The sequence below is a fragment of the Leptodactylus fuscus genome, chromosome 2 (genome assembly GCF_031893055.1).
Source record: "Leptodactylus fuscus isolate aLepFus1 chromosome 2, aLepFus1.hap2, whole genome shotgun sequence".
NCBI classification, from domain to species: Eukaryota; Metazoa; Chordata; class Amphibia; order Anura; family Leptodactylidae; genus Leptodactylus; species Leptodactylus fuscus.
In genome coordinates, this window is record NC_134266.1 from 25985007 (window position 1) to 26096603 (window position 111597).

The 111597-nt window shown below is 44.4% G+C and overlaps 2 protein-coding genes and 1 pseudogene across 2 annotated transcripts; 1 reads left to right on the plus strand and 2 right to left on the minus strand.

Moving 5' to 3' along the window:
* Nucleotides 1–35839: 35839 nt before the first annotated feature.
* On the minus strand, nt 35840–43192 carry PSMG1 (proteasome assembly chaperone 1). Its single transcript, XM_075262588.1, has 7 exons — nt 42973–43192; nt 40040–40149; nt 39105–39259; nt 38600–38662; nt 37612–37810; nt 36701–36837; nt 35840–36018 (listed from the first exon to the last, which is right to left on the minus strand). The coding sequence occupies exons 1-7, from the start codon at nt 43173–43175 to the stop codon at nt 35944–35946; spliced, it is 942 nt and encodes a 313-aa protein (XP_075118689.1). The 5' UTR covers nt 43176–43192; the 3' UTR covers nt 35840–35943.
* A 5455-nt stretch (nt 43193–48647) lies between these two features.
* On the minus strand, nt 48648–88651 carry BRWD1 (bromodomain and WD repeat domain containing 1). Its single transcript, XM_075263537.1, has 39 exons — nt 88512–88651; nt 84636–84694; nt 82153–82182; nt 79727–79786; nt 77006–77153; nt 75604–75702; nt 75352–75512; nt 73742–73963; nt 73099–73199; nt 72940–73010; nt 70565–70665; nt 69536–69576; nt 67890–67991; nt 66933–67095; nt 66258–66392; nt 65797–65925; nt 65445–65670; nt 64288–64434; nt 64015–64177; nt 62485–62563; nt 61902–62039; nt 61420–61496; nt 60473–60671; nt 60268–60390; nt 59198–59305; nt 58927–59051; nt 57343–57425; nt 56928–57039; nt 56777–56838; nt 56454–56609; nt 54576–54696; nt 54349–54474; nt 53687–53756; nt 52867–52980; nt 52460–52612; nt 52176–52339; nt 51607–51854; nt 50203–50382; nt 48648–49978 (listed from the first exon to the last, which is right to left on the minus strand). Exons 1-39 carry the CDS (start codon nt 88558–88560, stop codon nt 49059–49061), a joined length of 5565 nt encoding a protein of 1854 aa, XP_075119638.1. The 5' UTR covers nt 88561–88651; the 3' UTR covers nt 48648–49058.
* Nucleotides 82992–83086, plus strand: LOC142196431 (U2 spliceosomal RNA; annotated as a pseudogene).
* Nucleotides 88652–111597: the final 22946 nt, after the last annotated feature.

Genomic DNA, 111597 nt, shown 5'->3' on the forward strand with positions numbered 1-111597 from the left:
GTATATTCCATCCAGCCCCTGCCATGTAGTCACCCCCCAGTATATTCCATCCAGCCCCTGCCATGTAGTCACCCCCCAGTATATACAATCCGGCCCCTCGCCTTGTAGTCACCCTCCGGTATATACAATCCAGCGCCTCGCCTTGTAGTCACCCCCAGTATATACAATCCAGCCCCTCACCTTGTAGTCACCCTCCGGTATATACAAGCCAGCCCCTCAACTTGTAGTCACACCCCAGTACATACAATCCACAAAGGAATGGTGAATACCAGGAGAATATTACCTGCCTGACTACATTGTGCCATACATACATAAGGACATGGCCAGACAACCTTGAAGTAGAAGAACATGACTGGGCGCACAGACCCTGACCTCAACCCCATCCAAAACAAGAACAAGAGATGGCGAGCCGGGCTGGATGAATGGTCAAAAGTGGTCAAGTAAGTTTAATGGACCTTGTCGTACTACAGCACTGTGGTAACTGCTTACTTATCCTTAACTAGGTGCAATGGTCCCTACTTATTAGAAGGATCCTTGGACACAAAGCTGATCAGAAAGTCTCTCCTTGCCTGGAATCCAAGCAACCAGCTGTAATCTGGCAAGAAGTGTTCAATTTCCCTGCACTACCACCTCTGGAGAAATGAAGTATTACACAGTTCTTATTGAATTCAGTGGATCATCTGTTTAATGCAGGACAGTACAGGTCCTCCAGAGTGAGAGACACTCTTTGCAACCCCATCCCTCTTCATTTACTCCTCAAAAGGTGTTTTCTAAACAAGACATCCCCTTTAAGTATGAGATATGTTACAAAAACATCCGACAGAGATCATTTTGCCTGTTTTTCTAAAGGAATACTACCGCTAAGATGTAGGTAAGATATCATTACCACCCGGCAGAACAACACTGAGCTATAATAATGTAATAAGTGCAATCTCAGGAGAGGCAGACGTGTAGTCAGAGCTTAGGCAGAAGTGGCTTTTTCTAGGAATTCTACCCAAGACATTACATTACGTTATACAGCAGTCACTTCTCTCCCCACCCCCACTTTACTGACAAAGCAGACGGTGAGAATGAAGAATATACAGAATGATCTGGAAATTTAATGTCAACAGTCAGTTGGACTACAGAACAAGCAGAGAATTAAAGGAAAGGTTCACAAAGTGGCTACATTATACTATGTAATATAGGTTGTCATACAGATTCACAAATAATGGGTCTGAAAGGTTTTAGAGATGTCTTGGACACAATAACACATTTTTAAAGTTCGTTTTTATTTTTCACTTGCAGTTCCACTTTCAACCAGTGGCGAATACACTCATAGACACCAATGCAACAGCACCACCCTCTATGAAATCTAATTCAAATACACTGAAAATGCAAAAGAGGTCTAAGCTCAGATCCTATTCACACTTGTTAAAGTAAATTAAAGCTTCTCTTTCTAGTGGTTATTATGGGTCCCGCATTTAGGCCCCTCATCTGTTATATAGAGGAGAAAGTCCTTACAAACAGTGTCTCTCACTCTGGAGGTCTTGGCAGCTCATTTTTTTTCAGTTCGCATCATGTAATACTTCATATCCCCTGTGGGGGAGCTGTAGGGAAAGTGAACACTTAGTACCAGAGTGGTCTTTTCAAATTGATGGGGAGTCATGGAGAAATGTATCATGTTTGATCAGAGATGGTCTAAATACCTTTGCTTTTATGGGAGAAGGAGCTGGTTCTTTGTGTAAGTGGGGCAAATTTGGGCCTCAAGAGGTGCTCTTTCTAGTGGTTAATAGAGGTGGTCCCACATTCAGGTACCTTATGTATTATTTAGAGCAGAGAATTACTACAAACTGTATTTTCCACTCTGGGGGACCTTGAAAGTTCATATATTACATGGATGGTCCATTCATTTCATTGTAATACTTCATTTCTCCTGTGGGGGAGCTGTAGGGAAAATGAACACTTTCTGAAAGCTCAGAAAACCCTTCAAACAAGTCAAACAAATGGACACAATGAAAATGAATATAATTCAACTTAAAGGGAACTTTCAAAAAAGCAGAAATTTTTTGGGGGAAAAAGTGGGTAAAAATAATGACACCCTTGCTTTACAGAGAGTAAAAATACTCCACAATGTGTGTTCTGCTATTATATTGCCCTCTTATTAGTATTTCTCTCTGAACTTTTTGACCTTTTCAGGTTTTCATGTTTTATTTTGACATTTACCCCAAGGCTGTTACTATCAGAGGAGCGATCTTCTTTCACATATGACAGTAAATTATTCTATCCACAGAGGCCTTATATGGTAAAACGGAAAAGCGGCGTACCCGGAGCAAGCGTTCAGACAGCCTGGGGAGTGTCAGTTTTATAACACTGTAAACCTACTGCCCTTCCAGTAAGAAAGATTCTGCGTATAAAGGTGTGCCGCACGTGGGAGTGATCGACAGGCTGGGAGGGCAGATCCATGGGTGACCCGTCAGTCTAGGCAGTTGTACTTTTACTAGCCTGAGGCAAATCATTAACCACAAAAATTCTGTCATCTCAGCTAACAACTTTCTACAGAGTACACATGTCATGTATCGGTCACTGACAGGACATTATCTCGAGGTGTAAATGTTGCAATTAGTTGTGGCCAACAGAAAGGAAAACCATGCCGCAGATAGGGGGCCTGTTAAAAGAGGGGCCCACCCACTTGGCTACTAGGAGGTGAAAACCTGTCCACAGGAACTGCATCGTCAGCAAGCCAGAAAATGGCGAACTAGCCAAAAAGTCATGGAAAGTGGGTGGAGGGGGAAACTTCTCATTCTCATTGAGGAGACCCAGCTGATATGGAGATGTCTGGGCAATGCTCCATGGGTAAATATGCAAATTAGGTCCCGCCAGAAAGAAGTAAATCGTACGGCAGTGACCGTCTCAAGCCCTTTCCTTCCTGGAGGGCAAAAACCCAACACCTTTATGGGGGCCCATTTTGATTACTATTATGGTGCCCCATGCCAATAGATATAGGAGCCAGTGTAAATATGCAGTAGATATTCATAAAAACCTGCAGCCAGGTATCATAGAAGAATCTATCTCCTGGTAGAGGTTGTTATGGCCTGCTGAGAGTTGTATTTCTGAAACACCTAAGGTCATTGGGTGAAGACACCCGGCTGAGACAACTGAGCAGTGTTCTGCTGACTATGGAACCAACCACGTTTTTGTGTTGCTGGCCCTTTAAATTTTAAAGGACGGGATGACAGATGTCCAGAAAAATCCAACACTTACAAAGATAGAGAAGATTCTGCAGTTCATCCTATCATATGTGCCCTTTTCTGTTGGGTATCAAGAAGCGGGAGCAAAGGAAATGGAATAATAACGGACAGCAGGATCAGACTACACTGACCTGGTTTGTAGTCTGTAACCATGGAGACACTTATTCCTGCTTATGAGCTGTATACTACATCATGCAGTCCACTAGAAGTAAGAATAGTAATACTACTTATAGTATGTCATACTCCCTGCTTTCCTCATGTGTCATGGGGGTCACTTTCTTGTTCCACATGCAAGGTCTTATTTCCAGTATCTGTTCTACATCGATAGACATCGAAAGTTTTAAACTTCTCACTCTGCAAACCAAGTTCTTTTTTTCTGTATCAGTTCTATATCTATAAACTACTGACCTTATATCCTCCTATATGTGCTATTATTAAAGCTTCTCTAGGAAGAAGCTTCTCGTGTTCATGTTGAAGATTATTATTATTATTATTTTCAAAACCCCTTTAAGGAGGATCTGTCACCAGATCTGAAAAGCTGTGTGGCATATTTCATCTGATCGGCGCTGCCACCCTGAGCATTTTGGCGCTTTGTTTATCCAAATCCGTTCAGCCATTCCAAAGATATAAGCCCTGATAGTGTGGATTAAAATTAGTGTCTACTAGAAAAGTGGCCCCGCCCCCAGAGATATCACAATGTTACCGCCCACTTCGCTAGTAGATCCTAATCTGTATCAACACTAACAGGGCTTATATCTTTGGAATGGTTGAACGGATTTGAACAAATAAAGCACCGAAATGCTCAGGATGACAGTGCCGATCAGATGATGGACGTCATTGGGATTTTGAGATGTAGTGACAGGTGTCCTTTAACTTTTTATATGCCAGCAGATTTCATAGTCTACTCTCACAGAGGCTGGATGACAACCACTACTGACAGTCATTACAATTACCAGAGTAATTAGCCAGTCACCCAGCTTTCCACAGGCCTATTACAGGACTACAGTAATCGACTCCTGACCATATTTTTGGATTTGTCACCATTTTGAAGACCCCTGCTTGCTGTCAGTGAATGGACACACTTGCTTGCATTAGAATTACGGACAGAAGAACCAAACTTGAAACAGTCTATTAAAAGAAAATATCTGATTAATTTCTATATTCATCCCGGTTATCAGTGAGGTATAGCTTTTAGGAATATAGCACAAAAATTGAGATATTTTTATAATTTTTTTTATTTTTTATAGATGGTAGACATGAGACCCCCCCCATCACAAATATATAAGCCACCAGTAACAAACCTAAGTGATGAGGACGTTAGTAAAACTGTGTGTTGAGCGCCCTCTAGAGGAGTCACACACACCAGTTCGCCTACAGAGAAATTCTTTGTAAGGGATTCCCAAAAATTTTCACTTTTTGGCTGACACTTTTTTTTATAAATTTTAGTTTTTTGTAAATTTTGCTGATTATGCTATTGTTCTCCTCGCTGGGTTTCCTGTTGACTCGATCCTGGAATTTCCTGTGAAATATTTCTGATGGTAATAAATTATAAGGGATTTTTGCATGTCGTGCAGACATATGGATACTGTAAAATACCATGTCCCAGGGTAGCGGTGTCAGCAGCGCCATTCCTTCATAGGAGAGGTCTGTGTAAGAGATTACAGCTCATACGATCATATCACAGCAGTCATAAAGGACATTGTTGGGATTTTTGGAGCTGTAAATCAAAATAAAAACTACAAAAATCCTCTCTTTTGAGTATTTACATCAAGTTGTGATCTAGATAGAAATTCCACAGCCCTTAACATCTCTGCTGGCACCAAAGGTTTGTTCATCACATGTTGTAAGTGACCATGATACTAACTTCCCCATAGTGCCCATGATCAGTGAGGGCCCTGCCCTGCTGCTCCTTTTCACCAAAATTCTATCTATCTATCTATCTATCTATCTATCTATCTATCTATCTATCTATCTATCTATCTATCTATCTATCTCTAATATCTATCTATCTATCTATCTATCTATCTATCTATCTATCTATCTATTATCTATCTATAAATATCTATCTATCTATCTATCTATCTATAAATTTCTATCTATCTATCTCATATCAATCTATCTATCTATCTTATCTATTTATCTCATATAATTCTATCTCTCTAGCTATCATCTATCTATCTATAATATCCATCTACAGCATCTATCTATCTATCTATCTATCTATCTATCTATCTATCTATCTATCTATCTACAGTCCTATGAAAAAGTTTGGGCACCCCTATTAATCTTAATCATTTTTTGTTCTAAATATTTTGGTGTTTGCAACAGCCATTTCAGTTTGATATATCTAATAACTGATGGACACAGTAATATTTCAGGATTGAAATGAGGTTTATTGTACTAACAGAAAATGTGCAATATGCATTAAACCAAAATTTGACCGGTGCAAAAGTATGGGCACCTCAACAGAAAAGTGACATTAATATTTAGTAAATCCTCCTTTTGCAAAGATAACAGCCTCTAGTCGCTTCCTGTAGCTTGTAATCAGTTCCTGGATCCTGGATGAAGGTATTTTGGACCATTCCTCTTTACAAAACAATTCAAGTTCAGTTAAGTTTGATGGTCGCCGAGCATGGACAGCCCGCTTCAGATCATCCCACAGATGTTCAATGATATTCAGGTCTGGGGACTGGGATGGCCATTCCAGAACATTGTAATTGTTCCTCTGCATGAATGCCTGAGTCGATTTGGAGCGGTGTTTTGGATCATTGTCTTGCTGAAATATCCATCCCCGGCGTAACTTCAACTTCGTCACTGATTCTTGAACATTATTCTCAAGAATCTACTGATACTGCATGGAATCCATGCGACCCTCAACTTTAACAAGATTCCCGATGCCGGCATTGGCCACACAGCCCCAAAGCATGATGGAACCTCCACCAAATTTTACAGTGGGTAGCATGTGTTTTTCTTGGAATGCTGTTTCTTTTTGGACGCCATGCATAACGCCTTTTTGTATGACCAAACAACTCAATCTTTGTTTCATCAGTCCACAGGAACTTCTTCCAAAATGAAGCTGGCTTGTCCAAATGTGCTTCTGCATACCTCAGGCGACTCTGTTTGTGGTGTGCTTGCAGAAACGGCTTCTTTCTCATCACTCTCCCATACAGCTTCTCCTTGTGCAAAGTGCGCTGTATAGTTGACCGATGCACAGTGACACCATCTGCAGCAAGATGATGCTGCAGCTCTTTGGAGGTGGTCTGTGGATTGTCCTTGACTGTTCTCAACATTCTTCTTCTCTGCCTTTCTGATATTTTTCTTGGCCTGCCACTTCTGGGCTTAACAAGAACTGTCCCTGTGGTCTTCCATTTCCTTACTATGTTCCTCACAATGGAAACTGACAAGTTAAATCTCTGAGATAACTTTTTGTATCCTTCCCCTGAACAACTATGTTGGACAATCTTTGTTTTCAGATCATTTGAGAGTTGTTTTGAGTAGCCCATGATGCCACTCTTCAGAGGAGATTCAAATAGGAGAACAACTTGCAATTGGCCACCTTAAATACCTTTTCTCATGATTGGATACACCTGGCTATGAAATTCAAAGCTCAGTGAGGTTACAAAACCAATTTTGTGCTTCAGTAAGTCAGTAAAAAGTAGTTAGGAGTATTCAAATCAATAAAATGATAAGGGTGCCCATACTTTTGCACCAGTCAAATTTTGGTTTAATGCATATTGCACATTTTCTGTTAGTACAATAAACCTCATTTCAATCCTGAAATATTACTGTGTCCATCAGTTATTAGATATATCAAACTGAAATGGCTGTTGCAAACACCAAAATATTTAGAACTAAAAATGATTAAGATTAATAGGGGTGCCCAAACTTTTTCATAGGACTGTATCTATCTATCTCAGGCATGTCAAACATGCGGCCCGCGGGCCGCATGCGGTCCTTTACAAGCATATTTGCGGCTCGCACAAAAGTCTCAAACTTTGTCTCTAAGAGACAAAGTTTGAGAATTTTGTGCGGGCCGCAGAGGTGCAATACTCTCGCGGCTACTCGCTACTACACGCTGCTGTGTAGACGTGATGTGACGTGATGACGTCACATCGCGTCTAAATCTTCAGGCGGAAGCCGTGCGGGTTGAGCCGCGCGGCTTCCGGCCCCCGGCAGCACCCTCCTATGTCGGCTCATTCATTTGAGCCGACAGCGGAGGGGAAAGCCGCGACCGCGATGGTCGCGGCAGGCGGGTTTTGACCAGAGAGAGACGCGGCTCGCCGCGTCTCTCTCGGTGTCAAAACCCTCGCGGGCAGTTCACATGTGAACTAGCCCAAGAGAGAGAGTGTGGCGGGGGAGCGAGGACTCGGAGTCGTCGGAGAAGGTAAGTTTAATGTGTGTACGCATAGAGGTGGAACGTGAAACTGAGGGCAGATGAAGGAGGTGACGGCATGACACTGGGGGGCAGAGATGGAGAGGACGGCATGACACTGGGGGCAGAGATGGAGAGGACGGCATGACACTGGGGGCAGAGATGGGAGACATGACACTGGGGGCAGAGATGGGGGTCATGAATCTGGGGGCAGAGATGGAGGGGACATGAATCTGGGGGCAGAGATGGGGACATGACACTGGGGGCAGAGATGGGGGGCATGAATCTGGGGGCAGAGATGGAGAGGACGGCATGACACTGGGGGCAGAGATGGGGGACATGACACTGGGGGCAGAGATGGGGGTCATGAATCTGGGGGCAGAGATGGAGGGGACATGAATCTGGGGGCAGAGATGGGGGATATGAATCTGGGGGCAGAGATGGGAGACATGAATCTGGGGCAGAGATGGGGGACATGAATCTGGGGGCAGAGATGGGGGGCATGAATATGGGGCAGAGATGGAGGGGACATGAATCTGGGGGCAGAGATGGGGGGCATGAATCTGGGGGCAGAGATGGGGGGATATGAATCTGGGGGCAGAGATGGAGCGGACATGAATCTGGGGCAGAGATGGGGGGATATGAATCTGGGAGGCAGAGATGGGGGATATGAATCTGGGGGCAGGGATGGGGGGATATGAATCTGGGGGGCAGAGATGGGGGATATGAATCTGGGGGGCAGAGATGGGAGGGACATGAGTCTGGGGGCAGAGATGGGAGGGACATGAGTCTGGGGGCAGAGATGGAGGGGACATGAGTCTGGGGGCAGTGATGGAGGGGACATGAATCTGGGGGCAGAGATGGAGGGGGGACATGAATCTGGGGGCAGAGATGGAGGGACATGAATCTGGGGGCAGAGATGGAGGGGGGACATGAATCTGGGGGCAGAGATGGAGGGGACATGAATCTGGGGGCAGATGAAGGGTGTATATATAAACAGATAATTTTCTTTTATGAAACTAACAAAATCTTCTCAGAGAACAAGGCTGACTGATCACCACTTATAATCTAAAAAAGATTGAAAAAAATGATAGCAAATAAATGTTTGGTTTTTAATTGCTGTATTTTTGTTAAATATATGTTGCTGTAACATATTACTACTTCATATCTTGTTTTCATGACTGCTGTTAAAATACGTGTGTGACATTAGCTGCTGTGTGCAGCCCTCGCAACAACCTCTTGTTACTCATGTGGCCCTCGGGGTACCCTGAGTTTGACATGCCTGCTCTATCTAATCTATATATTCTACCTACAGTGTCTGTCTGTCTATAGTATCTGTCTACAGTAACTCTATCTATCTATCTATCTATCTATCTATCTATCTATCTATCTATCTATCTATCTATCTATCTATCTATCTATGCCTTGCTGCTGGCTAGACTGGCGTTTCCTGACTTTCACCCCTAACCCCCATAAGAAGGTATAGACTTTTCTGCAGGAGTGTCCTAGATTATGGTCCCTAAAACAATCACAGATTGACAGCAGTGGTGATGATGCAATACAGTGGTAGCATCAGCAGACCTAAGGGTCATCACCAGGAGTGGTCAGGATATGACAGGACACCGGAGCGGAGTCAGAAATGGAGCTAAAGGTCAAAAGTAGAGCAATATAAACCTAAAGAACTATCCATGGGGCGGGGCGAGAAATATAGCTGAGATCGGGGTCAGTCAGTCCTGACATCATCTTTGGGCATCAACCTCAATGGATCCAAAGCCGCAGACCCACAGGCTGACCAAGCAAGGCCGCAATGTCGATCTGTATTCACAGTAGGAGAGGAGGAAACATCTGGTTCCCTCGAGTCCAGTTGTGATGGTGACAACATACACCACAAGGTCCATGTGGCTTCTGGCTAATGGGCCTACTCAGCTCTTTGCAGACTCCTGATGTCATTGTACCTTGAGATCCAGATATATAGTTAAAAATTCCAAAAATTGGAATTAAAAACACAAATTTAGTGATAAAAACACTGAAAGAAAAAACCCAAACGTTAATCCTTCTGTATTTCCATGTTAAATCTTCCGACAAATAAACCAACATTTACTTGACTTCACATCTTATGGAAAAATCAAAGCCTTGTTATCTCCGAGACATTTTCTTTTTTACGTTAAAGGCCAATTATGGCCGCACTAATCCGGTTAAGAGGAGGCCATTATAGTGTTTGAAGTGATGTCTTCTGCAGACTCGTACATGGCAGCCGCTCGGCACACAACCTCATTATTTATTGAAGTACTAGGATCTGTTCCTCCCAGAGAGTTTCCTTACAGCAGATTTGTTAAGATATTTGTCCTTGCGTGCTTCCTGTCGACTCTTATCTCCCCCGACACACTGCGGCTTTCTAAGAAACAACCAGAACAAATTGGGGATTAAGAAAGCAAAAAAAAAAAAAAAAAAGATGACATTTCAAGATGCTAATAAAAGCCGTCATATCTGTAAACTTAAAATACTCCCGAGCACTGCTGACCGGTGAGAGTGAACTACATAAGAACAGGCAGAACGTTCTTTTTTAGAAAAAAAAATTAGGAAATTCAAAAAAATTCTAATTTTTTGGGGGGGGTTTTAAGAGAGATCTATGACATAGGATGACTCTTGAAGACAACTCCAATCCATGAGCCATTTTTGTCCATTTGGATGTCATAGAGGGGAGTACCCAATATGAGGCCACCTTCTATGAGGAAGGACGGCAGGGCACCCAAAAAACGAGCACTCTTGTTTTGCCGAGCTCAGCCTGGTTGGCCATTCATTTTGAGGAAAAAATGTCTGGTTACAGCTTTGCACTTTGATAACTGTTTAGGGTTACTGAATCTGGACACATGGTGGTCAGCAGATTTCCAAGACAATTTCTATTCATGACCAAGAAGATGTCAAATTACAAGCTTTCAAGGCTCTAGGTCTCTTCCTCAGGTATGAGGAAGAGGTCTAGAGCCTCAAAAGTTTGTTTGTAATCTGTCATCATTATTAGTTAGCCATTAAAAAAGGTATCAACTACTGAAGACTCTCAAGGTTTTTTTTTATTTCATATCCACTGGCTAACACAGTAAAAAATATTTTTTCCTTATATTCATGACCAATCACATATTTTGGGGAAATTTCGACCTATGAATCCTCTAGCTCTTGCTGGGGTATGTCTGGTTTGTAGGACATTTGAGAAGCTCAGGTCAATAGGGTCTGGAACGGTTCAGCAAAGACAATACTCTGTCTCCATATGTCATCACCAACATTTTCATAGCTTAGAAGGTTTGGCATTGTCTTGCTCCATCATTCAAGCATGGACCATGACTGATGGCAAAACCCATAAAATACTGTGAAGTGATAAGATTTCTGGTTTCTTATTTTTTTCACTCCCACCATTGGACTAAGACAATCTTATAACATGACCTTTTCTCCACCAAAGTTTGATGGTGCACTCAACACAGTCTTCGACTCATCTGTCCATAATCCTCTTCCGAAGTCATCCTATGTTCAATGATTGTGTTCTTCTATGGGCACACTTTCCATAGAACTGTAAGGAGGTGCTTTCTGGGTTCCACTTTCAAATAATTCACAGAATTCTGTTCAACTGATGTCTTTATGTTCTTTCACAACAGCGGCCCAGCGCTTAATGGTTAGAAACACATACAGTAGAGTGGCACAGTATGCTTGATGGTCGCAGGTACCAAACACTTGAAATTTCAGAACTTTGAACAGACCTCTACTATGGCTGGGAGACTATGCAATTCTCCACCTGTCCACTAAAAGTCAGACCATTGGCATTCTCCTGTCCTACAGTGCTGTTGTAGGTCTAGAAAGCCAGCTCCTGCCACCGCCTGCCTTCTTCTAGGTTCCCACAAGGTCACACCACCCACTTCAGATAGACCTGCTCCATACTGTACCGATGGTCTTGATGACTTGGCCACTACCTTTCATTGAATTTATTACCAAGTCCAACCACTCTTGGTTGAAAATGTGTATATCGTCCAACTCTACGCAACAGGAGAATTGACTGACACTATTTAGTAGACAAAAAGTCTCTGTCCAAGATCTCTCAGCTATAGATACAGCTATAGGACATAAGAATGACAACAGGGGTTATCCAGGATTGGAAAATATGGCTACTTTTTTCTTGGTCACAAGGACATGCTGTAGCTCTATCCCATTCATTTGAAAAGGACTGAGCTGTAGGAGCTATGGGATGGTCATGTGACCAATGGGTGTGATGTCACTTCCTAAGAAGAAAAAAGTAACCATGTTTTCTAATCTTGGAAAACAACTTTAATAGAGATTTACTAAAATGGGAACAATGCTCAAACAGTTCAATAACAGGATCTTTGTCTTCTGACATTGAGTCCATACAGGGGGAGTCTCCCTCTCCCTCATCCGGAATGTAGTGGTGGAACCAACAACTTGATTCTCCAGTGCTAACCAGGAATAATGTTCACTTGTGGCTTTCTTCCACAGATGGCCACCTTCTCTTTTTTTTTTTTTTGTAGATTGTGAGCCCCACATGGGGCTCACAATGTACATTTTTCCCTATCAGTATGTCTTTTTTGGAATATGGGATGGAAATCCATGCAAACACGGGGAGAACATACAAACTCCTTGCAGATAGTTTTATGCCCTTGGCGGGATTTGAACACCAGGACCCAGTGCTGCAAGGCTGCAGTGCTAACCACTGAGCCACCGTGTGGCCCCGCCACCTTCTCTTTGATGGTCATCCTAACCCTCTCGACAGAGAGGACTCCATCCCATTTGTCTGTACTGCCGCTTCATGGGAAATAATATATTCTCTTGTCCCATCGCTGAAAAGTACGACTTGGTCCACCTCAAACCTAACTCTCTTGTCATGAAGAACGTTCTTCCTCTCTGCTAAACACGTGCTTACCTGATGGTCATATGGATACCGCCTCTGGTTTGCCCTCCTTGGGTCCTAGCATGTGCCTGACACTTGAGGCTTGTGAGACTACCACCCTATAGCAGACTGGGGTACACACTCCACCATACAGAGTGATATGACTACACAAGACCCTGGCTTGTTTTGGTTTCCCCCGATGGTCCAGTGAAATGTTGGTTATTTTTCTATTTTTGGGCACACTTACTGGGCTCTTCATCTCGCAGTAAGCTTCTAGTGTACTAGCACGTTCCTTATTCTTTCACAATGGGGATTTAATCCTATTTTTACTATAGTCAGATTTAGCCGCTTTTATGGATTATTTTATGTTTTACTCTACGGAGAGACCAGAAAAAGAAACATATGTGGAGATCTCTATGTAGCCGCAGCTTATACTATATTTAGTACAGCATTTCAGAATGGATTTTAGACAACATAATCTCAAAAGCTTATACAGACTTCATTCAAGTGATTTTCTGTTCTATTTATATGTCTCGGAAAGCCCAAATATGTTTGTATGGGGTCATCTAGGGCTGACAGGTCTATATGGTAACTGGGACAAGTATATCAATTTTGGGGGTTTGTCTGGGACAGCTTGCTTTGGAGAAGGAGTTGTCCATTCGTGAGTATTGGGGGAATAATGTGAGATACTCAAACTACTCTGGATTTTGATGTTTCCAGTTGAATGGAGGGGTACCTCTTGGCCCTATTAGCTTTTGGGCCTTTGGTTGCCTACTTTTAAAGGTATAGAAGTCTAACAGTGCGTAAGGGTAAAAACAGATGCTACATGTCGATGAAAGGGTTGAACAAAGGGTTGGCGTCCCTTTTACAAAAAGGACAACAACTCTACATGGACCCCACTGTTCATCGCGTAATGGGTCAAGGTATCATTAGACAGCTTGTGAAGAGTACCAGCAGTGTAGGACAATGGTTTTAGAATACATCCTTCAAAAGTGCACTGTAGCTTTAGAGGATGATGGCTGGGTCATGGGTAAGCAATACATGTGGTCAACTGAGCATGCATCTATATACCCTCTTGGGCGTTGCAGAGACTTTTCCACCAGTACACCCGTAGGGTCAAACAGAGACGACGCAGTCAGGTATAAAAGGAAGTTGTATTGATTGTATTGAGAAGACACAATGGTTAGCTAGCCACTAGGTATGAGCTGCAGGTGTGAACCTGTCCCAGTTGTTGGAGATCAGAACAGATGACGCGATGGAAGATGGAACTAATACGTTCTTGAAATAACGTTGAGCTGATGTGATAGCAAATGTCCCAGACTGAGGTGGTGTGGAAGTGACAGCACTGTTGTTGAAGAAAACAACAACTTGTCACAGTTCATGCCAACTTGTTACCTTTTGTAACACTAATCTGAAACCACCATGCTGGTTGCCCCACCAAACTTTTTGCCTTTCTGTGAGTAAAGTTTTAGGATAAGTTCACACAGGGATTTTTGGTCAGGATTTTGAGGCCGTATCTTTTTTACCAAAAAGCCGGAACAAACAAAAAGAAGTGAGATGCTCATTCTTCAGGCCGTTTTGCCTCACAAGTCGGCCTGAAGACACTCCCGACTAGGCCCATTCATTGGGCCTAATCCGGAGCGGAATACACGGGTGGATGCACCAGCTTTCAGTTGCGGCTACCTGGTTTTTGGTCCGGAACCTGAGGCGGCCTCATTGGTCATCACATTTGGTTGTCAAGATGTTTAACCCTAGAACGCATACCCATAGAAATCGGGTCCACCAGAACGGGATTCTGTAATGGATCTGGACCTCCTGGCCAGGCCTGCGAGGCCCCAGGTATGCGTTCTAGGGTTAAAGGGAGTCTGTCAACTGAACCCAGAATATCAACACATTGACACCAAAGAGGTGAGGATACCACCTTTCCATGAAACCCTCTGTCCCTCCTCTGATTTTCATGGCCAGGCTGATTTGTATCGCACTCAACACTGCTCATTTTCTCGGAACATGCACAGTACTGTCGTGATGCCGGCCTGGTTCGAGTCACATGTACTGTGCATACGCCGAGAATATAAGCAGCAGCAAGTGCAACAGAAGTCAGGACTGATATTAGGCATAAAGTACCTATTCCTGTCAATCAGAGGAGAGACAGAGGGCTATAAAAAGGAAGCTCGTAAGAAAGTTGCACAAACGCAGTTTTTCTCTAATTTCACCCCATTCTGAATTTTTTTCCAGCTTTCCACTACATCATATAGAATATTAAATGTTACCACTACAAAATACAAATTGACCCGCAAAAAATAAGCAGAAAAATAAAAAAGTTTTGGCATTTGGAAAGCGGAGGATAAAAAATGAAAATTGAAAAATAGCTGTGGCGGGGTGGCGTTAAATGAGAAACATATTTTTGGATTATCTCAATGAACCCACTGTCCTTGCGCTGTAGAGCCATAAATACTATATGCACTAGAGACTTTGGTCTCGTAGTCTGAAATGCCCTACTAACCATAGCAATCAGCAATGTATACGGACAGTATAAAGAAGGGCCGGCGCACTAAATGGCCTCCTTGTTTGATAACAATCTACGACAACCGCATGAAACTCAACCGTGACAAACCAAGTAGATAGAAATGTTACCCAGTAATACAGATAAAGTCTTCTTTGAAAATCCCATCATGTCTTCATGCCTTGTGAGGGGCCCCTGCAGCGCATGATGCACATGATTCAGACTGGAACCAATAAACCAAGTCCTGAATTGTAGACCTGATGTGGAGCCAACAACCGGAAAATCCGCAAAGATTATATTTTTCAGAAATGAATGAACTGAATGACCCAAATCAGTCAATTCTTTCTCCGATCACTACTTTTCAGTAAATACAAGGGTGTAGCGATGTTGGTTGTAAAACACCGGGATGACCGACCCACACGCACCAACCCTATGCTATACCATGTTATATATTTACCCCGCCAGACAATATATCTTGCCTTACCTGAGTCACCCTCGACCTTGCTAGAATTAATTTTGCTGCCACTTTTTCCATCTGTGACACTTTTTGGGTTCGGATGGTTCAGGGCCCTGATTCGTTCGGGTTGAACAAGTTTGGATAGAACTGTAAGTGACATTATTATACTACACAGTCTCTTCAGACACCAGAGTATAATAGATGGAGGACCAGGAGAGGTGTAAAAAATAAAAAACATTCATACTCAACTTCTCTCATCTCTTTTGGGCCTCCTCGTGGCATCCAGCGCACTTTATGATTCTTCTCGGTGACATCATCCGTGATAAGGACACGCTAAGCATCATGGCATCATGGCACTTGGCATGTCCATGTGACTGTTGGTAGCCCAATCGCAGGCTTCAGCAGTGACCCCAGGCACATGACATCACCGAGAGAGCACTGGACAAAACAGGCCCTAAAGAGTTGCGAGACGGTGAGTATGACCGACACTAGGCCACTGGGCCGATCATCTGTACTAAACCACAGCCGGTGCCCATCCTGTAAAAAATACCAGACAGGAAGGAGAAAGCTCTGTCCGCTATATAGTGGCCCGATGCCTTCACTGGAGCTCCTGCTCCCATTACAGGAGTCCTGGAAGTGATGATATGGCCCCAGTAGATATAGCCCTGATCTTATCATCCAGTCTGTCTGGGATGACATGAAGAGACAGATGGATTCTCCAAGATGGTGGGGGGAACAATCTCCCTGTCCAGTTCTGCCAAAAACTGTCTTCAGGTACCAAGAAGGACTGATGGAAGGCAAAGAGCAAAGGTCACACCGAATATTGATGGGATTTATCTACTTCATTTTGTTTATTGGCAAAAATAAACTATTAACCCTTCTATTTCTGAAAGCATTCTTGCTTTACAGTATTTTTTTCCCTACACCTGCCTAAAACTTTTGTACAACTAAGGTTCAACCTTCTATAATAGAATGGTCATTTGTTTCAGTGCAGTGACCTTACCAATATGGGAGTTTGGTCAATTGCAAGCAGACCTCGGATTGTTGGCCTTTAGCCTTGGTGGTGTAAGAAGACCCTCGAGTCCCGGAGGTGAACCTTCAGGGGATAAATACTTTGCTCTGTAGGCATGCACTTACGCCACAATGATATCCCGCACATGTCCACAGCTATTACAGCTGGATGCCCTTCAACATCTAACAGCCTCAAACACTTAGTTATTAGTAAGGTCTTACCGCTTCAATAACCATTACCGAAACGGCCTTGCTAAATTTTTTACAAAGCTGGTAAATTCTCACAGGTCATTTGCCAGCAAGCTTTAACTTTATATAACTGTGAGCCACAGGCTAAAGGAAAAACCAGACTGGAGCCGTTCCAGACCCTCGGAGTCGAGCCTTCCAGAGGGTCTGCAATCAATTAGACTCCCAGCAAAGCTTTCAATAACCCCATTGTAGAGGGAGAAAAAAAATCTATCACGGTCGCGAAGACCCAGATGACAAACTCAACTAAACTGACTTCATGCCTGTTACAGAAGACCATTAATGTTTCCAGCAATGAAGAAACACTTTGTTTTAACCACATGCAGAAAGGGAGCAATATATCCAAGGCTTTGAGACATCGCCCGTCACCTGGAAGAGCCCTCCAATCCCAGGGAGAGGACGCCAGGAATAACAGCAGTGATTGAGCCCAATCGAAAAACATATCGGGCTGGTGGCCGGTAGTCATAGATTAATGCAAATGACCAATATCAGGACTGTCCCTGATACGAATGGATCCAATGAGTCTCTGCGACATTTGGCTAGGCCTGAATTGAGGGTTGGGGTCTATGGGATTTTGTAGTCATCAGGTTTCATGTGAAGAGTAAAAAATGCAGGATTTCAAAGAAAATTTGCTATTAAAGTTTATTATAAAATTTGTGAGTGATAAATATTATTGTCAGTATCCCTGGTGGTCTAGGACAGTGAAGTATTTTGGTGGATGTCACAAAAAATCTACTTAAAAAACAGAATAGTCAGAAATCCTCAGGGTGAATTAATGAAATTAATTCAATAATCGTCCAGACCTACTTGTGGTCAATGAAAACAAAAGGGTTAGAGTTAGCATCCCTGGTGATCTAGGGCAGTAAAAGGGTTGCTGTTAATATACTTTCTGAACAATGGGGTTAATGTCAGAAGCCATGGTAGTGTTACACATGGGCATACATAGGGGTCCATATGTTATTCATGGGGGCACAGTGGGGCCATTATATTACATGTGCGGGTTATTGTGTTACAAGTGGCAGCCATTATAAGATAAGTCAAGTCTATTTCTGTCCCTGGTTGATATACTGCTCCCCCAGCAGGCCACACCAAAAAAGATGGCTGAAGCAACCACAGAGTTGAAAAAGGTCCTAAAAGAAGTGGCGCCTGGACTCCGAAGGCCCTCAGTCTCCTGAGCAGGTAGAGTCTGCTGTGACCTTTTCTGTGCAGCGCCTCCAGGTGATCAGCCCAGTCTAGTTTATTATTGAGGAGCACGCCCAGATACTTATAGGTCCTGACTATCTCAATACATGTTCCTTAGATCTCCACCGGGGTCGGAGCACTTCTCCGTTTACTAAAGTCCACCACCATCTCCTTGGTCTTCCCAGCATTAATCCTGAGGTGGTTCCGCTGGAACGATTCAACAAAATCCCGGTTTAAGTCTCTGTATTCCCTATCATCGCCATCAGTGATAAGGCCGACTATAGCAGAGTCATCGGAGTACTTCTGTAACAGCTGGATGAGTTGTGCCTAAAGTCAGCAGTGTACAGTGTGAAGAGAAATGGGGCAAGAACTGTACCTTGTGGTGCCCCCGTACTACAGATCACAGTGTCAGACACACAGTCCTGGGCTCTCACATACTGAGGGTGGTTTGTCAGGTAGTCTAGGATCCAGTTGGAGAGGTGATGGTCCACTCCACCAAGGTTCAGCTTCTCCCTCAGTAGCCCTGGCTGGATGGTGTTGAACGCACTGGAGAAATCAAAGAACATTATCCTCACAGTGTTCCCAGGTTTCTCCATGTAGGGAGCACAGTGGGGGCCATTGTTTTATATGTGGGGGGTCATTATGTTACACATGGGAGCACAGTGGGGGCCATTATAGAGCTGATAATAAGCCCCAAACTCCTCCATATGAACGACCCCTAAAGAGACAGAGTCAGTATATAGTTTAGGTCAAAAACCTAGCAAGCAGCAGACCCCTTCCCAAATGGACAGGACATAAAGACCCTTGTTGGGAATCAAAGGTGATCGGTCACAGGCTGGCAGTGACCACAAGACACAGGGTAGCCCCTTTAAGATGTAGCAGTGTTCGAACCCACATTGGCCACACAGGTAGACAAAATTATATGGGACAAGAGGGAGAAGTTGGCCTTGCCGTGTAAAACAGTCAATAATGATCTAAATGGAGCTTTGTAAATTCCACGGGCAGGACTGGCGTCCATGCCAGCTGTGTAGGCGGTAGTAGACTTCTCCATGTGCTGGACCATTCACAAGGCTGGCATCAAACTCACATATAATTCCTACTCTGAGGAGAATCTACAATTCATGAGCTGCTCAGAACTTGGCTTGGAAACGTCTTTCAATCCTGAAGATGCGCCCCACCCAACCTTACACAAGAAGCCATATTGTGGTAGACATAAAGCTTCTCTCTGCTTATTAATAGGACTGGGGCCGCGATAAACAAGGACATTCCTTCAACAGTCATATTGTAATGGTATCGGTACGCAGAAGAAGGAAAGAGCTGCGAGGGTCTGAGGAACTTTGAGATGTGTAACATGAAGTAGAGCATATGTAGAAAAAATTAGGAAGGGCACTCACCCACATCCAAGCTCGTCTTCATAAAATACTTCTTTTATTAAGGTAACAGATTTCTTTAAAATCAAGTAGTGCAGGGAGGGAATAGAGCATATCAGGCAAGTAGGCATATATATGTAGACTACTTGCCTATATATGCTCTATTCCCTCCCTGCACTACTTGATTTTAAAGAAATCTGTTACCTTAATAAAAGAAGTATTTTATGAAGACGAGCTTGGATGTGGGTGAGTGCCCTTCCTAATTTTTTCTACATATGCTCTATTTGTTCATACTGCCTTTTTTTGGTTGTTGAGCACCCCCACAGCTCTTCACATTTAAGGTTACAATCCTCATACTTACCTTCAATTTATTGGGACTTTCATTTATATTTCTAGCAGTGCCATCCTATATTTCTTTTTCCTTGGTTTTGTAACATGAAGTACCTGGACTACCAATGTAAAATCTGTAATCAGCCCCCCAACTATAATGTATGGTTTATAGTCCTGGTCTCCTCGCATTGGGAAGAGACAACCTTCGTGTCCTCTAAAGCAGCGGTTCTCAACCTGCAGTACATGTACCCCTGGGAGTGCACCCCAATATACTTGGAAGTATGCGCCATGGTGTGAGCCTCTGCCTCCCCTCCGCCAAAGATGAAAGGCCATGCACAGCCATGGGCACCATTGTTACTTTGTATTTACAGGAGCCCAGGGGAGCAGGCGATAAGTCGGGTTCTACTCACCACTCCGCTCTCTATTTCCTCCTTAAACATCACTGAGAATGATGGCAGTATGGAGGCCATTATATTAGATGTGGGCACTGTGGGGCTATTATATTAGATGTGGGGCACTGTAGAAGCCATTATATTAGATGTGTGCACTGCGGGGCTATTATATTACACGTGGAGCACTGGAGAGGTCATTACATTTCATGTGGAGAACAGTCGGGGTCATTATATTACATGTGGAGCACTTTAGGGGCCATTATATTACATGGGGCAGTGCAAGGGCCATTATATTATATGTGGAGGCACCGACAGGGGCCATACTAATGAGCACAAAGGGGGATACAGGGAGACCCAGCGGTCGGGTCGGATGTGACCCCTATCTCCTGTACTATGGATAGGGGATCAGTGTCTTTAATGTGACAACCCCTTTAAAGATAATTTGTCTGTGTTGCCCATAGCAACCAATCACAGCGCTGCTTCCATTTCTTGTAACGCTACTGGAACCTGAAGGCTGCGTTGTGATTGGTTGCTATGGGCGACAGTTCATCACAAATGCCTCCATGTTGTGTATGAGGCCCGGACGCCGCTTCATCTTCACCTATTGTTATAGTTTTACTGCTCTTGGAACCTTTGAGTATATTAAAAGATAAAAAAGCTGAAGACAATGGCGGCGGCGCAGGTTATACGACAGACCGACGTAAGGAGATGTCAGAGATCACAAGGGAAGTGTGTACAGTCTTATCTCCAAGAACAGGAAACAGGCTCCTATTAATGGGGGTCACGGCACCCCCTCAGGGGTCACCATCCTGTCTGAGCTGTGACCCGTCCCCATCCTACGACATTCACGTGCGGCCAGTTTGTTTTCTTACTCTGCAGTATCCCTTAAAGGAGAATCGCATTGATCTGCATGAACTCTACATACATCAGATACAAGCTGGCGTAGGTCTCCGTGCAGGCTCAAGGCCCAGTGGAGGGCACGTTTGAGCAGTGCCGCACCTCCCATGAGGCGACCTGAAGCGACCGCTTCAGGCGGCGCTATGCCAGGGCCCCAGGGAGGGCGGCATTTTTGCTTACCTAAGCCAGTCCAGGACAAGCTGTCCTGGACTGGCATGGCACCGAGCGGTGGTTTGGGGAGGCCACTGGAGCAGCGCTGCTCCAGCAGCCTCCCCTCACGCTCAGGCAGAGACCAGGTCCTCTCTGTGCCTGCTCTCTGCCTGCGAATGGCGCTAAGCCCCGCCCCCGTCGCTTCGCCACGCCCCCGTCGCTCCGCCATGCCCCCTCCGCTCCGCCCCCTCCGCCCGGGCAGGGGGGGGCGGCTTTCTGTAGTTCGCCTCGGGCGGCAAAAGGGGTAGGTTCACCCCTGCGTTTGAGGTTTGCACCTCCTCATAAATAAGATGCACCCTCTGCTGATGCAGGGGATATGGAGACTGGCATTGACTCCTCCAGTTATTATACATCTCCCCCATTAAAAACAGTTTTAACAAATGCAAAATGGCGTGTTGTTGGGTCCATGATATACAGACTGGATATCGGCCATATTTCCCGGACAGAACACTGAGCTAGGACCCGGATTCCAAGCATTGTGATGTTAGGAGTCTGCCTCCCCGCAGGTCTGCTGTCCTGGACCATAATCATCTTTTTAGCACAGGACAGTAGTCCCACAAGGAGGCATCATAGACACCTAAGATGCTTGGAGTCTAGGTCCTGGACCCTCATTGTTCAATCTGGGAACTATGGCGGGCATGTGGTTGGTATTTTATGGACCGAATACACCCATGTAAAGCCTACCTTACTAGCCCGAACACAGCTCAGCTGAGCTAACATTCTTAGATCGGTTGAGCTGCACCATCTTTGGCCCGATAAATATAGGTACCATTTTTCCTGACCCAAAAAAACTGTTCCTTACACTCTACAAGTCCTTTATGTTAAGTTACTGCCTGAGAAAGCAGTAAAGATAGCCTCCATGTTTGCAAATCTACAAGGAGCTAAAAAAAACTCTTCATCATAAGCTTTGTGATTAGAATGCTAGAACTGCAGTGAACACTGACACACATAGAGAGCAGTAAATCAAAGCATGGATGGAGTGCGTCTTGTCACATTTTACAGATTTATATGTCATTCGGAGCCAGTTCCGACCACTGTGGGCACCGTAATGGTGGCCAATAGAGGTTTGTACCCAGTATGTCACTCTATATCCACCATTTGATGAGGACTAGAAGGCATCATTACAGAAGTACCAACACTTTGAGACTGCTATCGGGCCCATGACAAGTGGGGGGCCCGCCCTTCTCTTGCAACCACCACTAGAGGGAGCTCCCTCCATAGAGATTTAACAGCTTACATTGACTTCAATCCTTAGATAGTGAGCACCCCTTAGTGGGCAAGCAGAATGATATACACTACTAATAAAATCATAATTTCCATCTATTATATTTTGTGTTTTTTTTCTCGCCGGGGGACTACAACCCTCATCCATAAATTCGCCAGAACTGTTGTAGTCATCATTTCCCTGTAACTGCCAGCAGATGCCAAAATACGTTCTGAGTAATAAAATTATACCCCGGTGGCAAATCTGTAAAGTTTCTTAGTGGTCAGAAGCGGCGGTGAATGGAGTGGCCGGGATTACAATGACTCATTAAGGTTTCCTGTCTGTTTAATCTGAAGCCGTCCTAATAAAAATAGGTCATTTCTAAATTTATCCCGACTCCCCCACCCAACACCCCCCCCCCCAGTTCCATTCACAATGTTCACAAATCCCGTAAAAGCTGCTACAAAAATGGAGGGTTATTTTTAGCTAAACCAATAATCCAGTTGGTCTGGATTACTATAGAAAATGATGAAACGGCGCATCAAATCTTCTCTGCGTAGGGGGCGGGGCTTGTCTACTATTACAGCGTCTTCTGTCAAGCTGTAGAAATTTCTATCCAGCTGTGGAGGTTTATCTGTTCTAGGGAAAGTTGGGTGACAGAACAATAGTGTTCATTATACTGTAGCCATCACTAGAGGTCCTAGTGCTATAGCTATAAATATCCAGAAATATGTGGGGCGCTCGCAAATTACAGTATAAGACACACCTATGTTTTCCAATGACACTCGGTCCGAATATGTCTGCACACAGTATAATGCCCTTTTAGTGACCCCCAATACGATATAATGTCCCCGTACAGTATCATACCCCCATCTGGCCCCACTCTTATGGCTCTCATACAGTATAATGCACCCCATGTGGCTCCCATAGAATAATGCCACCTCTTTGGACCCCAACAATATAATGCCCCCTTCCTTGTAGTCCCTACAGTATAATGACACCTCTTTGTGGCCTTCACCGCATAATTCCCCTTTCTTTGAACCTCAAAATATAATACCCCCTCCTTGTAGCTCCTACAGTATAATGCCCCATTCTTGTTCCCCCAAAAGTATAACGTCCCTCCTTAAAGCTCTCACACAGTATAAGCCCTCTCCTTGTGCCCCCACAGTATAATGCTCCCTCCTTCTAGTCCCTACAGTATAATCCTCCTCCTTGTGCCCCCACAGTATAATGCTCCCTGCTTCTAGTCCCCACAGTATAATGCTCCCTCCTTCTAGTCCTCACAGTACAATGCCCCCTCCTTCTAGTCCCCACAGTATAAGACCCCCTTCTTGTGCCCCACAGTATAATGCCCCCTCCTTGTGCCCCCACAGTACAATGCCCCCTCCTTCTAGTCCCTACAGTATAATGTCCTCTTCTTGTGCCCCCGCAGTATAATGCCCCCTCCTTCTAATCCCCACAGTATAATGCCCCCTTCTTGTGCCCCCACAGTATAATGCTCCCTCCTTCTAGTCCCCACAATATAATACCCCCTTCTTGTGCCCCACAGTATAATGTTCGATCCTTCTAGTCCCCACAGTATAATGCTCCCTCCTTTAAGTCCCCACAGTATAATGCCCCCTCCTTTAAGTCCCCACAGTATAATGCCCCCTCCTTTTGCCCCCGCAGTATAATTCTCCCTCCTCATGTCCTTAACACAGTATCATGCCCCTTCCTTGTGGCCTTCACACAGTTTAGTGCTACCTCCTTGTGGCTGCAATCTCTTCATTCGAATTGGTAGATTTCCATTCTAACTCATGCCCGGCCCATCCCGACACCCGCTCCGCACAAGAAAGGTTCTAGATAGTTTTCTGGAATAAAAGAAATGATAAATTATTATTATTATTATTGTTGTTGTTTATTTATATAGCACCATTAATTCCATGGTGCTTTAATTCCCCACCTAGTTGGATAAAGCTGCCGTACGATGCCTGTCTGTATGTTTCGCAGTGACTGTACCAACCACCAGCGGTTTCACCTGCTACCTGTGGGCCCGGTAGAGCATGCACTCTTATGGGTCCTTTACTACCCGGAGCTTCTACACACAACACTCTCTTGTGCCAGGACTTGGTGATAATTCACCGACCTTCATCAATGCATCTATAATAGTAAGCCTAGGGAGTCCAGATAGCTAGCGCCCCCATTGTGGACCCAGGCTGCAGACTGCCACTACAACACATAAAGAACGTCAACATATGACTTAAGATTTCTCTTCTCAATGTTCTTAGCATGTGATAAAGGTAAAAGGGAAATCGGGAAAAGCTCCAGCAGCATAAAAGTTACTGTGCATAATGCAATGGAGGCGACGGACGCTTCTACTACGTGAAATCAATAAGACCTTTTCCATGAATGAAATTCTAGCTGCCCATTCATTCCTGTAACATCTGTGTCAATGTGCTCTGTCCATAGGGCTTGATGGCCCCCTACAGGTCACTAGTGGTAATGCAAAACATTTGTCAAAAAATTAAATCATTTTATTTTTCAATATATTATATTCAGGCAATGGGAATAAAAACCAGCTCCAGCTGTAACAACCCTGAAATATACACTCTCCATATAAAAGTGATTTTTTCCTCATTTAACGCCAAAACGATGAGGAGCCGCCCCCCGGCCGTGTTTTCGCAGCTTCATATAATTTCATGAAGATTCAGTCACTTGAGTTAATATTAAATCGGAGTGTATTATGGATTTAGGAGGAAGTTGGCAGGATGTGTGCGAAGAGCGCGGCCGTAAAATCACCCCACAATGCTCGCCCAAGAATATACAGCACCCCTGGGCTCGGCCGCTATTGTTCCGGAAGACTTTATGGAACCCAGAAGAACAAAAGAGATTGGCAAGAAACTTTAGTAAGTAGTCACCTCCGCAACGTGTGTGGTCGGAGAAGAATTTATAGAAGCCCCTAAAATACTGCAGCTGGTGTGTGTTCTGTATATTACTGGCCAGGCCGGCGGGATCGGGAGATGATCAATGTAGACAGGGCCTGATACTAAACAGAAGGAAAATAATCATTACAGAGGAGCGCAACGTTGTGGCAAGAAGGGTTCCTTAAGGGCGAGGACATGAAAATATTAACACTTAATAAACTGCAGGAGAATGTTTTCTTATTAGAAATGATTCAGAGATATAGATATGAGATTAGATAGATAGATAGATAGATAGATAGATAGATAGGAGATAGATAGATAGATAGATAGATAGATAGATAGATATGCTCTGCAGTTCTTCCGTATTTCGCTGACTCATGTTCTGCAGACATGAATACAATAGTTGCGTCCTCCACAGCAGAACAGTGCCTGTCAGTGACACATTGTGCAGGATGTTGGTCTGACCTTGAGATTTTTACAATTCTGATTTACCGTCTACATCAAAATTTCGCCTGTACAAAGAACTTCCTGCCAAGCGACATAACATCATTAATGCGCCCTCTACTGTTCAGACTATCAAGAATCATCACCATTGTGAGATGCCTCCAAAAATTATATCAAATCTTTTTGTGATTTTCACGGGCTCTAAATATTATATGAATGGTTATTCTAAAAATGATCTCGCAGGAAATCTTCACTTTTGGCACAAGTTTAGTTTCCCTGCAGCACCTCCGCAGGTGAAAAGGAGAATTACACAGTTCCTAAGTTGTCAGTTAGAAAATCAATGGGTTGTCCATCTATGACATGGCCATGCCAGATCCTAGCTGCAGGGTGACATTAAATTTGGGGCAACTAGAGACAGACATGTTGCCCCCAATTTAATGTCACTTTCCAGTTGTCTCCAGCTTAATGTCTCCGTCCATTGATCCCCCCCATTGTTTAATGTCCCCCTCCAGCTGTTCCCAGTTTAATGTCCCTCTTAATCTCCCCCAGTTTAATGTCCCTCCTTATTTGCCACATTTAATGCCCCCCTTCATCTGCCCCCAGTTTAATGTTTCTCCTTGCATCTGCCCCCAGTTCAATGTCCCTCCTTCATCTGTCCCCAGTTTAATGTTCCCCTTTCATCTGTCCCCAATTCAATGTCCCCCCTTCATTTACCCCTAGTTTTAGGTTCCCCCCAATTCATCTCCTAGCTCCACTGCTGCTCTGTCTGCAGTCTCAGTCATGGAGTGTTCTGGTTGCTGCGGGTGCAATATGAGTGATGTCATCACATTGCGCCTACAGCTCCCGGGGCTGGAATACAGCAGTGAAGCAGGAGCTGTATTCCTCCGGATACAGATGAGTTGAATCCGGGACATACCTCCCGTCGATTGGGACGGTGGGACAGGACCCAAAATCCGGAACTGTCCTGCAAAATCCGGGATGGTTGCCGAGGGGAGTCCAACAATGATGACCTAGCCTAAGGATAGATCAATACCATACAGATGGATACATAGATAAATATAAGAAAGGTAGATAGATAGATAGATAGATAGATAGATAGATAGATAGATAGATAGATACTGTAGATAGATGGATTCTATAGCATTGTCATTGTGTGGGAATTGTGGGACCCAATTAACCCTTACAGTACAATAGGTGCCAGAATGGTCTTCATATGTTCTATGTTATCTCAGATTTTCCGGCAGTTCTTTATAAAACCACATTTTGGGACATTGCGCTGAATGACAAACTCAGCTCTGCTACATCTATATTTCAGCATTAGACAATTATACGGGCTTGACTGATTGATCATCGCCTGTAATAGGATCCAGTACACACCGTACACATCTCCCCATCCCCGGTGACACATAAAACATCCAGCTAATAGTCGGAAAGTGCAGAGCCGGCAGTTTCATGGCTTCGCCTGCTGCGTTCCGTTTCCTACATTACACGGTTAGATCAGGTTGCACGGATGGCTCAGTAAATACGAGGTTTAGCGTAGCGGTCGTCTGGACTCATTAGTGGACTCACACACGGCTCTTACAAGGGATCCTGGAACGTGAAGCGTCCAGACTGCGCAGGTCCCTGCGGGTTCAATGCGGGGTGCCAAGTCCACAATCATCGGATTGTATGGGAATGATGGGATTATTATAGCACCCAAGACTTTCTATACTCGCCAGACACCCCGACCACAGCCATTAAGCTGTCTACCATGTGTGGAGCACTTGGCCAGCAATTTCCGAGGGGCCTTTTAAGACGTTGCGCTGAACCCTTCAGGGAGCGGTTAATAGTGTGGAGCTGTATCTGACACCACAAAGTGTTTGCGTTGGATCGGACGCTGGAGCTTTACTATTCCCGCACTGGAGGACTCACATTCTAGTCATGTTTTCCTTCTTTTATGTCCCACCAAGGAATTTGACAGCCCGATACAGCCTGGAAAAGAAACGCGAACTTCCGACTTCACCAGGCTCTGCAATACTTGCACAGAAGGCAAGGGGGCGCTGTGTTCACATAAGCTCAGTCCTGCATAGTGAAGGTCGCATCCTAGATAAGGGGTTCGTGCTACTTCTAGTAAAGGTCCAATGACCAGCAGCCGCCATCAGGTAAAGGTCCAAGCAGAACAATAGCGTAGAATGTCCAGTATTTACATATATTAGCGCATGCCTCTAAACCTTCCCAGTCCCACCCATGCCCACTTTGACCCCACACTGTGCTTTTATAACTCATACAGTAATACTGCCCAGCTCTGTGTTACATACAGTGATAAAGACTGTACTATTATACTACATAGTACAATGCCCCCTAAATGTCTCCATGCAGTATAATGCCCCTCTAGTGGCCGTCACATGGTATAATGCCCATTGGTGCTCCCACACACTATAATGCCCTATTAGTGGCCTTAATTCTTCAAATACATTATAAATCCCCTTCATGCCCTCACAAACAGTGTAATGCCCCCTGTAGTGCCCCATATAGTATGATGGCGCCCAAACAATATAACACCATTTCAGTGTCTCTAATCCCAGCCATTCCTGTTCATGCTCCCTTTGACCACACAGCAGAATAGTGAGTGCAGCTCTGGAGTATAATACAGGATCAGTAATGTAATGTATGTACACAGTGACTGTACCAGCAGAATAGTGAGCGCAGCTCTGGAGTATAATACAGGATCAGTAATGTAATGTATGTACACAGTGACTGTACCAGCAGAATAGTGAGCGCAGCTCTGGAGTATAATACAGGATAAGTAATGTATGTACACAGTGACTGTACCAGCAGAATAGTGAGTGCAGCTCTGGAGTATAATACAGGATGTAACTCAGGATCAGTACAGGATAAGTAATGTATGTACACAATGACTGTACCAGCAGAATAGTGAGCGCAGCTCTGGAGTATAATACAGGATAAGTAATGTAATGTATGTACACAGTGACTGTACCAGCAGAATAGTGAGTGCAGCTCTGGAGTATAATACAGGATAAATTATAACTAGGTTGCGCCCCTTGACAATCTATAGTAAATTCCAGCTCATTACAATAAGACTTCAGTATCAGCTCAGATGTGGAGTTCATTGTGTTGTTCTTGGCGTGTAGTGATTTGGGGGCAACCTGAGAGTGTGTACCATGTATGCACAAGACTGCAGGGGTCTGTATATATATATATGTATATCTGCAGAGAGAAAAATATATACTGCCTCATATGCACAATAATACAACTACTATAACCTGATGTGAGTTGTATTTGTACAAGCATCACATTTGCCAGTCATTACTCTCCAGTGTGTTCATAGACTTACATCTGGTGTACATGTTGTTTAGCGCAGTATATGGTGGCTTTCATCTATGGACTTGTTGATCAGAAAGTATAAATCATCTTATATAGTTCACTCCAGGCTCCCCCTCCCCCAGTGCTCCATTGTTTGTTTCAGAACAATCCAGATAGAATTAGAAGCAGCCGACACCTCAAATATCAGACGAGGAAGCTCGAAACATTTTAATAGGTAACACTGATATATATACACGTCTATAGTAACACTAGAGATGACAAAGTCTAAATCCACAGTCTTTGAGTATCTTACCTTGTACATTGGCTGATTCATAGTCTATGGGGTCCATTGTAACCTCTGACTATACGGAGGACGCTGTATTACAATGGCCTCACCTGTGGCTCATGGGCAGGAAAAATGAGACATGTTATTGGTAACTGTTCACACACAAAGAGTTTTAGTTAGTGAAATGTCCTGTTTAACCCCTTCTATGACATCTCCCTTCTGTTATGGTGGGTCTTTAAACTTGGCAGCCACTCCGGTTCAAGTTCTGATCACAGGCATTACCCTTGAGATGCTATGGTCAAACTTGACCAAGGTATCTTATTGATCCCGGAATGAGATCATTACTATTGTCATCACTACAGGTGTATTACAGGTTGCCGTAAGCAGCCTATAACAGACCTATATGGATTTTGCGATATATTGTGTATTGTATTAGTGATCAAGCCCCATAGGGTGTTTAATAAAAAAAAAAAAAGTTTAAATGACACCTCTTTTCCTAGCTCAGTAAAAACATATTAGATATCCCTCCATCCAAAAGACCCGAAACTACAAAGTGATAAAAATAAAGGCCATAGTGGGGGAAAAAAAATTCAATGAGCGGAATCACCACTTTTTTTTACGGTCAGCTCCCAAAAAGTTAGAATAAAAAGTGATAAAAAATCCGATATTTCCCAACATGGTAAAAATAAAAAGTACATCTGGACCCACAAAAAATACACCCACGTACGGAAACATAAAAAACATAAACATAAAAAATTTACGGTGTTAAAATATGGCAACTAGAGATGAGCGAGTAGCATTCGATCGACTACCTCGCTCCCATAGGAATGCGTGTAAGCGACCGAACACCAAGGGGTCTAACCCCTTGGTGTTCGGCCGCTTACATGCACTCCTATGGGTACATGGTATTCGATCGAATACTACTCGCTCATCTCTAATGGCAACCACAAGAAATTATTTTATTTTAGTTTGAGATTGTATTAAAGGTGTTTAAACGTACTAAAATCTATATAAATTTTATATCGCCATAACCATATTGACCTGCAGTATACAGGTGATATGTCACTTTGACTGCGCAGTGAATGCCATAAAAACAAAACCCATAAGAAAGTGGCACATAAGAGGTTTTTCTCTAATTCCACCCCATTCTGAATATTAAATTGCGCCATTACGGCTCTGTGAACGAAAAAAAATAAAAAAAAGTTATGGCTTTTGGGAGAAGGGGAGTTAAAAACCAAAATCAAAAATGGCTTTGGTGGAACGTGGTTAAGCGCCAAAGGAAATTCACACCATTGGCCATCGATGATAAGTACAGCTCCTCCTCCCTCTCCCAGCACAGCGCACTCAGCACAGGTCACAGAGCATGCCCACAACTGTCCCATAGAGCTCAATGAGTTGTTTTTGAGGCTTCCTAGGTGCAGGTGGCTGCTATAAAGGAAATCTTTGCAGCTGTTGATTATTGTATTTTGGCAGCGACAATTTTAGTGAATAGGCAAAAAGGTAGAAAAGATCTTCATGGTGGGCGGCCATTATGTGTGAGACAGTCAAGATACAAAATGACCACAGTACACTTGGCCACAACTTAACAGAGGTGTGGGAAGACAGCCCTGGACTGCAGCCCGAGCAGAGTCCTATGTGTCTCATAGCTGAAATGTTCTGGCGTCAAATCCGGACTATTTATCCTATCACATCCTACAGATGGACAGTACTGAAGGTCTGAACATTGTCATAGCCCAGAAGCTTAGAAAGAGGAATTCTCCAACTCCCCCTCACTCCATCCTAATCCAAATACAATCTCGCTATCCTCAGTCATATCATTCATTGTATTTACAATCTACATCCTTTCTGCTCCTTTGTCCAACACTTCCTATTAATAATTCACTGATGTCATAGGGACGTTTTGTGTCACGCCCCACCCCCTTGAGCCCTGCACAAGACATAAGACAGTGGGAGGATTTTATTAAGACTGGCGTTCTGTATGTCAGTCTTAATCCATATCTGCTCCTGAATTATCGAGAAGCTGTGGACTCCTTGCATGCTAGAACTGAAATCTACGCCAGTTGGGAACACCAGAAAGGGCCAAGGTGTGCCTATCCCTCATAAAAAGTGGCAAGAAGGGCACAGAAGGAACTATGTGGGCACAACATTAGGACACTGTTAAATATTATATATTTACAATATTCTCTAGCAGACATGGGGTTAACACTCTACTGACATCATAGTCTTATATTCTTGGAACATGGGTGCGGTTAGTGTACACTATTTTAGAAATCTCCTTACATAGCTACAAGATGGAAGGTAACACCCACTCTCATGAATATAAATGAGTAAGAAATACACATGTCTGGGTCTGTCTTTGGGAAGACCAGGGGAAGACCAGGAGGTCTGTCTTTGGGAACACCAGGGTGGGTGGTCCAGGCAGATGGACATCCATGGACGTCGTAACCAGCCCAAGTCCACCAACCAGATGACAAGCATGAACCAAGCTGTAACTACAAGATATCCAGATGATTTAACTTCTCTGAAGATGTAAGCTATTGACAATTGACTGATATTTGTGTGATTTGGACATTTTCCCTGTTCCTGTGTTTTCCTTCAAGATATTAATAAACCTCTACACTGATTTATAACAAGATGACTTCTTCCTATCGTGGACAAGGCCAGGTCCGGATATTTAACAGTGGACACAAGTCTCACCGGCAAATACAAGATATTTAACAGACACACACCAAAGATCGGACTCATTTACATCCATCTAACTCAGAAAACTGCTGTAGATGAATTAAAGGGGTTGTCTGAGAACAATAAATTTACATACCTGTCCCGGGTTATTGCAGCTGATGGACTCAGGGGTTCCGACCACATCACAACCACCAGGTCATGATCTCACATACTAACCTGTGATTGGTAGAGGAGGGAGCTGAGCAACCATGGAGGCTGATGACTACTTCAGATCACATGATCCGGGGGTTGTGTTGTGGCTCGAACCACCGGGTCCATCATTTACAATATCTCAGACAACCAAGTTACAAAAATTTGCCCATCTCACTGTCCTCACTGTAATATTATTCATTGTATTTTATAGTCTACATCCCCACAGCTGCTTTGTCCAGATGTCCTCATGACAACACTTCTTGTCACTTACTGTTAATTGTTGTAGGGACTTTTTTCGCAATCAATTTTTCCCGGAGTGTTCCTATATTTGCATCAGATTAAGGCTATGAGATCTATGAAGTGCCATAAGGGGTAATTGTTTTCAATTAATACCCTGGTGGGCAATGATTACATGTTAGAGATGTAGCAGAGCTGTGTTAGTGATATAAGCTTCTGATACTGTATTGACAACTGTGGTCTTGAAGGGAGTGTGACCAGACCCAAACATCAACTCAGCTCTGCTTATAGATTGATTCAAGTGATCACAAACAAACAATTTTCCCCTTGTGAATTTCTGATTCCTTCTAGGGTGATATGCTGGTTCTGGTGACAGTAACCTATCTATCTGCAGGGCTGGGGTGATATGCTGGTTCTGGTGACACTAACCTATCTATCTGCAGGGCTGGGGTGATATGCTGGTTCTGGTGACAGTAACCTATCTATCTGCAGGGCTGGGGTGATATGCTGGTTCTGGTGACAGTAACCTATCTATCTGCAGGGCTGGGGTGATATGCTGGTTCTGGTGACAGTAACCTATCTATCTGCAGGGCTGGGGTGATATGCTGGTTCTGGTGACAGTAACCTATCTATCTGCAGGGTTGGGGTGATATGCTGGTTCTGGTGACACTAACCTATCTATCTGCAGGGCTGGGGTGATATGCTGGTTCTGGTGACAGTAACCTATCTATCTGCAGGGCTGGGGTGATATGATGGTTCTGGTGACAGTAACCTATCTATCTACAGGGCTGGGGTGATATGATCGGTTCTGGTGACAATCCCTTTAAACCCACTTCCTCCATATTCAGTTCATGCTCAGCTTACAATATGTCTTTGCGTACAGAAGACTCTGCTCCATCTGTATGACAATATATATCATTTCTTAGTGTTTTACTTGCTTTCCATCATCCTTGTAAGAACAAGACCTTGAACATTCCCCCCCATCAGAGCTCTGACATCGCAACACTTTAAAAACACCATCTATCACCCAAGTACTAGGCCAGCTCCTGGAACAGGCACGTCTCCTGATCCTGGATCTGGCCATGTTTAATATTCCTCATTGACGTGTACAGTGTGGTAGACGTGGGACATCTGCAGCACATCAAGACCCCCCGTTTGCTATTTTTGGATGAGTGGGACATTCTGCAGGTGGCCCAATTATTGAAATATGGTTTGCATTCAGGGCCCCCAGTTTTTCATAAAATGTATCAGCTTCTAAAGTTTTATGTAGAAAGAATCAGAGTCTGGCAGCCATATGTCATCACCTCCGAGGAGAGGCCGGCGGCCCAGCAACACGACCTCACTGAGACGCCTCTATGTCAGTGCAGGGAGCTCATGGTTATATTATTACTATGGCTGAGGGGTTAATCGAGGACTGGAGACATCAAGAACGACAAAGCGGTAGCATAGTAGTTATATTCTTGTACATAGGAGGTAGTATTATAGTAGTTATATTCTTGTACATAGGAGGTAGTATTATAGTAGTTATATTCTTGTACATAGGAGGTAGTATTATAGTAGTTATATTCTTGTACATAGGAGTAGTATTATAGTAGTTATATTCTTGTACATAGGAGTAGTATTATAGTAGTTATATTCTTGTACATAGGAGCAGTATTATAGTAGTTATATTCTTGTACATAGGAGGTAGTATTATAGTAGTTATATTCTTGTACATAGGAGGTAGTATTATAGTAGTTATATTCTTGTACATAGGAGTAGTATTATAGTAGTTATATTCTTGTACATAGGAGCAGTATTATAGTAGTTATATTCTTGTACATAGGAGGTAGTATTATAGTAGTTATATTCTTGTACATAGGAGTAGTATTATAGTAGTTATATTCTTGTACATAGGAGGTAGTATTATAGTAGTTATATTCTTGCACATAGGAGCAGTATTATAGTAGTTATATTCTTGCACATAGGAGCAGTATTATAGTAGTTATATTCTTGTACATAGGAGCAGTATTATAGTAGTTATATTCTTGTACATAGGAGCAGTATTATAGTAGTTATATTCTTGTACATAGGAGCAGTATTATAGTAGTTATATTCTTGTACATAGGAGCAGTATTATAGTAGTTACATTCTTGTACATAGGAGTAGTATTATAGTAGTTATATTCTTGTACAGAGGAGCAGTATTATAGTAGTTATATTCTTGTACATAGGAGGTAGTATTATAGTAGTTATATTCTTGCACATAGGAGCAGTATTATAGTAGTTATATTCTTGCACATAGGAGCAGTATTATAGTAGTTATATTCTTGTACATAGGAGCAGTATTATAGTAGTTATATTCTTGTACATAGGAGTAGTATTATAGTAGCTATATTCTTGTACATAGGAGCAGTATTATAGTAGCTATATTCTTGTACATAGGAGTAGTATTATAGTAGTTATATTTTGTATATTGCACTATATTTGTTGTGTCTGTCACAGGTGGCTATTTTATAGTCATTACGTTTGTATATACTGGGAGGTATTATTATTCTACCATTATTCTGTATATAAGACTGAACTAACTACAGGAATATACCCAGTAATCATTATTATTGACGTACTCCGTATAACCAGTCTGTGCTGTTGTGGGGCTCTGCCATGTACTCCGCACACTATACTGTATATCATATGAAATCCTAATAAAGGAATCGTGTTGTGTATTAATACATAGAGATGGAATTCTGCACAAATACTGTTATAGAACCAATGGGAATGTCTCGGTTATTATAGGATTCATAAACTCTGCTCTTAGAATAAAATTAATTTGATGCAGAAATTGGTAACACTAAAAGTCAAGTAGACACAGACCCGTATCCAAAGAGACTGAAACCTCAGAGATCTCTATGGCTTTTTATATAACTATTACTGCAGTACTAAAGTGTCCGTGTAACTACCATAAAGATCAATGCTGCCATCTACTGTCAATACTGGAAATTTTTTAAAAAAAATTTTTTAATCAAGTCTTATGTTAAACTTTTAAAGAATTTATGGTAAAGGTTTTGTTTTTGTTTTTTTTTAAAAAAAATCCATATTATTGAAATTGTGAAAAAAATATTAAGAATTCTGCAGTTCTAACTCTGACCACTAAGTCAACTAATATACTGAGACTTCCTGTTTTCGATAGATTTCTTTACAGCAGTCACCACATTTACAGCACACTGATGATCTATCATGTATATGATTTAAAGACACAAACTCCACCACATAACATGATATGACATCTTAGCTACTCCCTTCTCTACAAAATGCCCCCTGCACAGGTCACAGAGTGTGCCTAAGAACACTCTCCCATAGAAGTCAATAGAGTCTGCTCCAGGAGACAGAAAGTTACAACCTATTTTAGGTTTAGTGGTAAGAGTTAGAATTGCAATAGCTGCTGTAAATGATGCTGCAAATACACAACACATAAAAAAAGAAGAATTTATTACAATAACTAAATAATACTTAATATATAAAAACTCTTCGTATTCTGGTTTCCCATCTTTTCTGTACATCAGTCCCTGCCATGGCGGACCGTCCCATCAGTCATACATCAGGCCGGGGCCATGGCCTCATATACACATCTATATGTACAGGTTGCTCTGGACTTCGTCAGTCATCACTGTTTTCTTCAAGGTTTCTTCAATTTTTTCTGATTTCTAAGAAATGACAACATGTCACTGGTCAGTCCTCACTTTCCTCTCTTTTGTCATTTATAGACGACTCTCTGCACCTCCATTTTAATAACTACAACAAATCCTTATAAAAAAAAAATTAGAATTCTTAAATTCTGTCATTCCTCAGTTATTCCTCCTGGAAATATACAACTGAATTGAGAACAGGACTACATTTGTCAATGACATATTCTGAGACTCTCCAATCAGTCTGTAATGTGTCAGATTGACCAGGGACAAGGTTACACCCAGTTGACAATTTATTCATTTATTTCCAGGAGGAGTAACAGAGGAATGGGCCAAAGCAGTGTTTTAGGTAATGTTGCCCAAGAATTGCCAGGTCATGGGAAATCCAAAATATTCACCAAAGCTCAAGAACAGTGCGGGCTACGGCTGTCACAGAGGAGAACCCCCTTATAGGGGATGACCATACTTTACACAGGGGCCCACTTTTTCTACCATCATAGCGATATGGCGGTATATTCAGTGATGCAATCCCACCATCACTGTGCCATGAACAGAAGGAGGGGCCAATTTGAAAGTGGGCAGTGACACTCACCCTCGGGCCTAGGACATGGACGTGGCCCCGCGCCCGTCTCACTATATTTCAGATATCAGGCCTGATCTAACCTGATCCGGCCCAATGGCAGTAATGTAAAAATCTTACCGCGGCCAGGCGGCTCATGCTCTGACAGGACAGCACCGGACGAAACGCTTCAATAGTCACAGAGTCCAGTTTGGTGATATCGGTGTAGCATTGGTAGAAGGCGGCCGGGACCCCCCACACCTGGCAGTGCGTCATCACTAAAAGAGGGAAATGAATGTTTAATAATCCCAACAGAATGTAATACAGGAAAGAGGCGCACGCTAAAAGTCCAGAAAATCCTAAATCTATGAGCCAGCTCGGAGAAGTTAGTAGCCAACAATGACATGACCTGGACGCCCATAAGGCTGGGGTACACGGCGATTCCTGTCACATGACCAAAGATGGCTGCATCACCCTGCAACTCCTTTATGAACTCAAGTGAATGGGATCACACGGCGTCCCTGAAGGTGCTGCAACAACTAGTCGAAAAAAGATCAAGCACTGACATTTTTTTACGACTAAAAATCGCAGCACATTCAGGGTCACAACTCCATGCACTTATATTAGCCCGATCTTGGCCGTCTGACCCTTTACACACTGTGGACAACACTGACCGTCAAATCTAAGCTTTAAGAGAGAAGGAAGCTGTTCCCCCTGCCACCCCATAGGTGCTGCAGTGATGTAATCGCATGTTTCCAATGGGTGCCAAATCCGCCATCTGTATATGTCTACAAGCTGCCTGGTCAAATAATAATGAGCAAAAAGTGCATCTGATGGGGAGACATGCACCCCCTGCCAGTGTAGTGGATATGCCCCATAGAGTCCAGCACATAGCACTACCTGTATACAGCACTGCCTATGTGGAGGCTCCGCCCATAGGTTAGGCTTCCCCACAATCCCACACTGCGCCCTCTAAAGGCTACACATGTAGAGGCAGCTTCTTCCCGTCAATGGTCAGAGCTAGCAGGACTATGACTACAACTCCATATTACCTGCAGCGGGAAGTCCGTCCACAATATTCGGCTGCTCCAGGTAACTGCAGGCGGCGCTGTCCTTATACTGCTTGCTTGTGACCACTTTAAGAAATGGGGCCGGCAAGTTGTGTGTGGACTCAATGGTTTTATAGTCAGTGACTGGACATGTGGAGAGGATGGTCACTTTAAGGGCGGACTTCTGTAGATAACCGAAAACCTAGAAGAGATGAGAATGAAGAATAGTATGAACTATTCTATTAGGTGACAAACCTAGCTTTCCCAAAATTCTGAAAGGTATGTCTGTCTCGTTACTTAGTTTCTAGTATCACAGGTTGACTAGGCAAGTCTACCAATCATAGCGCCATACATTGTACAGTGGCTGTGCTTGGTATTGCAGTTCAGCCCCATTCATTTGAATGGGACTGAGCTACAGCATGGACATGTGTCCAACGGATGTGATGTCACTGAGGAAGTGGAGCTCAATATCATAATACGCCTTAAAGACACTAGGTAAAGTGTGTGGCCTCTTGGGTTGTCATCCAGTAATATGTTTAGTACCCTATGCCAACACTAGGGGGACCCCATCTTGATATTTGTAATGAGGATTTGGTCTAAAAATGACAAGATAATAAAATGTGGACATACCCTTAAAAAAAATAAAATTATAGTTATATATTAGCATCAGGAATTGTTATCTTTCAGCACTCTTCACAATTTCTTTGCTCATATGTGAAAACAGTCAGTAAGCTGAAGTGGATGGATCTGTTACATATGAGGTTTCCCTGTTCTTGCCTCAATAAGCTAACCTGTCCGGGGTACACACCGAAATAATCAGTACCATAAAAAACAGAAATTTCAGCAAGCTTACTTGCTGACACTTTCCTTCAATAAAAGCACTGGTAGCTGGCCTACTTGCTGACGCTTTCCTTAATACAAATAATATTAGCTGGCCTACTTCTTGAAGGTTTCCTAAAAATGATCCATGAGAAATAACTTTGTCTCTCACCTTCTCGCACCACTGGAATTGCTGATCTTCTGCCACGTAGCACTTACACAGGCAGAGCATCACCTGAAACCAAAGGAACCACATTAGCCAAAGTTCTGTCGTCTAAAAAACGTCTTACATTCTAATGTCACGTACTGTGGGTAATGTCTTTGTACTTCCTTTTAGCTTTGGACTTATAAGGCCGGTGACCCCAGCTCGGCTGCGTTGTCAACTGGGGGTCGGAGGTTGTCTGAAATCTATGTCTCCTTCCATAAGAGGTTTAGGCTGCTGCTCTGACCCCCCCCCCCTTCCCCATCATACTTTATACTGCAGCTCTGTTTGTTCAGTTTGGCTGCCAGGTATTAGCACAAGCCCACCAACCAGGAGGTCCGTATATATACAGACTTTTATATATAGAGCTGATTTCCATGACAGCAAGGACTGGTGGGTTGTAAACGACACACGACCAAACCACCAATAACTAAAAGTAGATATTCCCTCCTAAAACATCACAGCGGTCACTTACTGAAGGATCTGTGACTGATCGGTAGAAGGTACAGGATGACGACGAAGTTGTTGCATCATTTTTGGGGTTGTGGTCCCGACACCTCTCATTCCATAGTTTGATATAGCCGACGATCTCCCAGCTCCCGGAGCTCAGGATATAGGCTGAAAGAAACCCTGGACACAGAAATATATGACATGTATAGTATATTAGTGATGTGTATTGCACAACCACAGATGGTAACACATTATGCTTTAGATCTATGGACACCTTTGCAATGACTCATTTGTTACCTAAATGCAAAATTAACTAACTTTCTAAATAGTCCAATTAAATATGTCCCACAATTGTGTTGCTGTAGTGTCTGTGTAACTCCTGTACATAGCTGGTTGTGCTTCTGTTAAGTCTTTAATCCTGTACATAGCTGGTTGTCCAGCCACAAAATCTTATGCACATAGCTAGTTGTGCTGCTATAGACTTTCTGTAACTCCTGTACATAACTAGATGTTCTGCTATAGTGTCTGTGTGACTCCTGCACATAGCTAGTTGTGCTGCTGTAGCATTTTCATCTCTTGTACATAGCTAATTGTGCTACTGTTGAGTCTGTGCAAACCCTCTACATTGCTTTTTGTGCTGCTGTAGAGTCTATGTAGCTCCTGTACATAGCTGGTTAAACTGCTGTAGAGTCTGTGTAACTCATGCAGATAGCTCCATAGCTGTTTGTGCTACTGTGGAGTCTGTGTACCTCCTGTCCATAGTTGACTGCACTGCTATAGAATCTGTGCACCACTTTACTGTATAGGGAATATAGACCTATCGATAATCTGCAGAGTTATTTTTCCCAGACAGCATTGCACGTCTACACCAGCTGGAAAGAGTTGTATAGACAGTAGAAAGGTGCACAGAAGCACAGAGTGTTTCAGGGTAGCAACGCTCTCTTAGTGCTGATGTCATACCTGAGGCATTGTCTCCGACACCTAGTATGAGGCTGGTGCAGGGCAGGGTATGGTCGGTGGAGCTCTCTATGGCAGCGCTGGTCTCACTGCTCCATGTCAGGGTCACTTCTCTGTGGAGACAACGTAGGACGGCATTATAACCTATATATGGACCTGTACCTCATGCCTCAGCCCCAGGGGGCACTATACCCAGCAGGGTCAGGCATAGAATATTTAGAAGATCTGATCTTGAGGGCCAAAGGTGCAAGATCTTTACATTAGTGAAGGAGTCAAAGGTCGACACAGCAATGGGGATGGTGGTGAAAGTTACAAAACTCAAACCTAAAAAATGTGAAACTTTGTGGTGCGATTTTAATGCAAGTTTTTAAGAAGCCCTGGCCTCGTGTAAGTTGTACGCAACGGCGACTCACTTGCAACACGGCGACTTGTGACCGGGCGACATTAAGGTTACAACTGATCGTGAATGTGGTCATACAGAAATCCTGCAGGGTTGGGCTTTATGCACACGACCGTAGTCGTGTGCGGGTCTGTGGATAACAGGATGGACGGTACACGGATGGCAGCCATGTTTTCCGCAGACTCGATCAATAGAGGACACCAAGCCACAAAAATGGACAGGAAGACGACCAAGGAAATCGAACCGTCCCCGTGTGGATCTGGAAAAACTACAGAAATGATCCATGATAAGAGAGCACAAGGACCTAAGCTATGGGTGTGTGTACAGGGCCTTAGAATACTGCTCAGGTTACAGGCCCAACAATTTGTGGATTGCAACACGGTCACACTGTCACTATTAGGCTGAAGCCCCACGTTGCGGAAAAGATGCTTTTCTATGTTGCAGATTTTGCTGCGATTATTTGAACCAAAGCCAGGAGTGGATTGAGCAGAAGGGAGAACTTTCTAGAGATTTCCCAATCATTTTGTAACCAAAATCTGCAACAACAAAAAAAACTAAAAGCTGCATTTCCGCAACGTGAGGCCTGAGCAGTGAGCACTTGATTATGAGCCTCAGAACTACCGGTCACTGTGTAGCTAAGACTATGTTCACATCAAAAAAAAAAAAAAGTTCAAAGCCAACTTATTCATCCGGTGACGACACAACGGACCAGATTACAGTCAACAGGGCGGAGTCTTCAGGATCGTTGTTGTCCATGTACGACCAGAAGAATGGAAAAATGGTCTAACAATGGACGCAACTACGCAGATTTTTTTTTCCCTATCAGTATGTCTTTGTAGAATGGGAGGAAATCCATGCAAACACAGGGAAAACATACAAACGCCTTGCAGATGCTGCCCTTGGCAGGATTCGAACCCAGGACTCCAGTGCTGCAAGGGTACAATGCTAACCACTGAGCCACTGTGCTGCCAACGACGCAGATTTCAATGTGCCCTTAGGCTTTGTTCACATCTGTGTCAAAGTCTTAAAAAATACTCCATTGCAGATTCTGCCACGACTCGGCCGGTTACAATATAAATTATAATATTCTATATAGGCTACGGGGTCCAAGGGTGACCGCTGTAATAGTGGACGGGCTCTCTGTTGTTTGGGTCCTATGGAGGAAGTGTGAACCTAGCCTTAGTGGGTAACCAGGTTCACACTGGCGTTTGGCTCCATTTAAAAAGCGGTAAGCCCCGGACCCCATAGATTGTAAGCCCTCTACCCCACTGTGCCAGCCGATCACTGTTAGTATTATATCTACCTGTATATTCTGTGTATTGTATGTAACCCCCAAATGTAAGGCACCATGGAATTAATATAATAATGTGCAGCACCATGGAATTAATATAATAATGTAAAGCACCACGGAATTAATATAATAATGTACAGCACCACGGAATTAATATAATAATGTGAATCATCACGGAATTAATATAATAATGTACAGCACCACGGAATTAATATAATAATGTGAATCACCACGGAATTAATATAATAATGTAAAGCACCACGGAATTAATATAATAATGTAAAGCACCACAGAATATAATAATGTAAAGCACCACGGAATTAATATAATAATGTAAAGCACCACGGAATTAATATAATAATGTACAGCACCACGGAATTAATATAATAATGTACAGCACCACGGAATTAATATAATAATGTAAAGCACCACGGAATTAATATAATAATGTGAATCACCACGGAATTAATATAATAATGTACAGCACCACGGAATTAATATAATAATGTGAATCACCACGGAATTAATATAATAATGTAAAGCACCACAGAATATAATAATGTAAAGCACCACGGAATTAATATAATAATGTAAAGCACCACGGAATTAATATAATAATGTAAAGCACCACGGAATTAATATAATAATGTAAAGCACCACGGAATTAATATAATAATGTAAAGCACCACGGAATTAATATAATAATGTACAGCACCACGGAATTAATATAATAATGTACAGCACCACGGAATTAATATAATAATGTAAAGCACCATGGAATTAATATAATAATGTAAAGCACCACGGAATTAATGCTGCTATACAAATAAACAATAATAATAAATGATTATGGGTTTCAGTATAAAACCCCGCAGGACTTTTCTCTCCGCTGATTCCTACCGAGACCCCCCAACACAGATGTGAATCCCTCAGACTCGCCGCCACCTTGACCAAAGTTTTTGGTTGTACAATTTGGATGTGACTTGATAACCGTCGCCCTAAATCCCCCCTAGTAACTCCCCGCACACTGCGGTGACAGGTGCAGCCTCAGCGACTGTTAGATCAGACCGGATTACTTATAGATCCTACAACTAAATCCCATGTAAGTCACGTGTGCAGCTTCTGACATTAGACTGTGTGTAGCAGGCGGTGCCGTATACGTCCCCCGTGCAGCCCCTGCCTATAGCGATGATATACAGGGGTCATGTGTAACCAGCCCGCAGCCAGGTGTGAATACACACTTACCTCTTCTTAGCTAATTCCTTCCGGATCTCCTTGTCCTCTTCGTCCAGTTCTTCTGCTGCTTCTTCTTCGTCTTCATCCTCATCTTCCTCATCCACAGCCCTGGAGAAGACAGATAAGACCTCCCCAAAGAAGGTGGCCATGTCTATTGTGTGCAGTGCTGAAGGAGCAGGAAGTAGCTGTGAGGAGCTCAGGCCTAGAAGCATGACACAGGCAAAATGTAGGAGGGATCTAATGTCTGCTCTCACCACTAGAGGGCGCCTGGACGCATAGACTGTGGCTTCAATTGTAGTTACCGAGCAGCTGACACTAGAGGGAGCCTGGACGCATAGACTGTGGCTTCAATTGTAGTTACCGAGCAGCTGACACTAGAGGGAGCCTGGACGCATAGACTGTGGCTTCAATTGTAGTTACCGAGCAGCTGACACTAGAGGGAGCCTGGACGCATAGACTGTGGCTTCAATTGTAGTTACCGAGCAGCTGACACTAGAGGGAGCCTGGACGCATAGACTGTGGCTTCAATTGTAGTTACCAAGCAGCTGACACTAGAGGGAGCCAGGACGCATAGACTGTGGCTTCAATTGTAGTTACCGAGCAGCTGACACTAGAGGGAGCCTGGACGCATAGACTGTGGCTTCAATTGTACTTACCAGGTGCTGACACTAGAGGGAGCCCGAACATCCCACATGCAGGCTTATTGTATCGCTTCTGTAGACTATGACCAATAATCGCCACTAGATGGCGCTTCATATTTTACTGTCTGTTAATGGACTGGAAAGTGACCTGTAGTGATGATGATTGGCCACAAGAGGAGGCCAAATTTAGTCTCTAGCCCTGTCGCTAACCTGCCTGGTTTAACCCTTTAAAGTCACATTAAATTGAAAAACTTCCAAAAACGTCGCCACCATTGTAGATTTATGTCTCGTGCACATTGTTAACCCCTTGCATACATGTAAAGTCATTCTTGGAGGGTACGAGGGGACTTTTTGATCCCTTTTTATTCCTTTGGTTTATTTATTATGGTTTGTGCACCAAAAAAATTACCAAACACATCAAAAAAAACTGCAGCAAAAATCGAGACTTTTTTCATTTTTGTGCCCCACAAACCCCCTCAGACTTATTTATGTCAATTCTGGGACCTAGGAGGGGGCGACACAAGTGCCCGGTCATACATCAGTCACAATGTTTAGCTTTGTTGTTACAGATTTGTTTCTTTACACCAGTAATTCCTTTCAGCACCACTAGGGGCTTGAGCCTGCGATCCTTTGATTCCTCTTGTAATACACTAGGGAGACAGATTTGCATATTCTTCCCATGTTCCTTTGCAGTGGAGCAACGATGGCTATAAGTCTCCACACACCTGAGAAGGTGGTCTCTCCCTAAGGATGGACGTTATCCCCATAATCTGGGCTCTCAGCCTCTCACTCAAACCAAATCAGTTCTCTCTAGGCTGCGCTGATGACGTCCAAAGAGACAGAAACAGTGCCGTCCGTAGCTGAGAAACTGATTTGGTTATAACCTCGCATCATGCAGCAAAGGCTTCTGGGAAGTCGGGCATGTTGTTCAGGGTTGCTTGCTATGGAGGGCAGCAAACAGAGGCACTGTCTCCCTGTTTACATCTTGGGAGACAGATTTGCATATTCTTCCCATACACTAGGATAGTAATTCTAGGCTGATTATTATGTCCTGTCTCAGCACGGCCGACATCACATTGGTACACATAACACGTTTTCTAGCAGAACATTGCCCAGTCCCCCCCCCCCATAGCGCCCCCTGGTGTTATCTCCTCCCTAGGTAAGTGACGTGCACACCCGGTCATCCACACGATGTCATGGGATTGCTCAGATCTTCCATTGCTCTATGGTCCAGTTCTGATGTCCATTGTAGGTGCTCTCAGCAGTAGACAGGGGGCAGTATGGCTGCTGTGACCAGTCTGCAGTGATGTCCAGTGTGTACTGACACCGACCCATCATAGGCATCCAGCAGTTCCTCTGTAGGACCAGACCAGACCGGCCTTCACTCCTCATGTACACGGACTTGGCTGCCCAGATAAAATACATCCATTTTCAGCAGCCATTTTGCATCAGTTGAACTGACCGGGACATTGTCATTGTTCTGGGGCTGTCAGTACAGGGGGGGCCGGGGGGCCACAGTTATTTATAGGGCTTCTGTCTACATCCGTTTAAGGACTGCTCTTAGGCCTATGCCCGGGTCTGTATTTAGTCTGAGAGTCTCCTCTGAGGTCTGGAGGTCTATTTATCCTGGGGTCTCTTTTCAGGTCTGGGGGGGAGGGGGTGTCTGTATTCATCCTGGGGTCTCTTCTCAGGTCTGGGGGTGTCTATGTTCATTCTGGGGTCTCCTCTCGGGTCTAGGGTGCCAATATTTATCCTGGGGTCTTCTCTCGGGTCTGGGGGGTGTCTATATTCAGCCTGAGGTCTTCTCTCCTCCTGAAATGTATTCACTAATATTGGTTGCGACCCCTCCCACTGTTCCTGTATTAATCTAACCAGACATATCTGGGGGGCCGCTAGGCCAATCACTTAAAGGGGCGGTGCAGGCCAAGTCTAATAGACTACTAATGATTAATTTTTTGGATAAAGCGTCAGGTTCTGACCCCAACTCATGATCAGGACCAGTGCAAAAAAAAAAAAAAAAAAAACCAAGTCACCCCCGTTACCTTCTAGTTACCTGTATTAGGACATGGATGTAGCAGTGAATGCAGGAGGAGGCGGAGCAACTTAAGAGTCAGTCCTGGTTCCGATCACATGACCTAGGATCAGACCTAGCGAAGAAACCTGAGGCTCATCCCAAAGAAGATGTACAATAAGTAAACACTTTACCAGCTCTGTTTGCTGCCGTCCTTCTGTTGTTCCTCCTGGAAAACGAGCAGCTACATTTTGTTATCCCTTTGTTACTCCTCCTGGAAAAGTAGAAGTAAACGTAGTATGCCTCATCAGTGTCCCCTACTCACCGCGATTCATTCCATACTGACCAGTCAACACGGCACAGCCAAAGCAAATTTTATCAAAAACTTGTCAGTTTACTATATAATGCCAGGAAGAGTAACAGAGGAACAGTGCAATGCTGAACTCTATGCGCTGCATTTACAGGGAATACAGGTATGGCCACACCATGGCCAGGTCCTCAGTGATGTGTTACATGTCGGCGGTTATCCCTGGCCCATCTGATGGCCCCTGCTACAACCAAACAAACGACACCCGTACAACTTTTCTTTATTGAAAATAAAGCAATGGTCTCAAAATCGCACAGAAACAACATTGAATCTCTGGCAGAAAATACTTTTATATAGAATTAAATGTCAAAAAGTTCTCCATGAAGACCCCCCCCCCCCCCCCAACGCTCACACACATACAGTGCAAAAAGCCGCTCAACTTTCAAACAGACACAAGATGGCGCTGTCCATGCATACTCAATGAAATAACGTGAGCAGCGCAGGCACCAGCCCTTTAAAACAAGGGGAAATGGCATCGGTCTTAGCTATAGAGGCCTCTATATATCTTCTCTATAGGCGACAGTCTGCGCTGATCTCCCTGCATTATCCATGAGGCTCATTTGCAGCAGTGTCTCGCTTTTTGTGTTTCCTGTACACTGCAACAAAACTCCCACTGCTGGAGGTAAATAGGACTGATGTGGGCCTGAAATAGAATAGCACCGCGCTGCCAGAGTGGAACAGTAGGGGGCAGCTCTAGCCCCCGGGGTCACAGCCCAACTCCAGGTCTACTGCCCAAAACTTAGTGTCATAATGATCTACGACACTCAGCACACCCATGGCCAGGCAGGACCCCAAGCCAAAATACAGGCACAAAAACACCCAAAAATCTGACTGCTCTGGACATCCCCCAGTCACCTGCTGATATCAGAGGAGAGGGGCAGATAACATAGGTAATAACAAACCAATAACTGCAGAGACCTGAGAACTGCAAAGAGGCCAAACCCCGAGGCAGCTCCTCCCCTGCCCCCCAAACTCCCGAGGTGGCCCCGTCCCTGCCCTAAACTCCCATGGCACAGGTCTCTGAGAAGGGGCTATAAAACTCTAACAGTGAAATGTGCAAATTGTAAAAGTAACACTAAGTTCTCTGCCAACAGTCCGGTTAGAACGCAGCAGTATGGCTACTCCCTCCTGACCTTCCATAGACATGCATGCCCAGCTGAGTGTACATGTGCTCTCCAAAGGTATTAGGAAGTATAAGATCCTGCCAGACCTCAGTGGGCATGCTGAAATCCATCTGCTCTATCGCCATACACATCAGATGGTCGTCCAATCGAGCCAAAACTGGCCACCCTTCATGTAACAGGTATGGCAGCTTACAAGCTTGGACCAGGTCACACTTTTTTAGAACCATATTGGACCCAAAATTGGGGAAGTGTAACCTTCCAGTTAGACCACAGCATGCCGTTTTGGTGCTAGCAGGGACTTGCAATCTCTTCTCTTACTTTTGTGATAAATTTTTCTAAAATATCAGACTCGCTGCTTTCTAACAACCTAACGGAAATCACTGCGGATGTGTATCCATCGCAACCGGGCTTAAAGGGGTCATCTGGGACTACAATATTGATTGCAGGGACCTCTTCACTATTCACCCAGCACTGCACCAAACACTATATAGTGGCTGGGCTTGGTATTGCAGCTCAGTCCCATTCATTTCAATAGGGCAGAGCTGCAGCGTGGTCATGTGACAAATGCATATATTGTCACTGGCCTGAGAAAAGGAATATCAGAGTACGCGACAACCCCCTTTAATATAATCTTTATAGTTGTCAGACAACTCTACATCATCTGTATAAAAATAAAAACCTGTAACTACCTGCAGTCACCACTAGAGGGAGCTAACTGTATACATAGTTATGTTCAATGTATAAACAGTATGCACATTTGCTCCCTCTAGTGCTAGGTGCATGCAACTACAGTGTGTTTTGGGTCTTTTTTGCTTTTTTAAGTTTTTACACCCCTAGGCAGAGGTTTTAATGCTCTATAGTGCTATAACCACTATAAAGCACTAACACTACATCATAGGATTTACTTGGTAGACATTCACTTTAAGGGTCCACATGGGAAGGACTTGCAGAGGACCTACATTTTCTGGACCCAAATCTTCCTCCCATATACAACACTAGGAGGCAGATTCTGGCCGGATTTTGGAGCTGATTTGAAGATGGAACCAGTTACCCTAAAGCCGGATTGGCACTGTACTGACGGCTATGTAAAAAGCAGCCCAGTCAGTCACCCCGCTCTCCTGCCACTATAGTTACAAAAATTTCAGGTAGAGAACTTCTTTAAGACATATAAGCGCTTTGGAAGACACAAAAATCTGCAGATAAAGCATGAAACAATCTAACGTTTCGGTTAGTGGTTGCTGTACCTTCAATATGGCGGTCTACCCGTGCTCGTACGGCTACAGCAGTGATAACCCAGTGCGAACGTTTCATAAATTAATACTTCTGAAGGTTTTCACCAAATAAAAACTGAGGAAAGAAAAATCAAAACAAACACTACGAAATAAACCCTTCAGGGCGAAGGGAAGATTTCATGACCGGAAATTATAATAAATTACCGCCATTGGCTTCTACTGGATTCTGTAACAAAAAAAAAAAAAGTTCAAGTGTTAAGGAGGGAGGGAAAAAAAAAAAAAAAAAAAAAAAAAAAGATGGGTGAACTATTTTTTTTTTTTTAACAAGTTTTTGCATAAAAAACATAAGAAAAACCCCCAAAATTTACAAAAAAACCCAAAACCTATAGACCTCTGTAAACGTAACAAGCTGTGCAAAATTAGTGTTCAATGGCCGATAAACTCCCGGGATGTGGGCGGGGGTCACATGGCGAGAAGTCGAGAGACGACCCTCAAGTACAAACGCCTTCTGCCCCGTCGGGAGGCACACGTTGGCATCTGTGCTGTAAATGCTTCAAGAACAAGTGCAAGTCAAAAAAAAAAAACGAGTAAAAAGTCTCCGACACATTCACAGATCCAATTTTTCAAGAGAAGAACAAAAAAAAAAAAAAAAAAAAAAAAAAAGTCTAATCCCTGAATTGGAACAACTGGTGAAGTCAACTTTTTTTTTTGTTTTGTGAATTAGCGGAAGAACTGGCGCACTCGCTCTCGGAGGGACAACCTCTGAAGACGGGAGGCTCGAGACTGAGCGCCGTTCACATTTTCGTCGCTGTGTGCAGTGTTCTCTTCGTACCGTACTGTCCTTTTTCCTTGGTTTCTTGTGCGGATTTTCGAGCGGCGGGTTAACTTGCGCACGCGCCCGCTGTCCTCTTCCTGCCAGTCATCGTCGCAGCTGCTAAAGACGCGCTTCCTCTTCTGATCGTGACCCCTGGATCTGCCCACCACTCTGCCATTGGTACGGATGTCCTCGCTGTCGTCAGAGAGGGAGGATTCGGAATCGGATGAGATGCCGTTTCCGTTCCTGGGTGGCGAGCTCTCACCGGAGCTGGAGCCTAAGGAGTCATCAGAGTCACTTAGTCTTTGTTTCTCAGTACGCGGCGGCGAGGCGGCTTTTTTCGGTCTCTTCCTTTCAGGCGATTCGTTTTCCGATTCCGAATCGGATACCACGCCATTGCGGAGCTGAGGTAATAACCTACCTCCAAAAGTGCCAGTGGGACAAACGTTGGTCAAGACGACTCTGCATTCTGGAGATTGTGACTTTACCACTTTTACGGTAGGACGTTCCCTCTCGCTGTCACTTCTTAAGCCCATCTCTTCGTCTGTGTCATGCAGGAGGCGCTTCTTCGCCTTTTCCGCCGCGGTCCGCTGGGGCAAGGTCCGGCTGTTTTTGCTGGCGCTGCAGTCGCTGTCAGAGGTGGAGGCGCTGTTTTCGACATCGGACATGTTTTTGATCTTGTTCGCTGCCAAGGCAGCACATTTGCGGAGCGTTTTCTTCCGCGTTCCCTGATGAGATTTTCCAGCAGATTCAGAGTCTGATTCGGAGGAACTTGTGGTTCTCCATAGGCTGGCTGCCGGTCGCCTTTGGTTATTGCCCTGAGATGCTGCAGGAAGACAAAGAAGTTGTCAGAAATGCATATTCTGGTAACACGTTATCCCTTCATTACCGATCAGGGCTTCACTCAAGTTCTACTCATTTGTAGGGGGCTGCCTGGATACATACAGCAACAACAACCCCACAGAACTGAATAGAGCTGCAGCATGCAGTCAAATACCACCGCCACCCCCCCTCTGAAGTGGGTGCAGTTTTGCTTTTGCTGCCATTTACCTTGCTTCGAAGCAGTTGCTCTCTGTTGTCTGCAATTTGTCATTTTAGATTTCACACCATTTACCCTGTGGGACACTGGACTAGAATCGGTTTTGTTATTTTTTTCTGAGCTGGAGGAAGATGAAGAGCTGGAGGAATGTTCAGAAGCCGAGGTAGAAGACGAAGAGTCTGTATCACTGCCTGCAAAGACAAAGCGTTAGAACTGCAATGCAACAGACTTTGTACTTAAAGGGATCCTATCACTAAAACTCTTTTTTTTTCTGGGTACCACGTAGGAGTTTCCTTAAGAAAGGCTATTGTTCTCTTATCTTTAGATGTCTTCTCCGCGCCACCGTTCGGTATATAATCCAGTTTTTTCAGTATGCAAATGAGTTCTCTCGCAGCACTGGGGGTGTCCCCAATGCTGCGAGAGAGCTCTCCAGCACCGCCTCCAAACTTCTAGGCCTCAGGCAAAGCCGACTGCGCATGCCCACCAGCCACAAGAAAATGGCTGCTTATACAGTATTGTAAGCGGCCATTTTCTTGTGGCCAGCAGGCATCCGCAGTCAGCTGCCCGAGGCCTAGAAGTTTAAAGCCACCGCCGGAAGAAGACGCGTGAAGAGGACGTTCCTGAAGAAGATGGAGGTGGCGCTGGAGAGTTCTCTCGCAGCATTGGGGATGCCCCCAGTGCTATTTGAGCGAAGTGGCCTGCCCCCAGTGCTGTGAGAACTCATTTGCATACCGTAGAAAACCGGATTATATACGGAATGGCGGCGCGGAGAAGACATCTAAAGGTAGGAGAAGAATAGCCTTTCTTAAGGCAATTCCTAGGTGGTACCCAGAAAAAAAAAAAAAAGAGTTTTAATGATAGGATTCCTTTATAGGGCTTGTCCTGCGAGTAATTTACTTACTTGGTCTGGGGACTACTGATGATGGACCTGGGGGTTTCAGTGACATGTGATCCGCACACGGGATACCACCCCCACATACACTATGGGGCCTGGGTGCGTAGTAAAGCCAGCCCCCATAGTATAGGTGAGATCTGGAACGAAGTGAACCAATAAGGGGAAGAAACCTACATCAAATCACATGACCCAGGGGTCGCGCTGTCCCTAGAACCTCAGAGTCCATCATCAATAACGCCCAGGATACAGTAGATAAATTACTACTCCCTGGACAACCCCTGTACTAACTCACACTGTTCCAGAAACTAGTGCAGGTGCGGTGGAGGAAGCCAAGTGACGTTTATGGACACATGGCCCTCCATGATGATAAGACGAGGCCTAGCAGAACCTTCACGAATCATCTGTCACTTGCACAGTTCCTATTATAAGTGACAGAGGTCATACACAAGATTCTGCAGACCTAGCATGGTTGTCACAGGCAGGAGACAACCATGGTCGTGTTTATCACCAATACCATTACCTGAAGACCTGGAAGAGCTTGGTGAGGAGTCGCGCTCTCTACTAGACGCATGAGATTTGGTGAATGATGCACAGGAGGAGCCGGGCGATTGTCCATTAAGGTGCCTTGCCGTGGAGCTGGCTACGCGGAGGGGACTCGGAGCGTGCTCTGCTCCACTTGAGGTAGGCTGCGGTGAAGACATTTCTAAGAAACGTTGGTTCATTTCAGAGGTGGACGGTCTCACTTGTCTGACTTTTCTCTTTATGGTGCTGCAAAGAGACAAAGCTTATAAGGTGAGGTCCAAGAAACTAAATTAACCCCCCGCATTCACCTGCTGACCAACAGGGGGGGTCAATCCCTGATAAATTAAATGGTAGTTCATAGGAACAAGAGAACGGATCTGTCTAATGATGGGGGGCAACACCATAATGACAATAATGAGGTCCGTTGGGTATTGGTTATTTTTTCTGTGACCCTCAAACTTTTTGTCCATGATTTTAGACAGACCCTTCTGGACCGATGTGAACATAGCCCTATGAAAACAAACCAAAAGGAACTGCACAAATAGAGTGAAAGGACAAAGCTCTGACCTGTGAGATCTTCTCTCGTGCTTCACATCCTTCACAGGCGTCCTCTTCATGGCGCGGCGAGCTTCAGAAGCCATCTGAGATTTTTGGATAGCTTTGTATTCACAGAGGATTCCTTTCATCCTCTCTTCCATAAGGGGCGACAGTCTTAATACCATCCCAATAATCTATAAGGGAAAAAAGCAGATCTATAGTAAAGGGGCAAATAATATGGAAAGAGTGGTTTAATACTAATGTTATAGTCATGTTACATAGGACAGGTCACGTTTCATGACATGTCGTCTTACCCTGGATCTTTTATTTGGCGTGTAAAGCTTTGCATTTGAGAAGACTAATCTCATATCTTTACACAGGTCGTACGGGCTGCTGTAATTTCCAGCCGCCAAAGTTTCTTTGATGGTCCCAAAATCCATCGGTGTATCAATAATGTCCTTGTAATCCTATAAGAAAAATAAAAGGTGTTACTAGATGTCCTTAAAGGGGTTTTCCACATAGTCCTTAGTTAATATCTGGTGACCAGGAGAGCGGGGTCAGAGTCCCCTAATGTACATGGGGTGCTCCACGCCATCTCCAGAAGCCGCATAGGGACCCTAGAAGCCCAGTATTAAGACACTTCTCCTGTTACCTTAACCCCCTTAAGGCTGGGGCACAGGTAGTCACAGCAGGTATTACATGGAATTAAACAATGTCTTACAGGAAACTGCTCCAGGTCCACTGGCTGCCTGAAGGGCTCAGAGTCTTCACAGTCTATTATAAAGTCAACCAGGTCCATGAAGCGACTCTTCCAGGAATCGGCCGTGTTCTCTCTCTAGTGTGATAAAGAGAAATTTTACTCAAGAAACACTAAATGATAAGATAATAAAGTCCTGGGTATTAAAGTGGTTTTCCAGGAGTCAAATATCAATGACCGATTGGTCATAATTATCTTAACAGTTGTGGTCAGATGTAGAGGACCCCCACAGATCAGCTGATTGATGTGGCTGTGCACTCGGGTGGCTTTCACTTCACAGGCCAGTGGGATACCATTCTTTCATCATGTGGTCTGGTTGCCGCCTAGCTGCAATACCAAGCACAGCCACTATACGATGTACAGCGCTGTGCTTGGTATTCAGTAAGCGTTTGTAGGGCTCTCTTCAGACAGCTGATTGTAGAGTGTGAAATACCCAGGACCCCCACAAATCTGATATCAATGGCTTACCCTAAGGGAATGTCGTCAATATTACAATCCTGGAAAATGTCTTTACCCCTAAAACAGACCGACCCAAACCAATCCTAATACACACCCCCAGGGGGTGCCCAGCACCAGATCACATGACCCAGCAGGATCTTCACCTCTTACACACAAGGCAAGTGTAGAAAAGGAAGGAAATACAGTACCAAGTGTGACCTACAGATCACAGTGATCGCATCCAGAGGAATGGCTTCTCAGGTCAGTGGATGAACTTGTGCACATAAGTTTCTGCACAATCCACAGAAGCAACAAGACATGGAGTGTGACAGGTGGGAGACCTTACCTGTCCATCGCACGTCTCCTCGCCATCAGTAGTAGTGCACAAGTCCGTAATACTGGAACAGCTGCTGTCCCTGGAAAATAGAAAAATATAACCTATTTCTATGTGAAAATAGCACAAAGAGGACAAGAGGTCGTGGTTTTGTGGCAGGATGTTCCCTTCAGAGTTTGGAAGATGGCAGCAAAACTAGGAAAGGGGTAATAAAGTACCTGTCTTTATCATAAGCCATTAACATTACACATTGTGTAGATCTGACATCCAGCACCCCTGCAGATCAGCTGTACTGAGACAGCTCAGCTCCTGGTAATATTACAGCCACGCTGCTCAGGGATTGGTATGGCCGCAGCGCTCCATTAAAATTTATAGGGCAGGGTTGTAGTATCTACACCAGCCACTAGAGGGAATATTTGTAAGGAAATATTACACAGCGCCTCGCTGTTTTGTTTTTCGCTGATCTGTGGAGGTCCTGGTTGTCAGACCCTAATACTGATGGCCTATCCTAAGGACATCCATAGCAGAAACCAGGTAACTCCTTCCACACACACACAGCTTTTTATAGTCATGGACACCTTTAACCTGCACCAAAGCATAAAGCACATCAAACACTAAATTTGGTGACTCTTACACCCGAGAATTGAGCATTTATCCGCCCGCGCATTTCTTACATTATAAATTTCACCAGCAGGTCTGAGATTTTCTTGGCTGACTTTGTAATGTTACTTCCTGGTTCGTTGAACGTCCTGGCGTTATGTTCTATGTATCGCACTTCCCAAATCAGAGCAGAAACCCTCCTGAAGAAAAAAAAAAAAGGGGGGGGGGGGGGGGGGAATGGTGAAAAATTCTGAAGATCTTCTATAAAGATGTCACTCCAGGAAAATCTGCAGTCTCTTACCGGTAAAAGCGATTGACAAGCCTCATCCGTATAGTGCTGAGATCAGTGGGGTAGGCGATCATCAAGCTGTAGGAGGGGTAGACGCTTAAATCGACCGGGGCAGCAAAAGGACCTGCAATATCTGTCACAAAAACAGGGGCCACAGGTTAAAATGTCAGAAACCTACCTATAAGAAGCCTGCTATGGCTGGGAGAGAAACAGTCAGCTGGCAACTAAGGCCATGTTCACATCTGTATCACCGTCTGTGTCATTGGACAAAGTCATCTTGCATACACAACTTTTTTTTATCCAGCTTTTTAGTTATATGACAGGTACCCAATGGACCCCTCATTAAAGTCAATGGGGGCCATTAATCTCCATTTGTGTCCTCTGACGGAGTATTAAACGCAGGTGTGACCATAACCTCATGTGTAGGATCAGCCTTAGCCATTGTGATTCCCAAAGGATAGGATCTGAATAGGTAATTTCTTTTTAAAGGGATTTTCTGGACCTTTTTCTTTAATGACCTCATAGGTTTCTGGCTCAAAGATGGGTCCGACCCCGATACATCAGACAACCTGAGCACCGCTTCCACTTCACAGGCTATATGGTGCCATGTTACGTCATATGACCTCATCACAGTTCAGTCCCATTCAAGTGAATGGGCTGAACTGTAATACCAAGCAAAGCCACTTTACTGTGTGCGGCGCTCTGCTTTGGTAAGTACCGTATTTTACAGACTATAAGGCGCACTGGACTATAAGGCGCATTGCCCATGAGCGCCTTATAGTCCGTCTCGGTTCATATATAAGGCGCACCGGACTATAAGCCGCAGTCCGGTGCGCATTATATGTTATTGAAAGCGGCGGCAGGCAGACTTTGCCAGCGGCCGCTTAACCCCCCCACGTGCCAGCCGCTTCTATTGGAAGCGCTCCTCCCCCCCCCCCCCCCCCTCCCCGTTTTAAAATAAAAGCCTGAAACAGAATGTGAAACTTACCGAGCGGTGCAGGGTGGGCGGGCATTCAGGCCTCCTCTTCCTCCGATGTTCCGTCCTCCTCCTCCGCCGCTCGCTGAGAATGGCCTGGGCGCATGCGCAGTAGCCGTAGAAGCATTATGATATTGCGCATGTGCCCAGGCCATTAGTTCGCGAGCGCCGGAGGAAGTGGTCAGGACATCGGAGGAAGAGGAGGCCTGAATGCCCGCCCTGCACCGCTTGGTAAGTTTCACGTTCTGTTTCAGGCCGGCGTGACAGCAGGGCTGCCAGACACTTCCCATTCATTTCTATGGGAGCCGGCATGCGAGCGCTCCCCATAGAAATGAATGGACTGCTTTTTTCCATTCATTTCTATGGGGAGCACTTGCATGCCGGCTCCCATAGAAATGAATGGGAAGTGTCTGTCCATTCATTTCTATGGGGAGCGCTCGCATGCCGGCTCCCATAGAAATGAATAGGAAGTGTCCGGCAGCCCTGCTGTAACGCCGGCGTGTACGGCTGTGATACACGCCGGCGTTCGGTAGTGTGAATGCACCCTTACGGTGCCTTTTATGTATGGAAGCGGCACGCAGACTTTGCCGCCGCTTCCATCCATATATAAGGCGCACCGGACTATAAGCCGCACTTACGATTTCTGAGGAAATCGTAGGTTTTTATGTGTGCCTTATAGTCCGGAAAATACGGTAGCAAAGACGCTGACACCTAAGGATAGGTAGACTGGAAACCCCCAATAATATAAATGACCCAATTTTACGATATTATGCTAGTTTAGTCACCAATTTAGACAGGGTTTTTTTTTGTTTTGTTTTTTAGTTCTTACCAGTCATTCAAAGGTTAAGAGGAACAATCCAAAAACTGATATGCACAGGACCTAATGTCCCACAAACTTCCATTTTGCATCTCACCTAGATTGAGGAGCTGATCGATCCCGCAGATAATTCGCTCACATTCACTGTCTTGGTTCCCTTTTCCCCATTCTCCATCCTGGGGGTAATATAACAACGTGTCGCGCTCGTCATCGGTGATGGAGATGCTGGTTCCCAGCTCTTCAGGCGGAAGGACTAACGGGAAAAACACACAAGCGATGGAAAATGGCAAAGGTTTTTACTAATGGGCTGCAAAATATTAGAGAGACTCCTCAACTTCCATGATACAGTGACAAAATAGAGGAAGTGTAATAAAAACCATCAAATGGTGTCATGTGCAATAGTGTACAAAATGGACGTACTATGGTCAGGAATGACATCCATGTCCCAGGGACTTAGTTTCTCAATCTCTCCATTATCCCACCTGTAAAAAGCAGAGCAAAGCAGGTCAGGGGATGTAGGAGACGTCTATGATGTACTGGAGAGTTATAGGAGAGGAATGACAGGTCTTACTTCACTGTGTAGCACTGGAACAGACTGTCCGGATAATCGGCTTGATAAGGCTCCTGGCCGACAACCGTCCCGAACCACCACGCATCGTCTATGATAGACCGAAACCGATGACCTAAATGGAAAAGGACATTGAGACACTGCATTGATCGCTAATACATTAGTTATATATTTAAAGTGAATCTTCTGTCCGTGTCTCAAGAGATTGGCCATGTCCCCGATTCCACATCTGGCTGCAGCAGGAGCCTCCCCCCCTTTTCTGTTTGCGATAGTATACAAGGCTGTGCCAGAACCAACCCCATTCATTCTTCAATCAATAATGCCCATGCTCTCCATACAATTTTCCCCCCACAAATCAAGTACCAAAAAAAAAAAAAAATTGCACCTTGAGAAAAGGGAACACTACATGCAAACGTACCCTCCAGCCAATTTGTGTGTCTCGCATGGTCATAGAACTGTCTCAAGACCAGAAAGTCTATCACATCTGGCATGTCATGATACCTAAAGACAAAAACAAACATCTGAGACACACTACCAAATATCTGCATTTTATCACCATTACGTTTTAGTAAATATAACTTACCCTTATATTCTATAAAGCAAAGTATATGAAATTCCCAAATGTTTTATCATATATCTAAGTCAGATTTCCTTAGAATGATTTTAGGGTGACAGTGACTCCATTGTCACTTGCAGAACTGATTCTGAGCTGGTGACAAAGCCTTTCCTGTGACTGATGACATGACTAGTGAATACACCGGCAGCGGGAGAGGGGTCTGTACTCTACTCACTGCAATAAGGGGTCAGGTACGGGAAAATGGGGGCCTGAAAGTCTCCATAAAGATTCCTTGTGAATGGAGCACCAGTGCACTTGTTGAACCAGGGCTCCATTCATGTCTATGGGGTTTTGGGTGCAGACAGAGATTACAGCTTTGGCATCTCCATAGCAGTGAGTGGACAAGTGCACTGGTGTCCCCGTCCTCCTGATCACTGGGGGGACTCAGTAATTGGACAATGCCAAGGTTAATAGTATAAATTTGTGACCCTAGCCTACAATGGGATTTCCTAACATTAATGAGGGTGGTGAAGTTCACACGGGGCTTTTTGGACCGGAATCTGAGGCAGAGGCCGCCTCAGGTTTCGGTCCAAAATACGGGTAACTGCGACTGGATGCCGATGCAGTGCACCAACATCCAACCACGCACTCCGCTTCGGATTAGGCCCAAATGAATGGGCCTAGTCAGGAGGGAGTGTCTTCAGGCAGATGTCGCGAGGCGAATCCGCCTGAAAGAATGAGCATCTCGCTTCTTTTTTCCGGGAGCCAGAACAAATGGCTCCTGGAAAAAAGAACGGACCGGCTCCCATTGATTTCAATGGGAGCCGTCTTTTTGGTCAGGATTTTGAGGCGGATACGGCCTCAAAATCATGACCAAAAAACCCTGTGTGAACTTACCCTAAGTCTTCCAGGTGCATGGTCAATAAATGGGGCTAAAGGGGTAGTCCCATCTAGTAATGGGATGGTATGCCTATTAGGACTAGGATATATGACTGGCGGAGGTCAAACCACAAAAGCCCCTAATAATGAAAGGTCCACAACACTAACTTACGTCTGCATCCCCTTCCCCATTCTTCCCTTCACAGCAGCATATGGAACTTCGAACGGTTCATCTTGTAAAGTGATGGCGTATTATCACTGCTTTGCAGTTGGTGGGGTTCCATGTCAGTGCCGTAGCATTGCATCCCCTGTTAAGGGTTTCCTGCACAGAATGCTCTTTGCCACACAGGGAATGACAGCAAAGAGGATACAGGGCTAACATTCTCAGGATAGGTAGGGGTCTCTGAGGCTCAGCCACCCTCGAATCTATGCCCAGCGCTGGCCATAGACATATTAGGAGGACCCAGCAATCCTGCCTGGACCTGCCCCATAATACACACGTGCACATACTTTGCAGACAGCAGAACCTCTAGATAATAGTATAGACACATGAAACAAAGAACATACTTGAGAGAGAAGGATTGCTCCGTGATCTTTCCACTAACATGGTCTATCAAGGCAAGTTTAAGACAGCACAAAGTGGGAGGTCCAATTTCATATCGGATCCCAACAATTTTCACCAATTCCTGGTCCTAGTCAAAAACATAACACGTTAATCTCTCCAAAATGAGGGCTGGGAAAGTCTCTAAATACAGATGTGTGAATGCAAGGTCTGGGTCAGCTCTATGACCCCCCCCTCCCCTAAATGAAGCAGACAAGAGTAGAGAAGAGGTGTTACCCGAAGCATGCATTTCCTCCACGGTTCCTTCAATGTGTTACCGATACCGAGGTTACTTCTCTGGACAGCGTTAATATAGGCTTCATGACCTTGTCGAAAGTAGACGACCTATGGACACAGAAACCAGGAATCAGAGGGAACCAAATATCACAGTATAGAGAAGAAATAACCATTTAAGCCACAGCCATCCTGCAATGTGCAACCTCAACCTTACAGGGTTTTCATATGATCAATAATATAGCCATAAAAGTGGGTTTGACAACTACTTTGTAGACTGGGGTGTCTGAATGGTGTCCAATGTAGAATATTGACTAAGGCTGAAATACTTACAGCGACAACACCATGTGTCTATTGCCAAGCACTAAGATGAGGGGTTGTGCCCGCACCGACTCAGCACATGTTAAGTTCTAGTATACAGCCCACACTGCTACAAGAGGCTGAGCTCAGAGATCAGACCCTGGACATCTGACCTGTTAGACTAAGGGAAGTGGCTCCACCTGAAACCTGTCATACCACCTCTTGCAGCACCTTGTATCAGGTCTTCACCACACATGACCACTGAGGCCAACTACCAGTGAACAATGGAAGAGGAGGGAAAATGCAGAGCAAGGTGAGGGCCAGGTGCTGCTCTGATCATGTAACCTGGAGTCAGAGACAGCCCAAAACCAGAGTTCGCTGCATACAAAACCCTACAAGTAAGTGTCATCGACTCCTTGGAGAACCCTTTAAAGGGGTCAAGTAGGATTAGAAGACATATCTGATTTCTATCTCCCAGGAAGTGACACATGGCCATAGATTAGTTTCATTTATTTTAATGGGTCTGAGCTGTAGCATTGCCATAGGACCAACAGACATGAGGTCGATTCCTGAGAAGAAGGCAGCCATGTTTTCTATCCTGCACAACCCCTTTAAGACACAAACTAGGCTGCATGCTTAGGGGGTTAAAGAAAAAAAGGGGATACAGAAAAAGACACTGCAGATCGTGTCGGTGTCCTACCAATAAGCACCACGGCCATGCACTTTTACAACAATTCTAGCCGCCATACTTGTGCCAAAACATAAACACTCACCTCATCTCCCATCTGTGGGACAAAAGGGGACCGCCGAGGGGTCGTGTCTGTGATCCAATTGGATGGACGACAGTCGTTTGAGATCTCTCTGTTCAGGGGAGCTCTCGCCGGTAACTCTGCTGTCTACATAAAGAATATACACCGTGTAATGTACAATCACCACATCAAATATCTTGAAGGGATTCAGTCCCATCTTCCAATGTACCTTAGTTTCCTTAGTACTTTTCTTCGGTTTCTCCTTCTTCGGGGTAGACTTCTCTTCTGTGGATCTCTCACTTGCTGAACTCTCCTCCTCAGAGCTGCTTGCCAACTTCTTAACCTTGCGTCGTGTGGAGTTACGGCTCGGCGGTTGGAGGTTAATTCCAGCGTCTGTTGTCCAATCTGAATACTCACTGGAGACATCACTACAATCCGAAGAAAAATAAGATGACATTTTTGTAGTTTTATATAAGGTGAACTGTAATAGGTGTGAAGAAATCTAGTGCAGGGGTCAGCAACCTTCAGCTATTGTACAAACTACAACCCCCTGCACGCTCCCCCTTCTTGTATATGGGAGTTGTTAACAGGAATCAGGATCACATGACGTGTACAGAGCCCATAACACAGCACAGCAGGGGCGTAACTACTGGGGTAGCCACAGGGCTCAAGACATTATGGGCCCGATAACAGCCGCTACCGCTGCGTTTTTTGTTTTCTTAACAGGCGTTACTCCAGCTGGTAATGGGCCCTATTTACTTATCGATCCTGGCAGTCGCCGGGATCAGCAAGTGACGCCGCAGGCCCTACACACTATTATTATACTCGGGGGTGTTTTCAGGCCCCCGAGTATAATGATCGGAGGTCCGGGAGAAGTAAACACATTAAAAAAAATAATAAATAAATAAAATGTTTACTTAGTGTCCACAGTGGGCATAATACTGGGTGAAGGGGACACTATGGGGCATAATACTGTGTGCAAGGGCTACTATGGGGCATAAGAGCACTCAGGAATGCGGTGCGGGGCGTTCGTCAGTCGAGGTCTTCGGGGTCGGTCAGGGAGGGGGCAAAAGTTAACCACGAGGCCCTGCCATTCCTAGTTCCGCCACAGCTGCACAGGTCAGACTTGGGTCTCTAGACTTGAAAGCACGTTAATAGAAATCCTTGTGGTTTTACCTTGTGTTCCTCCAGTCGTCTTCATCTTCAGAAGCGGACTCCATTGAATTCTCAGTTTGATTTGCATCTGCATCCATCTGCAACAAGATAGAACAGAATTATACATCTAAAGAGGTTTTCCAAGAATTAAGTCATCAATATCAGGTCAGTGAGGGTTCAACATCCAGCACTCCCAATAGTCAGAGGGCTAAGAAGGATGATTTGGGCAGAGCAATACATCCTCTTCATAGACTACCAGGCACAGCGCCTTATATAGTGTAATGGTTGTGCCTGGTATTGCACAAGAAAAAAAATTCAGATTATATAAAGAAGTGGCTGAGTATAAAACAAGGCGGGGAGGGAAGGACTTACATATATCATATATGGATATGCCATAACCATTGAGATAGGACTATCGCTTTAAGCTCCTACTAGGGTGTCGGAGATCTCAAATGCCACAAGACAGACATCCATTATACCCTATTAAAACAGTGACCACTTGCCTCTTCCTCTTCCCCAGAAGACCTGGTTTCTTCACCTTCCTCACATGAGATCTCAAGAAATTCCTTCACTTCACGGCGAAACTGTTGTATACGAGATATCTCCTTCCGCAGTTTTGGATTACTGGCCCAAAAGTTATCCTAAGGAATAAGAAATTCACTCATTAAGAAAAGTCAGAGGCTTTCAGAATATTAAGGGAACAAAAACTAATAGTTTATCTTTTTAGGGGTTGGAGCCTCATTTTTCTGATACAGATCTCAAACCCCGTACCTGCAGCCACCACTAGGAGGGCGCTCTGGAGCTTGGTGCACCGCCACATACACTGGGTCAATGCCAGTGCAGGTGTTTACAATCCCGACAGTCCCATATAAGTGAATGGAGCCCAGATCACGAAAGCACACTGATGCTCCATTAAGAAGGAAGCCTTTGATACTCCGTTCTCCTGATCACAGGGAAGACAACGTTTGGGCCCCAAGACACAACCCCTTTAAGGACAGGTCATTAATATGGTCATGGAAACCCATTTAAGCTCCCCGCAAATGATGCAGTCACAGCAAATGGTTTAGTATAAGAAAAAACACTTACATCTTGACCCCGCAGTTTCTGATTCATAAAAAACAACTTTTCCTGTTCCCCTATTGCAATTCTATGATCTTCCTCCTTCCTGTAAGAGATGGGAGAAAAATAAAACCATGACACCTCCATGACAGCACACGGATGTGACTTCTAACAACTGATGGACCGTAACAATTTTATACAAGTTTTTAGCAGCAATTCATCAAATTTCCAAAACCTGCTTTACAAAAGGCGCATATTTTAACTTTTCATGAAAACTCCTTTAAAACAGAAAAAAACAAAAAACACTATATAAATTTGGTATCAGCATAATTGTAACAACCCACAGAATACAAGCAACATGTCATTTGCACTCTTAATAAAGTGGTGCAAATGCATTTTGTTTTCAACTACACCCCTTTGACAGTGCAATGTGATGTACATTTTCATCATAGTGATCTTAAAAGGATTCTATCATTACAATCCCGTTTTTCAGTGCTACCACGTCGGAACAGCCTGAAAGCAGGCTATTCTTCCCCTACCTTTAGAAGTCTTCTCCGCGCCGCCAGTCCGGTGATATTTCCAGTTGTTTCCATATGCAAATGAGTCTCCAGACAGCACAGGGGGTGTTCCCCTTACGTTAAAACAGTGCTGCCTGAAGAGTCTCCAGCAATGCCCTTCTACAGCCGCGTGCGTTGTCTTGCGTATTTTTCCAGCCAGACTGTCTTCACTCGTGTGGTGACTACATAAAGATGGCCGACAGGACATGCGCAGTCGGCGCATGGCTTGTCGGCCATTTTTCTGTGGCCGCTACGTGAGTATACTATACATGCGCAGTACGCTCATGTAGTTCTACAGAGCATGCTCAGTATCTTCTGTACCAGCATCTCTTATGTGAAAGATGACACAGGAGGACGTGCGTGGCTGCAGAAGAATGGTGTTGGAGAATCTTCGGGCAGCACAGCGGATGCTCCCTGTGCTGTTCGAGCACAGGGGACCACTGGCCTATGCCGTCTGGAGACTCATTTGCACATGGAGAAAACCAAGAATATTACAAACAGTGGCGCGGAGAAGTATTTTAAAGGTAGGGGAAGAATAGCCTTTCTTAAGGCTATTCCTACATGGTAGTCCTGGAAAAAAAGGATTCGAATGATAGACCCAAACCCAAATGGTGCCACTAAAAACACAACTTGATCTGCTTATACAGCTACATTAACAGGAAAAAATAAATGTAACCTTATAGTTCTTCCTTTGAGAGGATGGAAAAAAATTTCTAAGTATTTAAAGGGAACCTGTAAGGCTATTTGGGATACGAAGCTGCCCCACAAACCTTTGTGCACCCATGTTATAAAGCAATACATGCCCACAATAAAAGTTATAAGCTTTATACTCCTCCTGCCACTGTACTCCCGGCACCAGCGCAGTTCTACATAGGTACAGATGGATTTATTAAAACACCTGTCTTTAAGGACTAAACAAAAAGGTTTTTAAGGGATTAAACAGATTAAAACCAAAATAAAGAAGACCACCACCATCTTTATACAAAGATAAAATTCAGACCTGTAAATGACGCTCGGTATTTCCGGCACAACAACTCTCTTCCTCCAAGCCAGTAAATCCCTCTCTGTGGCGATCTGACTACGAGGTGCATTATTATGCATCTGGCGGACACCTTCTACTTGACCGCTGCGTCTCAGGCCAATATTAGGAGGGGAGGCAAGATCTAAAATAAAGACATGTGAAGAGGATCTTAGCTTATATAGTAAGTCTTAGACCAACTAGAATGGGTTAAAAAGCTGCCCCCAGCACATGGCCCCATCACACATGCGCTACCTCTTCTGGCTGCATTGGCGGCCTGAGCGCTGGAGCCGGCTTCCTGCTCTGGATTTGGCCGCTGATCCTGGCGCAGACTGGGATCTGGGTTCTGTTGGTCAGAGTTTGTCTGCTGACTGACCACTTGTTCCACTATTTCCCCATCAACTATTAAGACAGGAAATGAACCGTGTCAAAATATTTCTGTAAATTTTTGGTTTTCTGTTTATTGATCATCTGATCACAGACTTCTGCAGTGCCACGTGTTATCCTACACTAGAACTAAACATAGGGAAGATTCACATGGTAGTAAACACAATGTAGTGAGGTCAATTAGTAAAGGGATTCTACCATTAAAAATCTTTTTTCTGTGGCTAACACGTCGGAATAGCCTTTAGAAAGACTATTCGTCTCTTACCTTTAGATGTGATCTCCGCCGTGCCGTTCCTTAGTAATACCGTTTTTTTTTTTACTGGTATGTAAATTAGTTCTCTGGCAGCGATGGGGGCAGGCCCCAGCGCTGAAGATGCAATGAGGGCGTCCCCACCGCTGCCCGAGAACAGGATCCTGCGCCGCCTCTATCTTCTGCTGGATCCTCCCCTTCTTTCTTCGACGGCTTCACCTCTGTCGGCTCTGACACTAGTAGAGCCGAATGCGCATGCGCGCAATTGCAGCCTCGGAACTATGGCCGCGCATGCGCATTTAGCTCTACTAGTGTCAGAGCCGACTGAGGTGAAGCCGCCGAAGAAAGAAGGGGAGGATCCAGCAGAAGATAGAGGCGGCGCAGGATCCTGTTCTCGGGCAGCGGTGGGGACGCCCTCATCGCATCTTCAGCGTTGGGGCCCGCCCCCATCACTGCCAGAGAACTAATTTACATACCGGTAAAAAACAGTATTACTAAAGGAACGGCGCAGCGGAGATCGCATCTAAAGGTAAGAGACGAATAGCCTTTCTAAAGGCTATTCCGACGTGTTAGCCACAGAAGAAAAGATTTTTAATGGTAGAATCCCTTTAAGTCCTTTTTCGCCAGAGGGATCAAATATAGAGATGAGCGAGTACTATTCTAAACAGCCATTTCAAATAGCACGCTCCCGTAGGAATGAATGGGGATAAAAGTTATATTAAACTAGTAAAGTGGCTAAATGTACAATGGCTAGAAGTGATAACACAGCTCTTACCAGTTTCCATATATCCTAGCTGAGGAACCAGATGCTCGTCCGCACAGTTCTCTCTCCCAGGTACCAGCCGCTGATATTTAGGGGGATGTGGATTTCCGTCAACATCTACCAAGAATGGTGGCGGCATCAAGTGTGGAGCTTGCTGGGTTTGTTCATCCAGCACAAAATGGTTTCCATCAACAATGAGAGGTCGATAGTCTGTGTGGAAAAACATCTGATCTGGGATCTGAAATATAAAAGCAAGTCAGGAACGAGTCAATACTCAGAATAAAGAAACTATAGATTTTGCTGAAATTTTCTAACTCCATATCGGACGAGTCTAACAAATCCCTTTTAGAAGGGTCACACTTACCTTCTCATAAGATTTGTTGTTTCCAAAGCCAAAAATCAGTAGATATCCATGCGAGTCTGTCCCTGCCATACGCTGACCATCAGCTGACAGCTTACAGTCCAGTATGGCACCATGGCCTTGTCCTTCGATCTTGGTAAAGTTTAAAAAAATAAAATAAAAAAAAAATTATACAGTTTGCAATGACTTTCCATATCAAAATAAGACAAATGACAAGTAAAGACCACTAGGAGATACAACAAAGTAAAAGAAAATCTGTGCACATGACCAGGGTATAACTTTATTATACAAACAATAGCATTTCTCCAAAACTGAACAATCCCTTTAACAGCAAATTGTTAGAAAGCCATAATGACTAAAAATATAACTAGGTGAGGGGGAAATGCTAAATGGACAAGATGCTGAAGGGGGTTTATTAGGAAAGAAAAAAAACTAAATAAGCTTAACCTGGAAACGTAGCTTACCAAATTGAAGCAATGCATGACTTTACTGCCACTGATAATATCCCACAGGAAGATATTCCCATCATGTCCTGCAGACAACATCACTCTGGAGTCAAAGGGGTGAGGCTCCAAGACATAGATGTCATTCTCATGACCCTGTGAATAGAAATATAGTGAATGTGACTGATCATATAGACAGCCAAACCAGATGTATATAAAATAATCAATACTCAATATGTACAGAGAAACATCATTCCAAAGGGAAGATGTACATACATTACTGATCATGAGTTACATCCTGTATTATACTCCACAGCTGCGCTCACTATTCTGCTGGTACAATCACTGTGTACATACATTACATTACTTATCCCGTACTGATCCTGAGTTGCATCCTGTATTATACTCCAGAGCTGCACTCACTATTCTGCTGGTACTGTCACTGTGTACATACATTACATTACTTATCCCGTACTGATCCAGAGTTACATCCTGTATTATACTCCAGAGCTGCTGGTACAGTCACTGTGTACATACATTACTTATCTTGTACTGATCCTGAGTTACATCCTGTATTATACTTCAGAGCTGTGCTCACTATTCTGCTGGTGCAGTCACTGTGTAAATACATTACATTGGTGTCCCAGTTAGAGGGTCCCAATCCTTATTACAGCCACCTTTCAGTCTTCTACTCACCGCCAGGACATGCAGCAGTTTCCCGGTATGTGAATCCCACACTTTCAGTAGGTGGGTGCTGCTTGCAGTCACCACACAGTTATCCGATGTGTCCCAGGCTATCATGAGAACCTTGGACTTCTGATATGACACACTATCAGCATCCGCATCATCATCAAGTGATCTGAGAAGAAAATAATATATATACAAGTAATTTTTCACACTTCTGTGCTAAGAACGGGATGACTGGAGATGTCACTGCCAGACACCACTGATGCCGGTTTATTTACTCAAGGACAAAAGGATGGAGTATGTTGAAATCCAAAATGTCCAATCCATATCTCCGCCACTATGCACTATATCTGAGTCAGGCCTAAGAGAGTTGTACAGGATAAGAAAACATGGCTGCCTTCTTCTACAAACAGCGCCACACCTGCTTGCAGGTTGTGTCCTGCATTACCGCTTGGCACCAGTGATGCTGCGAGGTGCAGAACAACAACCTGTAGACAGATATGGCTGTGTTCGTACAAAAAAGAAACGGCCATGTCCTAAAGGGTCTCACAAACCCTACAGGACGGGTTACCATTGCCAAGGATGTAGCCATTTTCTACTACAGTCTGGATGCCCTGCTCTGGCTGTCCTCATCTTAGGCTTACTTTACTCCAAGGAAGCCAAGTGCGATGATCAAATCAGGTTCAGCATCCCTTCCGGGCCACAATACACACAGAAGGGAGAGAGAACTGTGCTGACATGAGTCGCTGCAGAGGTCTCTCTATGACAAAAAGCTGAACATGAGGTGCACAAGCCGTTCATCTCCAAGGCTGTGCCAGATCTTAAGAAAGGGATCTGGCACAGTCGAGCCCCCAACTGCAGAGTATCAGACAAACTTTTTTTTTTTTTTTCTTATTAAAACCATATGCTATATTCATAAATACAATATTGTCAGTATAGAAAAGTGTAGACGAGAGTACGTCGTACCTGTTGTCTAGATCCAGATCCATGTCAAGTACAATACTTTTCCACTCCTGCTCCTCTAAGCTCCATATTCGTGCGGTTCCATCTTTGCTGCCACTTACAAACCTATAGGAAAATTCTTTCTTAATTTAAGTGTTACACAAAAAAATTCTTAATTTTTTCCCCCCATCACCAACCAAGATTTTGTGCACAATGCACTATTTTGGATCATTGATCCAGTGCATGTAGCACCTATAGGGTGCTATTATGGAGATTAGACTACACGCTGGGCTGTAGAGTTGGAAGGCTAAACCACTGGCTCAGACTTATATTTTTCCACCGCCCGACTGACTCCAGACAAAATCGGTCCAGACTCCAATTCCATTGCCCTGGCTTCAAGCACTACACTGACCACCCCATACTGCAAGAGAAGGATACCTGCTTTTGACATTGAACTATTAAGTATATTTTTATTTTTTTATTTTTTTCATTTTATTTTTTACTTTTTTTAAAACCTTTTTCTTTTTTGCATTTGATAGACCCCCTAGGGGTCTTGATCACTAATGCAATGCAAAATACCATTACTTCTATTGCAGTCTACCTAGCATAGCTTACAATAGAATGACAGGCTGAGCCTTCACAAGGTTCCCGGCTGTCATAGCAATGTGACGCTGGCCAGGAAAATGGTGCCTCGGTCATCTTTGACTGAGGCACCAGAGGGGTTAATGTCCCTGATCGGTGCAGGTAACGACAAGGGACATTAGCACTGGGTGTCTACTGTATATAACAGTAGACACCCTACGGCTATGGCGGCCACCCAATTCCCGGGCGGCCGTCATAGTTAAAGGGGCTCTATCAGCAAAATCATGCTGATGAGCCCCACATATGCGTGAATAGCCTTTAAAAAGGCTATTCAGGCACCGTAAAAGTTATGTTGAACTACCCTCCAGTTTTAAAATAAAACCCTAAAACAAAATGTGATAAACTTACCGAACGTGCACGGTGGTCGGGCATTCAGGGTGCGCCGTCTTCTTCATCCACGCCTCCCCTTCCTGTGATGTCCTCGGGTCCCGTCCTCCTCCGGTGCTCGCGAACTGACATTGCTTAAAAAAAATGTCCTGAGCGCATGCGCAGTAGCCGTAGTAGAAGAAGCATGCTACTGCGAATGCGCCCAGGCCATTTTTTTTTAAGCAATGTCAGTTCGCGAGCGCCGGAGGAGGACGGGACCCGAGGACATCGGAGGAAGAGGAGGCGTGGATGAAGAAGACGGCGCACCCTCAATGCCCGCCCAGCGTGCACGTTCGGTAAGTTTATCGCATTCTGTTTTAGGGTTTTATTTTAAAACTGGAGAGTAGTTCAATAACTTTTACGGTGCCTCAATAGCCTTTTTAAAGGCTATTCACGCATATGTGGGGCTCTATCAGCATGATTTTGCTGATAGAGCCCCTTTAAACACCTGGCATGCGCCGTATTAGTTCGGCGGATGTCGCGAACGGGTTAACTGCCAAATGTTGCGACAATTGGTGATTTTGCAGCCCCTACACCATTAATGAAAGGAAAAGTGCTGCAGGACTTGTGCTACGTTTCATATCATACCGTTTTCAGCCATAACATCACGGTAACAAATGTGCAGAAACCACAGATTCGGAGATATAAAAGTTTTCACGTACCTTTCACTGGTGTAGGAAAATAATATGCTGTCCACTATATCCTATAATGAAAAACAGGGTTGTCAGAAGACTAGACAGATAAGCAGCTGAGATATACCGTGGACGCTGCTCAGAATGAAGCCCTGTTGGTTACCTCTTTCAGAGACATATCAGCCCCATAAGAGGAATCACAATTGTATAAATAGTTTTATGGTCTCAAAAGGGTTTTCCTAAAAAAAAAACTCTTATCTGTCCTTTGGAAATATCTGACAGCTGGGGTCCCATTGCTGAAGTGATTCCCATGCCCCCTCCCCATTTAAATGGAACGACAGACTAGCACATACCCCTCCACTACATCCAAAATCATTTATCTTGCAGTCCCATAGAGTGTGAATGGAGGGGTAGCATGCATGCCTGATTGCTGCTGTACTCAAACAGGGGGCATAAGACCCCCGTCCTCACAATCTGCATCTATTAAGGCTGGTCTTAAGTCCGCAAATGGTCCACAATTGAGGGTTTTCAATTGCGGACACATTATATTCAATGCGGCCTCTTACACCACCGGATATTTTATCTGTGGTGTGGCCAGGCCACAACTGTGGTCCGCAATTTATAGAACATGTCCGTAATGGCCGTGAATTACGGCATTGCACGGACTCGCCCATAGAACTCTATGGGCGAGTGCGGCAGGACAGGGACGTCTGCGGAGTCTATGTTGCCAATCAGCAACTTGCGGACCGTACATTCAATACGGTCATGTAAGACCAGCCTAAGAGTCACTCCAAGCTGACAAGAGGGGGCGGGGCTTAGTGTTCCTGTTTCCTATTGCAGACAGAGCAGTGTTGACAGAGTCATGGGAAAGGGGTCTGACCTCCAAAGATACATATGGAGAATTCTTTTCACATTTCTCAGTATGCAATCTGAAAACAGGAAGAGAATAGAGGAGGCAGGGTGGGGATTGTTACCACTGCTGAGCATTTCTTACGTTTAGTATACCTTTAAAAGTTTTATGGCATTGATAGCAAATATAAAGAACGTCAAAGTACTCACACTATGATCATCGAGCTCCGATACTTTCTCAGGGTTTGCATTACCAAAATAATAAAGCCGGATGGCGTGGTCACTACCGCCCACTGCCAGGAACATTCCACCTGTGGTTTACAAAAGTGAGAAGGTAGAAGAATTAGGACATATTCGCATGTGGCAGATATGCAGACTCTGCTGTCTCTAGGAGTCCCATAGATGTGAATGGAAATTGTGTGGACAGGCACAGTCACTTCTCCAAGTGGAAGCGGTGGCAAACCCTTTTTCTGGAGATTGATGGGTGCAGGTATGGATGCATTCAATAGAGGATCCCCATGAGACCCAGCTGAGGGGAGTGAATGAGTCTGTGTCCACCAGGGATTAGGGTGAATATGCACATTGGTATAAACTCTGAACACCAGGTGGCACTATACTATGTAAGCAAATTTTTATTTTTTTTTATTTTAGATTATATTTTGTTTTTGTTTTTTTAATAGCAAATGGCAACAAACATTTGTTTTTTTGAGGAGCTATACAACACACATTATATTCTATGGAGCGACAACCCCTTTACAAACCGCTGCATAGGGATCAAGTTTTAGAGACCTTGGTCCCTTAAGATATCCTACTAATATTAATGGATGTTTGTTCCTCAATCACGCAAAAACGGCCAAGCGGATTTGCCTGAAATCTGCCACACACATAGATTGCCACCCGGATTAAGATATAGGCTACTTACTATCCACGTAAATGCCCAGACTTCACGACCGCTAATGACAAATTGCAGTTTGGGCTAGACTAAAGGACCTGAGATGACGTCATCCCAGGTCCTTGAGCCGTTCCCCGATTGGACGGCATTACTGTGTGGGTGGAGCCATCGACGAGACTGCAAGCGGCACAACATTGCGTCTCATGCTCGCTTGGGAGGGGACCGAACATGCAGCCTTGGTTTGGGGGCGCGAGCAGTGTATCGGGTGTACCGTTTCGGTGAGTACAGTGGGGCCATACGCTGTTCTGCCTCTGCTGTGAGGGAGAGGAAGGGAACGGTAGCAAAGTTCCAAATTGCCAGATGTAGCCGAGCTTGGGCACAGCTGCAGCGCAGCACAGTATCCCCCCATATGCAGAGACTTTAATACACCTGCGTATGCTGCGCATCGGCAGAGATGTAGCAGTGCTGAGACGTGGGCCCACGCAGATGATCACCACCAGCAATTGCACACATATATGCGGGGCATTGCCGACAACAACACGCGGATGAAGTTGCGGGCAGATGCTAGTACTCATATAATAATGTTATGGATTACACCTTTTTAGGTAGAAACAAGTCATCCACTAAATAAGGAATAAAAGGGAACCTATCAGGCTAGTCGTGCTGCCCTCTGAGGAGGTGACAGATCTGCTAATTTCATCAGTCTGTCACTTACGTTATTTGTGTAGTGGTTTTTGGAGAACTTGCAGATCAATCTTTGCATCACAAGGAGCGCAATGATATCTTTGATACGCTTTCCTCACCCTCCAGGCACTGACTGGCAGATTTCTGCCTCCTAACGTGCACAGAGAAATTTGTCAAACAGCAGCTGAAAGATGGAGGGGCCACATATCATGAATATCATTGGGCAGCAAACAACGCAAACACAAAGATATGAGATTGCACACATCAGTGTGTCCGCTACTTCTCAGAGGACAGCATAAGACCCAATGCACACAGCCAAGTGTTTATCTGATATGGGCTGAGTTTACAACGAAACGCGATCACAGTGCATTCTGTTGCAAATCTGGCACCACATCAGATGCACACTTGGACGAGCACATGGGATATCAAGGACCTGAGAGGTTCCATACACTATTATCTGTACAAACACGTACAGTTAGACACAACGAAAGCAGTTTCCCACTAACACTTATCCCCTTAAGAATAAGGGTCTGATCTCTGGGGGCCCAACCACTAGGACTGCGCATAACCGGGCCACAAGAAAATGGCCGCTTACAGAGTAAGCTGTGCAAGCAGCTATTTTCTTGTGGCCGTATACACAGTAAGCTGGTGTAAGCGGCCATTTTCTCATGGCCCGGGCATGCGCAGTTGGCTCTGCCCGAGGCCTAGAAGACCGAAACCCAGGACGGAAGAAGACACAGGGAGAGGACGTTCCAGAAGAAGATGGAGGGGTCGCTGAAGAGTTCTCTCGCAGCATTGGGGCCCGCCCCCAGTGCAGCGAGATAACTCATTTGCATGCTGAAGAAAACCAGGATTTCTACCGAATGGCAGCATGGAGACGACATTTTAAGGTAGGAGAAGAATAGCCTTTCTTAAGGCTATTCCTACAGGTTAGTCAGAAGAAAAAAAAAAAAAAAAGAGAATCCAATGATAGGATCCCTTTAAGCAAATACTTGCAATCTGGACTTACCAACACTACATGCAGAGCAGAGCATCTGAGCTCCAGGTCCGGACTTTTCTATGAATTTCAGTGGACGATCACTGGATTAAAAGGAAAACAAAAGAAAATGCCAATAAACAACCAAGAACAACATTAAAGTGGCTTACGTATAAAAGCGATGGTACCTACTTGAACTGCAAGGTATCGACATCCCAATGCCATAAGCAGACTGTGGCATCTCCTCCCGTGGACACCAGGTATCGGGTAGAGCCTTGGACCAGTGGGCTGAACTAGAAGACAGTGGGAAGATTACTTATACACACTGTATTGTAAAAGCTAGGAGTCTTGGATCCTAATCACACAGGCTGATGCTTCCAGTTTCCTACAGCCCACTTGTCAACCTTTCTGTAGACTGAATTTAATTTTATACTGCAGATTTTTTTACCATTTGATATGAGGCACACAATTTTACAGTAGCATTCCTTTTAGGACAGGTATAGCCCCATAAATACAGCATCCAACATAAGTCTAAACTGTTTTTGTAGAGAAAGCCCAGTAGGGGTCGCTAGAATTGATCATGTAGCCCAAAACCTTATAATCCAGTATTATCTGCTCAATGAGGAGAATAATGCGTGTCAGCTATTCCAAAAGGAAACACTCTCTAGTGCCACCTACAGGCAGGCAGAAGTTTATTTGAATCCTATTCCTCAAGGAGAATTACTTTAAATATTCCTAACATCAGGCTGGATCTCTACAAAGGGAAGCAGCACCTCTGCAGATCTATGATAAGACACATGAATATGGCGCCTAGCGAAGAGATGGCGATACTTACAAGTAATGAGGTAACAGCCCCGGAGTGACCCTGTAGCACAGCCATGGGGGCACAGGTTCGGAGAGACCACACTCTGATGATCTTCACACAGCTGGCAGCAGCGATCAGGGTATTCTCATAGTTCACAGTAAGTTCAGAGATCTCAGCAGAATGACCCCTTAGTGTGGCTAGCAGCCGTCCATCAAGTGCCGACCAAATCTTCACCAAGGCGTCGTCTGAGCCCTGACGTCAGAGAAAAGCGTAAGGTCATTATTCACATAGGAGCAGCTTATCCTACATAGTAGGTGTAAGGGCTAGTTCACACGGGAGCAAGGAGGTGGTTTTGACAGCAGATTTTGCCTCAAAATCCGCCTCCATACAATGGTGGTCTATAGAGACCACTAGTGTTCTTTTTTCTGCTATTGGCATCTTGTCGATAGCGGAAAAAAGAAGCAAGCTGCCCTTCTTCAGGTGAAAGCCGCGGCTTCCACCTGACGGCAGCAACCTCCGGTGTCGGCACATTCATTTGAGCCAACTCTGGAGGGGAAAGCCGCGACGGTCGTGGCAGGCGGGTTTTGACCCGACAGTGACACGGCTCAAAGCTGGGAACAATCGTCAGGGTCTGCACCCGGGCCATGTCAGTAACAATATACTATAGTATAGAAGGCACCAGACCGCTGATATACAGAGTTTTAACCCCTACCTGCCATGTGATGAACAATTAGGTCACGTTCACATGAAAAAGAAACCCAGTATGCAAACAGAACTCACTATTATAAAGCTGACACCAACTCTAATGGTCAGGAACACAAACCCCTTTAGATGCAGTGGTCAGCAGTGACTGCAGAATCTAAGTGGTTAGATTGAGGAAGAGCTGTGAATCAGGCCTGCAAAGAACTAAAGTCTAGCAAAGGAGTTGTCCAGCCAAAAAAATCATATTATACTGATGATCTATCCAACGGATAGGGCTGCTGTGCCACTCCTAATACTGGAATAAGTGCAGTGCTGCACCCTGTCCGCTTGCAGCTTCTAACCCCTGAGGACTGCAGAGTCCGGGTGTCCTGTGAATGGGTAATGTGTATGAAAGTTCGGTTTGGTGCCAGACAAGCCCTTTAAAAGCCACGGTCAAAGGCAGAACCTAATAAGCATAATACATAAGTACTGTAAAGAAATATAGGGGTGAATGGGAGAGAGCTGCAGTACTGTTCATGGATACTATGAGGTGTACATAGCTCTGGCTGTTCCAAGGTGCTGCGGCCACTTAAATCCTGGGGGTGCCAGGAATTAGACCCTCACTGACGTCGTATTGAGGACCTATCCTAACTACATGGGATTGCTAAGGGAACTTCCAGGATGATCTAGCAACAGTTTTGGAAATTGCAGTGTGTCCTCTGCACATATTTTTCAGCAAGGTGTGCATAGGATTAGTAAGAATCCAATCCACTATGCGACATTTCTGCCGCGTCCAAACCGCGGCGTTCAGGCCTCGCGGGGCACCAGCCTTGAGGTGTTAAAATATCAAGATTGCAATCAACCAGATTCTAGCCATAAGGCGGCTCCTCCTAGCCCTGGTGCATAAGGTTTCTGTATCAGGACTCGCTGCCATTTTTCTCCAGCCCTCATCTACTTACAGTGAAGATTCTTTGACCAGTGCGATCAAAAGCGACGCAGTAAACAGAGGACAGATGACCGAGGATCCTCTTATGCATTTTGATCTGCTGGTACATGGTGACAGGAAACGCAGAGTTGAAACGCACAGCACCGGTTAAGTGTTTGCCATGGTGAACATTCACTGCAAAGCACAAAAACACCCAGTAATAAAGTATAAATTGTAATAAAATCAAAGTGGAGGGGGCGAGAGGGAGGGAAACTACACAACATACCAATGTTTGGTGGTTTCTGGCTATTAGCGGGCACTTCTGGGGGTCTCCCTCGCTGAAGAGTGGCAAATGTTTTGTGGTTCCACTGGGCATTTCTGTAACCTGAAGAGATACAACAGATATGAGAAAATAAGTTACTTACAGCCCTGGCACCGAGTAATGTCTGAAATAACAGAGGTCACCCACAGTACCCGACCCTCTATGCAGGCCCATCAAAGTAAGGTTATATTCACATGGCAGATTTGGTGCAAAAATTTTTCCATCTGTTTAACTCATCTGAGGCCCGATTCACATCTGCGTTCGGGTTGTCAGCTTGGGGACCCCCTGAATGGAAACCTATACGCATAAAAATGTGGTTAACCTAAGGAAACCCACAAACTATATTGGGGTCCGTGTGGTTTCCGCATGAAAAATACAGAAGGACTTTTCTCTCTCTGGATATTTTATAAGGATAGGGGAACGCAGATGTGAACTGGGCCTGAATGGGGCTCGCAGAGATCAGAAACCTGGATGAAGGGTGTAACACTGCCAGACACTGCTTTAGGCCAGGGACCCACTGGCTGTAAACGCCACAATTTGGCCGCGGCATTTTACAGTACTTGCAAAATGGATGGGATTCATGCAAATCCCATACCCACTTTGTGGAAAAAAAAACGCAGCACGGACATGCTGTGATTTCCAAAACAGTCACGGTTTTGAAAATCGCAGCATGTCAATTATAGCTACAGAAACGCCGGCGGCTTTCCCGTAGATATAATTGTAACAGAAAGTCCGCGGAGGAAAACTCAGTGAACTTTCAGTTCAAAGCGCTGCGGGAAGACCCAGAATGCGTTCACGCCACGATTGCTCCTGCAGTGCTTTAGCACGGCGATTCCAGCCTGTGGGGCCTTAGCCTTAAACGGGTTTCCAAGGCTTATAAACAGATCCTTTTGGGATAGGTAATAAGTTGAAGATCAGCAGGGTTTGACCCCTGGGACCCCTGCAGACTTGATGCAGCAGTGATGCTCTTCTTCACAGGCCAGGTGGCCTCTTCGCAGCCTAATACCATTCAAGTGAATGGGGAAAAGGTGCAAAACCGAGCAAAGTCACTATACAGTGAATGGTGCTGTGCTTGGTTTAGCGTGAAGAGGCCGCTGTGCTAGGTTAATGCTACGGTCGCACTGAGACATGCAATGCAAAGGTAAAACCACAGCTGCAAAAGATTTAAACCTGCTGGATTTTTGGTTGCAGGGTGCAAGTTACATGCAACTATGCCAGGATAGACCTCAATGCAACTACAACTCACACACAACCAATGGCACGCAAATCTTGCATTTTTGGATTCATGTTCCCATGTAGCATTAACCTAATGTCCCAGTACTAGCAGTGAGATTAATTGGCGTACACACGGCTGACATACCACTACCTTTCTCTGTGCATAGTGGCTTGTTCGCAATCCCAAGCAAAGAGCTGGGTCTGGAGATGTAAACCGGCCCTTGTCTGTCCACGAAGCACGATAAACCCTGACAGATCCTCAGCAAGTGGTCGGGAGTCACCGATTTGTTGCTGGAAACCTAAAAGAAATTATACTGCAGTGTGAGACATCATTACAGTCAATGTCAGTTAACCCCTACTTGCCCAAATATGTACTCTAAAATGGTGTCATTAAAAAAATACAACTCCTCCCGCAAACAATGAGCACCGAAACAGCAGACAGAATAAAAGTTATGGGTCTCAGCAGGTAGAGATGGGGAACATGGCTGTATACTTTATAGTGGCTGTGCCTGGTTTTGTAGTTCAGATGTGTTCACTGAGCTGCAAACAGGCCACATGACCCATGAATGCAACGAAACGTGGCCTGTGAAGCAGTAATGTGGTGGCCATTTGTTTGAGGCACTTCTATACGGACACTGTCGGGCTAGTGAGATGTCTGGAGAGAAGCAATTCCTACAGAACAGGAAATGTCATTGTGAGTGCCAGTGTCTATTATTTCAGAATTAATTATTGATTTATTAAAAATACGCTATATTAAAAAAAAAAAAGTAACCAATAAATCATGTTCTGACAACCCACTCCCCTTAATATTTAAGCTTCCAATTCGCTGCCCACAGCTGACCAGGAGCGCACAATCTGCTGAGTACAGGAAAACTAAAAACACATGGTCTAGTGCGGGTGTACTCGCTCCGTGATATACATATACACTAGAAACCTGAGATCAATGTACATTACATAACACAGGTCAGAGGCACTGGGGAAATACAGGCTTACAGCTGACTGCTGGAATCCACTAAGGAGGGGGTGTCATAAATCCTAGTACTACACTGGGGCCCATACATCCATATCACTATACACAGTAAGCCTGTGGGTGAGGGTAATTCAGCAGCACATGTGCCCCGGCCCCCTGCACCACAGGTGACTTTATGCTGTAGATGGTTTCTGCTGCCACCTCACCCACTGCTAGACTGAAATCAAGACATTGGGGGCAAATATCAGACTTAAGAGGTTGTCCAGGACGGACATGGAGATCCACTTCCTTTTCAGTGACATCACATCCATTGGCGATATGACTGTGCCGCAGCTCAGTCCCATTCAAAGGAATAGGGCTGTGCTGTAATACCAAATAAAGCCACTATACAATGTCCGGCGCTGTGCTTGGTAAGCACAGCACCCCGCGTCAACCTCCCCACCCCCTCATATGGCCCCCACCTGTCAGGCACCCTCTGCACCTCTTGCTTCTTATCTACAATTGGACTACTTTGCAGCCTCCATATTCAGTCTCACACATACAACTCTATGGAGCAGGGAGGGGCTGAGCAGAACTCTGGGTAGTTGTTTATTACCTCATTTTGTGTATTATCAGCTTCTTATCTATAACTTCTGTTCCATGCACTGTCCATTGCTTTTATAACACTGAGTGTGTTTTCTATTGCCCCTCCCCCCCCCCATAGACTAATAAGGAGAAAGTAAAAGCCTGAAAGGTAGAGAAGAAAACTGATTTCTTGAATAAGATCTATTACATCTATTCACTTGTACTATTCAGGTATACACACATACAAATGAAGGTGCACTTTAGTTCAGGACTACTATATACATTTAGGCTACAATGTATATATTTCATATATACCGTATTTTCCGGACTATAAGCCGCACATAAAATTCTACGATTTCCTCAGAAATCGTAAGTGCGGCTTATAGTCCGGTGCGGCTTATATATGGATGGAAGCGGCGGCAAAGACTGCGTGCCGCTTCCATACATACATAAAAGGCACCGTAAGGGTGCATTCACACTACCGAACGCCGGCGTGTATCACAGCCGTACACACCGGCGTTACAGCAGGGCTGCCGGACACTTCCTATTCATTTCTATGGGAGCAGGCATGCGAGCGCTCCCCATAGAAATGAATGGACAGACACTTCCCATTCATTTCTATGGGAGCCGGCATGCGAGCGCTCCCTATAGAAATGAATGGAAAAAAGCAGTCCATTCATTTCTATGGGGAGCGCTCGCATGTCGGCTCCCATAGAAATGAATAGGAAGTGTCCGGCAGCCCTGCTGTCACGCCGGCCTGAAACAGAACGTGAAACTTACCCAGCGGTGCAGGGCGGGCGGGCGGGCATTCAGGTCTCCTCTGCCTCCGATGTTCCGTCCTTCTCCTCCGGCGCTCGCTGATAATGGCCGGGGCGCATGCGCAATATCATAATGCTTCTACTGCGCATGTGCCCTGGCCATTATCAGCTTGCGAGCGCCGGAGGAGGACGGAACATCGGAGGAAGAGGAGGCCTGAATGCCCGCCCACCCTACACCGCTCAGTAAGTTTGACATTCTGTTTCAGGCTTTTATTTTAAAACAGGGGGGGGGGGGTAGTTTAACCTAACGTTTACGGTTGGGCTCTATCAGCATGATTTTGCTGATAGAGCCCCTCCTTGCCTGCCGAGCGCTTCCAATAGAAGCGGCTGGCACGCGGGGGGTTAAGCGGCCGCTGGCAAAGTCTGCCTGCCGCCGCTTTCAATAAGATATAATGCGCACCGGACTGCGGTTTATAGTCCGGTGCGCCTTATATATGAACCGAGACGGACTATAAGGCGCTCATGGGCAATGCGGCTTATAGTCCAGTGCGCCTTATAGTCCGTAAAATACGGTACTTACCATTTCATTGTAGGTTCTTGTGTGTTCATTCCCTTGCCAATCCAATCTGTTCGGAAGAAGCTAATAAAATGGAAAAACATGTGTGAGGATAATGACATGGTGCTAGGTCCGTAGCTCTGAGGTGCTAAGTCTCTGTTCACATCGGCATGGATTCAGTATACAGTGACAGATCTGTTGCCCAACAGACCTGAATGACTTATAGTTGGGTTCTGTTACGGAGCCCATTTTGACAAGAGCGCTGACGCAAACATGAAAAAATTGGCAGCAAATCCTTTGGACACAAATGTGAACATAGTCTGAGGCAGGGCCTGAGGCTGCGTTCTGCGGCCTTCTCTTGGGTTCTGCCGGCCCAGCAGGATCGGCTGCAAACCTGCGGCCTACAAACTAGGGACAGCCTCAGAGATGATACTTAACCTCTCCGCTCCCCGGCACCTCACCGTCTATTCCCTTGCCCAGAGCGCACCGCATGTGCACCTGGAACAGAGCGAGACCTGTGGCCTCTGCGAGGAGACGCCAAAATTTGCAAGGCCACTGTTCAGGTTAATTAATATATGTGTTGTATAGAATCTAAAAGAATCTGTATAAAATCTAGAATCACTTGAAATTTTTTTTTCTATTTGAAGCCCATTTGCCCGGATGAGACTGATTCTACATCCACACAGGACAAAAAAATCAGAAACAATCCAGACGGCAGATTTCACCCCCCTACTGTGCACATTTTTTCCATTTCTGCAGCTTATAGACGAGATTTGTCCAAATCTCCTCCACTTTGTTCCTCATATTTCCCACTGCCAATCCTTACAGAGAATCCTAAAGGACTCGTAAAGGGTAATGGGTGACACAGTGCACAACTAGGGTCATAAAGAACGCAAGGAAAGGTCAAAGGAAAGGTCACCAGCCTAAAGTAGCTTCCCAAATACACTGCCAAACCTAGTGCCTTCTATCTGTAGTGTTCTCTGCCTCAGCAGAGACAGCAAAACGTTGCTGAACATGGTAGTTTAGACCTGTGGCCCTCCTCTGAGGCTTTCAGCACTGCAAAGGTTAATATTTGCAGCAATAATGGACCTACCAATTCAACACAAGTTTTTGCAAGCCTTCTTTTCTTAAAGGGATTCTATCATTGAAATCACATTTTTTCTTTCTCACACATAGGAATAGCCTTAAGAAAGACTATTCTTCTCCTAGCTTTAGAGGTCTTTTCTGCACTGCCGTTCGGTAGAAATCCCAGTTTTTGTCTGTATGCAAATGAGTTCTCTCGCAGCACTGGGGGCGTCCCCAGCGATGCCTTCATCTTCTTCTGGAATGTCCTCTCCCTGCATCTTCTTCCATCCTGGGTTTCAATCTTCTAGGCCTCGGGTCAAGCTGACTGCGCATGCCGGGGCCAGCTGGTGTAAGCGGCCATTTTCTTGTGGCTCCGACATCGCAGTTGGCTCTGCCCGAGGCCTATGAGAATGAAACCCAGGACGGAAGAAGGCACAGGGAGAGGCCGTTCCTGAAGAAGATGGAGGCGTCGCTGGAGGGTTCTCTCGCAGCATTGGGGACACCGCGGAACTCATTTGCATACTGTAGAAAACCCGGATTTCAAATGAACGGCGGCGTGGAGAAGACATCTAAAGGTAGGAGAAGAATTTTCTTAAGGCTATTCCTACCTGTCAATGAGAAAAAAAAGAAATGTGATTCTAATGATAGGATCCCTTTAATGTCCAATAAGTATGAATGGGATATTCCCGCAAGAAGCATTGACCAGTACAATGGGCAGGTGATAAATACTAGATCTGCGGGGCCACACGGTGGCTCAGTGGTTAGCACTGCAGCCTTGCAGCGCTGGAGTCCTGGTGTTCAAATCCCGCCAAGGGCATAAAACCATCTGCAAGGAGTTTGTATGTTCTCCCCGTGTTTGCATGGATTTCCATTCCATATTCCAAAAAAGACATACTGATAGGGAAAAAATGTACATTGTGATCTCTATGTGGGGCTCACAATCTACATTTAAAAAAAAAAAAAAAAAAAAATACTAGATCTGCGACGTTGGGGCTACCAAAAAGAACGAACCCTGTCTATCCTCCTCCAAGTCACCAGATCATGGGTTAGCATAGAGCGTTTGCACTTCCACCAATCCAATAGACAGAATGGAGTGTCAGAATACATTCCCTATTGTCCTAGTCGTGGCTTCACAGGCGGGAGGAATCAGAAACAAGGGTCCCCCATTCTGGTCATTTGTCTGCTGCTTCTGGCTGGCGTACTCCTTTAATGCAAGAGATATGACATAACACTTGCCAATACTTCACCAGACTGTTCAGTCCACCCCAGTTGCACTTGTATTGTGCGTGTAGAACTAGGTGTATATACTATATAACTAGAACCATAAGCAGCAGAGGTAACCTATCTCACTTGACAACCCTTCATGTGATAAGATCGCTACTTACATTGTGTTCATTCAGCTCCTGGATCAGCATCTGTACGGACAAAACACACGACAAGTTATTAATGTAGGGCCACAAGAAGCAAAGGTTAGGCCTGGAATACCCCAACCACTAGGGTAGGGATTTACTTCCAGACTGATATAAGGCCATCTAATCATACAAATCCATGTATATAAAAAAGAAAAAAAAAAAAAAAAAAGCCTAGCTAGTGAATAATGGTGACAGAACCCATCGGAGACCAGACAGGCGCTATAATTACACGGGGCACACAGGAGCAATTACAAGTCACAGCCAAGTGACAACCTGCATGCCTGGTATTTTTAACACACGGGGGAGGAACGACAGCTCCCAGCCTCACATACTGCTGGGGAAGAGGGCACAGGAGGATCGGGGTAGTAGCAGCAGCTACACAAGTCTGCAAAAAGCCACAGGAAGATGCGGCAGATTTACTACAGATCTCCCCAATGTGACGGCTTGCACAAGTGTCCGTCAGGGTCCGGACATAGATTTGTTTCCTATAGGTTTAGAGGTAGGAGGCCAGACAGTCGATACCAGCACTGCTCCAAAAATATGCAAATCAGGACTGCAGAAAAGCTGAGTTGTATGAATGCCTTCACTAATGGTAGCCCAGTATGTAGTCACCTCAGTGTGCAGGACCTCAGGGGTCGTCACACAATCATCACTAACTCCTAATCTACGGGTAGTGCCGATTGCTAAGGATCCGACTACTGGGCCCCCCAATCATCATGACATCAGGGTCATGTCCCCTTATTTAAGAAGCATTGGTCACACATGGCTGGTACCTCTCCAAGAGAAGAAAGGTCGAGTACAGCAATATGGCAAATACTTCTCGGCCATTTGGCTAAGATCAAGTGTAGTATCTGTTCTTATCATAAGCAGGAAGTACGTGAAACTGCTGGGGTGGACCGGAACTACCCTGGCAGGAGTAGACCGAAACCTGTGGAGATGAGAATGGAGAAACCACTTTGGGCATGTTGCTGGGGGATGCAGTCAGTAATCGGTTCCGCCAGTGGTTTTGGCTCCGGCCACTGTAGGGGACCGACAGAACGCTGCTGACGCTGGCAACAGGACCACCTGGCGCTTCGGTGCCAGTGGATCTTGGCTGGGGAGCGCTCGAAGGCCTCTTGTGTTGTGCCCTGGGGGGCAGAGTGGACCCCGGGGTGCCTAAGACCACTGGGCGTGGGAAATCCACTGGTTTTCGGCACATTGCGTGGCACAAGTTTACACCTTTTTGAGCACCCCACTCCCTATGCCTGGTTTACCAGAGTGGGAGAATTTTTATAGATCCGTCGAGTAAACTAGGCCTTGACTGGCACTTTACCACGTTGTTTAGATGTTTTTCACCTCTTTTGTCCACTTTTGTCACTTTTTTGTGTTCGACGAAGGGATGCTGTACTCTTTTGGGACGCCCCCGACGGTCGTCTGGAGGTGAAGTCTGTAATGGGCTTTCCTCCTGTCTCTTGTTGATCCTCCCTGGGTCGTCTGAGTCCAGGAGTATCCTAGGTGGTGGCAGCCCAAGGAGAAACTGGACAAGGGTCAGTCCGTAGTACCCTAGGTGGTGGCAGCCCAAGGGCAACAGGGCAGAAGCGGGCTTTCAGCTTCGGCTGTTAGCCCACTGGTACTCTACTCCGCTCGGCGCCTTTTGGGCCTTGTGGGGAAGGGTTAGTCGGGACCCCCCCCCTTTTGGGGAGTGAAGGGTACGTTTTTGACAGACAGCATCCTGGGCACGTTTTTTTTAGTGGCACTCCCACTTTTTTTGTGCACTGGGTGTTTACGTTGGCACTGTTTGAGGCCTTCGAAAAAAATAAATAAATATGGCAAACACTGATAAATTACAAGAAAACATACATGCCCAATGCGTGACCACGGCTCCATGTAAAACAGGAGGACACAGGACCCCAGTTCTTATGGTCAGTAAGAACCCCAATGGTGCAACCCACACACAATCAGATTTATATCTTATTTTGTGGACAAAGTGTTCATGGGACAACCCCTTTAAAAGGGTTTTCCAGACTTATCAGTTGACCACCTACCCACCCATATGATAGATCATCAACTGATGACGGGTAGATTCTGACACTCGGGACCCCACTGATCAGTTGTTGAAAAAGACCATAACAATCAAAACAGTGCTGTGGCATCTTCACACAAAACTAAGGACAGACTTGTACATTTTATAGCAGCTGTGATTGGTATTGCGGCTCAGCCCCTTGAATGGGACTGAGCTGCAAAAAGGGCATGTGACAGATAAACGTGACATGGAAGAAGCACTCACGTAGTGTCGATGCTACTTCAAACAGCTGATAATCGGGGGTAAGGGGCGTCACAACCTGACAAACGCCAAAAACCTACGCTAAAGGAAAGGGAAATTGACTAATAAGCCTGGAAAATCCCTTTAAGAAAGGTATCGTGCGGATCTGTCCTATGTATAAAGTGGGCAAAATAACCCAACACACAGCACTTACCTGTGCAGATTTACCACAGGGACCCTTGGAAAGAAATCGAGCGATCAAGAAATACAGCTCTGCAAGAGAAAGGAAAGATTAGAGCCTGGAAACATGTGAAAGGCGAGAAACAGTGAGGGGTACTAGTCAGCCCTGCAGATAGATGGGCTATATGACCCATAGATATACTATACCACCCATTAAATAATACTAGGCCATCTTTGCCTCTAGGATGTGCTGTTCCTCTGTTATTCCTCCTAGAAATTTTAGGAAGACCACAACGATCAGACAGATCTAATATATGTTGCAATATATAGGGGACAGAGCGTGCTACTTCTAGCCCCATGTTGTGTATAGGATGGGTGCCAGATGCAGCTATGTACAACCCGTCGTAGGTTTAGACCAGGGGTAGGCAACCTTCGGCACTCCAGCTGCTGTAAAACTACAACTCCCAGCATGCATACTTGCTCTGCTGTTCTTGGAACTCTCATGGAATTGAATGTAGCAAGTTGGGAGTTGTAGTTTCAAAACAGCTGGAGCCGAAGGTTGCTGAGCCCTGGTTTAGAGCCATACATCATATACAGACAGAACCCCCTCCATCTGGCGCCTTCACTCCAGCTCTGTATCCAGGACCATTAACCAGAACCTACAGCGAAGGCTCCGAATGCAAGCGCCAATGTGACAGTGACCAAACCCACCTCCTGCCACAGCCATTACTCATCTTCTCTTTTTTTTTTTTTTTTTAGTTTTTTGGTTTTTTACTCTCTGCCCCAGAATTTTTATTTTTCCATTTACAGAAGCTGCACAACAGCTTACTTTTTGCAGAACAAATTGCACTTCCTAATGGTACCATCTAATATTCTGTACAACGTACTGGGAAAAAAAAATCAAAAATTATAAGGTGACATCGCATTCGTCAGTCACGTGGTAGAGCCACAATCAAGTGATTGGGGCAAAGACATGATCAGTGCAAGACGCTTCCCTGTCTCATAGTGGCTGCAGCTCTGTCTCTGCCCCCGGACACTTGTATAAACAAGTCCATTGTCCACATGAAGATCAGTGGAGGATAAAGTCCTCCGTGTGTAGCTGTGGTCTGCGACTGGACCACAACAAGTTGGGCAACACTAGCGTGAACCTCGAGTCACCAGAACAGGACTATTATAAAGACCTCTCGAGACTCCACTAATGCAGGGTCAGCGACAGTCAGCACTCCAACTGCTGTGAAACTCCCAGCATGCTTCATTCACTTTTGTGGGAGGTCCACGTCCATCAGAGCAAGTAGGCATGTTGGGATTTGTAGTTCAACAACAACTGGGGTGCCACAGGTTGCCGGTTTTCTTTGGTATGCAAATGAGTTCTCTTGCAGCACTGGGGACGTCCCCAATGCTGCAAGAGAACTCTCCAGCCCCGCCTCCATCTTCTTCTGGAATGCCCTCTACCCTGTGTCTTCTTCCATCCTGGGTTTCAATATTCTAGGCCTCGGGCCAAACCGACTGCACATGCCTAGGCCACAAGAAAATGGCTGCTTACACCAGTTTAATGTGTAAGCGGACATTTTCTTGTGGCCCGGTTATGCGCAGTCAACTCTGCCCGCGGCCTAGAAGATTGAAACCCAGGATGGTAGACGACGCAGGGAGATGGCGTTCCAGAAGAAGATGGAGGCGGCGCTGGAGAGTTCTCTCGCAGTATTAGGGACGCATCCAGTGCTGTTTGAGCACTGAGGACTGTGCTGTTAAAAAAATAAGCCTATATTTTTAATGTAATTTTTGGTGATATTGAGTGGATTGTTGGTAATTTGGCAGAGATTATAACACGCCAGATTTGCATACAAAGAGTAGTGACACATGTATAATGCGAGGTCACTGCACAGGAACGGTTAAAGGGACACTCCAGGAAAAAGTATAATAAATAAATAAAAAGGAGGGGGGTGTCACTCTACATAATGCTATTGTGAGGTCAGGCACCCACATGAATACACAGTGTCAATATTACATTCCTCCTAATACAGCCAACCGCCCAGCACCAGTGCAGACCTGTACGATGAGGAAGTCACACTGAACATATGGTGACAACCACAAAAACAATTACACCTCCTGCAGCTGACAACCCCCAAACACATGAGAACTCGGGGTGTCACTGACCGTGGGCACTCCCATCATCCAACTCCTCGCTGTGCAACACAACACAAAGAAATAAGATACAGAAGTTTAAAGTGATTATCCTGGGGCTATTCCTTCTGACTCCTCCATACATATGTACACTGGACTCAGCCCAGCATGCAAGTGCCCAGGACTGGGAAAGAGGAATAAGCTGTTGTCACATAAAGGATCAGGCATGGTGAAATGCAACCTGCCCAATCCGACATCTATCTGCCGTCAGTGGTGAATCAGTCATGAGTTACAATAAGAAGACAAAAGTAATACAATAAGTTTCAGAACTTTTTAGAAAGTTGTTGGGGTGTGTGGGGGAGGAGAGGGTTACGATGATGACATGACACCAGTGGTTAATCACCTGCAACTACGTGGAAACCACAACTCCCAGCATGCACAGTAAGCTGAGCAAGAAGAAAAACAGCAGCCTGATGATCAATGGTGATGGCGGACTACAAGTCCAAGCAAAGCTGCAGTCATTCCATTCAATTCTATAAGATCTCCATCACTCTAATAGAACTGAAAGGAAGGGTGACCGCACATGTGCAACACCACCACGCTGACATGGGGCACTCATGGACACCCCACTAAGAGTATAGGTCGGCCCTCTTTTAACTCTTTAGTACATACAATACAGCAGAGGGGTCTGGGCTGTACACCACACATATGGCGCGGTCATGGCGAGAGCTCAGGGGCTACCCTTATACCATTGGCAGTGGGTGCCAGCTGTGTATTACACCCTGCTGATATGGTAGAGACTGGAGGGAACAGGATCCTGGTCACTTACCCTGCACGAGGGGGTAAAGTACACACAATATGGGCATTACCGACCCCATTATCCCGCACGGTTAATGTTGTAAAAAAGCAAATAAATGCTTTTGGGGGTTTTTTGTTTGTTTTTTAGGTGTCAGAGATTATTGACAAGATTTCTCCCATTCAGTTGCATGGGAGAACAGTGGCGCAGAATCTGTGCCAATAATTGACACGTCTGAGGGACAGTTTTTATATTAACAAAAAATACACCTATGAATAGAGGGTGCAGATCGTCACTGAAAGGGGCCGTCCGAGGACTTAAACTTAGGGCAGAGTGACCCAGGGATTGGGAAGGTTATGATTACTTGATCCCCCCCTCCCCCGGAAAAAGAATCCGCCAGACACAACAAAGTAAGTTTAAGTCCCAGGACAACCCCTTTAGGGCCAAGGAATATTTCTCGAAGGAACTTTCCACAAGAACATTACCTATTTCCCACATGAAAACCGTTCCAAATCTACGTAGAAATAACTGTGTGAACAGACGCTAAGGCTGTTAGAATAGAGCAACATAAAAACTTTTTTTTTTTAAATTCTTTATTGTGAAAAAGTGGTGACAAATTTAAATATAAAAAAAACTACATAAAATTGATTGCCCCATAATAATACTGTCCCGTAAAATAATATTAAATCGCTATTTAGGCTGCAGGGGGGGGGGTAAAAAAAAAAAAAAAGTCCCCAAAAAAGGGTTGAAAAAAAAAAAAATACCAGAATCACGGAGAAGAAAATGGCGCAATTTATCTAGTTTTTGTGCAATGTTGTGTCGGCGGGACGTGGACCCCGTGAGGGCTGACAAGTTCCTGCAGGACTGTCTGTGGAGGTGACAGCGTAAGTGACAGCAGCAGCAGCTGGGACAGCTATAAAGTACAAGAGCTGCCCCTGGCCAGGGGGTCTCCTGCAGGCTGCCAGCCCCGGGGGGCAGGGGTGAGGCGGTTACCTGACTCGGCAGGCTGCGTGGAGCAGCTGGGCACAGGCTGGAGTGCCATGCCGGCTCAGGTCAGGAGCCGGGCTGTGTGTACGTCCTCCGAGCCTCCGTGCGGCCTCCTCTCATCAGCGCACTCTGCCGCTAACTCCGCCTCTTCCGTCACGTCACTCGGGACCTTCAGCCGCCTCCGCGTAAAGACCCCTCCGATATAAAATAGTCCCACCCAACACCGCAGCCTCTCCTTCAAACCCTCGACCCAGCCGGCCCTTCACTGGCCGACCCTAGATCCCGACCACCAGTCGTATTGAGCGATACTTTTAATATCCAAGCAAATCGCTTATTAAAACTGGGCGCACGTATCCCTCCGCCACGGTGAAAAGGTTCGTGGAGAGCGAACTACACAATATGGTGTGACGTAAACTGAGCGCTCAGCTGTTCCCGGACTACAAGTCCCATGAGCCACTTGCGAACATTAAGGTGCGCGGGCATCATGGGACTTGTAGTTCAAAACATAAAGCGCAGCAGGTTGTTTTTAGAACGATTTGGAGATGTTGAGGAACTAAAAGATGTTAATAAAGGAGATTTTGGGCACTGTTTGTCAGATTTATTATGAGTGTTTAGTAGGTGGAGGCAGAGGATCAGGTGTTTTATACATATCACAGGGTTGTGGCCACATGGCGCACGGTTTGTGATAAATATCTCTAAAAAAGGGCCCCTTCACATGGAGTTTACGCTCCGTGTATTCTGTCTACGCGCTGTGTATTCTGTACATTATACACGTGTAAAAAATACATGTGTAAAATGTAGTTAGCCATTGAGTTCAAGGACTTTTTTGTATAAAGCGCGTCTTTTTGCTCACGTTATAGGAACATGCCATTGAACTCAGTGGCTAACTACATTTTACACATGTATTTTTACACGTGTAAAATGTACAGAATACACAGAGCGTAAACTCCGTGTGAAGGGGCCCTTATTAAGGGAGCCTTCACACGAAGTAAACGCGCGTGTATTTTTGCAAAATACACGTGTAAAAAGACAACCATTGAGTTCAATGACATTTTACAGGCGTATTTTTACAGGTGTATTTTTACACGTGTAAAAAATATCATTGAAGTCAATTGGAGTCTCATTTATACACGTGTATTTTGCAAAAATACACACGTGTTTACTCCATGTGAAGGCTCCCTAAAAGGCTATATTCACATGGAAGTCGTGTGACGGACGTTTTTGCAACAGTTGTCATACAGTAGTATGTAGAGCGTATAGGTTTCAATGGAGGGAATTTATTAAGACTGGCGTTACGTATGCCTAAATGGCGCTATACCTGTCTGAATTATTAAGAGGCTCCAGTCTTCTAATAAGTGAGTCTCATACCAGAATGTGCCAGAATGGAAATGTATGGCGGTCAGGATCTGGCGTATAACTAATGTCTTCTGAAGTTATACGCCAGAAGTCATAATAAATATGGTGAAGCGTCCCTGCCCACTTTGGCAAAAAGTGGCGAACAAGGGATGACCCATGTTTCGCCACATTTACACTACCTGCGGTTTTTCCGGCATAGATGGGTTAATAAATCTGTCTAGTCACGCCTGCTTTAACAAACCGTCTAACAACACAACGTGTCCTGCCTTTATCCATTCTCACAGATCCTTCAGTAGACGGAATCCATGAAAACAAGTCACAAAATGATGCAAAACCTGCTATAAAAAAAGACAGTTTTATCCGCTGTAATTCTCTAAAATCAAGTGAATATAACCTAAGGGCATATTCATGTAAATAAACACTAAGGCTATGTTCACATTGACATATATTGCTGGCTGAAAGTTACAACAAATAATTCAGCCCGTTTTTCAAGTTTTTAATTGTTTTTGGCTGCATTTTTTTACCACCTCCCATTAATTCAGCATGTAAACACCTTAAGGGGACGTTCACACTACCATTATAGGAGGACAACAGCCAACATTAACTGCAGCAAAGTAAATGGACACAGCCAGAGCCCCCTCCATCGGTGTCCGTTCCCAATGACACTTATGTAAACAATATGACCAACATTTTATTCTGTCATGTTTGATCCCATTGGGGTGAAAGCAGACATAGACAGATGGAGGGAGCTCATCTCTGTCCAATACTATGAAGCCCGGTTCACATCTGCGTTTGGGCCATTCTGTTCTTCTATCCGTATGAAATATGTGGAGAGAAAAGTCCTGCAAGCAGAACTTTTCTCTCCGCCTTTTTCGTGCGGAAACCTCACGGACCCCATTATAGTCTTGATAGAACACTTTTTCCACAGCTCTTTTTTTTCTGCAATGTGCAGTTGAGCTGAACCAAAACCTCATTCACTTTGTCGGTTCTGTAAAACACAGCGTTTCTTCCCACAGCAACTCATTGGAATCAGTGGAGCATTGTGTAATGTGGGGTTTGCTGATGTCCAGCCATAAGTGTACCAATATGGCGCTCATGCGGCTGGCGCTGCTCCTCCGTTCAATTGGGAACTTTCTGAAACAGCCACTTAGACACTCTGCCCCCTGCAAATGATCCAGAACCCCACCACCAAGGAATGGTCACACACTGGTTCACTCCGTGGATATCTCTTTATTGTAGGTGAAAAAATACATCAGGTCTGGTACATGGATAACATTCACAGTGTAGAATGCTAAATTGCACGGGCCTCTAGATTGCAGACGTGAATAAAGAGCTCTGGCTGTTGCGTGGGGATGCACTGTCCTTCGTCACAGGCTCCAACTCACCAGGTGTCTCAGGAAATATACCAGTTTGGAGGAGTAGCTGAGATATTGGCGTCCGTGCCTACCCAACTCGCCTGGACTTGCTGGCCCCTCCAAGCACCCTTCCACTGCAAGCCGTCTTGCCATAAACTGTCTGCACCGCCTACACTGTGCATGAGCGGCCCTTAAAGAAAAGCTTTCATGTCCTCATACACATGCAGTTTTATATCTGCTGATTCCAGTGCACTTTTGGTTTACCCGGTATGTGCCCCGGGGCTGGAGATATTGGTGCCATTAATTTTGGCACTGACCTCTGCCCACTGTCAGAAAGGCGTTCCTGACAGTCTAGCTGGGTTGTGAGGAGCATCCCCCCCCCTCCCCCCAACAGTACTCGTCCATAGCCTTATACTGTCAAAGGGAGCGTTTCTTACTGCCCAGGTATGATGCTGAGCTGTGAAGACGGATTGCAGGACTGGAGGAGACAATGGACTCTAAAGTAGTGCAGGAGTTCTACTGCTAGGTGTATGTGTGTCCTCCATAGGCAGCATGTTGTACACACAGACCAAAAATCTGGCCTAAGGCCTCATGCACACGACCATAGTTATATCCGCCATTGCGGATAAGAGTATGGGCTCGATGGGTTCATACACACAGCCATAGTTTGTGCCACTCTGTGTCCAGGGCCAATTGAAGAGCCACAAAATATGGAGCAGGTCCTATATTTATCCGTATTTGGCTTGGTCCATTCATTTCAATGTATGGGTCAGTGAAAACCATGGATGACACATGGATACCAAATTGTGTGTCATCTGAGCCATTTTTACTGACCCATAGGCTGCACACGATCGCGTGCATGAAGGCTGGGTTCACTCTGGGTTTTTTGCACCGGATTTTCGCTCTGGATTAGGCCTAAATGAATGGGCCTAGTCGGGTAGGAGTGTCGCACCGCGGACGTCCACGGCTGATTCAGCCATGGAATCCGTCTCAAGAAAGCATGTCGGCTCTTTTTTTTTCTGCTCGCGGAAAGAGAAACCCATTGAATTTAATGGGAGGCGTTTTTTTGACACGGATTCCACGTCAAAATCCGGTCCAAAAAAAAAAACAGTGTGAGCCCAGCCTCAGGGGATCATACTTAGTAATTTGGCGCTGAATTTTTAAAACAGAAATTTTTTGTCTTAGGATCTTGAGGCCGGGGTCCCACGTAGCATAAATGACAAAGTAAATACCACAACGTTTTACAATACCTCCAAAGTGGATGAGATTCTAGGGAATCCCATCTATACATTTTTGGAAATCGCAGCATGACAATTTTACCTACAAAATGCCGGTGGTCTCCATATAGGTATAATAGAAGCAGGAAAGTCTTCCTCTGTGGACTTTCTGTGACTTTTCGGCTGTGGTTCGCAACTTGGGGTCTTAGCCTAAAGCATATTTTTATGCTTGACAAAAACTGATCCAGAAATTCGGAAAAGAGTGCCACTTTATTTTGCCTTTATTTGGCAGGGCCAAAATCTGCAAGTAGATTTTGAAAAGTTTCACATCACATTTTGTGTCCAATTCCGCACCAAGGGAAAAGGTGTATTTTCTGCCTTCTATTATTTTCAATGGAAGTTCTCAGGCGGACTCTGCCTGGAGAATGAGCAGGGCGCTTATTGTATCCGCTAGCTAAAAAAAAAAATCAGTTACTACCAACCATTGAAATAAATAAGAAGGCGTTTTGATAAATTTTGAATTGGTTTGCCCTTGGATTTTGACAAATATTGAAAAAAAAAAAAATTCCAAATTTGCACAATTCCAGAACGTTCATATTTGAAAGCAGATTTTTTTTCACAGATAACGAAATTAGACATTTTTCTTTTCAGAGGCTGCAGAGTAACCGGCGAACATTTACTTATCCAAAAATAACATATAATCCTTCTCAACAGGTTGTAAGATGAACTAATGCTATGCAGCTTACCTACATAACCCTTTCCTGGCCAGAATAAATACTGTGCTATCAACTAGGCAGGTTGTGGTCACACTGGGACCCTGGAGACGATGGAAGCCCAAAAGCTCCCTCTGCCCTGTATGAGGATGCCATTAGTGCAAATAACGCATCACAATTCGGGGTCTTGCTACAGATTTTGCACTAGAGTCGAGAGACTCCTACAGAGGTTTCATCATTTTATATAATGCATTGTATGTTTTTCTGCAGCATTCTTTTATTGCATTTTTGCGGCATTTTTCTCTTATTCACTTTTACTAGGACTGTGAAACACTGCGTTTCTGCAAGGGCAACATACAACCTCCAACTGATTTTTTTTTTTTTTTTTTTTACATTGAAACACAGCGAGACCAGGTATTGCTCTATGACTGGCTGTATTTCAAGAAAAAGGCGTGTTAGATTTTCTGACCATTGTTTCATTTTTACCATTCATATTATGAAGCTGTTTTGGACTGCCCCCCCATTGGTTGGGTATGTAATGCACAGAGGGAGTGACACTTCTTTTTTTTTTTTTCTTTTACATGCATAAAATATGCACCATATAAACAATGGCGCATATTTCCCATTGAAATTGTCGGGGCGCAGTTACAAGATACATTATAGACACGAAATCTACACTTACCAAAAAAAATTCACATTAGAAAAATCTACATGCAGATCATTTGATTTAAATTTTTTTTAAAAAAATACATTTTACGGCCCTTATGGATATGGGACACATGCATGTCCATGGACCCTTACTGTATCTCCTTATGCCACCAATTTTACTTCCATAATACTGTGTGGGCACCATAGGGTGTTACACAGAGTGTCTATGATGCCTTATTTAAAGGGGTTGTCTAACCCCAAATTGATTTTACATACTGATGAACTATCCACAGGTCATCAGCTTATGATATGTATTGGTCTGACAACCGGACCCCACACTGATCAGCTGTTCCAGCAGCCTGCATGTAACAGAAGCTGAAAGTGGAGGGGAGTGTGGGAGTCTGCTCCTATTCAAGTAATAGAAGTGGTGCTGCACTTCCCCGAAATCACCGCTATACAGTGGACGGAGCTGCTTGGCCATTCCTATTACTTGTTTATGATGTGCTACTTCTGGCACCCAGAGGATGCGGCAACAACTGATCTGTACAGGGTCCAGATGTTAGACACCCCCCCCCCCCCCCCACACACACACACACACACACACAGATCACATACTAGTGGCCATAGGTTATCATTATAAAAAAAATCACTTTGGGCCTGGAAAACTCCTTTAGGCCCCATGTAGCGAGACTCAGCGAAAAAATGCTGCGAGAAAAAAATGTGGCACAAATACATCACAATTTTTATGCAGCATTTTTCCTTGCATTTTTGCACATTTTTCCGGACTTTCTGCCCTTATTATACCTATACAGAGAATGCCGGAGCTTACAAATGTATCATTGACACGCTGCGATTTTCAAAAACTGCAGATTTGTTTTGTGCAATGTGTGAATGAGATTAGCCAGAATCCCACCGACTTTACTGATACTGTAAAAAGCAGCGTTTTTGTGGGGCCCCGGTCTTAAAGACATCATTATTACAAAACAGCTCCAGTATTTTTGTCATTATTTTCAGGGGATTGTAGCTCCAGCTTGTTGTAGTGTCCTTATTGGTGGGGGTCTCAGTGTCGGGGTATTTAGTACTCTCTGACCTCATATTTCAGTACAATACCTCCACGTGTCTGGAACGTAACGTTTACTGAGAAACAGGAAGGGTTTTCTGTTCTGCCAGGGGTCAATTCAGGACACCCCTGTCTGCGCTCACTGCTCTCTTGGCACAGGAAAATTCAGTCACACTTTGAAAATTTTAAAGGAGTATTCACACTGAGCAGTTGGTAAAAAAATGCATGTTGTTTTAATGTGGTTTTTGGTGAGCTTTTTTTTTTTTTTTTTTTTTTTTTTTAACTTTAAACATAACAAATGTAATGGACACGTGTATCACCGGTAACACCGAGAAACACTAATAACAACTAACCTTATACCGCCACACAGTAATGCCCTCCTTTGTGCCCTCAAAAGAAAAATAATGTCCTTTTTATAGTCAAACAGTACCACGAATAACCAGAATGTGTCCTCTGATAGCCATATTTTGCTCACAAAAGCCAGATTATGGCCCCTACTAGCCAGACAGAGCCTCCAATAACCAAACAGTGCCCCAAAATAGCCAGATGGTGGCCCCTAATAGTGTTGTAGTATCCCCTTATAAAAGTGGCGTAACTAGGAATGGCGGGGCCCCGTGGCGAACTTTTCACATGAGGGCTCCCCCTCTTAAGACCCCTACCTCCCCCCTTGCATTCCTGCACGCTCTATTATGCCCCATAATGGCCCCTGCACACAGTTTTATGCCCCATAATGGCCTCTGCGCATGGTATTATTGCCCCACTGTGAACACCCATGAACAAGACCCCCAAGTATAATAATCGGAGACCGAGAGGGGATACGAACATAAAAAACCACTGTTACTTACCTATCCCCAGCTCCGCTGCAGTCCTCAGTGGTGTCGGCCGTCTTCAGTGACGCCCGGGACATCACATGATCCGGGACGCAGGCCCCAAGTCATGTGACATCAGGGATGTTGCAGAAGTAGGCCTGAAGCCTGTCTGGATCCGGGAGAGTTAAGTAACACTGTTTTTTATGTTCTCTTACCTCTCCCGGGCCTCTGATCATTATGTTCGGCGGTCTGAAAAGACCCCTGAGTATAATAATAGTGTTTGTAGGGCCCTTGACATCACTTACCGATCCCGGGCCCTGCCAGGATTGGTAAGTAAATAACGGTGATGGCGGATTAAGAAAAAAAAATGCAGCGGTAGTGGCTGTCGCTGGGCCCCTAATGTCCCAGGCCTTGCTACTGCTGCTACCCCAGTAGTTACGCCTCTGCCTTATAGCTAGATAGTGCTCCCTTATTTAATTTCTGTGCCCCTAATAGACTATCTTAACATTTTTTATATATTTACAATAAAGTCTATGGAGAGGGAAGAAGGAGAAGGCAGGATAATAATTCCTGATAAGGCAGCTGTATTGTGGAAGAAAACTGTCTCTCTATAGTGCAGCTGTCTATCTGAGGAGCCCTCCTCTTCTTGCTCCTCCCTCTCTTCTCCATAGACTTCTATATTACAGATTTCATCAGGGGCAAAAGGAGGCAAATAAGTGAAGACACAGACACTTTTCTTTAATAAACTATATTACAAAGTTTGTTATCTTCAACTGAGTTATCCCATGTATAGATACCTCAAAAGGATGCAATGTTTACCATCAGATAACATGTCTTAGACTTAGGCCTAGTTCACATCTGTGTTCGATATTCCGTCTGTATGGGGACTCGCGAGCAGAAACCTTTACACATTCAAATGCGGTTAGCTAAACAACCACACAGACCCAATAGGTTATAATGGGGTCCTTGTGTTTTCCACGCGGTATCCGCACGAATCATACAGAGAGAAAAGTGGTGCTTGCAGTACTTTTCTCTGCGTGGACACCATGCTGAAGACACACGGACCCCATTATAATGGTCCATGTGGTTTCTTAGCTAACCAGTTTTTAATACATATAGGTTTCTGTTCGGAACACAGATGAGAACCAGGCCTTATTTAGGAGACTACAGAGGGAAGAATAATAATAATACGTTGTCCTTCCAGCAGGCAGAGATGGTACTGGCTTTAGCTGCTCATATCATACTATGCTGCTGAATCAAGAGTACAGAGGAACAGAAGTCTAAAATCTACAAGTACAGATGGCATCTGATCAGAGCAGAAGAGAGCAGGATAGAAAGTGAGAACTATAATCTGTACATAAAAGGTCACAGTTTGCAAGATAATCGGGTTAAGGGTCCAGCAATGGAAAGTTTTGTTTCTACTGGAGGTCTTCTTTAAGGAAAGGTAAATTGTACTACAAAATTTTTCTTTGTAATAAAATTATTTTATGCACTTTTTTAAAATTCAGGTTTACACTAATCTCTATATCTCAGCTGTAGACTGGACATGAGTGCTGAAGTATCTAAACCCATGAATGAATATTTTCCTTATAAAGGAATTTTGGTCCGTCCATATTCTTTACACACTTGTAACTGACCTCATGCCCTTTTACTTGGAGTCTTCCTGAAATCCTTTTAAACATGTGTAAAACAGCACAGTGCCCCCTGGGGTCCAAGCGTGACCACCTGCTATAACATGTCACAATATAATCTACTTAAATTTGTCCAGACCCTAATGTACAGTATTATGTCAGTTGTTTTGACCAGATGGTCCACACTTTGTACAGTGCTCTGCATAACAAGGGGACCTGAAATGTGTTTATTTTATTTTGCAGGGGGTATGTCCACTATTGAGTTAAATAAAATACTTTACATTTCATTACTTATACTCCAGAGCTGCACTCATTATTCTGCTGGTGTATATACGTTAAATTACTCATCCTGTACCGATCCTGAGTTACATCCTGTATTATACTCCAGAGCTGCGCTCACTATTCTGCTGGTACAGTCACTGTGTACATACATTACATTACTTATCCTGTACTGATCCTGAGTTACATCCTGTATTATACTCCAGAGCTGCGCTCACTATTCTGCTGGTACAGTCACTGTGTACATACATTACATTACTTGTCTTGCATTATACTCCAGAGCTGCGCTTACTATTCTGCTGGTACAGTCACTGTGTACATACATTATATTATTTCTCCTGTACTGATCCTGATCTACATCCAGTATTATACTCTAGAGCTGCGCTCACTATTCTGCTGGTGCAGTCACTGTGTACATACATTACATTACTTATCCTGTACTGATCCTGAGTTACATCCTATATTATACTCCAGAGCTGCGCTCACTATTCTGCTGGTACAGTCACTGTGTACATACATTATATTACTTATCCTGTATTATACTCCAGAGCTGCACTCATTATTATGCTGGTGCAGTCACTGTGTACATACATTACATTACTTATCCTGCATTATACTCCAGAGCTGCACTCACTATTCTGCTGGTGCAGTCACTGTGTACATACATTACATTACTTATCCTGTACTGATCCTGAGTTACATCCTGTATTATACTCCAGAACTGCGCTCACTATTCTGCTGATATAGTCACTGTGTACATACATTACATTACTTATCCTGTATTATACTCCAGAGCTACGCTCACTAACCTGTTGGTACAGTCATTGTATACATACATTACATTACTTATCCTGTATTATATTCCAGAGCTGCGCTTACTATTCTGCTGGTGCAGTCACTGTGTACATATATTACATTACTTATCCTGTACTGATCCTGAATTACATCTTGTATTATACTCCAAAGCTGCGCTCACTATTCTGCTGGTACAGTCACTGTGTACATACATTACATTACTTATCCTGTACTGATCCTGAGTTACATCCTGTATTATACTCCAGAGCTGCGCTCACTATTCTGCTGATATAGTCACTGTGTACATACATTACATTACTTATCCTGTATTATACTCCAGAGCTACGCTCACTAACCTGTTGGTACAGTCATTGTATACATACATTACATTACTTATCCTGTATTATATTCCAGAGCTGCGCTTACTATTCTGCTGGTGCAGTCACTGTGTACATATATTACATTACTTATCCTGTACTGATCCTGAATTACATCTTGTATTATACTCCAAAGCTACGCTCACTATTCTGCTGGTACAGTCACTGTGTACATACATTACATTACTTATCCTGTACTGATCCTAAGTTACATCCTGTATTATACTCCAGAGCTGCACTCACTATTCTGCTGGTACAGTCACTGTGTACATACATTACATTACTTATCCTGTACTGATCCTAAGTTACATCCTGTATTATACTCCAGAGCTTTGTTTAGTGAAGTATATTGCAAAGTTTTCTCCCTTCAACTATACTATAGTATAGCAGAATAACAAACATTTCTTATAACTTTTTTGAAATAATTAAATACATCTTCTCACCATGTGGTGATGATGATGTGTAGTAAGTAAATGATCCATTATATGTGTATGCTCAAATATGAAGTGCACAAGTTTACAGTTTGGGCTGCATGATGTGAATTATCATGACTTTCTGGGGTAGAGCATTCCAGAGAACTGATGCAGCACAAGAAAAGTCAGGAGCGAGAGGTTAAGATTCTGGAGGTTCATGGAATGGAGAGCATGGGTAGGCAGGTAGATGCAGAAGATGGAGAGAGGGGCAGCACTGCGGAGAGCTTTGTGGATGAGAGTGGAAATATAAATTATTCTCTATGGTAGAAGGGAAACCAGTGCGGGGACTGTCGGAGGCTAAACACATCAGTATAGCACTTGGCCAGAAGGAGGAACCTGACTGCTACATTCAGTATGAGTTTAGTAAGTAGAAGACCGATCATTAGAGATGAACGAACCTTTGAAGAATCTGCTTGAGTTTGTTGGTTCTTACCAAAAGTTCAAGTTGGTCGAAGCCAGTTTTTTCCAAGGCAAATAAATAGGTTTAAGAAGTTTTGTACGAGGGCTCACGTCTAACTCTGTAACGAAAACACAGCTTGGTAATGTCAAAGTGACAGTGACAGATATGGCTATGGGCAGATAGTAACCAACAGCTTGTTTAAAAACCTATCACATTGTCCAAGTTTTTACAATTTTTACATTTTTGGGGGTTTTGACAAGAATAAAACATTTTACTGTAACACTGCAAAAAAATCTGATCCATGCAGGTCACTGCTCTGGACCTATCACTAAAATGATACCTCCCAGTTGTGATTGCTTGGCTCCACCTCACCATGACCTCACTAACATGTGAGATCATGACCACCTTAGGTCCATACTGTTTGTTATGGTCAGGCTTTCCACAACTTCCATAGAAGTTAATAGATGTTATGGAAACAGCATACATTATACTGTACATTGTTTATGTAACAATCACTTGACTATATGACTCAGTTACATTGTTTCTGTAAAGCCCAACCATCAAGGACAGTCTGGACTTCACTATAAGTGAGGGAGGGTGGGGAAAAGCAACCAAAGGGTCATTTTAGAGATAGTAGTGGGTCCTAGAAGTGGACGTGGCATCTATGAGACACTTATTTGACTCCTGTGGATCTTTTCTAATCCTAAGGCTACACTTCCCCAGAACCCATACACTATATTAGCTAACAGTCTAACTGTTTGAGCTCTTATCTCTCTAATCTCTCCCCACAAAATTTTCACCTTATTTTTCTGCCTTACTTTTTAGACTGCCTATCAGTCATCAGGGATCTCTGACCTATAGTCCTTCATGGTTGTCTGTCCCCTGTCATGAGGGCTGCTTGCAAATTATGGGGAAGCCCTGAGGCCATGTGATTTTAGTCTCTGCTTTCTCCATGCTTTCATATGGAAGCCACCATTTTCACCAGTTCATGCAAATCAAACTGCAAAAAGTTCAGAATTCCTGCCAACTCTCCTGGGAGGTGTACTAAAAATGTGTCAACTCCTAAAAATGTTGGTACATCTCCCTGTCCCGACTTTTTATGTGTGACTTCGGCACCTTTATAAAAGGGGTGCGACAACACATTTCGTGTTCACATGACAAGAAAGGGGACGTGGTGATGTCCGCAACAAGTGTGACCTCATTCAAAACCACCGCATGCACCAGTCTGAAAGATGGGTGATAGACAGATCTGAATCAAAGTGTCACCCATGACAGCAGGTGCAGCTCCTCGGAGATATGGCAAGACAACACACTGAGAAGGAAAGATCAGGTCTAAGCGGCTTCGTAGATGGCAGAAACAACAGAAAATTCAATTTTACATCAATTTAGTTTAGGATAGAGAGCAGACATGACATTAGAGACAGCAGAGAGACAGTCATTGGTATTTTATAGTCATGCAGGATGATGTCATAAGATACATAATTGGGTGACATCAGCGTCACATCTGCTGGTAGTTTGTCACTAGAGTCTGTGTGGAGAGAAGAGAAGACTTAGGACTGAGCCCTAAGGAACCCCGACAGCAAGGGGAAAGGGAGAAGAGGCAGCAAATAATACCTAAAGTCCAAGAGAGAGGGCAACACTTGAACCTGAAAAATGTTGGCACTGCCACAATTTTATGACAACCCTACTGTCCCATGACATCTGCTGCTAGGGGAAAGAAGGATGTTGTACATTGCATTTGCACAATCCTTTATGAGATAAGCGTTATCCCAGGTCTGGAGGCAGCTTATCTCTACTTGGGAGCCGCTAAGATCCCAGGATTGGTAAACATTTCCAGCCCTGGCTTCTTGGCTTTACGGATCCCATGAAGCGCAATGTTTATGAACAGCTTCACTGCAGTCACTCCAAGAAAAACAAAGCACGAAAGTCACGTCCATTGCTAAACAATGGGGCGCTATTGTTTACACACTGGAGGTTAGAGTTCACCAGCAGGAGACTTCCTATAGAAGGAAACAAGCTCGAAATATTACATGTAACAATAGGCAGCACAAAAGTAAACACCTGTTTTACCAAAGCACAGAACATCTCTAAAATACAGACTCAGTTACATGGAAATGTAAAGGTAGAAGCAAGATGCAATGACATGCAATGCTAGAATAGGAAAGGTGACTAAAGCTAGAGGAAGGTAGACAGATAGTCAGAGAAGTGTCATATTAAAGCTCACAATAGACGTCTATGGAGAGGAAGTGAGTATAAGATGAGAGAGGAGAAAAAGACACAGAAGAGATCACAAGCAGTTAATAGAAAGTTGCTATCTCACCCCAAGTGTTTTATTCACATCAATACTAGTCAGAAATACTAGTTCCTCTATAACATCCTATCTAATCCTGCTGATGCTTTATGAGCAGATTCTCGCCTTCTTTGAGTGTGCAGTGTAGGACAGGATTCATTTCAGGCACAAGATTTGTTTTGGATTGAACAGGTTTGGTATGAACCACAGCTTAAAATGACTTAAATATGCTAGAAAAACCTATATATAAAACACAGTGTATGACACTGTCAGGGCTCATTTACACGGGGCCAGTGGGGCGGAATTTGGACGCGGAATCCGCCTCCATACAATAGTGGTCTATGTAGACAGCTAGCGTTTGTTTTTCTGCTAGTGTTTTTTTGCCGCTAGCAGTAAAAAAAGCGAGATGACCTTTCTTGAGGTGGATTCCGCCTCAGGAAATCAATGCAAGTGAATGGGAGGCGGAGATTGTCAAAAACCGCCTCAAACAACCGCCAGGCGTTTTATCAAGGTCCATTAACTGTGCTGGAGGGAAAAACTGCATAGCCAAAAACCGCCTCATGTCCAAAAACCGCTTCCTAATTCCTGAAACATTTTTTTTTTCAGGACCAAATTCTGCCACCCCCTATTCACTTGTAAACTAACCCTCAGGACTCCTAGGAACCTATCTATAAAACATAGTGTATAACACTGTCAGGGTTTAAAGAAGTCCTGACAGTGTTATACACTATGTATTATAGATAGGTTCCTAGGAGCCCTGACAGTGTCATACACTATGTTTTATAGATAGGTTCCTAGGAGCCCTGACAGTGTCATACACTATGTTTTATAGATGGGTTCCTGTGTATTATAGCTATATAGTCCTAGGAACCCTGACAGTGTCATACATTATGTTTTATAGATAGATTCCTAGGAGCCCTGACAGTGTTATACACTGTGCATTATAGCTATATAGCAAAAAGTGAGAAGAAAGATGTGGGTGGGCACTCACCAATCAGTAGACGGCATTTTCTTAAAAACAAATCCTTTATTGGGTATACATAAAAAATTCCTCAGGGAGGGAGTGATGGCATAATTGGCAGAAAAAATGGCAACAGCCGTTTCGCGTTAAACCAAACGCTTTTTCAAGCCTAAGATGCATCTTAAGCTTGAAAAAGCGTTTGGTTTAACGCGAAACGGCTGTTGCCATTTTTTCTGCCAATTATGCCATCACTCCCTCCCTGAGGAATTTTTTATGTATACCCAATAAAGGATTTGTTTTTAAGAAAATGCTGTCTACTGATTGGTGAGTGCCCACCCACATCTTCTCACTTTTTGCATGTTTCTGCTGTTTTTCCGGGGTCTGTGAGCACCACCGTTATATTTTCAGTATTTCAGTATCAAGAATAATATTTCAAAGTGGTAGTCATACCATCTTCATACCTATATATGGGGAACTAGCTGTGCTGTCTGCTTTTCCTTTTTATGCTGCTTTATAGCTATATACTCCTAGGAGCCCTGACAGTGTCATACACTATGTTTTATAGATAGGTTCCTAGGAGCCCTGACAGTGTTATACACTATGTTTTATAGATAGGTTCCTAGGAGCCCTGACAGTGTTATACACTATGTTTTATAGATAGGTTCCTAGGAGCCCTGACAGTGTCATACACTATGTTTTATAGATAGGTCCCTAGGAGCCCTGACAGTGTCATACACTATGTTTTATAGATAGGTCCCTAGGAGCCCTGACAGTCTCATACACTATGTTTTATAGATAGGGTCCTAAGAGCCCTGACAGTGTCATACACTATGTTTTATAGATAGGGTCCTAAGAGCCCTGACAGTGTCATACACTATGTTTTATAGATAGGGTCCTAAGAGCCCTGACAGTGTTATACACTATGTTTTATAGATAGGTTCCTAGGAGCCCTGACAGTGTCATACACTATGTTTTATAGATAGGTCCCTAGGAGCTCTGACAGTGTTATACACTATGTTTTATAGATAGGGTCCTAAGAGCCCTGACAGTGTCATACACTATGTTTTATAGATAGGGTCCTAAGAGCCCTGACAGTGTTATACACTATGTTTTATAGATAGGTTCCTAGGAGCCCTGACAGTGTCATACACTATGTTTTATAGATAGGTCCCTAGGAGCCCTGACAGTGTTATATACTATGTTTTTTAGATAAGTTTCTAGGAGCCCTGACAGTGTTCACTCTATGTATATGTATAATACTTAAATGTAGCTCTGCTAAATACCATTGGTCTTATTACTTCTTGCAATGGAATATAATGTGATTTATGTTTGTGTAGAGTCTTGTTTTCAGGGTTAAAATTAATGTTTATGGTTATTTATATGTACACCCTGGATACTTAAGCCCTATGCGTTAACTGTAATTTAAATATAGTCCTAAATCCCCTGTTTGTTACTGTGTTTTCAACTTTGGCTTAACCATCTGCCCAGCTGCTATTTACCTTTATGATTATATTTGGTATAATAAAGATGTATTTAAATTTTATATGATCTGGTGTAAAATTATTTGAGGGTTTTTCTTTTTCTTTTGTAAGTGTTCTAATACTTAAATGTACCCTAAACAATCACAGAAGTTAAAAGACGATCTGATATAACATTAAAGCAGGGTATACCTGAATAACATTGGCAAAATTACAATTTTATATAGAGTGCATGGATGGGTACAGAATTAAACAGTTATAATAGTCATTACCTATGGGTATACCTCAGTGCAAGTAACACGCCCCTAAATAAACATTATATATTTTATTAAAAAAAACTGTGTTTTAAAGGTAAGTTTCTAGGAGCCATTTTGGATGGGTTTGTATCGAACTTGCTTAACCCGAAATTAATTTCTGCAGTGGCCATATTAGTTCATCTAAGGCGAATGAATAATTGGAATATTTGGGTCAATCCCAGCTCGGTATGAGTTGATTCACTCATTTCTAATCATAGGTAAGAGTAGTATGGTGGTTCAATAGTTAGCGTAAAGTGCTGTGAAATATGTTGGCACTACATAAGAAAGCAGAATTAATAAAAACTAGTCTCAACCCACCAGCTTGGGAAAAACTCCAGAATACAAGTTATAATGGCCCGAAATAGTATTATTCCTCATGGACACACATTGTACTATCGATTTATCCAAAGTCTGTTGAAATTTGGAAATCAAAACATCAGTCTGCAACCTACAACAGAGTCTCCTTTCACAAACTTAAATGCATGCCTTGGAAATATCAGTTTCCAACAAATTTGATAGCTTTACAGATCATTTCTAACCATCTTAGTGGTGACATCCGTTGTCTTGATCAGTTGATACGACCACGAAAGCAGGTCGTATCAACTGACGACTATAGTCTGGGACTTGTCAGAAACCCAGCCATGATGTCCTTATTGTGGACAGGTTATCAGGTAGGGACACTACATGTAAGAAAAGATAATCCCTACGTGTTTCATCTAGACAGGCTTCATCAAAAGGTGTATACTGCACATGACAGAGCAGCGCTCACCCTCTCGCTATATATCTATATACACACAGGAGCTTTGTCCCTCTCTCTCTCTATATATATATCCATACATATATGAGGTCTAAATGTCTTATACACCGTCCGGCAATTCTTGCTATACTATACCCTTTATGCACCATACTCAGGGCTCGTTCACATCTGCACCTGTACTCCGTTCTGCAGGTTTCAGTTTCCTGCACAAAACTGGGCAGGAAACGGAAACCTGCCGGCATCTTTCCAAGTCCATTCATTTGAATGGGTTTGAAAAGTGTCCGGACGTGAGCGCCGATGAGCCTTTTATGCACTCCGCGGCGAAACCGTTTTTTTTTTAAACCGGATACAGAGTCGGACATGCAGTACTCTGTGTCCGGTTTTAAAAAAAAAAAAAAACTGGTTTCGCTGCGGAGAGCTCAAAACGCTAACCGGCGCTCACGGCCGGACTTGGCATGACAGGTTTCCGTCTTCTGCCTGGAGAAGACGGAAACCTGATAACGGAGTCCAGACGCTGGTGTGAACCCAGCGTAAGCCTGCTTTGTGCATTATTCTAACATTTGAATAACAGCTCACCATAGAGCATCAGCATTCTGCATTGTTATTTCCATTATTCGGAGCGCCCTATGTGTCCTGTGGTTTTTGTCTTTTGCCATTTACAAACTGCCCTGCTCTTTTAACCATGTAACATCTTATGTGAATATATTGCATTTATGATTTTTTATTTTTACCAATAAAAATGATATTTTTATATATTATTATGGTATGATTGTGCTGTTTTCTTTTTTAAAAAAAAACAGGAGGTGATTTAGAACTTTTATTTATTTCATATTTTTAAAGCTTTTTTTTTTTTTTTTACTATTTTATTCCCCCCCCGGGGGCTTGAACCTGCGGTCACTTGATCGCAAGTCCCATAGACGGCAATACAAGTGTATTGCCGTCTATGGGACATTCTGTATATTAGTATTACGGCGGCTGGTCATAGACCCAGCCGCAATACTAATATATAGCAGTGACAGATCGGGGAGCCTCATTAGGCTCCCGGCTGTCACCCGAACAGGTCGGCTCCTGCGATATTGCCGCGTAGGAGTCGGCCTGCAACTTCACAGGTACGGGGCCGGTGGGGACCGGCCCCGGGGGAGAAGGGGCCACGGATACTGACCCGGCATCCGCTGTACTAGAGAGGCGGATGCCGGGGAGGGATAGACGCCGGGGCCTGAGACATCGCTACGATCCTCTGCCCTGCATGAAGCCAGCGGCGGGGGCACGGAGCATCACTCCTCCCGCTGCTGGCTTCATGCAGGGCAGAGGAGCGCAGCGATGTCTCAGGCCCCGGCGTCTATCACTTGCCGGCTTCCGCCTCTCTATTACAGCGGATGCCAGGCGCCACATTCAGACTAAGACGCACCCTTCTTTTCCCCCAAAATTTTGGGGGAAAAAAGTGCGTCTTATAGTCCGAAAAATACGGTACATCTTTTTTTTGTACAGGTTCTTGTACAGGTAGTGTCCCTGCCTGGAAACCTGTCCACAATAAGGACATCATGGCCGGGTTTCTACATTCATGGTCGTATCCATTAGCAAACAATGAAGGTAACAGATGGTTAGAGAAAGTTTTTAACTCTCTGCATTTTATACTTTTACATATGTTATGTTCATGGGAAACCCCTTTAAATTGTGAATGAGTTTGGTTGGCCATACACATTTGTCAGCCATACCGTCGCTCCACCGCATAAATGCTCGACTTGTCCAAGCAGGTGTCCCCTCTAGAAGAAAAGTTGCTTTCGGATACCTCTCATGGTGAATAATATGTATTCAGCCCTGAGTTACCGTATTTTTCGGACTACAAGACGCACTTTTTTTTCCCCAAAATTTTGGGGGAAAAGAAGGGTGCGTCTTATAGTCTGAAGGTGGCGCCTGGCATCCGCTGTAATAGAGAGGCGGAAGCCGGTAAGTGATAGACGCCATTACAGGTGCCGGGGCCTGAGACATCGCTGCGCTCCTCTGCCCTACATGAAGCCAGCAGCGGCAGGGGCTCCTCCGTCCCCCCGCCGCTGGCTTCATGCATGGCAGAGGATCGTAGCGATGTCTCAGGCCCCGGCGTCTATCCCTCCCCGGCATCCGCCTCTCTAGTACAGCGGATGCCGGGTCAGTATCCGTGGCCCCTTCTCCCCCGGGGCCGGTCCCCACCAGCCCCGTACCTGTAAAGTTGCAGGCCGGCTCCTGCGCGGCGATATCGCAGGAGCCGACCTGTTCGGGTGACAGCCGGGAGCCTAATGAGGCTCCCCGGCCTGTCACGGCTATATTAGTATTGCGGCTGGGTCTATGACCAGCCGTAATACTAATAGACAGAATGTCCCATAGACGGCAATACAGTTGTATTGCCGTCTATGGGACTTGCAATCAAGTGACCGCAGGTTCAAGCCCCCGGGGGGAATAAAATAGTAAAAAAAAAAAAAAAGCTTTAAAAATATAAAATAAATAAAAGTTCTAAATCACCTCCTGTTTTTTTTCAATACAAGGTGATCTAAGCAATAGATATCCCCCAAAGTGGTATAACTAAAAATTACAGCTGGCCCCGCAAAAAAAACACTCTATGCATCCCCGTACAGCTGCAGGGTCACCTGTCAATGTGGCCTTGCAGCTGTTGCAAAACTACAACTCCCATATATTAAATATTTTACCAGTTTTTGCTTCAAAATTTTTTTCCCCCATTTTCCTCCTCTAAAACCTAGGTGTGTCTTATAGTCCAGTGCGTCTTATAGTCCGAAAAATACGGTACATCCAATTCTTACACCCCTGACATCTGTAAGGGAGATTTGGGAGGTCCCTGATATATGATCTACAAGTTTGTCTGACGTGTAAGTACTTGGGTCTCATTCACCAAAGATGACTAAACCAAGGGACAACCATAATATTTTATGTCACACACATGGGTACGCAACACTTACAAGTTGTAGGACACACAAAAAGTAGCCAAGTTAATATTAGCATACACTTATCTTAATCCAAGTGTGACCCGCTTCTTATCACATCTAAAGGTAAATGTACACAGAGGCAAAAGGTTATGAGGAAGCCATGACAACGCCAATAGATAGAGCAGTATAACGCTAGGTTCACACCTGCATTCAGGGTCTCCGTTCTATGGTTTCCGTCTTCTGCATGCCAGAAGACGGAAACCATAGACCGGGTCCGGCCGTGAGCGGCGGTGAGCGTTTTAGGCTCTAAACCGCAAAACCGTTTTTTTTAATCCGGACACAGAGTACTGCATGTCCGACTGTGTCCGGATTAAAAAACCCGGTTTCGCGGCGGAGAGCGCCAAACGTTCACTGCCGGACAGCTTTTTCACCCATTCAAATGAATGGGTGAGAAAGAATCCTACAGGTTTCCATCACCTGCTCTGTTTTATGCAGGAAACGGAAACCTGCAGAACGGACACCTGGGCGCAGATGTGAACGAGCCCTAAGGCAGGGTTCACTATTTTTGTTAAGCTGTTACTATCTATCATGAGGACAGAGACAGACATAGATTGAGGCTCCTCCGTCAGGGTCCATTGGCATTGACTAATGTAAACATGACGGATGCCGTCTATTAGGTTTAATATCATAAAGGAAGAAAAAAAAAATCCTGCATGTATGCAATATGATGGAAGAGGTGAGGGCAGACCGACACCCAATAGACCCCATATCTGCAGCTGTCATTTTTATGTCCATTGTGCTCACCCTGTGACAGAGGAGACCAAGAAACATTAGAGGACCTTTCATGGTTTGGGGCACAGGCAGTTCTATATACCGCTTGAAAGCAGACAGTGCTCTGAATTAAGCGCACTATCGGCTTTCCCGATCTGTGCCCCGGGTAAAGAGCTAGCGGTGCCGTAACTCTTCAGTCAGAAGGGCGTTCCTGACAGTCAGTCAGGTACGTCCTTCTCCACAGCAGCACCTATAGCGCTGTACAGTGTGAGCGGGGAGGAACGCCCCCTTCCCTCTACTCACAGTGCTCATCCATAGACTAGTATTATCAGGAGGGGAGGGGGCGTTCTTCCCCGGTCTCACAGTACAACACAATAGGCGCTGCTGTGGAGAAGGACGTACCTGACTGACTGTCAGAAACGCCCTTCTGACTGAAGAGCTACGGTACCAGCACCGATAGCTCTTTACCTGGGGCACAGATCGGGAAACCCGACAGTGCGCTGAATTCAGCACTGTCGGCTTTCCAGCAGTATATAAAACTGCCTGTGCCCCAAACCATGAAAGGTCCTCTTTAAATAGCAGCAGTGTGAGCTGAGCTTATACAACCTTTCATGTCCTCCTGCATATAGTTTCATACACCGCTAGAAAGCCAATAGTGCGCTGAATTCAACTCACGGTCTGTTTTCTAGCGGTATATAAAACTGCATGTGCCTGAGGACATGAAATATCCTCTTTTACGATATCACAACTGTTTGCAGGTCACCCATCAAGTTCACAGGCACAGAAACATTGACACTAAGCAGATAGTGTTTCAGGAATCTAGGAAAGCTGTGCCCCCCCCCCCCTATAGTAACAGTACTCGCTCATCTCTAGTCAGGACTATCACCTAGGTCAGTGACTTCCAGCAGAATCAGGGCAGCTCTGAAGTATAAGGATCAGTACAAGGCAAGGGGTGTATATACAGCGGGGTGAAGTTTATCAGCCTGCTGGCAATTTTATACCACCCCTGGCTAAGACTGGCATATGAAACACCCAACTAAGCTCCCCCAGCTATGCTAAACCAAAACTGCTCCCGATTAGTGACTAACAAACATTGAGTCTCTAGTCCAAGTTTATACCTTTTATTAGTTGGCCTACTCAGAACCAAGTTTTTCTGCCAGTTTTGGTGCATTTAATCCCCATGTCTAGCAAGTCAAAATATTTTTGCATAGAGGCATTATCTGGTTTCTAAAGTTGAGGACCTGCACTTAGGATAAATCATCAATATTATATCTGCCAGGTCCAACTACCAGGAACTCCACAGGTCACCAGAGACAGCGCAGTTCATGGATATGGTTTACATATATTGAAAGCTGCATCGCTCACTTACTGTATGAAGCTCCAAGTGTAGTAGTGCAGCGCTGTAGTATCTATACTTGCTGCTACAGTCTGTATGGAAGTGAGCAGCGTGGCTTGTAAGTTCCATTTACACAGAGGAATATGGCTCTTTAGTTTTTTTTTTTTTTTTTCAGCGCTTAAATTCCTCACCATTTTCCTCCGTGTGAATGGACCCTTAGTATGTAAATACCACAAAGTATCTGTACTAGGCATCAGAAACCTGCAGATTAATGTGGATTACCAATCCCAAGGATAGCCCATCAATGTAAGGGCCCTTCACACGGAGTATACACTGGCTGATTCTGAACGTGTAAAACAGATCCCATTGCTTTCTATGGGAGCCAGCATACGTGCACTCCCCATAGAAATGCATGGAAAAAAAGCAGCCCATTCATTTCTATGGGGAGTGCACATATGCCGGCTCCCATAGAAAGCAATGGGATCTGTTTTACACGTTCAGAATCAGCCAGTGTATACTCCGTGTGAAGGGGCTCTTAGAAACTGGTTAAACCCTTTAATCTATATGTGGTTTCAACTAGATAATGGTAAATCTGAGTCTGACTCCAGTAGCAGGTTTTCCTTTCTGTAGTAAGAAGTTTCTGAAACTAGTCATTATGCAAAATCTTGTCCCCTTAGCTATGGGTATGTGTATATAGGATACAAGTATAAAGGTACCAAAAAAAAAAAAAAGTTTCATTTAACACTCCATCAGATTATACCCTACACCTCAGCATGGTTTGTCAGTACACAATACTATAGGGGCACTGCGTTTCTACATTCTACGTGAATTCACAATCCAACAATGGCTATAACTTTTTTCAACCAGGTTTTATTGGTTTGGTGATCAGTACACAGACACTATGAACAATCTGTACATTTTAAACCTTAAACTCTAGTAGTATGGAAATCTAGGAATAAAAACATGAATGAAAAATGAAAAATCAAGAATCCAAAAAACTAGCGGCTTTTTCTTAACTCCAAAATACAAGTTGTTTTTTGTAAAAAATAACAGAGCACCCCTCGTACCAGTATCTTCAATGCATTAGCTTAAATCCCCCCCAAAATCTCTGCAAAGGGAGATGGTTAAAAAGAGTCTTAAAGAAAAAAAAACATTAATGCAGCCGCCCTGGGGAG

Excerpts from the sequence above, each read along its gene's own strand:
- PSMG1 (XM_075262588.1), bottom strand. The coding sequence starts at position 43,175 with ATGCTTCTAGGCCTGAGCTCCTCACAGCTACTTCCTGCTCCTTCAGCA. Across the intron at positions 40,150-42,972 it reads AAGGAATTAGCTAAGAAGAG|AGAAGTGACCCTGACATGGA; the intron begins GTAAGTGTGTAT and ends TTGTCTCCACAG. Across the intron at positions 39,260-40,039 it reads TGTCGGAGACAATGCCTCAG|GGTTTCTTTCAGCCTATATC; the intron begins GTATGACATCAG and ends TTCTGTGTCCAG.
- BRWD1 (XM_075263537.1), bottom strand. The coding sequence starts at position 88,560 with ATGGCACTCCAGCCTGTGCCCAGCTGCTCCACGCAGCCTGCCGAGTCA. Across the intron at positions 82,183-84,635 it reads CCTGTGGTAAATCTGCACAG|ATGCTGATCCAGGAGCTGAA; the intron begins GTAAGTGCTGTG and ends TTGTCCGTACAG. Across the intron at positions 52,981-53,686 it reads AGGAGACGTGCGATGGACAG|AGAGAGAACACGGCCGATTC; the intron begins GTAAGGTCTCCC and ends TTATCACACTAG.